Source organism: Zingiber officinale, chromosome 10A (assembly GCF_018446385.1).
Source record: "Zingiber officinale cultivar Zhangliang chromosome 10A, Zo_v1.1, whole genome shotgun sequence".
Lineage (NCBI taxonomy): Eukaryota > Viridiplantae > Streptophyta > Magnoliopsida > Zingiberales > Zingiberaceae > Zingiber > Zingiber officinale.
In genome coordinates, this window is record NC_056004.1 from 98,958,540 (window position 1) to 99,102,718 (window position 144,179).

Sequence of the window (144,179 nt, forward strand, 5' to 3'; positions counted from 1 at the left end):
CCTTTTATAATCAACAACACACACTATAAGTAATATCATTTCCCAACTTATCGGGCTTATTGATTTATCGAACTAAATCTCACCCATTGATAAATTAAAGAAATAAATATCAAATATATGTCTTTGTTATTATATTAGGATTAAGAGCACACACTTCCATAATAACTGAGGTCTTTGTTCCTTTATAAAGTCAGTATAAAAAGAAATGACCTCTAATGGTCCTACTCAATATACTCTAAGTGTACTAGTGTAATTATATAGTTAAGATAAACTAATACCTAATTACACTACGACCTTCCAATGGTTTGTTCCTTTCCATCTTGGTCGTGAGCTACTGTTTATAATTTATAAGGTACTGATAACATGATCATCTGTGTGTGACTCTACACACCATGCTATCTACAATATAAATTAATTGAACAACTATATTTATCATAAATGTAGACATTTGACCAATGTGATTCTTATTTCTAGATAAATGTTTATACCAAAATCTAGGCTTTTAGTATACATCCTAACAATCTCCCACTTATACTAAAAGACTGGTGTTACCGTTGGAGGTAGCCAACGGCTACTTTGCAGCACTAACAGTATGCCAACGGTCATTTACCAGTCGACTGCTAAAACATACAGTCGACTGGTGCAGTTGACTGCTAAAACATGCAGTCAACTGATCCACATTGACCGAACGAATATAACCATTCTGTTAGCACCCAGTCAACTGCGTGGTCGACTGCACCAGTCGACTGCTAAAATATACAGTCGACTGCTACTGTAATGCCCCGCCTTCTACTGACTAAGCTGTAAGGCCAGGGGTTACATTATGCTAAACTATTCTGTGCGAAAAACTGAACTAATTAAAACTTACTCTGCTAATGACTATTAAAATCTGTAACTCATGTTTAAATTACCCTTTCATTGTTGTACATATACGAAGGAATGGAATCTAAACTCTCCATATGGTCCAAGGACTGAAAACAAAGCTCTCTAGCCAAAATCAGGCTTTCCCAATCGATTGAGTTCGGGACTCAATCGATTGGAGCATCTCAATCGATCCACGGATCGATCCAACGTGCTACTGTACATGGAACTCCCATCTGGATCGATCGGCTGATCGATCCAGACTGACCAATCGATCCAGTGGTCGATTCAACAGCTCTCTGTCCGCGAAAATTAAATTTCCGATCGATCGGCTGATCGATCCATGGCCGATCGATCAGCTGATCGATTCATCAGCTTTCTATACGCAGAAAATCACTCCCCAATCGATCATCTGATCGATTGAGGACTCTCCAATCGATCGACTGATCGATTGAGGACTATCCAATCGATTGACTGATCGATTGGAGCCCTGATTTCTGTGATTTCTGCTGCATTTCACCACTAATCCACATACAACACAATTGTATCAACTTTAGAGTATTACCAACTTACTAGACATGTCATTACTTTCATCATTCCTAGTTGTTTTAACTAACATCAAGACAACTAGTGGTCTAAGCATGATATAGTGCCTACGTTCATAATTCATGACACTTAATATCCTGAAAGTGCAGAAAAGTAACTAAAAACATAAATACTAAGTCTTTAGATGGGCTACTCCCCAAGGGTCTTTATTCCAAGTTCCTTCTCACACACATCTGATCGCATTGCTCTCCAGCCTCCGCTAATCCATCTTCCCTTTACCTTTATCTACAGCATAAGGAAAAGGAATCTATAAGTTTGAGAGCTTAGTAAGAAACCATCTACCTCACAAAACATACATTCGAAAAAATCATGCTTTCAAAGGATGCTTTTTAAAATACATGCTGATGATCATGCTGAACATGTTAAAACTGTAGGACCGTTGGGCCGGCTAGAAGGGGGGTTGAATAGCCTGAAAAAAATAAACAGAAAAGACCCTTCTCGCACTTTCAACAGAACACTTGCATAAAGTAAATTAGCAGTAAATAAAAAGCAGAAAGAAGAGGCTCACAATTTGACTTGGTTACAACCAAGGAGGTTGTTAATCCAAGGAATGAACGTGCACTAAAATATCTCCTTCAGGCGGAGAAACCTCTTATAGCAGTGAAAGCACAAAAGACAGAAGCTAAACTAGAACAGAAGTGCACAAGTGTTTGGAATGTAAATTTCTGAGTTTATTCAAAGCTTCTGGACCAAGGCTATATGGAAGGGTTCCGGGCGCCCTGGGGGGGATAAATTTTATCCCCCAACGTTCAAATCGAGTTTTGACTCGATCTGGTCAAAATACTGGGTCCGGGCGCCCGGAAGGGTTCCGGGCGCCCCGGGCTGCCCCGGGCTGCTCCGTGCGCCCCGAAGCCCAAAGTCAACCAACATTGACTTTTTCATCCGGGGACCACTGCTCCGGTTTGGTTTGGCTTGGTCCGGGTCTTCTACTCCGGATCCGCTTGCTTGGGTGATCTCTGCCATCCGGAAAAGGGCTCACCCGAACCCAACTTCCGGTCTTCTCGAGCGTGCTTCCCTCCGGCTTCTCGTCCCTCGGAATTGCCGCGTGTTTCCTTCTCGTCCGCCAGCGTACTCATCCGCAGTCTTCGTCCCTCGGTCGTCGACCTTCTCGCTAGCTGCGTCTCTTGCTCCCCGAGCAATCTTCCGCTCCGGCTTTCGTCCCTCGGAACCACCGCGCGCTTCCTTCTCGTCCGCCGGTGTACTCTTCCGCAGCGCCTCGTCCCTCGGACGCACAGCGTGCCGTCCTTCTCGCTAGCTGCGTCTTCCGCTCAACTACCTGTGTTCCTAAGCTCCTGCACACTTAAACACAAGGTTAAATACACAGGACCTAACTTAACTTGTTGATCACACCAAAACAACCTTGGGGTTCCAACAATCTCCCCCTTTTTGGTGTGATCAACCCAAGTTAAGCTAGGGTTAAAATAGACATAAAATAGAATTAAGTAAATTAACTTAATTTGCAATTTAAGTGCAAAAAAGATAGAAAAAAAAACTAAAATCTATCTACCTCCCCCTAGACTTATACTTTCCTTTCTCCCCCTTTGGTCACAAAAAAAATGGGGTTCCAAGAAAAGAAAAAAAAAACAATCTAAGGGTTTAAAAACATAGAAAAAATTTCTAGGTTTTTAAGAAATTTAGAAAAAATTTCTAAGTTATTTAAGCTGAGATTTCTCGTTTCAGGAAAAAGTTTTTAACTTAGGAAGAAATGATTTTTGAGAATTTTTCTAAGTAAGAAAAAAATCCTAACTTAAATTTTTGAGAATTTTTAAGCACAAAAAAAACTTAGGGAAGAAAAAAATTCTAAGTAAGTAAATTTCTGAAAAAAATGTTTTGAATAACCTTTTTAAAGCACTAGTTAATTCTTGTATTAATACTTTATTAGTAAGTTAATTAAACATTTATTTCAATATTTTGACTTCCAGGTCGTGGCGAGGCACTAGGCCTTCTTGGTTATTGGAGCAACAACCACTTCCTTGACAAAGCCTCATAAGGAAATTCTTTGTTTAATTTTCTCATTTAAAGCGCTAATTTTACAATTTAGTTTAGGCATGATTTAGGAATCCAATATAGGTTTCATCCTACTGGATTATTTAAATAGCTTTTAGGGACATATTTTCTTGAAATGTTCCTAATTTGTCCCGGGTGATATTTAAAGTACCAATTTAAATTATTAAATCTTTTAAAATTGGTTTTAGATGAACATGCATAGTTTTTCAAGTTATCTACTTGAATTTTCAAATCATCATTTTCAAATTTCAATTTTTCATTTGCTATTTTTAATTTATCTAATTCTTCTAAGGGACAAGATTTAGCTAGAATTACTTTTAAATTTTTATTTTCACTTTCTAATTTGCAGCAATCTTTTGTTAAAAGTTTAACGAACTTGAACATTTTATCGGGAGGAAGAGATCGTACCTGACTTACCTTGTCGATCTCGTTGTCCGTTTCTCCCCCTGAGCTGCTGCTTTCTTCCGACGTGTCTCCCCCTTCATCGATGCTCTCGATGCTCATTTCGGAAGAGCTTGAATCGCAGTCGTCGTCTTGATGACTCGCCATCAGTGCGAGTCCGGAAAATGCTTCGACTTCCGATTCGGACGAGGTATCGTCTCACGTCGCCTTCAGGGCCTTTCATTTTTGGATAGGCTTCTTACCCTTTTCCTTGTCTCTGTTCTTCAGCTTGGGGCAGTTGTCCTTGACATGCCCTTCTTCGTCGCAATGGTAGCAGCGGATAGTTCTTTTCTTTCTACCCTGTGGATGGTTAGTTTTTCTAGAATTGTATAACTTCTTAAATCGTCTTACCATCATTACCATTTCCTCGTCGTCGAGAGAAGATTCCGATTCAGGTTCGTCTCTCGAAGCTTTGAGGGCGACGTTGTTCTTTGGCTCCCTCATTCCTGCACGTCTTGACTCATGCACTTCAAATGTTGAAAAAAATTCTTCTAATGAAATTTTTTCTAAGTCCTTCGAAATGTAAAAAGCATCTACTAGTGATGCCCATTTTGAATTTCTAGGGAAGGAATTTAAAGCGTACCTGAGCGAATCTCGGTTACTTACCTCTTCTCTGAGATTCGAAAGTCCGGTGATGAACTCCTGTATCCTCGAGTGTAGATGTGCAATTGTTTCACCTTCTTCAAGACGGAGGTTGGTGAGCTGGTTGCGAAGTAAGTCCCGTCTCGCAAGCTTGGCTTCGGATGTTCCTTCGTGTAATTCAAGGAACTTCTCCCAAAGCTCCTTTCCTGAGTTGTAGGTGCCGACACGGTTGACTTCTTGTGGCGGAAGTACGGTTAGCGGATGGAATTCTGCTTTTTTGTTTGCCACGTACTCGGCCTGCTCTTTCTTTGTCCATTGATTTTTCGCTTTGCCCTCGGGAGCTTCAAAACCATGTTCCATTGTTAGTAATAAATCAAAATCGGTACCGAAAAATACCTCCATGTGCTTCTTCCAGCTTGCAAAGTCCCCCTAGAATTTTGGTGGGTGGATGTTAGATCCGGCCATCTCATTGCTTCGTTCGACGGTTAGTTCTCCTGAAGCGTCTCGGCTCTGATACCACTTGTAGGACCGTTGGGCCGGCTAGAAGGGGGGTTGAATAGCCTGAAAAAAATAAACAGAAAAGACCCTTCTCGCACTTTCAACAGAACACTTGCATAAAGTAAATTAGCAGTAAATAAAAAGCAGAAAGAAGAGGCTCACAATTTGACTTGGTTACAACCAAGGAGGTTGTTAATCCAAGGAATGAACGTGCACTAAAATATCTCCTTCAGGCGGAGAAGCCTCTTACAGCAGTGAAAGCACAAAAGACAGAAGCTAAACTAGAACAGAAGCGCACAAGTGTTTGGAATGTAAATTTCTGAGTTTATTCAAAGCTTCTGGACCAAGGCTATATTTATAGCCTTGGTCGGGGCGCCTGGATGGGTTCTGGGCGCCCTGGGGGGGATAAATTTTATCCCCCAACGTTCAGATAGAGTTTTGACTCGATCTGGTCAAAATACTGGGTCCGAGCGCCCGGAAGGGTTCCGGGCGCCCCGGGCTGCTCCGGGCGCCTCGGACTCTTCCGGGCGCCCCGGAGCCCAAAGTCAACCAATGTTGACTTTTTCATCCGGGGACCATTGCTCCGGTTTGGTTCGGCTCGGTCCGGGTCTTCTAATCCGGATCCGCTTGCTTGGGTGATCTCTGCCATCCGGAAAAGGGCTCACCCGAACCCAACTTCCGGTCTTCTCGAGCGTGCTTCCCTCCGGCTTCTCGTCCCTCGGAATTGCCGCGTGTTTCCTTCTCGTCCGCCAGCGTACTCATCCGCAGTCTTCGTCCCTCGGTCATCGACCTTCTCGCTAGCTGCGTCTCTTGCTCCCCGAGCAATCTTCCGCTCTGGCTTTCGTCCCTCGGAACCACCGCGCGCTTCCTTCTCGTCCGTCGGTGTACTCTTCCGCAGCGCCTCGTCCCTCGGACGCACAGCGTGTCGTCCTTCTCGCTAGCTGCGTCTTCCGCTCAACTACCTGTGTTCCTAAGCTCCTGTACACTTAAACACAAGGTTAAATACATAGGACCTAACTTAACTTGTTGATCACACCAAAATAACCTTGGGGTTCCAACAAAAACATGGCATATTGACATACAAGTCATGGCAATCAAAACTGAACATAAAGCTATTTGTTATATCAATAAGAAACTAAACTGAAGCTAAGCTGCATTCACATATCTGGTTTGTGACGTTTGAAAACTATTTTCATAAATAGATGAACATAATAATCATGCTGACTGCTCGGTGATTTTGCCAAATGACTTTTACTAATGGTACCTCCTTGTTCCACAATTTCTTAACTGCTCGGTCTACTATCTGGATAGGCCGACTGTCATAGCTGAGATTTTCGCGGACTTGTATCGACTGAGGCTTAATCACCTGGGTGACATCTGGGATATGCTTCTTCAACATAGAGACATGAAATACGTTATGGATAGCTGACATCTCCTGGGGTAGCTCTAGCTCATATGCTACCTTGCCAACTCTTTTGGTGATAAGGTATGGTCCCACATATATGGGACTTAATTTGTCCTTCTTTCCAAAACGCATTACTCCCTTCATGGGAGCCACTCGGAGGAATACTATATCTCCAACTGAAAACTCTAAGGGTCGGTGTCGTGTATCAGCATAGCTTTTCTGGCGGCTCTGAGCTGTCTCTATCCTCCGGCGGATCTGCTGTATAGCTGCTGTGGTATTTGTTATTAGATCTATCTGAAATTCTAGTTCTTTCTGTTCACCACTTTCATACCAACAGATTGAAGATCTACACCTCCGCCCGTAGAAAGTCTCGTAGGGTGTCATACCGATAGTGGCCTGATAGCTATTGTTGTATGCAAATTCTGCTAAACACAGATATTTGTACCAACTTCCCTTGAAGTCTAGGGTACATGCTCGGAGCATATCTTCGAGTACTTGATTTACTCGCTCCGTCTGACCATCTGTCTGAGGATGGAAAGCTGTGCTAAACTTTAACCTGATGCTCAATGCTGACTGTACACACTCCTAGAAGTGTGACGTGAATCTACTGTCTCTGTCTGAAATGATGGTCCATGGAACTCCATGCAGTCTGACAATCTCCTTAAGATACAACTGAGCTAGCTGCTCCATGGAGTAGGATATCCTGATAGCTAAGAAGTGGGATGACTTAGTCAATCTGTCGACTATTACCCAGATGGCATCAAAACCATTCGTGGTTCTGGGTAGTCCCACTATGAAATCCATGGAGATATCCTCCCACTTCCATTCTGGGATCTGAATAGGCTGCAGAAATCCTTCTGATCTCTGGTGTTCTGCCTTGACCCTCTGACAGGTCAGACAGGTACTGACATATCTAGCGATGTCCCTTTTCATCCCAGGCCACCAAAAACGTCTCTTTAGGTCTTGGTACATCTTGGTGGAACCAGGATGCATCGCGTAAGGAGTCCTGTGGGCCTCGTCTAGGATCTTCCTCCGTAGTTCCTCTTGATCCGGAACGCATAGTCGGTCACCAAAATACAATACCCCACTATCAGATACTCTGAACTCTCCACTTTCTGATTCTGCTAACCCTTGCTTGATTTTCTGGATTTCAGGGTCCTGATCCTGAGCTGTTTGGATGTCACCAAGCAGGGTAGATGCTAATGTCATAGTAGAGAGTTGCCCAACTATTAGTTCGAGATCGAAATCTGTAATCTCCTTTTGTAGGGGCGGTGACATGGCTGCCAGGGATAGTAAGGTGGCACTGGACCTCCTGCTAAGTGCGTCTGCCACCTTATTGGTCTTTCCTGGATGGTAGAGGATGTCTATGTCATAGTCTTTGACCAGCTCGAGCCATCTGCGCTGTCGCATATTCAGATCCTTCTGAGTGAAGAAGTACTTCAGACTCTGATGATCTATATACACTCTGCACTGAGCTCCATACAAGTAATGTCTCTAAATTTTGAGGGCGAAGACAACTGCTGTAAGCTCAAGGTCATGAGTAGGGTAGTTCCTCTCATAGTCCTTGAGTTGTCTGGAGACATAGGCGATCACCTTGCCATTTTGTATCAGTACTGCTCCTAGTCCTAATTTAGAGGCATCGCTGTAAATATCAAAGCTGTCTGTGTTTTCTGGCAGAGTTAGAATGGGAGCACTGGTCAATCTTCTTTTGAGCTCCATGAAACTCTTCTCACAGTCCTCTGTCCACTGAAATTTTCTGTTCTTCCTGGTGAGAGCTGTCAGTGGGGAGGCTATCCTGGAGAAATCCTCTACGAATTTTCTGTAATAGCCTGCTAGTCCTAGAAAGCTTCTGATTTCACTGGCGTTCTTAGGTCTCTTCTAGTTACTCACAGATTCTATCTTACTGGGGTCTACCATGATACCATCCTTGGAGATGATGTGACCCAGAAAGGATACCTGATCAAGCCAGAATTCACATTTCATGAACTTGGCGTACAGCTGGTTCTGTTGAAGGGTCTGCAGTACTATCTTCAGGTGCTCTGCGTGTTTTTCCTGAGTTTTGGAATAAATAAGAATGTCGTCGATGAACACGATAACAAACTTATCTAAGTATTCTCTGAATACTCTGTTCATGAGGTCCATGAAAGTAGCTGGAGCATTCGTCACACCAAAGGGCATGACTACGAACTCATAATGTCCGTATCTGGTCCTGAAAGCTGTCTTGGGTATATCACCTTCTTTAACTCTCACCTGGTGATATCCCGATCTGAGGTCTATTTTAGAGAACATTACTGCTCCCTTTAGCTGATCGAATAGGTCATCTATCCTGGGAAGAGGATACCTGTTCTTAATCGTGACTTGGTTTAGTGCCCGATAGTCTATACATAAGCGCATGCTCCCGTCCTTCTTCTTCATGAACAATACAGGCGCTCCCCATGGTGAGTGACTAGGGCGTATGAAGCCCTTGTCGAGCAGCTCCTGTAATTACTCCTGAAGTTCCTTCAGTTCTGCTGGAGCCATGCGGTAGGGTGCTTTGGAGATGAGATTCGTACAGAGGATAAGTTCTATCTCAAATTCAATCTCCCTGTCTGGTGCTAAGCCTGGTAACTCCTCAGGGAAGACTGCTGGGTAGTCACATACAACTCGAACCTCTTTTAGCTTTTGGTCCTTGTCCTGACTGGTACTGACTACATGTGCTAGGAACTCCGTACATCCTGAATCCAGTAGTTTCTATGCTTTCAAAGCTGAGATAAACTTCTTGGCCTTTCTCTTTGGTTCCCCGATGTACCCAAACTGCACTCCTGCTTCAGGTCAGAATACAACTTTCTGTTTACGACACTCTATGGAGGCACCGTGCTTGATCAAGAAGTCCATTCCCAAGATGACATCGTAGTCAGTCATATCTAGCACTATCAGATCACCAAAAAGCTCTCTGTCTGCTATAATGATTGGCACTGCTCGGAGCCAGTGCATGGATGCCATGATTTCTCCTGAAGATAGTGTTGTCAAAAACTGATCACAGAGTACCTCTGGAGATATCGCCAACTCTTCAACGAATGTCCTGAATATATAAGAATGGGTTGCCCCAGTATCGAATAAGACAGTTGCACTTTGCTGTAAAATACTGATCTGACCTGTAACTGTTGGAACCCCAAGGTTGTTTTGGTGTGATCAACAAGTTAAGTTAGGTCCTGCGTTGTTTCTAACCTTGTGTCTAAGTGTGCAGGAGCTTAGGAGCACAGGTACTCGAGCAGAAAACGCAGCTAGCGAGAAGGACGACACGCGGTGCGTCCGAGGGACGAGGTGCTGTGGAAGAGTACACCGGCGGACGAGAAGGAAGTGCGCGCGGTGGTTCCGAGGTACGAAAGCCGGAGCAGAAGATTGCTCGGGGAGCAAGAGACGCAACTAACGCGAAGGTCGGCACGGGGTGCGACCGAGGGACGAAGTCTGCGGATGAGTACGCTGGTGGACGAGAAGGGACACGCGACAATTCTGAGGGACGAGAAGCCGGAGGGAAGCACGCTCGAGAAGACCGGAAGATGGGTTCGGGTGAGCCCTATTCCGGATGTCAGAGATTACCCAAGCAAGCAGAGCCGGACGAGAGGCGAGCTGAACCGGAGAAGAGAACACGGACCAAAAGTCAACTGGGTTGACTTTTGGCTCGGGGGCGCCCGGAACTGTCCGGGGCGCCTGGAAGTGACTTTTTCACAGGATCGAGCTTTGACTCGATCCAACCGTTGGGGGATAAATTTTATCCCCCCAGGGCGCCCGGAACCCTTCCAGGCGCCCCGACCAAGGCTATAAATATATCCTTGGTCCAGAAGCTTTTCAACAATCACGATCATTCTATTTCCAAACACTTGTATGCTTTAGTTGTAGTTAAGCTTCTGTTTTCTGTGCCTAAACGCTGTAAGAGGCTTCTCCGCCTAAAGGAGTTTTTGAGCTTAATCTTCCTTGGATTAACAACCACATCGGTTGTAACCAAGTAAACATCTGGTGCCTCGTCTTTTCTTTTATGCTTTTTATTTATCTGCTTAATTCATTTTACAAGTGTTAGCTTAATCGTTCGAGGAAGGGTTGTTTGTTTTTAATTGACAGGTTATTTACCAACCCTTCTAGCCGGCCCAACGGTTCTACAGTAACAACTGTCGAGGCATTTGCTACATCCTCTCTGGTGAGTGAGTAGATCCTCGCGTTCGTCGTGGCTGAGGGGGCTTCTAGTCTGCCCTGGCTGATGTGTGGACCATCTAAAGCAGCCTGCATCTGGTGTAACTGTGCTGGCTTGTCTCCGTATTGAATCGTCTGCAGTAGGAGAATACTGGTCTTGTTCGGGCATTGCTTAATCATATGCCCTTCCTGGCCACATTCGAAGCATCCTCGGGTGCCCTTGCGACAAACTCCGGAGTGAAATTTCCCACAAGTAGAACACTTGGGATAGCTAGGCTGTTTACTAGTTGGTCCCCGTTTTGGGTAACTCCCTGGTTTATGTTTGTTACTGGAGTTCCCTTTCCAGTTAGAGTTGTGGCCCTGGTGTTTCTGAGTACCTGAGTCTCCTTGGCCTTTGGACTCTGAAAAGGCTTGCTTCTGCTGCTTGATGCTGTTCTGGTAATGCTCGGTGATCAGAGCACTACTTACCAGTTCTTTAGTAGTTTGCGGCCTATGAACGCCGCTGGCCACATTCATTGCTATTTCCGGCCTTAGCATTTTGAGCATTAACTAGACTCGTTCTCTTTTAGTGCTGACTAGTTCAGGGCATAGACGAGCCAGTCTGTTGAATTTCTTCACGGCCTCCCTAACTGGAAGGTTGCCCTGGCGAAATTCAGTGAACTCGTCGTAGTGGTGGTTCGTGACCCGCATGTGAAAGAACTCCTCAAATAATTCTCTCTCAAAGTCGGCCCATGTCATCTGGTTCACTGGGCGCTTCACTATAATCCTCTCCCACCACATAGGTGCGTCTCCTGTCAGGCAGAAGGAGGCGCATTTCACCTTTTCATACTCTAGCCAGTCCAGAAGCTCCATCGTACTCTCCAGTGTTTTGAACCAGGCTTGGGCATCCCATGGTTCACTGGTGCCCGAGAAATTCTCTGGCTTGATTTTCTGCCACTGGATCAGATAGGTTTCTCTCCTTGCCCCTGCTGTTGGGGCTACTGGTGCTGCAGGTTGGACTGGTGGAACCTCTATCACTACTGGGGTTGCTAAGTTAGGTTCTGGAGTGACAATGGGAGTGTTCTGCTGATTAGCCCTTAGGGTGGCTATCTCCTGTTGCTGTTCAGCTAGTTGTTTCTGTAACTGAGCCACTACCTCTGCAAGGTCTGGGGGAGGCACTGAGCTGCCTACCTCATGCTGGGGCTCAGTAGCTGGTGTCTTTCTAGCTGGGCATCCTCGTACCATTTTCTAGGAAAATAAAGGGCATACATAACTAATACAATCATAGGTATATAACTACTATTATCATGTTAGATGTTGTCATATATAAACAAGCTTTAGTTATCTATAAACATGAAAGCAAACAAAACATAAATAAAGTGAGAGGTATTCTTACTTGGAAGCTTCAGGTTCAATGCTGCTGTGTGTGTGGAGGAAGTATGGAACTTGCTCTGATACCACTCTGTAATACCCCGCCTTCTACTGACTAAGCTATAAGGTCGGGGGTTACATTATGCTAAACTATTCTGTGTGGAAAACTAAACTAATTAAAACTTACTCTGCTAATGACTATTAAAATCTGTAACTCATGTTTAAATTACCCTTTCATTGTTGTACATATACGAAGGAATGGAATCTAAACTCTCCATATGGTCCAGGGACTGAAAACAAAGCTCTCTAGCCAAAATCAGGCTTTCCCAATCGATTGAGTTCGAGACTCAATTGATTGGAGCATCTCAATCGATCCACGGATCGATCCAACGTGCTACTGTGCACGGAACTCCCATCTGGATCGATCGGCTGATCGATCCAGACTAACCAATCGATCCAGTGATTGATTCAACAGCTCTCTGTCCGCGGAAATTAAATTCCCGATCCATCGGCTGATCGATCCATGGACGATTGATCAGCTGATCGATTCATCAGCTTTCTATACGCAGAAAATCACTCCCCAATCGATTAGCTGATCGATTAAGGACTCTCCAATCGATCGACTGATCGATTAGAGCCCTGATTTATGTGATTTCTACTGCATTTCACCACTAATCCACATACAACACAATTATATCAACTTTAGAGCATTACCAACTTACTAGACATGTCATTACTTTCATCATTCCTAGTTGTTTTAACTAACATCAAGACAACTAGTGGTCTAAGCATGATATAGTGCCTACGTTCATAATTCATGACACTTAATATCCTGAAAGTGCAGAAAAGTAACCAAAAACAGAAATACTAAGTCTTTAGATGGGCTACTCCCTAAGGGTCTTTATTCCAAGTTCTTTCTCACATACATCTGATCGCATTGCCCTCCAGCCTCCGCTAATCCATCTTCCCTTTACCTTTATTTGCAGCATAAGGAAAAGGAATCTATAAGTTTGAGAGCTTAGTAAGAAACCATCTACCTCACAAAATATACATTCGAAGAAATCATGCTTTCAAAGGATGCTTTTTAAAATACATGCTGATGATCATGCTGAACATGTTAAAACATGGCATATTGACATATAAGTCATGACAATCAAAACTGAACATAAAGCTATTTGTTATATCAATAAGAAACTGAACTGAAGCTAAGCTGCATTCACATATCTGGTTTGTGACGTTTGAAAACTATTTTCATAAATAGATGAACATAATAATCATGCTGCTGATGGGCCCGGCAACTGTACTTACTACGTGCGCATCCCTAACTAGACCCGAGGTAGTTAGTCCAGAATCCAGTAGGGTTTACTAGGTTATCTAAACCTAGGGACGACTATGGGAGCCCAACCTAAGGACAACTGAGAGTCCAGTACAGTGCCACTGATAAAAGTAAAATACTGTTTATAAACTGATTTATTTTATCTTGCTTTTACTAGGTTATCTGAACCTAGAGGCGACTATGGGAGCCCACCCATTGGACCGTAGTCCCATATCAACTGAAGCAAGACTAAGTATACTATTTAAAATGCATCCATGGCATTTAACTGAACTATTAAAATGCCTACTGTAGCATATAACTGTACTAGTCATTTTATCGAGCACCTGGTGTGCTCTAACTCGGCATATGGCTGCACAATAACATAAGTGCAAACTAAGGACATAAAAACATACGATTAGCTACTTATACTGCACGTGAGGGGTTACTTACATCCTACGCTAAGTTTCCTTACAATCCGATCGCTAGGTTTTCGGAGAAGAAGATCTCTTCGACGATCTTCTTACGTCTACGCGTTCTTCTCGCGGAGAGGAACGTCTTCGTGCCGGAGTTGTCGCCGGAAAGTGTTCCTATGACCCTAGGGATGGAACCCTAGGTCTCTTGGGCTTGTGCGTTGAGAAGGTGCGGGAGAAGAGAGAGGGCGGCGTGTGAGGGTGAGGGAGAGGTGTCGTTCAGAAAATAAAATCTCCCACTTAAATTCCCTATTTATATTAAGTGATAAATTCGCCTCAACTCGATCATAAATATAATTGCTCTCCTCTTCTTTCAGCACACCCTTGCTGGGGCCCCTTGGTTACTGAAGTCATCTATAAATCGTAGAGCCTAATAGGTCTCGAGTTCAATTCCTGCTTAGGCTATTTTACGTTTTTATTTAATGTTGCTACTTCTGCTACTCCAAAAATTCCATAAAAATATTCTAAAATTCCAAAAAAATAATAAAATATTTTTAAAATTAATTTGAGAATTTTTTGGTGTTACAGCTACAGTACTGCTACAGTACGCTGTAGTACTACTACAGTAAAACCCTAAAAATAGGATTTTACTCCGAGTACAATTTCTCATTCACTGGTACCCTTACCCTTACGACTCATTTGACGCTTCCTTTGCAGTTTTTACCTCTTGCCTTCAAGTATACTTCCTTTGGCTCTCGTCCCTCGGATGCATTCAAACTCGCGGCTCGTCCCCAATGTCATCCTTCGCTTATGCCTCGAAGTCGCTTCCCTCGGCCCTTGTCCTTGCTGCCTTGTCCACGGTCCCTCAGATGCTTCATCCTTCACCGGACCCGAAGCCATCAACCTGAGTTGCATGTGTATCCTGCAAACCTGCACAACTCAAATACACATATCAAATACAAGGGTGAACCTAACTTAAACTCTTTAACACACACATCAAAACTATGATCGTACCGATCAAAACCTAGGTCGATTGCACCAACATAAACCTCTATGAACAGATAAGTTAAATTTGGAATCAATAATATTAAGTTCCGCTTGTGATTCCTAATTTAATTTCTAAAGAACACAATAGGTTGTTAGGAATGATTTAGGATTTGTACAAAATTTTTGTACAGGTGAACCGGTACGATATTCCGAGTATCAACCAACAACAACCTATGTGGTTGTTAATCCAAGGCATTGAAGAAATCTCTACTAGAAAGTACTCCTTTGCTAAAAGCAGAGTAGCCTCTTACACACTTTTAAGCTTACAAAATCTAGGAGAATGAATACAGGATTTGTAATTCAGTTGTTACTAATTTCCTAACTCTAAGGGTCTTTTTATAGTCCTTGGAAAAGTCTATCTGTAACTCGGAAGTGCCTTCAAGTAGATCCAAGGCGCCTTCAATAGATTAAGTTTTATCTGTCAAAAATAAAACTTTATCTTCGGGTAATGGGTATTGAAGGTGCCTTCCATAGGCCTTTGAGGGCGTCTTCCATAGACTTAGAGACGCCTTCCACAAGGCAGATCAGCCTCCAGCTAGTCTTCTTCGTGTAGATGATGCTCTAGTTATTCGGAGTTGAGCTCACCCGAACCCAACTTCGACCTTCTTCTCAAGCAGGCTTCCTCCCCAACTTCTCATCTCTCGGATACGCCGCGTGTGTCTTTCTTGTCCATCGATGCACTATTCCACAACTTCTCGTCCCTCGGATGTACCAAGTCCGTCGACTCGATTCTCGTGGTATCCTTCTCTTCCGCCGCATTTTCCGCTCGACTTCTTGTACTCCTAAGTTTTTACACACTTATACACAAGACATCAAAAATAAACATGACCTAACTTAACTCAGTTAACCATATCAAAACTATCATGGGGTACTTACAAAATTTTTTTTTTATCTTTATTAATTTATCAGTGTAGAGTGACCTGCCAATCTTTAAGCCTATCAAACTTGAAACTTTAGATGATTAATAATTTAAGGGCAGATAGCGAATTTAGACCCATGCTAGAATGAATCTCTTATCTTTATTGTAAAGAAAACAATTTGATATGTGCTTTATTCTGGAATTCTGAAAGTTTGAATCTATGAAAAGTAATTGCCGTCTAAATGATATTGATAATTTATTTTATTTTTTAGATTTAAAATTCTATTCTTCAGAAGAAAACTAAAATAAAATTACTAGCAAATATAAGCAAATTGTAATGGTTCCTTTTGCAGAAAATGAACAAATAAAAATGCATGAATTTTCTCATTTCATGGAAACTCACTATAAAAGAAAACAAGAAAAAAATCTAGGAACCAAAGTTGCAAGCATTCCATAGATTTTTCTAGATCCATTAATTTTCCTTACTATTAAAGGAAATGAAATCTAGCAACCAAATCTTCCATTTATTCCATTTAACAACAAGAATAATATAAGAAAGGAATATTGTATTGTTAAATCAGATGAATATGTGTTTAGGGACAGTGAATCCTAATCTTTTTCATATTTGAAAAAAAAAATACATTTTCTTAATTAACCCTTTTCCTTAATTTCTATTTATTCAATTTCTCCTGCCCGAGGCTATAGTGTCATGGTAAAACATGTAAATTATCATTCAGATATTCATGGCTCCACTTAAAAAAAATTAATAATTTAGGGATGAAATTTTGGGACGAATAATTTTCGTCCCAAAATCACAACAAGTTTGGCAACAAAAAACAAATTCGACCCAAATTAGAAACAAAATATGTAACAAAATATTTTCGTCGCAAATTCCCAACGAAAGTATTTTCGTCTCAAAATTCGTCCCAAAATCTGGGACGAATTTTGGATTCGTCCCAACTTCTGGAACGAATAAAGGATTCGTCCCAAAATCTAGGACGAATTCTGGATTCGCCACCAATTCTGGGACGAATTTAGGATTCATCCCAAATGTTGAGACGAATTCAGTATTCATCCCAGAATCAATTTTTTTTTAGAAAAAAAGAAAAAATAATCAAAAGCCTTAAATATGAACATAGAGACATCAAAATATCATGATACAAGTTTTTATGTGTTCGTATCATTCTCCTGATCATAAAAATATCCTCATCCATAATTTTGACCAAATATATTGAGTGTAGTGATTTTTTTAACCTTGAATTAGGTTGTAATTCGGGGTAAAAAATTACGACACTAAATATATTAGGTTAAAATAATGGATGAAGATATTTTTAAGATCACTAAAAAATTAGGAATCCATAGAAACTTGTTTCATGGAATTTTGACATCCCTAGGTCAATATTTAGGACTCCGAATGATTTTTTTATTTTTTAAAATTTTTTAAATCTGGGGCGAATTCTTGGATTTGTCCCAAAATGTGGGACAAATTTGTGGATTCATCCCCAAATCTGGGATGAATCAAAGATTCGTCCCAGATTTGAAAAAATTAAAAAGAAAAAGAAAAATCATTTGGAGGGCCTAAAAATTTACCTAGGGATGTCAGAATTTCACGAAATAATTTTCTATGGATTCATAATTTTATCTTCATCATAAAAATATCCTAATCCTGATTTTTAACCTAAAATATTTAGTTTCGTGAATTTTTTACCCCAAATTATATCATATTCGTGTTTAAAAAATTACGAAACTATATATATTAGGTTAAAAATTAGGATTAGGATATTTTCATGATAAGAATAAAATTAGGAATCCATAGAAACTTATTTAATGAAATTCCGACATCCCTAGGTTAGTTTTTTGTGCCTCCGAATGTGACCAAATTCATGTTAAAAAAATCACTACACTCAATATATTAGGTTAAAATTCAGGATTACGATATTTTTATGATGACGAGAAAAATATGAACTCATAGACATTTTTTTTTTCATGAAATTTTGATATCTCTATTTCCATATTTAGTGAAACATAGATAGTTTACTATTAATTAAGTAGGTTAACGTTCAACGCATGTTTGAATATGTGCCTAAAACTTAAAATATATACTTACTGATATCAGAATTTCATGAAACAAGAGTTTATGAGTGTTGTATCATTCTTCTGGTCGTAAAAATATTCTCATCCATAATTTTGACCGAATATATTGAGTGTAGTGATTTTTTTAAGCTTCAATTAGGTGTAATTCGGGTTAAAAAATTATGACACTAAATATATTAGGTTAAAATTATAGATAAAGATATTTTTAAGATCACTTGAAAATTAAGAATCCATAGAAAATGGTTTCGTGAAATTCCGACATCTCTAGGTCAATTTTTAGGCCCTTCGAATGTTTTTTATTTATTTTTTATTTTTTAAAATCTAGGACGAATTACTGGATTCATCCCAAAATCTGGGACGAATCCAAGAATTCACCCCCAAATCTGGGACGAATCCAAGATTCGTCCCATATTTAAAATTTTTTTAAAAAAATAAAAATCATTCGGAGGGTCTAAAAATTGACCTAGAGATGTCAGAAATTCATGAAATAAGTTTTTATGGATTCCTAATTTTATCTTCATCATAAAAATATCCTAATCCCGATCCTGATTTTTAACCTAATATATTTAGTTTCGTGATTTTTTAATCCTAAATTAAGTCATATTTGTGTTAAAAAAATCACGAAACTAAATATATTAGGAAAAAAAATCATGAAATTCCGACATCCCTATAAACTTGTTTCATGAAATTCCGACATCCCAGAATTTAGGATGAAATTTGGAACAAAAATTATTTTGTTGCAAATTCAATTCGATTTTCGTTGCCAAATTTGTTGTAAATTTTGCAACAAAAAAATTCGTTGCAAAGGTTTTAGAATTTGGCAACGAAAATATAATTGGTTGCAAAATTTTGTAGCCAAATTAGGGACAAATATGGCAACAAAAAAATAATTCGTTACCTAATTCATCCCGAAATTCATTACTAAATTTGCAACAAAACATATTTGGGGACGAAAATTTTATTCGTCGTCAATTTCGTCCCCAAATTCGTCGTTAAATTTGCAATGAAAAATTTTTCGTTCCTTCCAAAAGTTGGCAACAAGATTTTTGGGATGAAAATTTTTTGGTCTCCCAAAATATTTTGCAACAAAATTTTTTTATAAATTCGTCCCAGAATACATTATTTTTTGTAGTGTTCGAACTCTAATTACAATATATTTATAAAAAAAATTTCTCCAAATAAATGACATATTCAAAAGATGCTTAATTTTTAAACTGTGCACTTTCATTATTCTAGTGGCTTATAAAAAATTTCCCAAAATCAATCACCAAAAAATAATCAACAAGGCTAACTAAAATTCTCTTAGTTTTTTTATTTATTCAAATTCTCCTGTCATCTTTCTCTCCTCGTTTCTCTTAATCAGTTTTTTTTATTAACATAAATAAATAATCTGATTTTATTTCAGATTGAAGAAAATGGACCGTCTTCCTCCTTCACTCATGTCCATCAACGTCAAAGATTGCTTCAATCCAATGTCGAGCAGGAGCTCAACAACGTTAGCAACAACAGCAACAAGGAGAGTAGCGCCGGCGGCGGCGAGGTCGGGAAGCAGGGGAGCCAGCGAAAGCGCGGCCGGCCGCCGGGATCGAGGAACAGGCCTAAGCCGCCGGTGGTCATCACACGCGACAGCGGCCACCTGGTGAGGGTGCACGTGATGGAGGTCGCCGCTGGCCACGACGTGGTGGAGAGCGTCGCCGATTTCGCGCGGCGGCGCCAGGTCGGCCTCGGCATGATCAGCGGCCGCGGGACCGTCTCCGCCGTCAACGTCCGGGGCCCAGACGGCGCCGTGCTGCCGCGACGGGGGCTTTTCGAGGTCGTGTCGCTCTCGGGGTCGGTCCTTCCGCCGCTCTCTCCGCCGGCGACGTCGTGGCTAACGGTGTACTTGGTCGGCGCACAGGGGCAGGTGGTGGGAGGGAGCGTGGTGGGGCCGATGGTGGCGGCGGTGCCCGTGATGATCATTGCGACGTCCTTCGGGAAAGCGGCGTACGAGAAGCTTCCTTTGATTCCAGAGGAATCAAAACATCCCGTTGCAGGAGTCGTCGCCGGCGCTTCCTCCGCTACCGCAGCAATTGGTGGGCGCCGGAAATAGCCTACCGCCATTTCACGGCCACCTGCCGCCGCTGCCAGGTCTGGTCAACAACAACCTGCCGCCGCCGCTCACCGGCGATGATTTCGGATTGTGGGAGCAGCACAAAATTCAGTACTTCGATACAATTATAGAGAAGATTTAGTAGTAATTTGCAATTTTGTTTTATTTTCCCTTTATTTTTAAATTTCTTCAATTAATTGAAGTTAAGATATTATCATGTAATTTTTGGACGGTTTTCGATTTATTAAAAGGTAATTGTTGCTCAAAAGTCACTGATAAATATATATATATTTCTATGAAAAGGTTTCTTTGTAAAATAATTACATTTGGGTTTTTGTTCATTTTAGTCCATTTAACCAAAAAGTCCAAATTAAAAAGAAACTAAAATCAGAGCCAATAGTCAAAATGCTATCCACAAAAACAACAGCGTGCTTATTAAACAAACGCCGAGCAGCCATTCCCTACCTCCTTCTGACGATTCCGATCTCACCAACCTTCCATCCAACGGATCAAATTGCTCCTCCTTCGTCTGTGGTCCAACTCGCCGTCTTCTTATTTCCAAGCTTCTCCTCCAAATCCAAATCTCGAGCGAAGAGGCGGAGGAATCGAAGACATGGCCGCCTCCTCCACCGTCACCGCCGCCCGCGCCCTCGCCGGACTCTCGGTCTCCGGAATCTGCTCTCCCTCCTCTTCCCATGCCGACCGCCTCGCGGTCCCCTCCTCCCCCGCCGGTTTTTCCCTAGGCTCCCGCTGCCTTGTCTCCTCCTCCTCCTCCTCCTCCCTCCGTTTCCAGCCGCATCGCCGGCCCCGCACTGCCGCTCGCCGCGCGAAGGCCGTCAAGGCCTCCGCGGTCGAGACGCTCGAGGTGGCTGCCACCGATGCCCTCGTCGAGAAGTCCATCAACACCATCCGGTTCCTCGCCATCGACGCCGTCGAGAAGGCCAACTCCGGACACCCCGGCCTCCCCATGGGGTGCGCACCCATGGGACACATTTTGTACGACGAGGTCATGAAGTACAACCCGAAGAACCCCTACTGGTTCAACCGAGATCGGTTTGTTCTCTCTGCCGGCCATGGATGCATGCTCCACCTTGCTGGCTACGACAGTGTCCAGGTTCGCCCTTATTCTGAGTTTTACTTCCAGATTTGACGCGGATATTGGATTCGGAGTTTGGCGTTCATCGATTTTATCTCTTTTCCTTTCTACCATCGACTATCTGGATCGGAATTCTGCTGGATCTTAGTTGTTGATATGTCTGCCGGCTTCCTTCTGTTCTTTATTTCAATTGTCTGGTGAACTGCTAATTGCAACTTCCGACTGCTCGATCCTACTCCTTCTCTTTGTTATCTAGTTTTGTCGTGTTCTTAGTTTTTACTATTTTTAAAGTCTAGATTTTAAGATTCCAGCACTTTTTCCAAATCGATCTGTAAAAGAACTACTTTCTGACCTCTGCAAATTTGGTTTTAGATTGAAGACATAAAACAGTTCCGTCAATGGGGGAGCAGAACACCTGGTCATCCTGAGAATTTTGAAACACTCGGCATCCTGAGAATTTTCCAAATGTCCGATTTGGTGTTAGGGAACATGGGATGGGTGCTATCAGCAATGGCATTGCCTTGCACAGCCCGGGCCTTGTTCCATACTGTGCTACCTTCTTTGTTTTCACTGATTACATGAGGGCTGCCATGAGGATGTCAGCTTTGTGTGAGGCAGGAGTCATCTATGTGATGACTCATGATTCAATAGGTCTGGGGGAAGATGGTCCAAGCCACCAGCCGATCGAGCAGTTGATGAGCTTCCGAGCAATGCCCAATATTCTCATGGTCAGGCCTGCTGATGGGAATGAGACTGCTGGGGCATACACGGTTGCTGTGCTCAACAAGAAGAGGCCATCAGTTCTCGCTCTCTCTCGGCAGAAGCTTTCTCAGCTTGGCGGGACATCGGTTGAAGGGGTCGAGAAGTGGGTATGTCATTTCGGATGATTCCTCTGGTAACAAACTGGATCTGATATTGATCAGAACTGGATCTGAATTAGAAATCGCAGCAAAGGCTGCCGATGATCTGAGGAAAGAGGGTAAATCTGCACGTGCGGTCTCTCGTGTCCTGGGAGCTGTTTGATGAGCAAACAAATGAGTACAAGGAGAGCGTCATCCCTTTAGATGTCACTGCTAGGATTAGCATCGAAGCAGGAGCCACAATTGATGGGAGAAGCAAAGGCAAGTCCATCGGTATCGATTAGTTTGGAGCAAGTGCTCCTGCTGGGATAACATACAAGGAGTTTGGCATCACAGCGGAGAATATCATAGTTACGGCCAAATCTCTATAAGCTGAACTTGTTCAAGTTTTCTCTGCACCTTGGATTCCAAAGACAAACTAGGTAATGCTATCTTGAGTTTGAGAATACTTGAGTAATTAGAGACAATGGCTTTGGCACCCTAATAAATTTTCACAAGTTATTCATCCTTTCATTCTCATAAATGCATTGACATATTGAAGTCATCATTAAAATCTTTGCTGTTAAAACTACTGGGATTATACCACTGAGGTACTGAAGGAAACATTGTTTAAAATAATTCAACCAAAATGTTAAAACTACCCTAAAATTGATTTGCTCCTATTTCTTTCTAATTAGTGCCTAATTAATCAGCCTACGCAGGCTATCAATATAAATAACATACTCCCCAGCAGAAATACTTACCTATAAACTAAATTATTGAATACCAATACATTAGGAAGAACTTCACAATAACCTGTCATTTAATAATTCAATAGTTCCTTCCTTCTCAAGTAGGAATCTGCTACGCTGAGAAAGACATGCTTTTCTAGCTCCAACTCAACCACAGGTTGATTCTGAAAACAATCTACCTTGATCTGCAAGGTTGTTGTACTTATCAGCAAAATTTAAGCAGAATAAAACTACCACGAAGATTAAATTAAGATAGACAATTGAAAGGCCTAACCTTTCCATTTCCACCTTGAAACTCTAATTTCAAATTGGAAACTTCTCTTGATAACAAATATGTTTGTAAATTATCAGCAAGCTTCTTATCCCCTACAGCATAAAATGCAGGTATTCAAACCTCAAGTTCAGCGTGCTATACGACAAAATTTGATATAAATTGCACAAACAACCTGAATATAGTGCAACAATGGCTTCGGTATCAAACACAAGAGCAGGCTTTGCTATGCTGATAACAAAGGAGACATTAGGTGGTTCCTCATGGGATAGCAAGACCTGCAATCGGTTATAGAACACTAGTCAAGCAGTCTGTCAAGTCAACTGAGATTGTAACATGGAGCCCTCGCAACCCACACTGCTCCGCAATCAACATAAAATCAAATATCAGAGGATACAGTAATTTCTCTACCTGAAATTCCTCCTGGCACAAAATCACCTGAGATCAATAGCACAAAGTACAATATCAGCCCAGTCAAAAAAGGGTGATATAACATGTGAAATGGACGAAATAGAGTAATAGTAAATTACAATAATGCCTCGGGAAAAAAAACACAATGAATAAGGATGAAAGTTGCAAGGAACTAGGTTCCATTGAAAAATTACAGAAAAAAATAATTAGATACAATGGTGATGCATCAAAATAAAGAGTAAAGATGTTTGCTTTGGCAGAACAGAAAAGAAAAGAAAAGAAAAAGGTTTGTAATAGAACTATGCTCATTCAACAAAATTTCTTTAATTGCTTAACACTTACAGCATCAGCAGGAGTGTATTTTTCGTGAAGTAAAGGGGACCCAAGAGCATCTTTGATGTATTCGTCCTGCAGCAGAAATGCCGTAGAAAAAAATTTGAAGGATATCCACCATAAAGGTAACCAAAGTATCAGCACATAGCTTACAACAATGAAGACCATACCTGGGAATCCACAATTTTCTCCAAGATATTTTTATTTTTGCCAAGAGGTTCATAGTATACCTCCACGACATCAGTGGGATCCAAACCAGCTTTCTTGCGCAATTTCTGAATGCGGCTGACAACCTAACTCAAATAGTAACAAACGCTGAGCAAGCACCAAACATTATTTTGTTTTTCATAGGTGTAAAACTTGTACATCTGTGGAAGAAAGAAAATAAGATCTTCCATATCCTATCCTTTCATATCTCTCCAAGTTAAGGATCTTCACTCTGGAACCCAATTTCACATCAACAAGCAAATTTAACAAGCAATTGGGGACCAAAGATTGGCAATCTTCTAAAACACATTAAAGTCCAATCAATTCCAAAGCAGACCAACATGGCTGAATTCAATAACCAAGACAGATATGGGCACATACATAACACAGCATGAGGGGAGCACTTCTAGAGAGATGACATTGGAGAGGAAATTTTAATGGTCCAAAGCACAATAGACAAATGGAAAGTATGAATCAATCTATATCATAGAAATATAGATTCCAAGTGCAACCAAAATTCAATTACTGCACCTTTGCAAGTAATAAAATATTAAAAATTCGAAAGACTGATTTATAAAATTTATCAGTTCGAACATAGACATGGTAAAAGTAGCCTTCAATCTCTGGTGCAGATATATGAGAAAACAATGCATCTGTTTTTTAAATGAAAACAGTATATAACATGATGAATATGTAGGAGAAGAAATATTATTGACTTATAAAATCTCCACAATCTGAAGAAAAATTTAGACACCATAACTTACCTCTCGAGCAACTCCTGCATCAAACAATGATTCGTCAGCTCTTAAATCCAATACAACCAAAACATCACCTGAGGAAAGAAATATGACACTGAGCTGGGGAGGAAAAGGAGTTTTACGTTATGATCTAGAGACAAACTTTATTTTACCATCTCCAGCAGCATCAATCTCCTTTTCTGTGCTACCAGCAGGCCGTTTGAACTCCCGCAATATCTGAAAGCATGCACCAAATGTAGTGATCTCTCGGAACCACAATAATTAGAAATTTTAAAGAAGTTGAACCGTGGAACATCAAAATCTTTACGACCCATATGTTTTAGGCAATGAGAAAAACATACAAATTGCCACCTATGTCATCAAGACGGACTAATCCAGAATGAATGCAAAAACTCAAAAAGTATTATCAAGTTATTTGATTAGCATAGTAAAACATGATAAAATTAATGGTGAGCGTAAGATACATATGATAAAGCCTATGAGTTAAGCCAGCTATTGCTATAGCTGTTAATTGATTTATCTAAAACAAAGTACATTATGGAATAAATACATCAACCTGAAAATCAAGACAGATGATGCCAAAAAAAAACTGCCCAAGCATCGAGAGGTTTAGGCAAATAACATATTGGTGTGTATGATTCTTTAATCAGTGAGGCAAAGATAGAATGCTAGCCACATGTTATCACTGTTATGGACCATTGAAGCAGGTCACCATAACTATATTGAAATAACTCCCAAAGAAATAATACAGAAAGATAGCATAAATGTCTTAGGACTTTTCTTCTATATCTATTGAACCACCAGATAGGTTGGTCATCAACACAGCAACACCCAAAAATTCTAGAAAATAAGATAGGCGGTGAATATACCCTAATCACAAGACAAGCCACAAACAAGAAAAGGAAGATAAGTGGAACAAACAGGAGAGGTGGTGTATCTGAATAGCGATAGAAGTCACAATTTTAATGTAAGAGCTTTCTTCAGACTAAAAAATCCAAATTGCAGCAAAAGTATAAGAAGCATGTAACATACGAAAAAATATCTGCAAAAGGGGAAATGCATAACTTGATCAGATAATAACATCATAATTCACCAGTGCAGCAAATATAGAGAATGGTTTGAATTATCAGTATGATAACAATAATAATCTAGACTCCAAACAGTATGTACCTGTATACACCAGGCCATATAAGTACATACAATCTGGAACAGGCAGTACAAAAAAAATCTAGATTTATGATTTAAAGTAGACAGTAGCCCATTTGCAAAGTTTCCTAAAGAATGATCAACTCAAGTGTTCTACGGAAGATTAAAGATTAATCATATGCCAAAGTTTTATAAGATTTTGAAGATCTTAAATTTTAGACCTTTATATCATCCTGCTTCAGGCAATGCCCTGAGAAAGTGGCTTCCCCAGATTGCTCAAATAACAGTATGTCAGCCTGAGACATTGCTTTAACCTCCTTAGCCACAGCACCCATTGCCTTCCCCAATCTTTTACCTAATACACTAAAAAAAAACAAAACAGATATCAGCTACCACAACCTGAAGGATTCCAAAAGACTTAGTGAAAGCCACAGCATACCTAAAATCAGGCTCAGCCCGTAATGAAGCATGCTTCAAAGGATCATTGCAAGGAACCACTAATTTAACATTGAGCTCCTCCATCACATACTACAATATCCAGAGAACATTTGCATTTCACTTCCGTAAAGTGATCCCATATTGGAAGAACAGAGCTAAATATTTGAACGATGAAAGGTGTAATAAAGCAAATTTTTAACAGAAAATAGCACATGAAAGATGCTAAGTAACTTCAAAATAAATAAAGGGCAGCCCGTGCACGAAGCTCCCGCCATGCGGGATCCCGGGAAAGGATCCATTGTACGTAGCCTTACCTTGCTTTTTGCAAGAGGTTGTTTCCAGGATTCGAACCCGTGACCTTTTGGTCACATGACAACAACTTTACCGTTGCGCCAAGGCTCCCCTTCTAACTTCAAAATAAATACAAAAAGAAAAGGGATTGGTATTTCTTTTAGCGTTCATTGTTCTCTTGGGAGCTTGGTTTGCTTTCAAAATGTAAAATTAGCAAAGTATTACTAATATTGGGGTTCGTGAATTTCACTATTCTTATCTGGTCAGTTAGAAGTTAGAACTGAGTCTGTTTAATGCATTTAGGATTTTCTATGCTCTCGAACAACGACAATCATAAACATAAATTTGTCACTGTCTGAATTATTATTTTCCTACTAAACTCCAATGGCAACAGATGGGTTAACCAGAGCTAATGTTAATATAATTCATATAAATTTACACCCAAAAAAAATTAAAATCTTTAAATTAAGAGTAGCAAATGCAAATGGAAACAGCACTAATGCACATAAACAAAATTTAGTTGAAACCAGACCTCCCTCAACTTTCCAGTAATATCTTCAAGGAAGTCTGAATCAGGATGAACAACAATCATTTCCCTGAAAATAAAAGAAAAAAATCACTTGCTCAAAAACAGGAAAACATTATAGCAAAAAGTAAAAATCAATTCCTCATACTTGAGTGGTGTTTTGAGAGGTTTACTGTGACGCTCCCGAATGTTGCGCACCAGGTCAATGACGGTCATCATCCTCATGACACTTTGTTCAATGCGCTTGTTCCTCTAAAGATATCAGCAGAAGATATTTAAGCAAGTTAAAATGGAAGCGGAAACAGAAACAGAAAAATTGCTGCTAAGAAACTGATAATTATACCTTCCCTATTGTTGAAGGAAAATTACAATAATGAACGCTTTCCTCAGATCCATCAGAGACCTTCCGAAGGTTTTGATAAAGAACCTCTGTGAAGAAAGGAGTGAATGGAGCCATCACTTTGCAGGTAGTTAAAAGTACCTAAACAATATCAAACTATATATGAGTGATCAAAGTATTCATCACATTATGCAGAATTTAATAATGTTTCTTAAGATTAAAATGAAGCTTGGCTTAGGTAACTGAAAAGAAATCCAGATGACCTGGAAAGAGCAAAAAAAAAAAAAAAAGGTCTACAGTGATATCGGTTTTCAAAAGCAAAGTCAGTAATAAGAGTTTTCATCTTATCACATCAAATATTGGATGATGATATAGATGTCATTGAAGGATTTGACAATGCATGAAAGGTAGAGAGACTTGCACCAAAACCAATAAAATAAATAACAAAAGAGCAATAAATAAAACATGAGGTCCAGAAATTTTATTCTATCAAAACATATTCAAATATCTCCCTGTTGAATAATAGATCCAAAATATCTAAACCATTCAACTTAACTATCATCTCACTGTTTATTCTATTATTGCTAAAATATATTGTCATCGCTGTCATCATCATCAAGTCATGTTTGTCCCAACTATTACATGTTTCTTATCCTTGCATTGACCCCCTATGCAAGTTCCATTGAGCTCTATGCAAGGTTGTATTACTATCAAGGTAATTGGCAGTTAAGACCATAGGATCACTTACAACTATCCAGTCCTAGTGACACTCATATGGATTTAGACTGTTTAGGCATTGGCTAACAAGGCCTAACACAATTATTAACATTTTTCATTCAAGCTTGGGATTGTTGAAACACTATAAGAATATTTTGTATATTCAATTTCAAATGTGTTTGATTTCTATTTTTTTAAACTTCAAATGTGTATCTTAATTCTCATCTATTACCAGACCACTAAGTGGAAATAACATTCGCTAGGGAGATTTATACTGAATATGATTAACAAGTTCATCTAGTAGCAATAAAAAAGATAAGAGCTTAAAGATAGTGTTTCAACCTATAATTACATAAATTATTAGCTACATTTTACATAACTATATTATTATACAAGGATTGAATTACTAGATGTTTACTGCCTCTCTAAAATCCACCAAAATAAAAGTCCAGGAACTTTAGAATAAATTTTCATAAGTAAATGGAAATCATGAGAAAACCCTTCTTTCCTTAGTATTTCTCATTAATTGCTTAAAAATAAATAACAACAAAGTTGACCTTACAAGTGTGAGTCTGAAGCCAAGATTTTTTTTTTTTTTGGACCTATTCTCAATGGTTTGCCTCAAAAAATTTCATTATGTATGGTTTTTCCCCACTTAATGTATTCCTTATGATGGTTTTATCTGATCAGAAATACTAGCACAATGATGAAATAGATAAATATATGATGGTTTTAAGTTTAAACAACATCAAATGCAATTGAAATAAAAAGTATCATGCAATATCTTGCACTACAAACATGGGAAGAGAAAGTGCAATACAAAATAATAAATCCCACAATTAAAAAAGATGTGCATACATTATACAAAGTCGAAAGCGACATTATGCAGTCTTCTTCTCCTGTACGCCCCTTCAATCTCTTTCGATTAAACCGCACATATATGTTGGTAAGATTGTCAATGAACTTCAAAAGATATGGGATGACCTGCAAAAAAAAAAAACCACATTAAGAAGAAAAAAAAGCGAAAAATTCACATATCATAATTTTAAAGTTTAGAATAAAATGAGCACTAAGGAGATATGCAGATACCGTGTACAGCCGATAAGCATCCATTTCTTGACGAACAAATTGAATTAAACTTTCAGTAGCTGAATTTATCCATTGGTCAAGCACATTTGAAGAGTTATGAAGAGTTTCATAATGCGCTGGAACAAAGGATGTGGGACCCTCAACCTCAAGCCTTTTTGCATTTTGCACAAGGAATCTATATGCATTATACCACGGAAGGAAGACATCTTTGACCTGCTTAAGCAAAACAAAAAAGGCAACAGGAACAATATATTAAAACAAACATCACAGACAGTCCACATGGCAAACAAATCATGATAAAAAGAGCCACTTACAACATTATACACGCCATTCTTTTTGAACTGCAAATTCTCAGCACGTACTACAGGAGAATTAACCAAATATAATCGCAATGCATCCTGTAGGTTCCATGTAATCATTATAACCATGGAAATTGTATATATATGAACAAAACAAATTATCATAACTTAACATTAACTTCTTGTTAGTGAAGCTAATTGCATACCGCTCCATAATCGCCTATGACTTCAGTTGGCGATGGATAGTTCTTCAAACTTTTACTCATTTTCTTCCCATGCTCATCCAACACAAGACCATTGCAGATGAGATTTCTAAATGCTGGCTTCCCAAACAATGCCGTAGATAGCACCATAAGTGTATAGAACCTAAAATATTATCACATAAAAATAAACACTGAGGTGTCGATAGGAACTAGCATGAGACATAGGCTAGCTCAGTATATTCTCATACACAAATTACTCAATAGTGCTGAAAATCATTTGATTTATGAGCTTAAACAATATCAATAAATTGCATATTCTTCAAGACACTAAATGATGAGAAGGATGCACAAATGAACAAGCAGATTGTGCATAGATCCTCCAAAAACAATTCAATATGATAGTCAAAAGTAATCCTTTAAAGTCAAAACTATCACACAGTCATCAAGAACTTAATAAACCAACCATCAGGTTCTCAAGCGAACATGTCCATGGAAGTACTTAGGTCTCAAAAATACAGGAACAAATTGTCCAAAGTAGAAGTGTTTAAGCAACAACCTATCAAATACACCGAGCATGAAGTTTCAACATTAGAACAAAAACAAGACAAACATGAAGGAAATATAGTGTTGGGTCATGTGAGCTATAAAATCATTCAACTCCATGTGGCAAACCAAATGACTAAAAGGTTTGATGATAGCTTAATCATGATTAAGAAGTTAGTGGAGGTTGTGTTAACTTGAACAAGATTTGTTTGCATGGTAAATAAAAAAAGAATGGATATTTTGTTGATTTGGCATCCACTCTCATGTTATGCATATTTCTCACTCCAAATCCTTTTTGTCCAATTTGCAGTCTCGTTCATCTTCTCTCACCAGTGTCATTAATGTAGTTACACATCAGCTAGGCCCCTCTGTTAGAATTGTCTCTGTTAGTTGCATTAACGTAGGAATAATCAAGAGTGTACAGAAGAGTTCAAACCAAGACAACAGGTGCTAATAAAAAACAAACAAACAAACAAAACATTTGCCTTACCAGTCAAATTACATATCTAACATCTCTAATTAGACAATCAACTAAAATGAATAAAGCTGATCTAGAAAAACTTGAACCAAAAAAAACCCCTTCAAATTGTTGCATAGAGATAGTGAGGCTCATTTAGAGACTAAAAGATGAAAATGGAGTAAGAGGGTGGAAAATAGCATTAGAAATTAACACAATATCATATCTAGAATAGAATCTATTTAACATGCTTCAAAAATAGCTATAAGAGAAAAACCAACCATCCTCGGGTTTGGTCAATTCCCTCAGCCACAAAGTGTCCAGGAAAGTTCTTTTCAAAGAGTTCAGCATTCTCAAAAGGGTAATGAATATAAGCATATGGCATTGATCCACTCTCAAACCAACAGTCGAAAACCTGGAAGATGTATAAAAAATTTATTCATCACCCAACAAAATACGGTTTGATTCAATAGAAAATCATTTGCAGAGTATATAGAGTATAAACTGCAACACCAGAAGAAACCAATCAAGCTTTATTTAACAACTTTTAACAATCAACTTAGCTGTTTATCAACTAATCAATCCAACTAAAAGCCCATCAATTTATGCTAACTTTAAAATCTGACGCCAAAATATTGGTGGTTGAGGGATGTGGATAATTCAAGTTCATGCAGTGACATATCTGCACTGTTCCACAGACTTGGACATGATGCATTTTATTAAAAAAAAAAAAAAAACCATTAAGAGAGCTTATTTTTGTTAATCAACCCTATGAAAGCTAGATGAGTTTGTTCAATCAAGAACTGGCAACAACCAGCAGATTAGAGCAATTAAGCAAATAATATTTATACTTTGAAATATCACTAGCATCATGGGAAAACACTTGCACAAAAAACAGTTCTCAAAAAGCCTAAGTTATTGTGATCATATGTGTGAATTATAAAAAGGAACGACAAGTATAAAATACCATACTGATTTATGTCTGAATATTCACACATAAATTGTCTTGAGAAAACTCACATCATCCACACGACGAAGAACACCAAACTCTGGACCACGTTCAGAGGGAATGGTTATATGATCAATATTGTGACGATGAAGATCAGTAACCTTAAAAAGACAATGTAAAAAGGTGAAAATTCAGATGACAAATTAAAAGAATTCCAACCAAAAAATAAAGCTAGAATGCACCTTAGCACCAGATAGCTTCTCAAGTTCACTAATAGAACCAATAACTCTCTTCTCAATGAAATCCTCACTGACCCAAATAGGCAGAGGAGTGCCCCAAAACCTAGTTCGGCTAACAGCCCAATCTCTAGCATTTTCAAGCCAATTATGAAACCTTTTTTCCTGTAGTTAAAAGTAGATTTGGACCATAACAGCTGTCTAGTTCTACACAAATTCTAAAAAATGGAAAAGATCAAACCTTCACATATTCAGGGATCCAATGTGTCTGCTTGTTACTTTCTAACAACTGTTCCTTAATCTTCTCAACTGAAACAAACCTGAACATACAAGTGCATGCATGTGAAACTACATAATTCATAATAACAACTACAAAAAAAACGGAACATTTTTATTCTCACTATCCACGAACTTTTATGCATAATGGACTATTGGACTTGCAACCCCAGATTGAGGAATGATTTTTCTTATTAATGTAAAATTTTAATTGTAATTACTTTGATAGGCACAAGGATTTCTAGCTACCAAACCACTAAAAGATTGAAAAGATTCAACAAGAAATATAAATACATATGTGCAGAACATGATATAGAGAAATTGACATCATCAGAGGTAAAGTCAAACACAATTGTAATTTAACAGATGACCAACTTTTCAATATTCCTACTTTTTAAGTCATCCAAACAACAATTGAACAATCAATTTCATTTGAACTAACAAAATGGTTAACCTAGTCAACAAACATGCTTTGACTTGAAAAGTTAAGCTGAAATAATAGATTCATAATCAGGTAGTTCAACAGCACAAAATTATTTCTTCAAAATAAGAGCAATAACCTGACAGCAAAAAAAGATCTCCATAATCATGTAAGCAAGCTTTAATCAGTTTAAAATTAAACTAAATTTATATATAGAATAATTTAATTCATTAACAATAGTATATTTTATAAGGTTCAAGATTATATTTTTTTTTATCTTTCCTAACAATCTATCTCCTCCATCTTTGAAGAGGCTTTTTTTCTCTGTGTTTACCTTGTGGATGGATGAAGGATAGAAAAAATTTAGCCATCTTTAAAGAAGTTAAGAGGTGCCCTCGTGGACATTTGAAGGAGTAAAAAAATTAACAGATGGAGGGAAAAAATTAACGGGGGAAAGGAATTAACTCTAGGAAAAAATGAAAAATAAAGAACCGTTGCAAGGCTGCGCACGCCAACCACGCCTACCCTCTACAACATCGTAGAGGCTGCCACAAGGTCATCGCAACCTCACGGAGACCGCCACAAGGCTATTGCGATCTCGCAGCGGTCTCACAACTCCTTTTCGGCCATTGCCACATGGTTTCAGTGTCAATCGGCAAGCGAAAAGGAAAATTCACCCATCCTGGCATGGGTTGACATCTTATTCGCATGTAAGTCACCTCTAAAAATATCAAAAACTAGTCTACCCATTATTAGCAAGTCAAACATCCTATAGAAAAGTGGAACTAAAAGCTTAATTTATTAAAAAAAAAAAAAAATTCAATCAACAACTTTAAAATGTGACTTACCAACTAGTAACCGCTCGATATATAAGGGGAGTGTCTGATCTCCAGCAAAAAGGATAAGAATGCACCATACTTTTGTTATCGACAAGTCTTCCTTTCACCTGATCAAACATTAGAGAAGTTCTACAAGTAATAATTAATGACCCCCCAACATAAAGATAAGATGAACAAGTGATGTAGATTAAATAAATATATTTATTGAATTTTTAACATTTTCGTGCTAACGACATAAGAAAAACAAGAAAACTTGGTGACATATTAATTTCCATCAAAGACAACAAGCACGAGGAATCACCTTACGAAAAACAAAAACAAAAAAAAAATAGTGCCACATATTTTCAGGTCAACTGCGTGGGTCTAAATACGCCATTAATATCCAAGGATTTATCAAATTTTATAACTAAGATTTTAAAAGCAAGAATACTCAAATGAAAATCTTACAAGAATTCCATATATAATTATTTCAAAAATTAAGAACTGTTTTAAAATTTCAACAGAAGCATACCACATAAGAATTTGTCATCCTGCAAAATCTGGAGTTATAATGTTATATAAAGAAGGATTAAAACACATCTCATTAATTAGTCATGAGTCGCCTAACACCATATACATTGAGTAAGCCTGTCAACCAAATGTCTTACCTTAATTGAATTTATAATATCTTTATCAGCATCCTTAACATAGCGCCCAGAGAAATCGGATACATCTTTAGTAAAGCAACCATCAGCGTCGACTGCCACAAAAAGATCCACATCCTATTCATTAAAAGCAAATAATTATGTCAGCAACCTAAAACAGTTTCAGTCAACTCCTCTTGATAATAACTTGGTTTTGAAAATGAAAATAATGAAGGCTCAGTTCCAAGCATAAGCAACAAAGACCAAAAGTGACAAAGTGCCAATGTGTTATTTACTTATTAATTGCATCTGAAGGACAATTCGGGCCCTTTGAAGCATACTTGCATTTGATAGATACCAAAATGCAATGACTAGAATATTAATCAAAGCATAAAATGTAGTTACCCGCATGTTTAATCCAAACAATTAAATATTTACATTAACATTTGCATAGAGGTCCAAATGCTACAAGGTCCTATAGGTGTTGGCAAAAATCTGGAGAAATAATTGAAGTTATTGCTCAAAAAAATATTAGAAGAATATTGTTGATTATTTTGATTGCATCGTGATCTGAATGACAATGGCTTTGAACAACCACAAATGATCAACAAATTCTGACCTTAATTATACCAGAAGACACACAGACCCGGTAATCATCTTCACCAAAAGCTGGTGCACAATGAACAACACCAGTTCCACTATCATCAGTTACATAACTGTCTGCAATTACCCTGAAGGCTGTCTCCGAATACTTCAAGAAGTAATCAAACAGAGGAACATATCTGCACAAACAACATTATGACAGCTCAGTACTGGAAAAAAAAATTGCATAAGATAATTGATGTCTGGACTCTGAATTTCCAAAAGGATTTTGGGAATTTTTTGCACAAAAAATGTTGAACACAAATTTGTCATTGACGAGTAACATAGAAAAAAAGAAACATTAACTCTTATACTCTAGAAAGAAAGGCTAGAATCCTACAAAATAGTTATACAATTAGTGGAAAGTAGATGCAGTTGACACCTTTAGAAATTGAAACTTAGAAAGTTCAAACCCATGAAGTTGTAGTTAAAAGATATAAGATTGTTATTTCTCATTGTATCTCCAAAGCCTCGATCACATAAAATACCTTACATTGTATCACTTGTAAATTTCACCTGTGGCATCAAATAAACTTTACTATATAGCTAACCTTACAGCTAATCTAGTCCTAAACAAGTCTACAAAACACCCACAAGCAAGCCATCTATGAGAGAGAACTAATCTAAAAAATATCATTGAACTTCTAAACATCACACACAGCCTGCTTTCATCATTGTTTATCATTATCAGATACTAATTTTATCATACCTATAGTACTAACTATCAAATCATCTTTTATATATCTGTATTTGACAATCAATTTGATCTGAAGTTAGGCATGGGCACATCAAATGTGCAGCACACATATTGACTTGCCTACTCCTATACCACACATAGGATGCATAAAAAGCTTCTGTATATCTATACCACTTATATGATATGCAACGTAATCCTTCATTAGTTAAGCATATGCAGCCGCATAAAACACTTTTTACATCAGTGATCGTGACCATGGGTACCTACAAATAGGTAGAACGAAACATTTGGCAAAATGTAATTTTTACTCACTTCAATCCAACCAAAGAAGCGCCTGTTAATTTCTCCACTAACTGATATGATCCAGCATCAACGCCACTCTTGGTTTTACTGTTGGTGGTTCCCTTGCTCTTAGAGTTGGCTGATGACTTGTCTTGTGGAGGCACAACTGCTCCAGCTGATTCTGATTTTGACTTTTTGCTAGGCAACTGGGACAGCCGAGATTCTGCAACAATGTATATTGCACCTGATGTTTTTTCTCGGACCTGTCATTGTTTACATAGGAATCACAAGGAAACAGAAACAAAAAACTTATACAAGAGTTTAAAACGTGCAAAGGAATGACAAGTATGATGCTATTCAAAATGCAAGCATAAAACATATCTGAGCCTGACAACTTACAAATTACAGGAATCATTCAAAGTGGTCATTGACTACCCCAATCAACAATAGAAAAAATCAGCTTTCAATCTGAACTTACAATAGTAATGACCTTTCTTGCTAGCAACTTATCCCCATACTCCATCGAGTTCAATAGAACCTGATTGGTCGACATGAGGGTTTGAGTGTCCATGCTTCAACCCTCTGCAAGGATGACAGGACGAGCAGCACCCTACCAAAGTCAGAGTTGCCCCAAACCTCTATGGAGATTGCTTCCCACAAACCCCAAATGTTAACAAGTATAAAAAAATCCTTACTGTTTGAAAAGAAGGCAAGCAATAACTGGACTTTATTTGATTTGGTTCAGCACAAACTGGTGTTTTATCACAATTCTAATTTTGTGGGTGGCCACTATACAGCAATACATATAGTCACGTCCCACCTGGTAATGCCAATTGTATAGCACCATCATCACCATGAAGCCAAACATACAATGCATACAACTAGTTATGAATTGACCTCTTGATTAATATTTCTCATAAACCTGAATGCAAAAATCAGTAGAATTGTAGAATGCACATGATCTCACGAGATAATAGTCCAAAGTGTTGTCTAAACAAATAGAGGACTACTCCTTAGAACGAGAGGAAAACAGTTTGACCTGTTTTAAGATTTGAATGGTTGAAATTTTTTGAATTAGTGCAAATAAATATTCTCTCTTAAACTAGAGAAGTTTTAGTTAGAAGCTGCCTAAATCCTAAACAATGCATATGATACAGGATGTTGTTTTTAGCCAAATCCCTATTCGGTAGTGAAAAATTAATAATAACTGATCTGTGTTGCATTGAATTAATTGCATCATAAGCATGTCATTGTGACAATATAACATTAATATTTTAAAAATAATTTTACAGTACATAAGATTAGTTAAACTAAGATCGGTATTCATGAGAAATGAGTTATGCACTATATTCAAAATAAATTGACATGTGAATAATTAATTGGTGATAGAGCCATTAAAATATTCATATTAAAATTTAAAATAAACTGGATAGTCAAACTTGCTTTTAGGTCATTATAAAACCAAAAGCGCCGCATTAAGACAAGAAGCTCATAAATAACGCTGAATAAAGTTAGCATTAAGACAAGACTGACCTTTACATACACAAAATCAGCGTTGACACACAGAGCAAGATTGCTAGGAAGTGTCCATGGAGTAGTTGTCCATGCTACAAGCGCCGCATTATCAGGATGACCAACTATTGGAAATGACACCATGATTGCAGGGTCCGAGACATCCTACAATTATCAAAAGAGGACGAAATGAGATGATAGACGCTCAAATGTAAAATTGACTTCTGAACAGAACTGATCAAAAACAAAAGAAATCTGAATAGAACCTTATATTTCATCCCGGCTTCAGTGTTTGAGAGTGGCGTCCTGCACCCGGTGCTGTAAGGCATGACCTTGAACCCGCGGTACACAAGATCCTTCTCCCACAGCTGAGCGAACACCCACCACACCGACTCCATGAAGTTGAGGTCCATCGTCTTGTAATCGTCCTTGAAATCGATCCACCGGCCCGTGCGCGTGATCACCTGCTCCCATTCATTCACGTACCGCGTGACGATAGAGCGACACTCCTCATTATACGCGGCGATACCCATTGCGAAGACGTCGTCCCGGCTACGTATGCCGAGTTTCTTGTCGATCTCGAACTCGACAGGGAGGCCGTGGCAATCCCAGCCGAAGCGGCGAGTGACGTGACGTCCGTTCATGGACTGGTAGCGGGTGACGACGTCCTTGATAGTACCTGCGAGAATATGGCCGTAGTGGGGGAGCCCGGTGGCGAAGGGCGGGCCATCGTAAAAGACATACTCCGGCATTGCCTCGGTGCGCTTGAGTTGGGTCTCGAAGGCACGGATGGACGACCAGAAGCGGAGGATGGACTCCTCCTGCTTCGGAAACGAGAAGTCCTTGCCCTCACAAACGTCCTCCATCGCCGGCGACAGAAGGGCGGCGCGTCGGAATTCCGGAATGAGAGGCGATCGAGTTAATCCTAGGTTTTTTTTTTTTAGTCAAATGAGCCGCTCAGGGGGCCTCGGCCTATTTAAATAAGAGAATTTTTCATTTGATCCATAATTTATATTTTTATTTACATATCATTGTCAAATAAACTATGTTTTAAATATTTCCAATTTTAGTTTGGAAAGATTTATGTGACCAAGAGGAACCCGATTCGTTTAGCTGGGTGGTAATCTGAATGTCCTATCACAGCGTCATGCCTTGGGGACCCGATTCACTTCTATTATGGGCAGACGTAAGAGTGTAAATAAATTAACCTGCTTACGAGTTATTCGAATTTCAATTCGATAAAAAATTCGTTTGAATTCATTTAATGAGATTTGTTAAGATAAAGAAATAAAACTCAAGTTTCATAATATTCGACTCGTTAATTTGTGAATATATTCGTTAAGCTCATGAATTAATTTTTAAATAAAAAAATAATAATTTTAATATTGAATTTATAAAATTTATATTTTATTTATAAATATATAGATAAATATATTAAATATATTTATTAAATTAAAATTATAAATTTTAATAATAATATTATTATTTTTTAAAATATATAATTTAATTTTTAATAAATATTTAAATTTATAATTTAAATATGATAAAATTCAGCTCGATTACACGTAGGCAGGCAGACGGGATCCCATTGTGGCCGGTTTGTTTAGGTCTATCTTTTTCTAGAAACCGATCCATTTTGTCCTCGACTCCGGTGCACGACTTGCTTGGGTTTCCATCGCCATGGTAGCTCTGGCTTCTTCCTCTCCCTCTTCTTCTCCTTCTATGCCATACGCCGGCGTTGCGAGGATCTCCGACTCCCTTTGCTATCCGGAGTATACCGCTTCACTCAAGTGTGAGTCTGTGTCGATTTATTTTCCCCCTGATTTCTTACTTTTCTGCATGTATTCCCTAGTTTCTTTCTTCAACGGTGTTCCATCTTCATACTTGCATGGATAATGTATCTATTGAAACTTTGCACGGTCGAAATAGCAAATTTTGGTATATTAGTTCTTCTGTTTATTAAGAGAACTACTAAGTTCTTGTGTAGTAGGGATTATTTGCCCTAAAATTTCGATTGGGGCCGATCTTCAAATTTTGTTGTATTGGGGCTGTTTCTTCAGAGAGGTAGTAAGTTTTTGTTTGGTTGGGATTTTTGCCCTAAAATTTTTTATTGGGGCCTATCCTCACATTTTGTTTACTATTTTTTTTTTATCTGCAATAGCAGTTGTTTTGCAGCCTACGACTCATCTGTTTAATTGTGAAACAGATTTTAAGTCTCCGCCTTCTCTTCCTGTAGAAACACTATTGAAACAGGATGGCTAGTAAGAGCAATGCATTTTATTTTTCAGATTGTCGTTTTCAAATACCCACAATGTTGATTAAACACGATTTGGAATTGCTGGACTCATGTGTAACGTAGAATTATCCTCAATTATGGACGCATAAGTATGTCCATATTATATATCATGTCTTCTTCCCAGCAGGTGCTGTTGTTGCCATCTTTGCATCGCTTTTGGTCTTGCTGTTGAACTCTTCTTTCCTCTTCCTCTGTTCCTCAGTGTCTTTGTTTCTCTGTTCCTCTGCATCCTTCCTCCTCATCTCTGCAGCTTCTTGCAACAAGGTGCGTTCCTCCCAACTTGGATCATTCATTCTCAAGGTTTGATGTAGAGGGAAAAGGGTATCTGGCTCAGTATTCAGCAGGAGGGTCCTTTAAATAGGAAAGCATAGAGAGAGATGCTGAAGGGAGTAAGTAAGGAACAAAATTGTTGTGAAGTGAGCCTTCACACCAATTTTGCTTGAAGGTTCTCTTTATTTTAATTTTTCTCATAGGTAAGTGTAATCCATGTGAAGGTCACCTTCATTTTGGTTTTTACCATTGTGCTAATGGTCATGCTTGCATGCCTTATGGTCTAAAAATAATCTGAAAACTTTATATCATTCTGCTTCAAACTATGGCCAGATAAAGTGACTTTCCCAACTTATCAGCCTGAGACATTGTCTCGACACCCATTACAATGGTACCCATTCCATTCCCAAATCTTTGCCAGACAAAGTACCTTTCCTGAGTTGTCAGCCTCAGACATTGCCTTGGCCTCCATAGCAACGGCACCCATTACCTTCCCCATTTTTTCACCTAATATACTGAGAAAATAGAAAACAGAAATCATTTTAATACAATCTGAAGGATTTCAAATCACTCGGTAAAAGTCACAACTTAGGCTAAAATCAGACTCAGCCCATAAAGAAGCATATTTCAAAGGATCATTAATTGCAAGGAACCACTGATTTAACACTTGTACTTCAATTGTGCAAACTGATTCCTTATTGGTAGAGCAAAGCTAAACATTTGAACAATGAAAGGTGTAATAAAATAAACTTTTTAGTTTTTACTGAGAATAGCACTGAGAGACGCCAAGTAGAGCCTGGAAAATTACCAAACAATTACTATGAAAGTTCATGAATTTCACTATACTTACCGGTCAGTTAAAATTAGCTCAGTCTAATGCATTGTTTAGATATTTTTTATGTTCTCAAGCAATGTCACTCATGAAAATAGAGATTGCTCATTTTTTATTTATTTATTTTACTAAACTCTACTTGCAACTGATGGGTTAATAGCCAGAGAGAGAGAGAGAGAGAGAGAGAGAGAGAGAGAGAATAAATTACACCTAATAATCATTTGACCTGATTAACCAAAATGAAAAAGGCAACACTAACAATTTATTAAAACAAACATACATCATTGGCAGATCACATGCCAAATAAAAAAAATACATGACACAAAAGAGAATTAACTAGATACAATCATAATACCTCATAGACTCCATGTAGTGATTATAATCATGTAAATTATATAACTAGGGACCAAACAACAAATCATATTTCAACATATGAACTTCTTTTTAATGAAACTAATTGCATACCAGAGAGCCAATATGATTCGTATTAAATTACACCTAATAATCATTTGACCTGATTAACCAAAATGAAAAAGGCAACACTAACAATTTATTAAAACAAACATACATCATTGGCAGATCACATGCCAAATAAAATAAAAAAATACATGACACAAAAGAGAATTAACTAGATACAATCATAATACCTCATAGACTCCATGTAGTGATTATAATCATGTAAATTATATACCTAGCGACCAAACAAAAAATCATATTTCAACATATGAACTTCTTTTTAATGAAACTAATTGCATACCACTACATAATCACCTATGACTTCAATTGGTGATGGATGATTCTGCAATCCTTTAATCATTTTCTTCCCATCTGGATCCAACACAAGACCATTGCAGCTGAGATGTCAAAATTCTGGCTTTTCAAACAATGCAACAAATATCACTATAAGCATATATAACCTAAAATGTTATTACACTTCATAACAAGTACTGAGATGTTGATAGGAACGGTCATGAGACAAGATAAGAAGGTAGCTCAACACATTCTTCTATATATATATATAAAGATGTGTACTTGCTTCATATAATATATTCTATTTGTTAACTTTATTGAGTAGAATATAATGTAATTGCTTAGCAGATGTAAAGCCATGATGGCTAAGTGGACTATTAAAATGATCTGAAGTTGTCTGACTTAACATAAAGACACCACTGTCTTTGTCCATCCATAGGCCCATTTCCTTGTCTTCATTTGTAGGTGCAATTTTAAGCCCTTGCTCTACTAGCTGTACAAGGTTCTCTTTTGCTATTACTATAGTCAATATCATTAGAAAAGTTGAGGATGTCAGTTTTGCAGAAACACTTGAACAAATAACCTGTGATTTCTAGGTTCTCAGTTTATATTTGATAGATAATATTGTTGAATTTGCAAACATTATACTCTTGTTTTTACAATTGAAGTTGTACCAAATTGTAAAATATAAGTTGCTCTTATTTTGCTGCCAATTTAATTATTCTTAGGTTTAGAAGCTAACAAAGACAAGAACAAATGTCAGGAGCTATTTGATTATTACAAAGAATGCAAGAAGAAAGAGGTACGACATTGTTTCTTTCTTATTTTTATGGTGAAAGTTCACATTTCTTTTAGAGTCTAACTCATAATTAGAGAAAATTAATTTTGAAAAGATGTTCCATTATGACAATCCATCTACTGATTCTATTCTCTTAGGCCATCTATAGTCATGGCAGCAATGAATATCAGGAATTGCCAAATAGATTAATGATGTATGCATAATTGGTGAAGACATCATAAGGTTGTCGAAGAATAGATAGCATATATATATGACTGGTTGTTTAATTTTTCTCACATTCTACTGCATTTTTGTCCAAAAGAAAATGGTTTCAGTTATACTTTAGCGTATGATATTCTTTAGGCTGTTCTGAGAGAATATCTATCTTAATGCATCTAGCATAATGCTTGCGTTGAGAATAAAAATCAACTTGAGATCGGGAACCACTAATGGACTGGTATCCTTGGTTTGTTATTCCTGATTCATATAACTCTTGCAGCTTTTCTTCTTCCTCTCATAATACTTTGGCTATGCCAGACTTTGCCATTTAACTTTTTTTGTGTGTGTCATGACAGAGGGAAGTTAGGCTAGAGCGCAACCGCAACAGATCCTTTTTCCAATGAATAGCAATTTTAATGTTGTACTCAATGCAATAAGGTGTTTACAGAATTACAAGGTCAGTTAGTCAAAGCAATACTTGTCCGTTAATGATATTGCAATCACTAGAAATTACCGTGAAAATAAACATTTGTTCTACTTTCCCTAAACTTGGAAGCTTCTGTGATGTTTCAGTTTTTTTTAGCTGGAGAAATTCGTAAATTGCTTGTTATACATTTTTTGCCCCCCTCTTTACTAGGAACCGAAGGCCAAGAATCACTGAGGGTGAAAAAATAGCGAGAAAGACAGATTTAGTTGATCTTGTTTCTCCGAAGAGAAATTGATAGAAAACATTGCTCATTTTCACCTCAAACCTGAGAAAGCAACTTCCTTTTCCTTGAATTTACCTGTTCAACTTTTTCTCGAAGCATTTGGAGCATTCTACTCTTTGTTACTTCTCAAACTACTCATCAATCGTGACAAAAAGATTGCCAAACTCCGAAACTTTCTTTCTTTTGTATCATCCAAGTAAATTAGTTTCTGAGACATCTCTTTTCCCCCTTTTTTTCTATCTTCTTCTCCTTTATGAATCTCCGTGAACATGCCATGAAATAATTTCAGCCAAAAGTCCATACTGAATCGTTCAGATACCTGAATGAAATTGGAGAATTTAGTCAAAAGTTGTTCCTAGTGAAGTGCCCATTCTTTATCGAATTCAATTATTTAAATCTTTCGCTTTATTGCTTTGTTCATCAAAATGCTGGTTCAGCCATTTAACTAGTTGAGTGTCAGAATTAGATCATTTCTTTAATAGATTTTGAGATCAATTTCTAGTCTTCTTTTATGCTAATATTTGATAAAGTATTCCATAAATAGAAGCTCCTCATGGGTATAATCGTGATTTACTCTCTTGAATCGACGATGAGAGAAGCTTAGTTGAGCAAGTCGCCTTTGGCCCACATCAAATTGTTTTGGATCTGAATTATTGAGAAATCAGATCTATTTCTAGATTCAATAAAAGCCCTAAAAAAAAAACTGCTTTCTTAATTTCTCATGTACTAATGATCGGGTTTTAGTTTTCGTGAATTAACGGATGAATTTTTTTAATGAGTAATTGACCTAAGAATGTCAGATTAATGAGTTATTTGTTGTGAGTATTTTTCAATTTATTTTTGATGACGGGTAGAAACTTTTCAGTCAAACTAATCACTCCATTTATTTCCATTTTGATGGGCTAATTTGCACTTGAATTCCGGCGAAGAGAAATGTGTTGTGTGGGCTAAAGGTGTTTAATGGCGATGGTTGTGCTGTGCATAGTTGAAAGCAAGTTTTGGCACTCAATAGGAATTTTGTCAAATTCCAAAACATAATCGGAAAAGATAGTCCATTAAGGACGCCTCTAATTATTAGAGTTATAAATAACTAAATATGCTGTCTTATAGTTTCAATGTGCAGCCTCCGGATTTGGTTGAGTTGGTTATCATATGGTAAAATTATAAAATGAAAGATTGATTCTCGATGAAACTGAGAGAAATACCCTCTCATTTGATGACTTATGACTTGCTCAATGTTTTAATTTTAATTTATCTCTCTATAAATGGCATGTCAACGGATACTCTTTTACAAAATGCGTCATATAATATATTACATCCAAAATATAAAAATTTATTATTTTTTTCACAATAAAAAAATCTACCAACAACTTTTGTATGGACCAACCGTTACCAATCACATACTTTTATTTATTATTATTTTTATTTGATATTTTAATTTTATTTATTTATAATTTATAATTAATATATTAATTAATTTATGATTTTTAATTAAATTTATAATTTTATTTAATTAATTTATAAATTTTAATTTAATTATAATCATGTGTATATTTTTTTACCTATTGAATGTATTTGTTTTTAAAATAATAATTTATTAAAATATTATTGAAAATTTATATTTATATAGAAAATAAAACCATTACTAATCATTTTATTAAAAATAATTCATTTTTAAGTTATTTTGAAACGCTCGAATATGTTACCGTACTTTATCATTCATTTTGAGTAATTAAGAATTTCATTTAAGAAGAAAAAACAGATTTGAATTTTTATTACTAGGGTTCTTAATTTAAAAATCTCAGAGCTCATCTCTAATTTTAAGCTTTTTTTAATTTTACAAACATCTACATAAATCTCGGGAAAATGTCATCACGCACTTGGATTGTATGTGTAACAGATATTATATATATATTTTTAGCCAAAATGTCAAAAAGTATACTTTTTTTAACTTCATCTATGAATATTTATAAAAAAAATTTCTATTTATGATATTATCAATTTTAAGATATGCGATTAAAAAAAATTAAGAGCGATAATTTATGATTCAACATAGGAATACAATCCGAATTGAATATATAAAAATTATGTTAGGGTTAGATTTTATTAGATTTAGATAGATTTGTATCGTTTTGATTGACACGATTAATAAATAGATTAGATTCAGGTCAATCTAAAATGATTTGATTACAATTTATAAATTCATTTATAAATATTTTTTGATTAGATTTAAATTAAAATAAATATATTTTAATAAAATGAGTATTTTTAGATCGTATTCGGATTGAGTTTGCGTTAAGATGAACATGTTTTTATAAATGAGTCATTTCAGGTCGGATTTTGATTAGATTCAAATTATGAATCATGTCAGGTCAGGTTCCAATCAAATACAGATAAACGGATCAGATTCGAGTCGACACAATTTGATCCGAAATATTAATCAGGTTGAATTCAAATTTTGATATTTTAATTCGTCAACTTGCCAATCTGAATCTATCCACCCATCTAAATTTCTACTAGTAAAGAAAATTATGATAATACATATTTTGTTATAAAAAATAATAAAAAATTATTAATAAACCTTAAATTTATTATCACGTTAAAAAAAATATTAACATAATTTAATTTTAATTTTTATTAAAATTAAAAATTAGTTATTAAAGAGGTAAGATATATAAGTAATTAATTTTTTTATATTTGTTGTTATTTATTTCTTTTCTATTAATGCCACTCACTTTAAGGCTTTCAGCGCTAGCTCACTGGCATCCTTTGCAATTTTACAATTCATGGAAACAGTCGAAGCCGCCAAAAACCACCATGTCTACAACGCCAGAATCACCCCCTTCGTCGTCATCTCCTGCGCCGTCGCTGCCTCCGGCGGCATCCTCTTCGGCTACGACCTCGGCATCTCCGGTTATCTTAATAATACCTTAGCTTCGAGTTTCTATCCCCGAACCATCGTTCAGTCAACGCAATTTTTTTTTTTTTTAATGTTTCTAGGTGGAGTGACTTCGATGGATCCGTTTCTGGAGAAATTCTTCCCGGTGGTGCACGCGAAGATGAGCGGCGCCGGCGCGCACGCCAGCAACTACTGCAAATTCGACAGCCAGTTGCTGACGGCGTTCACCTCGTCGCTCTACATCGCTGGTTTCTTCTCCTCCCTCTGTGCGTCGCCGGTGACGCAGGCGCTCGGCCGCCGCGCCTCCATGCTCCTTGGCGGCGCCTTCTTCGCTGCTGGAGCGATCCTCGGTGGCCTCGCCGCCGACGTGTACATGCTCATCTTGGGACGCGTCCTCCTAGGCGTCGGCATAGGCTTCACCAACCAAGTAAAAATAAATTAAATATTATTAATATTGTAAATCATTTTTACTCTTGAAACTTTCATAATTTCAGTATTATTTCATTAATGTCTAATATTAATTACAGTTATCTTACTTATTAATTAAATGGTCCATTATTTGGACAGTACTTTATGATCTAAAGCATCCGACCTCCTATTTTATTAATTGGGATCTTCTAGATCATAATCTTTAGTCCATTTTTGAACCAGGAGTTGCTAATAGATGAGATCTGATAAACCCTACTTGTATAACAGGTGGGGTACATAAGATCTCACCTATGAATGAAATGGTTCATCCTCTGGATTGTATTTTACGGTCTAGAAGATCTGCCCTCCTACTTTATTAGCCGATATCCTATGGACCGCAACTCCTGGTCCACTCCTGGATCAGGAGTTGCTAATAGGTGAGATTCCATGGACCCTATCTGTATAACAAGTGGGGTCTATAAGATCCTACCTATGAATGAAGTGATCCATCCTTTGGACCATACTTTGCGGTCCAGAGCATCCGACCTCTTACTTTATTAGTCGAGATTCTCTGGACCACAACCCTTGATCCGCTACTGGACCAGGGGTTGCTAATATGTGGGAAGAGTGGATCCGAGGTTCTTAATAGGTGGGATCCTATGGACCCTACCTGTATAACAGATGGAGTCCATAAGATCTCATCTATTAATAAAGTGGTTCATCCTTTAGACCGTAATCCCTGATCCGCTCAGGTACCTCCTATTTTATTAGCTGATCCTTTAGACCGTAATAAAGTGGTACCTCCTATTTTATTAGCTGGGTTCTTCTGGACCACAATCTCTAGTTCACTCTTGAGCCAGGAGTTACTAATAGATGGGATCTGATAAATCCTACCTGTATAATAGGTGGGGTCCATAAGATCCCATCTATGAATGAAGTGGTTCATCTTCTCGATTGTACTTTGCGATCTAGAAGATCCGCCCTCCTACTTTATTAGCCGGGATCCTCTGGACCACAACTCATGGTCCGCTCTTGGATCAGGAATTGCTAATAGGTGGGATTCCATGGACCTTATCTGTATAACAAGTGAGATTCATAAGATCCCATCTATGAATGAAGTGATCCATCCTTTGGACCACACTTTGCGGTCCAGAGGATCCAACCTCCTACTTTATTAGTCGGGATCCTCTGGACCGCAACCCTTGATCCGCTACTGGACCAGGGGTTGCTAATAGGTGGGAGGAGTGGACCCAAGGTTGTCAATAGATGAGATCTTATGGACCCTACCTGTATAACAGGTGGAGTTCATAAGATCCCATCTATTAATAAAGTGGTTCATCCTCTAGACCGTAATTCATGATCCGCTCAAGTAGAGTCCATTCAAAAGGACCAATAATTTTTAACGGTTCATCCCTTGGACCGTAAAAAATGGTCCGAAAAATCTTATCTCCTGGACCAAAGGTTGGTAATAGATGAAATCTCATAGACCCCATCTATTATAATAAGTGAGATCCATAAAATCTCATCTATAAATAAAATCATCCATCCATTAGATCATAATTGTACGATCTAATGGATCCAACCTCCTACTACTTTATTTCTAATTTCATTGTCTATATTAAAATGAGTTATTAGGTTGTGGTTAATATTTTTTTAATAAATTCATGCAATAAAAATTAAATTGTATTTAACAAGTTAAATATCCATATTAAAATTTATCAAATAATATATTTATTTGCCATCATATAACTTAACTCTTCGTTGCTTTTATTGTCATAAATTATTGGAGCAAATATTGGTTGACACCCCTAATCTTTTGCAATATTATAAAATGCTCCTGCAGTCCGTACCTCTGTATCTATCGGAAATGGCTCCGCCGCAGCACCGCGGCGCCATCAATAACGCCTTCGATCTCTTCGTCGGCCTTGGCGTCCTCTCCGCCAACCTCGTCAACTACGGCGTCAACAAGCTCCACGTGAACTGGGGCTGGCGACTCTCGCTCTCCGCCGCCCTCCTCCCCGCCGCCGTCCTTTCCCTCGGCGCCCTCTTCCTCCCCGACACCCCCAACAGCGTCCTCCTCCGTCGCCTCCATAACAGCAACTCCTCTCCGGAAGATTCCGCCCGAATCCTCCTCCAAAAGATCCGAGGAACCGCCGACGTCGAGGCCGAGCTCCAAGACATGCTCGCCGCCGCTTCCTCTGCCTCCACGAAATCTACTTCTTCGATCTTGGAGAGGAAGTTCCGGCCACAGCTGGTGATGGCGGTTCTCATCCCGTTCTTCAAGCAGATGACCGGCATCAACGTCATCGGCTTCTACGCGCCGGTGATCTTTCGCACGATCGGTCTCAGCGAAAGCTTCTCGCTCTTGTCCGCCGTCCTCACCGGAGTCATCAGCACGGCCTTCATTGCCGTCGGCATGTTAATCGTCGACCGGGTTGGCCGGCGCGTCCTGTTCGTCGTCGGCGGAGTGCTGATGCTGGCGACGCACGTCGTGGTGGGCGGCGTCCTGTGGACGCAGCTGAAGGACCACGGCGCGATGGACAGTGGGTACGCGTACTGGGTGCTGGGGTCCATCTGCGTCTACGTGGCGGGTTTTGGGGTGTCATGGGGCCCGCTGGGGTGGTTGGTGCCGAGCGAGATATTCACGCTGGAGGTGCGGTCGACGGGGCAGAGCGTGGTGGTGGCGGTGGGAATGGTGGGGGCGGCGGTGATGGGGCAGACGCTGCTGGCGATGCTGTGCAGGATGAGGGCGGGGGTGTTCTTCTTCTTCGCGGGGTGGCTGGCGGTGATGACGGCGTTCGTGGTGGCGCTAGTGCCAGAGACGAAGGGAGTGCCGATCGAGAGGATGGAGGTGGTGTGGAGGGAGCACTGGTTTTGGAGGAAGATGGTGGTGGAGGTAGACCTGACCACGGTTCGGAACCGACGGTTCGACGGTTCGGAACCGCCGGTTCGACGGTTCCAGGCAGGTCGACCCTTAACCTTAACCGCCCAAGACGGTTACGGTTCATGGTTCAGAACCGCCGGTTCACGGTTCGGTTCACGGTTCGTCACGGTTCGCCACGGTTCAAGATTAATATGTTAAAAAAAATTAAAAATTAAAAATTAAACATTAAAAATTAGAAATTAAAATTTATTGAAAAAAGGGCTTGCACTTATTTAAGTTGCCTACGTATCCCTTTAGGGGAATCAAAGCCCACGTAGTTCTTTTACATTTTTATCCTTTTACATTTTCATTCACTTCCATTTCCTGTTCCTATCGTATTTGTTCCTTCAGTATCAAAATCTTCAACTTCGTCATCTGAAAGTTGCATTCCTTGGATTCTTTTCTCCGCTCTGGTCCAATCGTCCAGTAATGTTTGGGCTTCCAATGAGTCGGGAGACAAAGTTGATCGTCGTTCATCTAATATGTTGCCGCCGGCACTGAACGTCTGCTCCACAACAACAGTTGACACTGGACAAGCTAAAATTTCTTTTGCGATCACGGAGAGAACGGGAAAACTTTGAGCCTTCTGTGACCACCACTTTAAGATATCAAAGTTTTCTCTATCTGCTTCATTAAAATCAAAAGAAGTCATAAAATAATTCTCAAGTTCCTGTGTGGAACTTGAGGATCCTCGTGGACGTTTTGTCCGTTCTTTTAATAAGAGTTGTGTCTTTGTAAGTTTTAAATTACTACTAGTAGTTTGTTGAATTTCAGAAATATTAATTTGTGTTCCATATTTTGCATAATATTGATTATAAATATCATATAAATAAATTCTAACATTATATATAATATTAACTGGATCAGGGGAAGAAGAATCTTTAATTGGAATTAAAGCGTCATAATATAAAGTTAACATTTCTTGTAAAACTTCTAATTTAAATCTAGGATCTAAAGCAAATACAATTAAATAAATTTCAGGAATTAAATAAAAATATTTTTCCCATTTAGTTTTCATAGCTAAGATGCAAGGAGATAAAGATTCATTATTAATATGTTTATTTAAAACTAATACTATATTAGAAAAATTTTCTAAAACTAATTGAGCAGTAGGATAATAAACACTGGAAAGTTGTTCGGTTGCATCATTAAATACTTTTAAAATTTCACAAATACTACTACAAATATTCCATTGTTGTGAAAATAAATATATATTAGTATTAGTGTTTTGTGCAAAAAATAAACATAATAATTCTTTATATTGAAATGAATCTTGTAATAATTGGTATGTTGAATTCCAACGTGTTGGTACATCACGTGGAAATTTTTTAGGTCTCATTCCATTAATTTTACAAAACCTACCCCATTGTTTCATTATAGATGGATGAGACCATAAATAAGAAATTGCAATTCTAATTAGTTTAATATAACTTTCTAAAATTTTTAAACCATCTTGAACACATAAATTTAAAACATGGCATATACAACGAATATGAAAAAATAAACCTCCAATAATAGGTTGACAAACAAATTTTAGATCATCTATACAAGCGGTATTAGAACTAGCATTATCTAATGATATTGAAAATATTTTATGAGTTAAACCATATTCTTCTAAAATTAAACATAATAATTGTGCGATATTATGAGCATTATGTGATTCATCAAAAACTCTATAAGCTAATAATCTTTTGGAGATTCCAAGAGTTATCGATCCAATGGCAAGTCACACCCATATACGAATGTGTTTGCCAATGATCACTCCAAATATCGGAACATAAAGAAACTTTATTATCTAATTTACTAAATTCATCAATTAAATTCTTTTTTCCTTGTTTTACTAATTTTTTAATTGTACGAGTAAGTGTAGTCCTAGGAACACGTTTAGCACATGGATTAAGAGATTCTTTACAAAAATCTTCAAATGTGCATTTAGATCCAAAACTAAAAGAAAGATTTTCTACGGAAACAAATTTAGCTAATGATTCTCTTAATTTATTATCCGAATATAAAAATAAACCGGAATCGGTACTACCGCTAGTTGAAGAAAATCTTGATAATTGTGTTTGAGAACGGTCGAGTCCATATTCCGTCGGGTGCTTCGTTTCTACATGTCGTTTCAACGACCCATAGCCGCCGCCGACTTGGAATTTGTAGGAAGCATTGCAGTGCTTACATTTTGCACGCATTTCTCCCGACGGAAGAGTGACCTTCTCAAAATGTTTAGTAAAAATAGAAGACTTTAGAGGAGGAAGTTCCCGAACCTTAGAAGTAATTGCATCGGTACTTCCTTGTGTTTCGGGTGTTGGATTCGGAAGATGCTCGATCTCATCATCGGTGGATTGAATGTTGGGGTCCTCCTCCCGCGGATTCATTATTTGCTTTCCCTTCCGAGCTCGAGATGATGCCTCCTTCCATTGTAATGAAACGAAAGCGTGTAGAGATTAGAGAATACGAAAATGAGATTAAGAGTAGAGAAGATGTGTGAAAAATGATGAAATAAGCTCTATTTATAGAGTTTTGATAGTAACGACACTAAATCATAGCCATTGATCAAAAACGGTCAAATGATCTACCGTTGAAAAAATACCTAAAAACCCTCCCAATGGCTACGAACCGCCGGTTAACCCGGTTAACCGGCGGTTCAGCCGCTTAAAAAAAATTTACGAACCACGGCTCAACCCGGTTAACCGGCGGTTCACGGCTTACATCGATGAGCGGAATCCCGGCAACTTGCCGGCCTCGACCCGGCGAACCGGGTCAACGGGCAACCGGCCCGTTGACCCGGTTACGGGCCCGGGCCGGGTCCGGGCCAGACCCGGCCCGGGGTCGGGTCTAGGTGGAGGAGGAGAAAGGAAGCACGGTGAGTTAAACTTGTTGATTTTAAATGAACTTGTGCTAAATAAAGTACCACTGTATTTGTTGGACCAACGCTGTGTAAATAATAGAGATCTTCTTGTCCGTAAATTTAGATTAGGGGATGATCCATTGCATGAGGATCTTTGATTTGGATGAACTCTATTTTTAAATAAGTAGGGTCCATCTAAATCAATGGTCTAAAAAAATGGATCATCCTCTGGTCCCAGAGGATCCGTGCTCGGAAAGGAGGCGGTCTGAACCAGTACGGAAGATCTGTCTTTAATGTCCCTATCTATTTTACAAGTGGAAAATTCACTATCGGTTCAGAGAAGGCAGATGACCGATAATTATTAGAAATATTAAATTTTTTTAAATATAATAAAAATATAAATTATTTTTAGAAAATAATAATAAAATAATCAAAAGTTGGATGATGACTAAATGGTAAATTTTGAATTAAAAATTGATAGTTATGAATATTTCTATAACAAAAATAATTTTTTATTATACATATAGCTATTAATAATTTGAAATTTAAAAAATATATTCAATTGGTAGTGCGTCAGTCCATCACTTTCTAATTTAATTAGCATATGGTCTTCGGGATTATGATGCAACGATAGAGTATTTAGATTGTCATCTAAATATTCACGGTTCGAACCTCAGCTATGATGAATTTGTAGAAATTTTTTTCTCCAAATGAGATACGTAATTAAAAGATACTAAATTCTTGAGCTGTCGATTTATCCTGATGGTATGAGACCAATTTTTTTTTTAAATTTAAGCTAACATATGATAAAATGTTTTCATGAAATTAAACTGATGATCCCGGAATTAATATTAACTGATTTATTGCTTTTTATTAGGGCTTAGTACGGTCCTATGTAAATTAAGAGGTTTGTCCCATCACTCTAAAATTTAATGGAATAAATGTTCATGTATTCTCCGGTGGTCCACTGGTCCATAAATTTTTTTTCTAATGAATCCATCCAAAAATAATTGTATCTAAATTATCTCAATTTCGGATATAAATTATAATTTTTAAATATTTTTTATCTTATCAATGTATTTAATTGAAAAATTGATTAATATATATATATATATAATTTATGTTGATGTAATTTAGATAATTTTTTCGGATGATTTTATTAGATGAAAGCATCTAAAAAATTTATAGATCAAGAAAGGAAAAGATCAAGAATGGTAGAGAACCGAACTCCAATATATACTAGTGACTTGTACGCGTTGTATAAGGTGCCCCATATCAGGTGAAACAATGCAAGGAGAAATCTGAGAGAAGAAAAATTATCCTGTAAAAAATAATTTAAATTTTTTATTTAGTCTTATCTGATTGCATATGTAATATAATATAAATATATTGATTAATGAGAAAAATTCTTAATAATACGTTGAACTTTAGATCGATTGATTAATGAAAAAAAGTTGAGTCTTGAACTTTAGATCACTAATGAATGAGTTTATGAAATTATTAATAAATCTTAGAATTATTTTTTCTACGTGAATAAAAAAAATATTAATATAATTTTATTTTGAGATCTTCAAATAGCAAGAATTAAGATACTAAAATGATTGATAAGGAATAACTAATTAATTAATTAATAATGATGTAATAAGCCAATAAACAACTAGCCAATTGGTCAACTTTCAACAGCCGTCGAAGTTGTTTAATATTAATTCTTTATATTTTACCAAAATAAAATTTTGATCGTGTTTTATTTTTTATTTTATTTTTAACATCTATTGATATTTATGCCCCTCATTTTATTATTTATGTTTTTGTAAATTTGTTTTTTGTATTTTAAAAAAATTTCAGTAATAATTTATAAAATGAATTTTCAACTAAAAATTGAAAAATAGAGGCCAAGATAATTTTCTTTTTTATATAATAAATTAACAATCCACATACCAAAAAAATGTAAAAAACTTTGAGAAATTTTGAAAACAAAACATAGATTAGTAGGGAAAAAAATTCCAGATTTTTTTCTTTTCGAATTAAACGAATTTTCAACTGTAAATTAGAGAAAAATCTCCAATGGTAATCATAACTTTACATGCAATTCCCATGCCTAAAAAACTTTGTTTTCACTCCCTGCATGCAAAGTATTACTTGTTTCAACTCCCTCATGCAAATATTGATACCTAAATTGCCCCTCAAATTTTTTAGGTACAAAAAGTCCAAAATTGAGTACAAAAAGTCTGAAAACGAGTATAATTCTTCTTAAAGTCAGTACTTTATATTAAAAATCGAGTATATTTTCTATCAAAATTATCCCTCTTATTTTTTAGGTATAAAAAGTCTAAAAAGTATAATTTTTATTAAATTCAGCACTTTACACTATAATCCAGTACTCTATACTAGGATCGAGTATATTTTCTATTGAAATTAACCCATATTTTTTAGGTACAAAAAGTCAAAAATTGAGTATAAAAAGTCCGAAAATAAATATAATTCTTCTTAACGTCAGTACTTTATATTAAAAATCAAGTATATTTTTTATTAAATTCAGCACATTAAACTAAAATTGAGTATATTTTGATGTGAAAAAAGAATCGTACTCAATTTAATAGAAAATATACTATATTCTAATTTAATATACTGAATTTAAGAGGATTTATACTGATTTTTAGACTTTTTGTACCTAAAAATATCATGAGCAATTAGGTAAATATGTTTGACTGGGGAGTGAAAAGAAAATTTTTCATTGATAGGGACTGCATGTAAAGTTATGTTTATTAATGGGGAGTGCATGCAAATTTACCCAATTTTCAAACCCATCGATTATTTCAGTAATATTTTGGTATTATAGCAAAAGTATGGGAGAAAATAGGGAAATTCGGTACAATATAAACACGTGTCAAACTTTTATTTGATGATTTTCCTGTTTCCAGCAAGCAATGTGTAGTGGATCAGCTCAAGGTTGGACGAAGAATCGAAGATACTGCTAGAATCAACGGCTTGGAATAAAGTTGGAAGATCTCATTCTTCCTCTTACTCTCTCCGCGCAGCCCTTGCATAAACCCCCATCATTCGCTTGTTCTCCTCATTTTCCTTCTGCTTTCGACGTAGATCGCAGCGCCGGAGCGAACGGCAAAGTCTTCGCCATGTGTGGAATTCTTGCGGTTCTCGGATGCGCCGATTCCTCGCTTGCCAAGAGATCCCGCATCATTGAACTCTCTCGGAGGTTCCTTTTCATCCTTGCACTCTCTTCTATTTCTGCTCTCCTTTCACCGTTTTCGATTTACATCGAGGGAATGCTTTTACAATCATTCGAAATTAGTTTGATGAAAAACGCGTCTGCTATTTGCAATTTGAAGTGTTTGTTAGATTTGGTCCTTTTCTCTTTGTGGTGTGATTGTCAGTTTGCCTTTTTGTTGTGTGAAACCTTATGCCGCCGCGAGGATAACGGCTGGGAACAAAGTAGAACCCTAAATTCCATTCGTACGCAGCCCTTGCAAAAACCTCATTCCGGCCGCACATTCTCTTCTATTTCTGTTCTCCGAAGGAAAGCCTTATCGGTCGAATACGGCACCGGATTCGGCACAGAGCCAAAGAGAAGAGGAATTTTTTACCGGCGACGACGAAGCGAGGTTCCAGCCTGGCCGCTGCTGCTCGCGGAGAGCCTGGGGCTTTCCGATCTTTTTTTTTTCTTTTTTAATTCCATTCATTTTATTTTTCATTTCTCTTCTTCTTTATTTCTTTCTTTTTTTTTTCTTTCCTACTAATTGATTTCTCGTCCTTTTCTTATTTATTTTTTTCCTAATAGGGTTAATAAAAAATAGTGAATATAATCTCTGCTCCAATTAACCCAGCTCTCCATGTGTTTCTCACCGTTTCTTAGTTCCATTACCAAAACCACCATTAAGACTTGATCTTGTACCCAAGCTTGTAACATATGGTAGCAACATGGTTTTGTTGCTTAATTAGACAAACAGTTGGCATAGGCATAATATTTTATAACATGTTATATTCTACTAGGTTGTACTGATTATAAAGAACTAATTTAGTTATTTTTTAATTTATCTCTTAGTATTTTCTTAGAGCACTTTATAAAATTGATATAGTTACTGTTAATCTAGAGTGCCAGGTACAGGCTGCTATTGCTATCCAAATGTGGGCATATGTCATTGGTTTGACATGACTCATCCCTGAGTTGCTGGTGCAAAATCGTTTATTAATTCTATAAACTATTGGTTTCTGGAAATGAGTAGGTCGTGAAATGCATTTTTACAACATGGATTTATAGCCCGTATCATTCATAATCATGGTGTCTAACTTACAGCCTTTTCATGGCGGCATGTATCTTTCTCAAATTGCTAAATTCTGAATTGCATCAAGCATGAAAATTAATCTTTTATTTTTTAAATTCTTTAGTGATTTGTGTTGCTAACTTTGTCTATAAAATTAGGTTAAGGCATAGAGGTCCTGATTGGAGTGGTTTGCATTGTTTTAAGGATTGCTACCTAGCACACCAACGTTTGGCCATTGTCGATCCTGCATCTGGAGATCAACCACTCTACAATGAAGACAAGTCAATTGTTGTTACGGTTTGTATTTTTGACAAGCATTTTCATGCCTCATTTTTTATCGGTATCAACTTCCTATTTGTCCTTAATTTTCACTAGAAGTAACTATCTTTATCTGAATCCATTTTATAATTTTATATCATCTCAATGATTTTCCTAAAGTGTGTAACATGATATGAGATTGCCAAGTTTGAATAGCTATACAAATTATCTGAAACCCACATTATGCAAATATGCTAAATTGAGTGAGTTCTCGCAAAGGCTTAATTGCTTCAAGGTTTTATATGGTTGCCAAATAAGATAGAAAATAATAGTGATATCCTCTTAAAAAATAAATAGACTTGAAAAGATCTGGGAAAGAATAATAGGTTGAAACTTGAGAAGTATATAACTCAAAGAGATTTTTGGGGAGCTAATCTAAGTTAATTATCTTGAAATTTAATAGAGTTATGAAATGAAACAAGTATATAATTTGTAAGTGATTAAAACTAAAAATTTAAATTTAATTGCTTGCAAGCATTGTAAACATGCAAATAATATTTGTCCAACAACACTTACTTGAACTTGACCCTGTGGTATATTGCCATTAAGTTATCATCAGTGCATGTAGTAAATCTGTCCTAAAAAAACACCATCCCAAATGTTTTTATAGACATTGGAGGAAAGGTGAATGTGAGATGATTGGGTTGAAAGATTATTAATTGAATTTTTATTAGGATTTTTCTGATTTCGTGACATAGGGACTGACTCGGTATGAGAAGCACTATGTTCAAAATTCATTTCTAGCTCTATGTTGGTTATACATTAGTTGATGTGTGACTAACATGTTGAATCCTTAGGTTAACAATCCATTATTGCTTGAGCCTAATTGTGTTGTTTCTCTAGGCGAAGTTTTCAGTAAATTCCTAGCTGTTCTTGTGCTGACTTTTGTGTATTATTATTTATGTGAAACTATATATTTTTTTCATTTGTGCACCATTTCTAGGTTAATGGAGAAATTTACAACCATGAGGAATTAAGAGCCAACCTTGAATCTCATCAATTCCGGACTGGAAGTGATTGTGAAGTTATTGCACACCTTGTAAGTACTAAATACTGAGATCATATTATCTTTCTATTGTAGTGTGTTTGATATAAGTACTTTCTATATGTCTGTTCTTGAGCTTTAGAAAAGCAAGATTCTTATCTAATAATTTGTATTGGTAACAATGCTAGTGATTTATATCTTTTCTCAGTATGAAGAATATGGAGAAGATTTTGTTCATATGTTGGATGGCATGTTCTCATTTGTTCTTCTTGACACCCGTGATAGAAGTTACATTGCTGCTCGAGATGCCATTGGCATTACTCCTCTGTACATGGGATGGGGTCTTGATGGTATGCACCATTTTTTCCATATTAGTTTAACTTTCAACTAGTGACTATTTAGCCGATCCCACCTAGTGGGATAAAACTTGGTTGTTATTGTTGTGTTTCAACTAGTGACTATTTAGGAATCAATACTTTTTGACACACGCACGTGTGCACACACATATATATAATAATAAATATATAACAAAGTATACCTTTAGTTTTCATCATGGTGCTTTTAGGACAAATATTAGTTTAATTTCATCATGGTGCTTTTAGGACAATATTTCTTTGTCAGTTTGAAAGCTTTAGTTTTATTGGCTACTCATAGATAATGGGATTATTTTTAAACTAAATTGACATCGATATCATGTGTTGCACTTTTCATTTTTTTATTCTCATCTCTTCACTAGTTTATGTTAATAATTACTGTTTCTTTGTCCCAGGATCTGTTTGGTTTGCTTCTGAAATGAAAGCTTTGAGTGATGACTGTGAACGCTTTGTCTCATTTCCACCTGGACATATATATTCAAGCAAAAGTGGTTTGTTACTGATTGGAGTTACTAGAAAAATATTGTTATATTTAAAAAATATAAAATTCTTATATTACCAAAATAAATGTCGTGTCCATACATTTTTTTAGAATGTGAAGTTAAATTTGTGATGCCAAGTATTGACACTAATCTGCAATTTGAATTGACAGTTTTCATTGTTATCAATCTGACTGTTCTGCAGGTGGACTGCGGAGGTTCTATAATCCCGCATGGTTTGCAGAGTGTGTACCCTCAACTCCTTATGATGCTCCAGTTCTTCGTGATGCCTTCGAAAAGGCATGTTTTCTTTTTCATTGTTTTCTACTGATGTCATCTTATCAACAACTTCTCGAATCTTGTGAAAGTCTTCTGCATTCTTAATCTATCATTCAGTTTATCCATTACTATGCTATTCCAGTTTATTGTTTCTTTTGTTTTTATGAAAATCTTTGAAATTAGCTTTAAACAAAGGCCTTTATTTATTTTTATTTTTTGCATAATGCATTATTTATATTATCTTATTTTACAATTTTATAGGCTGTTATTAAGAGGTTAATGACGGATGTACCATTTGGTGTGCTTTTATCTGGTGGGCTTGATTCATCTCTTGTTGCTGCTGTTGCCTCAAGGCATTTGTCAAAGGCAAAAGTTGCTAGACAATGGGGATCTCAATTGCATACTTTCTGTATTGGCTTAAAGGTGAATTCAATTTCTTATAATTCACATTGCTCATATGATGTTTCTAAAGTTGGAATTACTGCAAAAAAGTTGGTTTTACTGCATAAATGCCTGGAATTGTTGTGCAGATGCACAGAAAGATGAAAGCTACAAGAAACAAGACATGAATACTTTTTTTGTTTGTTTATCTTTACTCTCTCTCTCTTTTTTTTTTTTTTTTGTAATGTAATGTTATCTTAACAGTTCAATTATTTGGCACTATCTTTTAGGATATATGATTTTAGCTTAAAGGACCATTACTTTCTCAACATTTGATATGTTTGCTTGTCAATTGATCTTTCAACTGACTTGAGAGATTTGGGATGAAGGAAATTTGACCATTTTCCCTGATGAGAACAGCCAGGTCTTTGTATCCATAATCAAGTACCGGTAAACTACCACAACGTCTCCAAATCAGCAAACATGAACTACTTGCTATTATTCTGATTTACTTCTTTCTTAAACTCTCACATTACTCATATAAACTACTTTACCTTGAATATTTCTCTGCTTTTCTATCAGTATAAATAAAAGAAAATACATGATTTTTTCATGTTCATATCTTCCACTTGTCATTGTGTATATGCTTTACGTTTCTTTTGGTTGGTAAAGATTGCTTCCCTCATAGTTATGGTTTCTGTACAGGGCTCTCCAGATCTTAAAGCTGCTAGAGAAGTTGCAGATTATCTTGGCACATTCCATCATGAATTTCATTTCACTGTACAGGTAAAATTTTGTCGATTTCCTTTTGTGAACAAGATGTATGTTTACTTTTCATATGATGATCTGTTCATATGTGAGGCTGACAATGATAAAAATCATTCTGTTCTATCAGGAGGGTATTGATGCACTTGATGAAGTCATTTATCACATAGAAACTTATGATGTTACTACAATTAGGGCAAGCACTCCAATGTTTCTAATGTCTCGGAAAATTAAATCATTAGGAGTGAAGATGGTTCTTTCTGGTGAAGGTTCTGATGAAATATTTGGCGGGTACCTTTATTTCCATAAAGCACCAAACAAGGAGGAGTTCCATTTGGAAACATGTCGGAAGGTATTTGGAGTGTCCATATTCTCTTTAGTTTTACTTTATCAACATAATGATAATCAATGATTTTTTCTTGAATCATCGTACTTCTTGCACATTTTTTCCCTCTGCATTTAGGACAATTGAGTCTCCATTCATAGGTTCTTCCTTTAGTTTATGCAGGCGAGGCGACCTTCCCCTCTCTAGATTACTTACGTTTGCTATTTCCTTGCCATATGATCCTCTGTTTATTAATCCAATATCCTCTCTCAAATCCTTCCCACCAAGCTGATGGCCAATGCTATCAGATGTGAGCCAAAGAAAATCATGCATAGGATTTTCCTCTTTTCTTCCTGTTGTGCCTCTCTCCTTTTCTAAGCTACATGATGATGTTCAAATCCAATCTCTACCAGCACGACATCTACATTTTGTTGTGTAGAGTGGGTTTAAGTTTGTGTAGCCTGTTATTTTTTCTCAAACAGCTACTTTTTGATGAAATCTATTTCATTTTATGAATTTGATTATAGTTTCCCTTGTACTCTTATTTTGCTCACGATGGTAGCATACTTATCATTATTTAGATTAAAGCTCTTCATTTATATGATTGCCTTCGAGCCAACAAAGCAACATCAGCTTGGGGTGTGGAGGCTCGTGTTCCCTTTCTGGACAAGCAATTTATTAACATTGCAATGGACATCGATCCTGAATGGAAAATGGTAGGTAAACAGACCTATTTTGTATTTCTTTAATGCATGAACGTGAACAAATTCTTGTGGTGATAAAAGTCTTTTATTAGCTATAATTTATAATATAAAAGGTGTTTTGTAGTTTGTTTTTCCTTAAAATAAATATCATCACCTTTCTAAATTTTAATCATTTGCCTGAATTCAACCTAGCAACCTAATGCAACCCTCACCCCTTTTCATCCTCACCTATATCACCCTTCTAAATATAGGTTCTTATTAAAATGTGAAAACTCTTGTGAATCAGCAGATTTAAGATTACGTAGACCATAATTTGTATTTTTTTATGCAGATAAGACATGATCTTGGTCGAATCGAGAAGTGGGTCCTGCGCAATGCATTTGATGATGAACAGAATCCTTATTTACCAAAGGTTCTTCTGATCACATTTTGTATTGTTTTGTTCAAGTAGTGATCAACTTTCTTAATCAGACAATTTATACCTGATGATTACTTTATCCTTGTCTGCATGTAGCACATCTTGTACAGGCAAAAGGAGCAATTTAGTGATGGAGTGGGCTATAGCTGGATTGATGGCTTGAAAGAACATGCCAATGAACATGTACTTCATTTTCTAATTTTAGAAGATAAGCATAAAAGAAACCTTAGAATTGTCTCTATCCCCTAAAATATCTTTCACGATCATTTACTTGCAGATAATTGTTTAATGGATAAATTATTGATTTCGTACATAAACTGTGCATTATATTGCAATTTGGTACGCTAATTTTCTTTATTGCTATTGCATAAACATACTTGAACTTGAATAGTTGCGCAGTTGAGTCTATTAATTAAATTAATTAAATGTGATTGAAAAACCAAAAAAAAACAAAATGTTTGAACTCAGTTGCAACATTTTTGTCTTAAGTGGTAATTTATCCTTGTTTAATTATTAATTATAATTCACATTCAGTATTGAGTAATTTTTGCTAACACCTTTCCTTTGCTAAATGATTAGGTTTCAGATGCCATGTTGATGAACGCAAGCTTTGTTTATCCAGATAATACTCCTATGACAAAAGAGGGATACTATTACCGATCTATATTTGAGAAACACTTCCCAAAGGTGAGAGGACTTCCTTTTACTTTTTTTTCTTTCACTTTGTTCTAAGATTTCTTTTTGTTGCAAAGCATATAATATGGAGAACTCTCTACTCTCTTTGACATCATGGTAAGGTATCAGAATTGCTAGTAATTTTTAATCTCAGGAAGAATGTCACTCATGTAGTCAAAAGTTGATTGGCTATACTACCTTGTAATTGTAGCTAGAAATTGTGTACTTTGCCATGAATATGAAAGAAAAAAAATTCTACAAAAAATACCAACAGGTTTAAACGACATAATTGATGAAATGTACATGGATTTTATGCAATAAAATAGACAAGATTGCATGAGAATTTTGCAAATGTATATATATCATGTTGTTTGTTTTACGCATCCTTTTGACATTGTTGGATAAAGTTCTTTCTTCAAAACCTTTTGAAATGGACCATTTTTACTGCCAACTTAAAAATCTTTTCTCAAAAAAGAATGCTGCAAGGGCAACTGTACCTGGTGGGCCGAGTGTGGCATGCAGTACGGCGAAAGCAGTAGAATGGGATGCAGCATGGTTGAAGAACCCAGATCCATCAGGCCGGGCTGCACTTGGGGTTCACAACGATGCATATCAGGAAGAACAGGAGAAAATTGTGGCTTCTGAAAATTCCACTTCAGTGATTGGCTTCCCTCAGGCAATGCGAGAAGGTATGGTGGAGGTTACTGCCACAACCACGGCTATCTGATCTTTCTAGTGCCGTGGCTTTGTTTAGATGATTTATTGCTGGTGTAATTGCAAAATGGAAGAACTTATCTTCTTGTCGATCGAGTAGTGGAAATGAAAAATGTTTAATCGTGGATGAGTAGTCGAAGTGGTGGAAATGAAAACTTCTCTGTTTCTTCATGTTACAGATTTTATCTTTCAAATACTTTATGCTTGAAAATGATGGGCCATGGAACTCTAGAAAAGTGGTGAAAGAAGTTCTTTGCACAGTTTGTTGCTGTGAAAACGATCGGGCATGGAACTCTAGAAAAGTTATGCTCGAACTCATTTATTGTTTTAACGAATAAAATTGAACATGCAAAGCTCTTTGAATGTCCTTTTAGTTTGGCTCTGTTCCATGGCTTTCACTTACAATTTCATATTGATAGAGCTCGTGCCGGAAGAAGTACGAGCCAAAGTCATAATCCTGGTTGAATCATGTGGGTGGAATTTTGAACGAAGTAGGAGAGATTCTAAGTAGGTCAATGACTCGATACTCAAGAGGAGATCCTGAGTAGGTCAAGAATGACCCGATGTTCGAAAGGAGTCACTTTCTCACAACCTTACAAATGACATATAGTCTCCTATCTTATATCTATTATGCACATCTCAATATTTTCTTTTTAGTTATGGTAAAGTTAATACCTGGAGCAGTCATTCTGTATTCTTTTTAGTTATGTTTTCTGTTCTTTAGATGTATCATGCAATTGTTGAGCCATATCGAGATGCCCTTAGTTGGCTTTGGAATATCTCCCTATAGAATTCAGTCCTGTTTTCTTGTCATGTCCCTTCCATTCATGTTGGTTAGGTTCTCCCTTTTCTTCTTGCTTTCTTTATGGCTATTTCGGTACTAGATGCAGTTCAAACTCATATTCTTGGATCTTTGTTGTTAAAATATAACGTCGATCAATTTTCACATCAAATTAGTGAATCTGTATTTGTGTGTAGGGTGAAACTTTCGGTTTTCCAATTTAGTTCTCAGATAGGTTACTACTAGACATTATTGTTAACATTAAGAAAAATTTAACTGCTTTTCTTATGTTGTCAACAGTGTTCCAACTTTTATAATGCAATGTATCTTAATATACTTGGATCCAGATTCAGCATGTGTTATTGTAACATGGACTTCAAAGAAGTTCTTGATTGCAATATGATACGGCAAATGAGGTAGGATCCTTGAGCGGAGAGTAAAATCAAGTTGACTAGGTGATATGGAGGTCAAAGTTTAAGAAAGGTCAATTTAAGCACCCTAGTCCCTATGGCTCCTGAAGACCGATTGGAGGGATGAGATAAAACCCCTCAAGGGAGATTCAGAGCATGGTCCCTAAAATCCGAGCAAATAGCGCCGACTGGATGTTCCCGGGGGTCACGAAGCCCAACTTGAATAGTCAAGCATCCCAAGCCTTTTACGAAAATAGGTATATATATAAAAATATGCTTTGAGAGGTAAAAACTCCCATAGTAATATATCAAAGCTACACATGAGGTAAAAACTCCACAAGCAACACTCAAGTCCTATCGTACATTACATGGGCACATATCACCCATTGAGCTGTCTAGAATCATCAACCTTGCATACAAGCAAGAGGCAAAATACGATCGTCCCTTTGGAACGGTCTAGTGGCTAGCACATGAGGTGTTGTCACCATGAGGTCTGGGGTTCGAATCTCGGCAAAGTCGAGGTAAATGAAACATCCCAAGTTTTTTTTTATACCAATCTCTCTCAACAACTACGATTTGAATGATCACATTGCAAAACCATAAGGGAACTATCATAACCAATAGACATGACTGTATCAACAAATGTTTATCGATAAGAACAATAACTCCTCAACATTCTCCACCCGAATGACTAAGAAACTAAAATCTCTCGCGGTAGATCCAGTATGTACTGCACTCCCGGACAACGGACATTACCATGCGTCCATCCCGCCTCCTCGTCTACTCCGTCCGTGGGCCTTCCGGCATATCTTGGAAGTCATCCTCACTTGTAATATAAATGTGGTGAGTCTACGACCCAGCAAGTGCAGACCAATATGAGTATAAAGATATTCATAAAGTAATAGAAATAGCAACTAGAAGCCTTTTAAAGAAAATGTAGCACAACCAAATACAACATAAGAAAGATATAACATGCAATAGTATTCCTACGTAGCTAATAAGGTGAATATGTCACATATCCGGTAACTACAATTAGAACCAGTCAACAGTCCTATGAACCTAGAGGTACCTCGTAGAGAACATGCATCCAGTCATATAGCCGAAGCTAACCATATCAGTCAAGTTTGGATGGGCCCTCCCCGGAGCTCATTCCAAGTCACTCATCCCGTACTACTACCACATATGCTCATACACATTCAATTAGCCACATAAGATTCATATACCCATAATAAATTCCGGTCATTCATTTCATAGCATTTTTCAGTCATTCCTTCCATATCCGTTCCTGTAACCATAGCCTATTTCATTTATTCCTTAAGCATATCCATTCGCAACGAAAACTTATCAAAGCCAAATTTGTGCATTTCATAAATAATCTATGGAGAAATAATTCAACTCATGCATAACAAAATGGAGGATTGTTCACAAGTATTAATACCAACTCACAGTAACATTAACCCATAGGCAAATAACTAATCATGATAAATCAAACAGTATGCATAATTTCTATCCTGTATCAGTTTCGAAGCTATTTCATTAACAAGAGCATATATGGCTTAAATTCTATTACTTCACACCACAAACTCACCTCAGCATAAGGATTCTTCAACCCTCCAAAAATTAAATCAGTCAGCTATCTTTTATAAAATAAATCACACTAAATCCGTAAACAATCACAAGACCAAACCAACAAGACGAAATTCACACATCACCACAGTCCTCCACGATAATAGATCAACATCAGAACTCCAAGGAAAACAGAACGAATTCGCATGGAAACCCAATCCGAAGCCTCAGCTATCCGAGAATACAAAACAACAACTAAGGTAAATCCTGTATTTCTCCAAATCTATTCAATCATTGCAGAATTTAACAGAACAGCTTCGAGATCATTACAACCACAACAGAAATCGAATGGTAACAGCACAGAAACAGAAACGTCTACAGAAATCCTGACGAGCCTTTCAAAAACTCCCAGACGCACAAAACAAATCTAACACCGTCGCAATCAACCAAAGCTACCAAAAAACTAGATCGCAGGACCAAATCGGCAAGGAGAAACCGATTAAAACTCATGTCAATCACAAATCATAGCAGAACTTGGTGAAATCACAATTCGAACTCAGAACCTCACAAGATCGTTAAGCTGAGACATAAGCACCACAGGAAAAACCAATTCGCAATGCAATCCACAGAACTCGAACATGACCCAATCCTCTAAATAACTTCTCGGTCAGGCACTTGATCAAACAGGTATAATGCAGAAATCTCACAACAACATCGACATGGAAAAAAATCAAACCCAATTTCGTTCTTAGCCAAGTGAAAGCCAAGAAGATTGCGAACAGGACATTCCAGCAAGCGTAGTCACACTGATTTCCCAATCCTGCCTTGGAACAAACCTCAGCACAGGAGACAAGCTTCGTTGCTTCCAACCCGGCCATTAAACCAGGAGAAACTCCGATTAAAGGCATCATCCAGTGGAAACCTCACGACAATCACTAAATCAAAGCATAAAACCCGAAAGGAACACTCTCCGAATCGAAAGAAGCGATGAAATCTTGTTTAAAACGGCAACAGTCCGGTGGAACTCGTCAATAAAAACCTCAGCGACTCCCAATTTTCTACTCCATACCTCACGGATCTCGCGTTAACATAGAGGTTGTACTTGCCTTCCTTTCCTCGTTCCTCTGTCGGAGCCCTCGCCCTAGCTGTAGCCGTGTCGCCGGTGTGGTGGTCAAGGGACTCCACGTCCGCTCGCAACTCCGCCGCGAGCTAGTCGAGATCTCGTGGTGCTTGATCGGAAACCTGAGCTTGGTGGAGAGCCGATCGACACCAGCGAAGGCGAAGAGTAGAGGTGGAACGGCGATTCGGGCCAAAATCAACCGGAGATTGGGAGATTGGGAGGTATAGGTATAAATACCTAGGTCTTTTATTCCTAACCCTAAGTTACTTAAGTTAATCAACTCCCAACCTAACATAATATCATATTTTTCCCTCGAATTTAATAATTCTATCCTTTTAAAATATGTCATATAAATTTAATTAAAATTCCAAAAAAAAAATTTCTAAAATTCGTAGAATATTTTATAAGTTAATCCTTTAGTTAAAGCTTGTGTGACACATTTTCGTAAATAAATTCCTTAATTTCGCTCGTGAGTCTTTATAGTAAATATCTCCCTTATGTGCTAGTTACTATTCCAAAGGCTAGTAGCCGCCCGTGATTTACCTCCTCCGTGTTAGCATTGGAATGAATTGACGAAGACGCTAAGGACGAACGTATTCATCTTTTTTGCCACCAAAAGGTAAAATACGACCAATTTCAATTAACATCATATGGTCACAAACCATGCAAAGCCAAACAATGTAACGACCCGGCCCTCTTGGCCCATTTGGCGACCTCTCATGTCGTCGACCGTCGGCCCTTATGTCGTCGGTCCATTTGGCGACCTCTAATGGCAAACCTCCACTTGGTTACCAGGATTCATAAACTCTACTATTTAGCCTGGAGGTTTAGAGTTCGAATCTTGGGGGAGGCAAAATCCACTGCCAGGGGTGGAAAGTTCTAGTGAGTAACGGCACGGCCAAGGGTCGTCGGTCGACGACATTAGAGGTCGCCAAATGGACCGACGACATAAGGGCCGACGGTCGACGACATGAGAGGTCGCCAAATGGGCCGTCAAATGGGCCAAGAGGGCCGGGTCGTTACAATAAAAGGCGCCTTTTTATTGGTGGCCCAACTGGCGGCCCTTATGTCGTCGGCCTATTTGGCAACCTCTCATGTCGTCGACCGACGACTCTTTGGTCGTGTCGTTACTCACTAGGACTTTCCACCCCTGGCCAGTGGATTTTTGCCTCCCCCGGGATTCGAACTCTAAACCTCCAGGCTTAAGTATTAGAGTTTATGAATCCTGGTAACCAAGTGAGATGAGCTCACTTGGTTACCAGGATTCATAAACTCTAGTACTTAAGCCTGGAGGTCTAGAGTTCGAATCCTGGGGGAGGCAAAAATCCATTGGCCAGGGGTGGAAAGTCGTAGTGAGTAACGGCACGACCGACGGTCGACGATCCGAGGGTCGCCAAATGGGCCGACGACATAAGGGTCGACGGTCGACGACCCGAGGGTTGCCAAATGGGCCGCCAAATGGGCCAAGAGGGCCGGGTCGTTACAAACAAGAACATTGCAAAACACGGACATCAATGCTTACAAAAACACGGACAACAATCACAAACCCAATTCAGCCTTTAAACCTCATGATGCAGCTATCATCATTCGGAACCATGCAAAGTCAAATATGAGCATTATATTGGCTTGAGATCCATAAACATGTGGACAGGGATTTGAATTTTGCGAGAGATCCACTCAACATCTGGAGTAACCCCTTGAGGGCCCCGAGCCAATGTAATACGACCACATCAGGAAGCAAGGACACACGCCGTCCAACACGTGGCTGCCGAACAGCCAAGGCCCAAGGGAAAGGTATGGACTCCTATGTTCTGTGCCTTCCATCAATCCGCAACCCACAACACCCGAGACTATCGCGGAGTCCCGGCGGTCGCCCAGCCGACTCTCCGGAGTTATTGTCGTCAATCACCTTCCTCCAAACTGCGAAATAGGTGGCCAAGTACCGGACGGTGAGAGGAGACCAGGCGATCCTATGAGTATTTTCCTTTAGAATAAAAGAAAAAGGAGAAATGGAAATAGAAACTAAAATAAAATAAAAAGGAAGTGAGGTTAAGGTTTGAACCTTGAACCTCCCACAAATAATAGAGTTAAATTGGTGTATGGTAACCACTAGGATAATGAATAATAGATGAATAGAAAAGAATGGAAATTGTAGTTAAGAGTAAGAAGATAGTTAAGTAAAGGAACAAGAGAAAACCAAATAGCTTACCTCCTCTTCCTCTTGGTTAAGGAAAGAAGCAAGCAAAATCCAAGTTGCTTTCCTTCCTTTCTTTTCCTCTAATTTCGTGGGAATTAAGAGAGGGTAGAGATAGAGGGGTTAAGGGGATGAATGAAGACATGTTTCATTTACATGAGAAATAAATAGAATTGAGAGAAGAAAAGAAAGTTTTTAATCCTTCCTTCTTCTTCTTCCTCCTCCTTCTTTCTCCTTCTTCCTTCTCCACCGAGACATAGAGCCCTCTCTCCCTCATTTCTAAAAATCAAGCTAAGGTTTTCTCTCCAAGAAAACTAATTTCTAAGAAAGAGTCTCAAGGTTTACTCCTTACAAGAAAAAGAAAACAAAAGGAAGAACTAGGAAGAGAAGCTCCTTCTTCCTCCTCACAAGGGTACCACTTTCTTTAGGATCAACAAGCGAAAGGATGTAAGTATCCCCTCACCTGTGGTACAAGTTGTTTATGTTTTCCATAAGATTAGAATGCTTAAAACCTAGGGTCACAAGGTGGAACTTTCGGCCAAGTGTAGATAAAAGAACTAGGAAAGCTTAAGACCTAAACTAACCATGTTCACTATGTCCTTATGATATGTATGCTACGATAAGAGATTGGTTTGGTGTTCTTATGCTTGTGTGTTGCTTTAAACTTAATTTCATGCTCCTAAGGTGTTCGGCCAAGTCATGAATAAAAAGGATTAGGGAAGTTCAAGACCTAAATAAGCATGTTCATTATGTTCTCATGATAAGTACCCTAGTATAAGAAGCTAGTTAATGCTCTCATGTTGTATGTTTACTTAAAACCTAGATTTATAATTGTGAACTTTCGGCCAAGTGTAGATGAAGGACCTAGGAAAGCTTAAGACCTAAACTAACCATGTTCACTATGTCCTTATGATATGTATGCTATGATAAGAGATTGGTTTGGTTTTCTTATGCTTGTATGTTGCTTTAAACTTAATTTCATGCTCCTAAGGTGTTCGGCCAAGTCATGAATAAAAAGGATTAGGGAAGTTAAAAATTTAGGTTATCATGCTCATGATCTTCTCTATGAAATGGTATGAAAGATTCTAAGTGTTTGCATGCTTGTATGTGTTGGAACCTAGTGGTATTATACTATAGGGTTTCGGTCATGATGTGAATGAAAGACCTAGGAGAGCTTAAAACTTAGTCTAACATGTTCATGACTCTCCTTAGAATATGATATAAAGCTAACTTAGGGTTATCATGTTTTGATATTGCTTGAAACCTAGACACATGCTTCTTTATGGTTCGGCCATGGAGAATTTTAGTGTCTAAGGAAGCTTTAAACTAAATCTAACATGCTCATGATTTCCTTTATGATATGATATAGAGTTAGCTTGATATTCATGCTTGTATGTTGTTTAGAGTTTATCTTCCTCTTCATGAAACTTTCGGCCACTATCCAAATTTAGGGTTAAAGGAAGCTTTAAACTAAATCTAGCATGCTCATGATTTCTTTATGATATGATGTGGAGTTAGCTAGATATTTATGCTTGCATGTTGCTTAGAACTTGGTTTCCTCTTCATGAATGTTTCGGCCAAGAACAAATTTTAGGTTTCAAGGAAGCTAAAAAAGTTAACCTAGCATGCTCATGTATCTCCTTATGATATGATATGAATTTAGCTAGATATTTATGCTTGCATGTTGCTTAGAGCTTGGTTTCCTCTTCATGAATGTTTCGGCCAAGAACAAATTTTAGGGTTCAAGGAAGCTAAAAATTTAACCTAGCATGCTCATGTATCTCCTTATGATATAATATGAATTTAGCTAGATATTTATGCTTGCATGTTGCTTAGAGCTTGGTTTCCTCTTCTTGAATGGTTCGGCCATGAACAAATTTTAGGGTTCAAGGAAGCTAAAAATTTACCCTAGCATGCTCATGTATCTCCTTATGATATGTTATGAATTTAGCTTGATATTCATGCTTGTATGTTAGTTGGAATTTATTTTCCTTTTTCATGAACCTTCGGCCATGATAAGGATCAAAACCTAGGAAAGCTTAAAAATTTGATTTACATGCTTATGGCCTTCCTTGTGATATGATATGAAGTTAACATGAGATTCTTATGCTTGTATGTTGTTTAGAGTTTAAGTTCATACTCTTGAACTTTCGGCCATTATGGGTTTAGAAGCCTAGATGTGTCTCACATGCTACGTTATGAATTAAGAGATGTTATTTAATAATTCCATGCATGATCATGTCTTTTCTATGATAGGTGTTGTGTTCATTTACGTATACCTATGAACCATGCATGATTATGTCTCTTATGATGTGCTATGTGCCCAAATATGCATGCTTTATGATATGACAAATAACATGCTCATTTATGTATGCTTATGATCCATGCATAATAATGTCTCTTATGATGTGCTATGTGCCCAAATATGCATGCTTTATGATATGATAAACAAAGGTCTAAGAGTTGCTTCCCTTCTTGTTGGGATTAAGAGCACTCTTTATGACATGATAAGTGAAGGCCTAAGAGTTGCTTCCCTTTGGGGATTAAGAGCACTCTTCATGATATGATAAGATAAGATATGCTATGTTACGACATGAACCATGATATGCTATTTTACTTTGTATGACTTGTACCAAGGGTGGGTTCCATAAGCGCCCCTAGGCCGACGGACTATGAACGGGTCTAATAAAGGGATGGACTCCTTAGTACGCCCCTAGATCGACGGTCGTAGTACGAACCTAGATCCCTAGTAGGTTCGGGGCTAGCTACCCTGTCCTAGGGATTGCACGCATTTATGTATGTATGTGGTACAAGCCGGGCCCTCATGATGATATTATGTTCAAGTACTATATGATATATTTTAAGACATCTTGCATATGACATGACACATGTTTTAAAAGACATCTTGCATGATATGATTGATGATTTATGATATGATATAGCATGATGTTCTTTATGATTTATGATATGACATGCTATGCTCTTATGATTTATATGACATGATGATTTATGATATGATATAGCATGATGTTCTTTATGATTTATGATATGACATGCTATGCTCTTATGATTTATATGACATGATGATTTATGATGTGATATAGCATGATGTTCTTTATGAGATAATATGTTATGATGCTATGTATTCACCATATAATGTTAGATGATCATATTTACATGATTATATGCTTATGTGTTTATGCTTGATATATGGATTTTGTGAGTAGGAAAGGATTTTACTAAGCCTGTGTGCTTATAGCTTACTTTCCTTGTACCACAGATAAAGGCAAAGAATGGATGACCTAGGGGAGCTGCAGGAGAGGCAAGGAGATGTGTGTGGGGGTGGCTCGGCTAAGATAAATAAAAGACCTGCTTATGTTATTTTGTTATGATGACATGAACTAAGTGTGTTATGTATTGTCCGCATGACTTCAGGATATTTCTAATGTTTTACTTTCGAAAGAAATTTTAATATGCATGCATGTTTCCGTAATAGTAATTAACCACCCACTAGCAGGAGGGGCGGGCGTTACATGAAGGAGAAGAAGAAGAAGAGAAGAAGCACTTGGTGGCCGGTTGCTTGGAGGAGAAGAAGAAGAAGGAGGAGGCGCCTCTTCACTTTACATTCTTTGGTGGCTGAAATTTTGGAAAGGAAGGAGAAGGTCAGGTGTCTTTGTCTCGGTAGATCGTCACCCACACGACGTCCAAGAAGAGGAGAGAAATACAGCAGAAGATCAAGAGGTCTTTAAGCTACAAAGAAAGGTATAACTAGTTAATTGTTTCCGCTGCATACTAGTTTAGTTTTTCTTTGTATAGATCCTGAAATACCAACACAAGAGGCTAGCGATTTTGTGCTTCGATTGAGATTTCTGTAGTTAAACCTAAGGTTACTGTAAGGAGTTTAAATATTCAATTTCTTTGAAAGACTTTGTCTAGGAAGTGATGGATGATCTCATACCCAAGAAGGCCGAGTGTCTCGCCAACGACCTAGAAGCCAATCTTTGAAATAAATATTTAATCAACTTCTGTAATATATTTTAACTTCTGATAAACACATGGGTTGAACTTGGATTAATAATGTTAAGTTTCGTTTGCAATCCAAGTTTAACTTTTGAAAAGCACATGAGTTGCTAGGAAAAAGTTCTGTGCTTGTACAAATTTTTGTACAGGGGAAATAGAACGGAATTCTAAGTAGCACCAACAATCCTTGCACATTTGGATCAGTGTGGGGGTTGTTTCGCTATTGCCCAACTGGTGTAGCCTTTGCCAGGCAATTCTCTGATCAATGACCCAATTTGTTGCATGTTTGGCAAAAATCTGGGACCATTTCATATATGATTTTTCAAATCCACTTGAACACCAATAGGTAGGGTGATGGGGACTTCATGAGCACATTCACCAATAGTCGGAATCTCCACCATAAGCCTTACATACTCCAACCGTTCCCTTGTCCTAGTCAAATTATCGGTGTACAACAATTTGCCAATTTTCGATCCAATCTTGTTTAGCACAAATTGGCTCCAACAATCCGGTGGGAGGCCATGGATTTATATCCATGCTAGCACAAAGCGTCCATCTTCATCAGATATAAAACATTTGGGCATAATCTTCAACAACATCGGAACACCGAAGGTAAAGTAAGATCCTCCTTGAAGAACTTTTTAGCGGTCTTCTTTTTTATCAAACTTGTACAATACCCAACCACTCTTGTGTAGGAAGAATTTGTGAGGTGTCTTCCATTGAGAACCAATGTATCAGACTTCATCTTTGCCTGGATGATGACCCATGAAGCAACCAACCAAACAAAACCCCATTGCATTCTCCACATTGTCTATGTCTTCAAAATTGAAAGCTAATCTTTCTCCTTTTGCTTCGTATTGATCTAAATTCATAGCAAGCTTAGTTTTGCGATTTTTTTTGAAGAGTCCAGCCTAATCTTGATTCTTTGGTGGATGATCAGTCCTCTCCTTGTTCACAGCATCATTCCTTTGGTCCGGCAGAGTATTAGACGCCGAAGCTTGTTCTTCTTGCATCTCCGACAAGGTCTCCCCCTCCTCCACCAGTGGTGGTGGAGGTGGAGGACTTCCTTGGGCTTGTGGTGGCTGAGGAGGAGCCTCTACACGTTGTGGGGTGGCCACCTCATTAGATTCCTTAGCCGCATCAACATGTTCGTCCAACTCAGCAATGCCCGATTTGTCCGCTTGTCCACATGCGCTTGCCACATAGGATGCTTCATTTGCCACCTCATCTTCATTTGCCAATTGTGAAGTATCTTTCATAGTAGCAAATCTATCTTCTTCAAATGACATAGGATGTGGGCCCTTGGTTGAGCTCAAAGGAGAGTATTTGAGACCTTTCTTCTTCTTTCCCATTCTGATGCATCCACGTGGAATTCAAAAACCAACAATGCAAAGTTAACCACAATTGAAATGGAAGAGAAATTCAGACACCACGATGCTTGGAAACCAATATGAATGAGATACATGCTTCACCAATCACCATGTGCGTGCAAAATAAACTTGTGGTCCCAACCAATCACCAATTCGAATTTGCCACACTAGCCTTCCAAAAATGCAATACTCGAATTAAAGTCAATAGCTACACCAATTAATAACCTTTAATGTAGAATGATATGGCAAGATATTTCCTTTCCTGGAATGAGACAACCGGAGATGCAGTTCACCGGAAAAGCTTCATTAGAAAACTTCAATAACATGTATTGCAGTAGGAATTGACTGAGCAAATTTCTTCCTTCGGGAGCCAGGTGAGAGGAGAAAAGAGGAACCAAAGAAAACCAAGGAAATAAAAAAAACTAAGGAAACTGAAGAAGAAAGGGGAGGGGAGGGGATGAATGACAATACCAGCGAGAAGATAACCCTATGCCGGAGAAGAAGAACACCCCGATATAACCAGTGGAATATTCCTCAGCGCCCTCTGAATCCACCCAAGACCCACCGGAGGGAAGTAGTCCACCACAAGTCAACGACCACCACCAAGAGGAAAGGAAATTGGGGAAGAGCTTTCCAAAGTCACCAGAGAACAACCCTATGAGTCACTCACCTCACCGTGTGGAAGATGGCCGAAACTCCTAGAGAGAAGTTGGAGCTTCTCTCTCTAGAAAATGGACACCCATCCTGAGAGCTCTTTTGACTGAGAGCTCTTTCACGATTACTGAGAGCTCTTTCACACTGAGAGCTCTTTCACTTTTTTTTTTATAAAAGATAAATTATATATCATCAAGAAAATGTGTACAAATCTACATGTCCTAGGATATCCAGTCGGTTCTAGTGAAGTGTCAGATTCGGTCGGCTATCTGAGGTATGGACTCCAATGAGCCCATGTACATGCAATGTACTCTCACTGTACCAGCCTCTCAAAATACATCCAGTCACTATACCATCCTCCCAAATACAATCAACGTGATGCACTATCACACTAGCCTCTGAAGGTGTCAATATCGTAGTGCTCAACCTCCATGTACCTGATCTCATCAGTCCCAGCACTATGCAATGTGTATCCCAGTGCCATCCACGTCTTGTATCTCAATAGTACCGTCCCACTAAAATCTGCATCAAGAGTATATCTGGCCCTGCCCGTAGCTCATCCTCAACCGCATCCACTGGTATCTCCCCGTCCGCAGCAAGTGCCCATGAGTGTATCCGCCTGCTACAATGCATAGTCCATCCCCTATATGTTGACGCTACTAATCCACATGAGGTCACAAAGTCACCCATACCAAAGATATCATCCCACAAAATGTCGTCGCCCCATTTTTAGCAAGTGGTCAGCTATCAACGGATTTGGCGTGTCTTTACCACGAGCCGTTTGCTGCGGTCTAGATAGATCTTTCTGGTCGATCTATGAACCTTCTTGAACTTTTTGGCAAAGCCCCAGCCATCAATGGAACTGAGAGCTCTTTCACTTTTTTTTTTGATGAAAGGTAAATTATATCATCAAGAAAAAGGTATACAATCTACATGTCCTAGGATAACCAGTCGATTTTGACGAAGTGTCAGATCCTGCTGGCAATCTGAGGTATGAACTCTGAAAAGCCCATGTACATGTCATGTACTCTCACTGTACCAATCTCTCAAAATATATCTAGCCTCGCATGTATGAGGACTGTAAAATCCCATATACATGGCGTGCGCTCTCACTGCACCAACCTCTCCAAATACTCTAGTCTCAAGTGCTGCCACTGTACCATCCGCCCACATACTCCATGTCACTAGCCCGTGAGGATGCTAACCGGGTGTCAATATCTTAATGCCCATCCTCTATGCATCTGATCCCGTCAGCCCCTGCGCAGTATCCACATCATGAGTGTAACTGGCCCTGTCCACATCTCGTCATCAGCCTCATCTACCGGTGCTGCCCTGTCGGTGGCAGTAGTCATAACCATCTGCTACAGTCCGCGGTCCAACCATAGTATGGGAACTACACAGATCCGTATGAAGCCACAGGTTCCTCACACCAAGGTTATCATCCCGCAATCGATCGTCACCCCACTTTTAGCAAGTGGTCAGCTATCAACGGATTTGTCGTGTCCTTACCTCGAGCCATTTGCTGCAGACTAGATAGATCATTATGGTGAATCTATTCACCAGCCTCACCCCTACCTCTCCCCCCTCAGCCCCACTCTATCCAGCGTACAATCTGCACTGCCCATCACAAAATAGCCCCCCCTTACAAAATGACCTTCCCTATACTCTATACCATCTCCCTATACTCTATACCATCTCCCTCACTACATATAATACACAGATGACCCCACCACATAAAAAACAAGCTGTGGGACTCGCACAATCTAACTCTCAGCCAACTCTATCCATGCAGGTCTACTCCAAAAAACAGCCTCAGGCCTCCATGTAATCTTCGTGGCGGCTCCGCAGCGAAACTCCAGTGCAGCGAGAAAGCTCCAAACTATGCAATTTTTCCCCCTAAAATCTACACACTGTGTTGTGTAGTTTTTTTTCCAAAATCTACACACTGTGCTGTGCAGTTTTTTTTCCTAAAATCTACACACTATGCAGCTACACAGATCACAGCTGCACAAATTCAAAATCTGCACATTGTGCAACTGCACATTTTTTCCCCCTAAAATCTATAGACTGTGCAGCTGTACAGATCGTAGTTGCACATTTTTTTTTCCTAAAATCTACACACTGTGCAGCTGCACAGATCGCAACTGCACATTTTTTTCTCCTAAAAGCTACAGACTGTGCAGCTGCATAGATCGCAGCTGCATGTTTTTTTTCCGTAAAATCTACACACTGTGCAGCTGCACGTTTTTTTTCTCTTAAAAGCTACAGACTGTGCAGCTGAACAGATCGCAGCTGCACGTTTTTTTTCCTAAAATCTACACACTGCACAACAAATACAGCTGTGCCGCTACACAAAAAGCAGCTGTGAAGCTACACAGAATCTATAAGGGGGGGCTGATCTGGGCTCTGTAGTCTCCTCGCTAGCGGACATTAAGGCGGCTGGTGAAGTATCCGATCCAGGCTGGTGTCCAAGGAACGGTAGACATGGGTCTGGATCCTCCGAAAAACATGGTCCCCATCAAACGACTCCCTCTCAAACCTCAAGCGACTACGTGCCTGCCAGACATAGTGTATCAGTGTATCCATAGCAGCATGACACACTCGCACCAACAGTCCTGTCCCTCGGTAGTGTCGCACATAGACCCGCAACATCCTCTGGTATGTCATCATCTCATGAGTCATGTGCAGCCAGTCTCGGGTCTGGTCCCAAAGCTGTCGTATCTGTAGACATCCGAAAAAGAGGTGCTCCTGCGTCTCCTCCTCCCTGCCACAAAAGACACAAACCCTGTCGGCATCCCCTAGGTACTCCAACCGATCCCTGGTAGGCAACCTACGGTGTGCGAGTAACCATAGGGTAAATCTGTGGCTGGGTTGGATGTGCTTCTTCCAAACTATCCCTGCCCATGGCACGCGGGCTCCAGTATCACGGAAGAAATCGTATGTCTGGCTGATACCCCGGCAGCTCGAAGTATGTTGGCTGAACCAACCATGCAAGATCTGCTGCGCAACCTCTATGGAACCAGCTGATGTGGCCATCTGCTCTCGTATCTGTGCTAACCTCTTAAGAAGCAGAGAATTAGTGTGCTTGGCCCTCCATCGCCAAATTTATGTGTCCTGCAGATATGTGTGGTGTACCCATCAGATCCAGAGAGCATCCTGTTGATCATGTAAGCGCCATAGGACTCTAGATAATAAAGCAGTGTTCCATGCAATCAACTCCCTAAACCCTAGCCCACCTTCTTCTTTGGTCTTACACATCTCCAACTATGCAATGGGGGATGCTTGGATGTCCAAAGGAAGCTTCGACATAAGATATAGATACGCTCGACAACTCCTACCGGCAATGGCAAGATTGACATCCTGTAGCATTCCATCCCCTGCAGGACAGACTGGATCAACTGCGCTCTTCCTGCATAAGAGAGGGTGAGTTTCGGCCATGCATTAATCCTCCGGCTCAAAGCATCAATCAGTGGGGTGTAATCCACAATCTTCAACTTTTCTGATGCCAACCCAAGATATCTATAAGGCATGGTTCCCTCTTGGAACCTTGTGATGACAAGCAAGTCCTGCCTGACATCCTCCTCTACTCCAGCCATGTAGAGACAAGATTTGTTGAGGTTCGATCTTAGGTCAGCCATCATCACAAAGTCTCCCAAACAGTCCATGAGTATAGTGACGGAGGAATGGTCGCCACGGGAGAATAAAAGAAGGTCATCCGCATATGCAAGATGCGCAATCCGAAGGTCCTGACACCTTGGGTGAAAATGAAAATCTGCTCTCCGTGTATGTTGACTGAGCATCCGAGTCAAATATTTCATACATATCCCGAAGGTATGGCGATAGTGGGTCATCTTGCCTCAATCCTCTAGCACCTCTAAAGTATCCATGCATGTCACCATTAATAGACAATGAGAAACTGGTGGTAGTGATGCACTCACGTATCCAGGCGATGTAAGTGGGGGGGAACTGCAGCCCTGCTAATGCTTCCAATAGGAAATCTCAATGCACGGTGTCAAAAGCTTTCTGGAGGTCTACCTTCATGATGCTCCGTGGAGAAATTTTCTTCCTTGTGTAATTCCTCATCAACTCCTGTGATAAGTGAATATTATCCGTTATATTTCTCCCTTTGAAAAAAGCAGCCTGTGCTGGATGAAATATATGCCCAACTACTTCAGCAAGTCTGGAGGATAAGATCTTCGAAATTATCTTGTAAAACACTGTGCAACATGATATGGGTCAGAAATCCACTACTCGACTTGGTTGTGGCACCTTTGGGACTAATGAGATGAGGGAATGATTCCACTATTTGAGGAGCTTCCAATGCCGAAAAAACTCAGTTATTACAGCCACCAAATCACCCTTGAGGAGGTCCTATGAGTGCTTGAAGAACTTTGATCCATACCCATCCGGACCCAACACTTTTTGGTCACCTATGCTAAAGAGTGCCTTCTTGATCTCTTCCTCCATCGGCATAAGTATCAAGCTTCCTTGTTGTTCTAGATTTAAAGTTCTTCCAAAGTTTAGGCAATCGGTGTTGAGTGGTATCCTTTGTAGACTTGTGCCGAGCAACCCTTGAAAAGATTCCACAAATTCATTTACAATCTCATTCAAGCATGTTGTGGTACCACCATCTCTTTTCTCAATCACCATAATTTCTCTCATTCTATTTGTTTTCTCGACTAAGGCATGGAAATAAGTAGTGTTCCGATCTACCTCTCTAAAGTATTTGCACTTTGCTTTTTGCTTACAATATAAGAAATCTGCCCTGTTGAGTTGATCTGCCCTTTTCTGGACCAGCTGGTATCCTTCCTCAAAAGTTCCAATAGCGTAGCCAATTTCCTGCATTCTTTGAAACTCCTCTTGCACCCGAAGTGATCTCTCCTTGATATGCTGAAAATGAAGCCTGTTAAACTGCTTAAAAGTGGTCTTTAACCTTTGCAACTTCAACTTAAATTTGTATTGTGCCATGCCCCGCCTTGTGTCCAGCCCTAAGTGAGTCCACTGCTCCTCCACCACACTATTGTAATCTTCATGAGTGATCCACATGTTGAAGAATTTGAAAGGTTTCTTTGTTTGCTCCATAGCTTCCATAATGGTGACCACACATGGAGTATGATCAGAGATGTAACCTGGTGCTAGGAATTCAGCCATTCCCCTCATGTCCTCTTCCAACCACTTCTTATTAACCATGCAATGATCCAACTTACAAAAGACCTCGTTGTTGGACCAAGTGTATTTGCAACCTACTTGAGATAAGTCCTCTAGCCCGTTGCGCATAACACAATCTTGGAAATCTGATATTTGATAAGTAGTGATTGGCGTACCTCCTTCCTTGTCTTCAACTGAAAGTGGAGACTTAAAATCGCCAAGAAGTATCCAAGGTGTGTCCATGTCATCCCCCAACATATCCAATCCTGTCTATAATTTCCTTCTATTTCGAATGTTGAGCTGTCCATACACAAAGGTGACCTGAAAGGTTCTGTGTGTCACTGCACAGGTGATACATCCATGTAGAAACTGCTCATCGAACTTTGTTATCCCAAAGGTGACTTTGTGAGGATCCCAAATAATGAGTACTCGACTTCTAGAGGAGCCATCCTTGATGTAGTGTTGCATTTCCAGATGTTGAAATCTTCTATCCTTCAATTTCTGCATTAACAGTTCTGTTAGCTTTGTTTCCATGATACACATCACTGCCAACTTGTGTTTTAGAAAGAAGCTCTGTACTTCTCTCTGTTTGGGGCCTTGGTTAAAGCCTTTGACATTTCATGATGCAATCTTCATGTGGAGGTAGACGGCCTTGACCGCCTTGCCATTTGGTTTCTAGTTTGCACTCTATCATCCATTCCAACCCCTTTGTTGCACAAACTGATACCAGATCTACTACCTGGTGTGCCATCCTGCTTGGATGGCAAGAATCTGTTCTTCCGAGGTCAGCTTGTGCCTTTGTTTGCTGTGCCATTCTACTACCTGTTGTGCCATTCTGATGTATAGTTTGTTCAGGTTGCTGCAGGTATGTGCTGCATTTCTGCTTGTTGTCCCTTTTCTTAACTGAACTCATCCTCTCTTTGACTGTAGAATCCAGTTCTCCACTGACTGCTTTCTGTGCATGCCGACTTTGCTGGAAGGGAGTTGCTGGCAGTGCCGAGACCAGATCAATTTCCTTTTCATTCATTACTCTAATATGCATCTGGTTTGCAAGCATTTGTCTTTTGGCTGATCTTGCTCTGGTCTGCACTGTCCATTGCTGCTGTGAATTCAGTTCCACTGCCGTGCCAGCATCCGGATCACTACTACTATTTCCATCATAACTAGTATCAACAAAGCCCTGCATTGGGGATGAGCAGTCCTCTCCTGTATCCGATTGCTATGGGTTGGTGGATTCTAAACTGCATTTCCTGCTATCACTAGTCTCAGACAGACAATTTGATTTGAGCTGATGACTAATGATAAGTTGTGAGTGTAACTACTGTGGTAGACAATTTGCTTGCTGTTCAGCATTGATCATTATTCCATCTGATTCTGTTGGTACTGCCCTTTGTATTTCATTCTGAATGCATTGGCTAGTATCTGAAAATCCAATGTGTGCACTGTTCTGTAAGCATTTCCCAGTTCCCTGAGAGCACTGTCCAATTTCTGAACCTCCAGCTGTGCATTATTCCAGGGGAAGTTCCCAGTTTCTGATGACTCAATCTGGCCTTGTTGTATTTCAGTTGGATCGTTGCTGTTGGAATGGTGAGCTGTGAACATCCTTGCTGAATGCTGCAACAGATCTTGTGCTATTTCGGCTTGATCTGTGCTACTGGATTTATGAGCTGTTAACATTTTCACTGCATGTTGCAACAGATCTTGTGCACAGTTGGGATTCAAGCCAAATGCCTTGTTTAGATTCTGTTTCTTCCTTTGACTGAGTTTGTGACTTACTGATTTTGGCCCTCGGCTGCTAACTTTGAAACCAACCCTCAAGTGTTTCCTTTGAAGTGCTGAGCAGACTTGTCTTTGCATTGGTATACAGGCAGCTCCATTTGTAGCTTCCTTTGCAATCAGACTTTTCTCCTTGCTTCCAGTGGACCTTACTTCCTGACCTTGTTGGGTATCAATTAATCCGTCCATGTACAGTGTGGTTTTGGCCTGCTGATTGTGTTCTTTGTTTAAGGTTGAAGTTCCTTGTGCATGCCTCTATTCTGATGGGGTTCTAGAACCAATGGCGTTTGAAGTTTGAGTAGTTTTAGTGCCATACTGTTGCTGAGAGTGCTCCTGTACCTCTGATACCCTTTTACTAGTTTGGTTCTGCACAACTATGGCATTCAATGCTCTATTCAGTAATTCCTTGCCTGTTACACTGTAGTGTGCCATTGATCTCTGATTTCGATTGCACTGCTATCTATGGTGTTGTCCGGACCATTAACAGCCTTACCTCCTGCTTTAACTGTCTGTGGTTGTTGTTGAACATGTTTGAAGATCTGATAATCCATTTCATTTCTATCAGATGTTGTTGAGCCATTTCTGTATCTTGGTCGCAAGTTCTTAACTCGTATCCTTGTCTTTGCTGATCTCCAGACCCTCCTCTTGTTGCAGTACTGTAGCATGCCAGCTCTTTGTGCAGGTTCTGAAATCCTCTGTGCAAATTCTGAATTCCTTGGTGCAGGTTCTAATAGCAAGCCATGCAGAGGCTCACAATTTCCTGAGGTTCCAATACGTGCAGCATTCTCCTTACCTGGCACTACAAATTCCCCTTCTTCATAACCATCATCATTCCTTCTTCTCTGCTCATTCAATTTTGAGGGAAATGTATCATGCGCTTCTTTCAATTGTCTTTCTTTCGATCTATTTACCCCAATATCATCAATTTTGGGTGCTTTTTGGTTGAGTAGTGGACAATCTTGCTGGTAATGGCCTAGTTTATTGCATGCCAAGTACAACTTGAGTGCAGCCTCGAAGCTAATCTGCAAGTCTAGTTCCCTATCGTCTGGTAATATTACCGGAATACTCTTCGGCAGGGGCTTAGTGACGTCTATCTCCTCCAAGACCCTAGCAAAGCAGATTCTGTCCTTATCTTTCGTGACTTGATCCGTGTAAAGTGGATTGCCAACCATTGACGCCACCTTGCTAAGCCCTGATGGAGTCCAGCAGTCCAGAGGTAACCCAAAAATTTGCATCCAAAGCGGTACCTGTGTTTGTGGCTCAATTTGGAAGCTGAAACATGGTGGGATGAGCTTCATATATAATGGACAGCCATGGATAACTTATGGACCACCGTGCAGTACTCGATCTTCGTATCAAATTTGAAGACGAGTCAGAGGGTATGATGATGAAACAATTTGTGAGGCGCCCTCGTAAGTTCCTTCAGCGCCAACCAACCTGGGAATCTTCCAATGAACCTCCCTATGAGGCAGTGCCCCATTGCACTCTCAATGGGCTCCATGTCACTAGCTGATAGCATTGCTCCGTTCCCCTGCGTCGGCACCCTACTGAGCGTCATTTCACCGTTGCAGTGACGATTGTCCTGTTAGAGTGTATACTAAAAGCCTAGCTTTTAGTATAAACATTTATCTAGAAATAAGAATCACATTGGTCAAATGTCTATATTTATGATAGATGTAGTTGCTCAATTAATTTATATTGTAGATAACATGGTGTGTGGTGTCACACACAGAAGATCATGTTATCGGTTCCTTATAAATTATAAACAGTAGCTCACGACCAAGATGGAAAGGAACAAACCATTGAAAGGTCGTAGTGTAATTAGGTATTAGTTTATCTTAACTATATAATTACACTAGTACACTTAGAGTGTATTGAGTAGGACCATTTGAGGTCGTTCCTTTTATACTGACTTTATGAAGGAACAAAGACCTCAGTTATTATGGAAGTGTGTGCTCTTAATCCTAATATAATAACAAGCACATATATTTGATATTTATTTCTTTAATTTATCAATGGGTGAGATTTAGTTCGATAAATCAATAAGCCCGATAAGTTGGGAAATGATATCACTTATAGTGTGTGTTGTTGATTATAGAAGGAAACTGTGTCCTAGTAATCTAGGTTGAGAATGTCCTCAAGAGGAGCTCATAAAGATTGTCATGTTAAACCCTGCAGGTGGACTTAGTTCGATATGACGATGAAGTTGAGTGGTACTACTCTTGGAACTAGATATTAATTAAGTGAGTTGTCAGTAACTTACTTAATTAGTGGACATCCGACATCTTAAACACAGGGAGACTAACACACTCATAATAAGAAGGAGCCCAAAATGTAATTTGGGATTGGTGCGGTAGTTCAATAATAGTTCTTTAGTGGAATGAATTATTATTGATGAAATTAAGTTGTGTGTTCGGGGCGAACACGGGATGCTTAATTTTATCGGGAGGCCAAAACCAATTCCTCCTCTCGGTCTCTATCGTAGCCTCTAGTATATAGAGATTTATACCCACCGCATACCCACCTTCTTACCCATCCAATGGGGTCGGCCAAGCTAGCTTGGAGGCCAAGCTAGCTTGGAACCCAAGCTAGGGCCGGCCAAGACCAAGTGAATGAGCCATGTAGGTGGCCGGCCAAAGCTTGGGTCCCAAGCTTAGGTGGCCGGCCACTAGAATATTTAAAAGGATTTTTATTAAAATTATTTCTTATGTGGATATCATGATTTTACAAGAGAGTTTAAAAATTAAAAATTTCCTTTTATAGTTTTCTACAAAAGATTAAGAGAAGAGATTAATCTCTTTCCTTATTTGTAGTTTAAAAGGATGGTTTTAATTTTTGGTAAAAACTTTCCTTATTTGTAAATCATCTACATGTTAAAAAGAGAGTTTACAATTTGAAATCTTTCCTTATTTGTTGATTAAAGGAGGATTTTAAATTTTAAGAAAACTTTCCTTTTTAACCATGTTCATGATTTAAAAGAAAAGTTTAAAAATTAATAATTCTCTTTTATTAGTTTCTACGAAAGATTTGATATCTTTCCTTATTTGTAGATTAAAAGAGATTTTAATTTTTAGAGATAACTTTCTTTTTATCCACATGTTTAAAAGAAAGATTTTAATTTATTAAATTTCCTTTTTATAAACCAATTATGAAGGGATTAAATTATTGGAGAAATTTTATAAATTTCTGGAGACAAATTAGGAAGTTTTAATTAATTAAAACTCTCCTTGTTTGTAGCTTTTATGTGGCCGGCCAAATAAAATTGAGAAAGAAAATTATTTTAATTAAATAATTTTTCCTTTTCAATGGAAAAAGAATTAAGGAAATTTTTATTAAATTTTCCTTATTTGCCAAGATCAAGGATTATAAAAGAGGGGGTAAAGGAGGCTTCAAGGCCAACGACTCTATTCTATTTTTCTCCCTCTTTTCCTTGGTGGTGTGGCCGGCCCTATTTCTCTCCTCTCCTCTTGTTGGCCGAAACTCATCTCTTGGTGGAGCTTTTGTTTGTGGCCGGATCAAGGAAGGAGAAGAAGGAGAGAAAGCAAGCCTCGTCTCTAGCATCCCTTGGAGCATTGGTGGTGGTCGAAATTCTTCATCCTTGGAGGAGTTTATTGTGGCCGAAATCTGGAAGAAAGAAGGAAGGTGGAAAGGTGGTTCTCATCTCGGAAGATCGTTGCCCACACAACGTCCGAGGTTAGAAGAGGAATACGGTAGAAGATCAAGAGGTTTTTCTAAAAGGTATAACTAGTATTTTTTCTTTCCGCATCATACTAGTTATTTTTGGAAATAATACTAAATACAAGAGGCATACGATTCTAGAGTTTCGAATTTGTTTTCGATATAGTGTTCTTTTGTTTTTCTTTTCCTTGTGATTTGATTGTTCTTTTCGGTTAACCTAAAGTTATTTTAGGAAATTAAATATTAGCTTTCCATAAAAGGTTTTGTCTAGTCGGTGGTGGTTGCTCCCATATCCAAGAAGGTCATGTGCCTCGCCACGTCAGTACTGGGAACCAATTATGGAAATTAATATTTAATGAAATTAATAACTTAAGGTGACTTGGGTCGAACGTGTTAACTTCCACAGGAGATCCAAGTCAAAACCTAAAAGAACAAATAGATTAAGTTTTGGATCAAACGTGTTAAGTTCCGCAGGCGATCCAAAATTTAATTTAAAAGAACACATGGTAGCTAGGAAAAGGTTCAGACCTTTGTACAAAATTTTTGTACAGTGGAACCTCTAGGTTTTCCGAGTAGCAACCAACAGTTCTTAAACAGGTCTGACCATCGCTTCCCTGGCATAGTCGGTGCCTTGTTCACCACGGAGGCCTTGGCCCTCCAAGCACGCGAGGTTTCTCCAAACACCGGCTGCCTTGTGGCCGGCGATAGCGCCGACCCAACCATCCTGCACTCCAGAATTCGCAACAAGGAAGATGCACAATAGACTAATACTTACAACCATTGATTTGAGGGTTTTGACTTTCTTTATGTCCTCTGAGACTCTATCTAGCCGTCCAGTCGTCGTCCCACTTTGTTGACCTAAGTATGTTGACTGCAGAGTATTCTGTGCTACAGTGGCTGGTTTAGTTAAATGGATAGTGGTTCTCGCATTAATGGATTCTCACCCCAAACCCGATCCAACACCTCTCAGAGTTCAAACCGACCACTCACTTACCTGCCTCGAGGGTCGTGCACCCTCAATCTATACTTGCTTTACTCTGATTGGTTGATGCGAGGACTTGGCCAGAGACCCGTTGGCGAAGTAATCGAAGCCGGCTTCGTCTCCCTCGTTCTCCCCGGCAACAGCACCGACTCCGGCACCAAGTGACCTTCGGTCTCCGCAACTCTAGAGTGATGCCATCGCCAGTGTTATTCAGCCTTCTAGAAGGTTCCCTGGGGAAGTTCCTCTGAAGTGTTGTCGTCGTCCTCCACTCCCGGCGCCGATGCCCCGGATCCAGGACTTCTACACTGCCTGCGGTGCCTATCCGTTGTCAAAGCTGCTTTGGTATACTGTGTCTGATGTTCTCTATGTTTGCCTCTGTGTGTTGTGCTTGTTTTTGTACATGTGTTGTGCTTGTGTTTGTACCTGTGTGGTTTGATAGTGTCGTCGTACGCCGGTGTGACACCCTTGCTCGATCCTTTAGCTGCTCTTGACACACCGTCCCAACGGCTCGCTAACGTCCAGCCCCTCAATCTGCTAACCCCTGTCGCCGCCACAGACGGGATGGGAGAGTCGTGCTCTCTAAATAGGCGTTAATCAGGTGAGTCTGGGTGTTGATGGTGCCTGCAGGAACCTACCGGCGATCTCTCGCTGGCGTCACAATGTCGGCAGCAGGCCTGGATCTCCACCTGTACCACTGTTTCCTATTCCGATGGCCCCACACACTCCCGCACTGCACAGCAGTACGTCACGTTCTCAACCTCACCAGACTGAAGAGGTGGCCAGAGTTCTAGAGAGAATCTAGAGCTTCTCTCTCTAGTGACGACTGATTGAGAGCTAACTGAGAGCTCTTTCACTATGGCAAAAGGCGAAACGCTCGCCCCCAGCGCCCCCGCCATACCCGACCCAAGGCCATCACAGAGGAGGTAAATCGCAGCATCTGAGCAGGCATGTGGCGGACAGGGTGTAATATGAGGATAGGGGATTTATTCCCCAGCTGCACCAAGGATCGACCCTGCCGCCTCATTGTGGCAAGTTCCGCCACATACCAACCCGGATGACCAACAATATCAACTGAGAGCTCTTTCACTGGCAAAAGGTGGAACCGCCACCCTAGTGGCCCCCTGGGCCCGACTCCACAAGATTCCAGAGGGAGTAAATCACGGTTAATGCTGGGCAGGATAGGTGACTGGGGGTCGAAGGAATTTTTGGCGCAGCAGACCAGGGTTTTATCCCCGAGTGCAACTGGCGACCTTCGACCCCACGACTTCAGTGGCAAGCTGCAGGCATCTAACCAGCTGATCCAGCCCGTGGGGGCAACTGAGAGCTCTTTCACGCTGCAAAGGTTGGAACCGCCAACCCAGCGGCCCCCTCAACTCGGCCCCACAAGTATGAGAGGGAGTAAATCACGGTGAATACGGGCCCAGCTATGACATGGTGGTCTCAGGTGTTTAGCACGGACAGATATTGATGTTATCGCATTTGCTACCGCAGACCCTCGACCTCTCGACTCATGCTGCAAGAATCCATGTCATAACCGGTTGATCCCGCCCGTGGGGGCAACTGAGAGCTCTTTCACGGTTCTATGGGTGGTGGTGCATGGTCATTCTTAGTTGGTGACTGAGGACTGAGAGTTTTCACAATTCTATGGGTGGTGGTGCATGATCGTTCTTAACATCCCAAGACTTTTAGTGAGCACATGGAATAGTTCCCTCTACAACACCGATCAGATGGTTCTAATCAGACATTGGGGGGCATAGCTTCTCAGGTCCGATCGAATGTGACAAGGAACAGATTCCCTAAGCCTTCAAGTGACTAAAACATAATGGGTAGTTGAGTCTTCAAACACCACCTTAAGTCGGCTAAGAGTCCTACCTCCCTACAATGACCTCACGAGTGCTCAGCCTCCCTAAGCTGATTGGATATGATAGTACACCAGGTCCGGTCAGACTACAACAAGGTTGATTCTGCTAAAGGAACATCATTAGGGGCCCATTAAGGCCTCAAACCCCCTAGAGGCTTATTCAGGTTTAAATTCCTCATTTACGAGCCCATAAGGCTTTCTCTTAAGTGACACATGTTCATTATTAAACGATATCAACCAAAGGTCCATTAAGTCGTTTGGCCCACTGTCTCATTTAATGTCATACAGAAGTTTGTCAGAAGATCCCTAAAATGTATCTTTACAACCCATACTTAATGTCATGCCCCGAGGGGACTTTGCCTGCCAAATCGGATAGTACCCCTAGTGACAATATAGAAAGTAACCGATATTAAACAAATTCAAGCCGACATAAAATATCAATGTAATATAATAACACCAAATCACAAATGACAATGCATGTATGTATGCATGAACATGTGAACATACTAACTAATAAGATAAAACCAACACTCAAACATTCGATATAGAAAGAAAACTGTAAATACAAGCAATGAAAAATAACCCAAATAACTTGAATAGAAATCCAAACTCGAGTTGGACTGGCAGCCAAGACCTCTGAGCGACACAATACATCCTCTATTTGCTAACGTGAAAGTCAAAGGAAAAGCAAGGGGTAGTGAGTATAACAACTCAATGGGTATAAGAAGATAATACATGATACTATATATAAAGAGATCAAATTATGCAGTCTTAGGTAAAAAAAACTCATTACAAAAAGTAAGAGAGACAATATAATCGTCTGCTAATCAAAAGCATAACCAACAATAAAATACTCCACTAACATGCTCAATCAGGTATAACCAATAGACCAGAAGTATATACAGTACATCCAAACCTACACGAACAAATACATAACCGTCATATAACAAGCATATAACCAATCCTGACTAGCGCAACAATATGCGATCACGAATGGGTCTCGTGGGCGATTATATAAATAGTCATTATGTGCTGGAGAACGCTCTACCACAGATGATCCCATAGGCAGACAAGATGAGGTAGCTATCTAGCTTCTTAGTTATTGACTGCAGGATAACGCTTTACCATAGATGGTCCTGTGAGCAGTCAAGGTATGTAAACAGTCACTCTCTGCAAGAGAATGCTCTATTACGGATAGTCCCCTAGGCAGATAGGATATATAAGTGGCCACTGTCTGCAGAAGAACACTCTATCACGGATAGTCCTGTGGGCAGACAGGGTATATACATAGCTATCTAGCAATGGACTACGAGTGACAATACATGCTACCACGAATGGTTCCGTGGACAGTCGTATGTATTATATCGCTGACGACTCTCTCAACTATGAATGAGAGACAACGGTCGTTAGGACATAACAAAGTAATTATAAGAAAAAAGTGAATAATCACATCTAGTATACTTTTCTATAGCTATACCTCGGTCTAACCTCCCTAGCGTATAGGTATGCCTTAATAATAAATCAAGGTCTAATAGAATACTCGATATCCTAAATTATGGTATGATCTTACTAATATATAGGCATGAGTCTAATATAAACAATCATGTCCACAAATTACTAGTCAACCAAACTCATCAAGAGAATACTAGTCATCTAGTCATAAAATCTCAACTAATTTCATGGTATTATCATACATATAATAAAATATTTCCTCGTTTAAATCGGATAGACTTATTTTCTAATTCGTTTATCCTTATAAAATATAAAAAATTTCTTTTAAAATCTAAAAAAATATAATAAATTCTATAAATTCATATAAACATATTTCCTAATTAATTATCTATTTTGTATTATTATTTTCCTAAATAAATTCATTTAGTTTCAATTTTAATCGTTTTAAGTCATTATACTAGATATAAACTATGCATATATATTTTAGAATATCTTACACTTAAGACATACCTTTCATCTCTACGAGGAGATGGCCAGGTACTACATGGTGGTAAGATATAATATATTGGAGGTGATATTGTCATGATGAGATACCTCGTTGTATGGGCCAAGAGTCAAAGTGTTATATAAGGGGTCTCTTCTCCATACGCAGGTAAGCTCTGGAATGTTTTTTTACTGTTTATCACCATCGTTTTTATAGTTACTCAAATTTAGTCCTGAAACTGACTTGAGTGTTGGAGTGATTACACTAGAGACCCATCCTTAGCCTGTCTACTGACGTTTTCTTCTCTCTTGGTTTTCTGTGACGTGGCAAACTAGCTCGAGCCTTTAGACTCCTCCACTTAGAGGTCCTCTTGTGGCTAGCTTGAGACTTTGGACTCCCCCACCTAGAGATGCTCTTGCGATTAGCATGCCATCCACCTCGCCAGCTGTACATCTTCACCGATTTCAGACAATAACACAATAGTTTTTTTTACACACAGATACTTGTCCATATGACAATATACCGTGATGGTTTATAAATGTCATATTCAGATATGCTGGTGCCTTATTCTCAGGTTCAGCCTAATCATCCTTTTGGGTCTCAGATTACAGGAACCTGTAGTGCCAATTGCTGATTAAATCTTCCTTGGTCCCTAGTGCATAGTTGAGAATGTACTCTCCTTAGCATTATATGCTACACCCACCTTACAATCCAAGGATAAATTCTTTTTGAATCATGGATGGGTAGTTTGTACATCTTCTTTTGTTCATTGGTTTACACAAATTTCTTCATGGACATTTATGTCTTTTGAGTTCTGATAACATTTGATGCTTCAGAGGGATGTCATAATATTTTTGAAGGCATAATTACTCTTTTGCTCATTTGTTAGATTTCTGTTTAAATTCTTCTAATTGTGCAGGATCGAACAACTTGAATTATGAGATGAGCTTGAGTAGTGGCACAGAATGCAGGCAAGTGGTGCTCTAGTTCACAATATAAATCCAAATGTCGAATTCAACTTTACTATATGGATGTAATCAATTATTGGATTTTGAAATTGGCTATTTGGATCTGTTTTGAGATAGTTTAGGCTACACATTAGATGCTTTCTTTTCAGCATAAAATGCAAGGGCCCTGAACTTTAACCATTTGAATTGACCTTTAGCTTTGTCTCTGTTTTTAGTTTTTATGAAGTGTCATTAATGAGGATCTGATGGCTGCAACAAACAGATCTACTAAAAGCTTCATTTTACATTTCTCACGTACCTTAAGGGTACCTTTCCAATTACTCATGTATTTCCTCTCCCTCTTCTCCATGTGTCTGTAATTGTGTTGCAATGGCCTGATGAATTTGAAGCTCATTTTGGCTTTTCAAACTGACTGCCATTTAGTAACCATGTACTTAGATTGTGTAATTATGAATTACCAATAGCAATATTATTGCTGATGATTTGATCAAAGCCTTAACCAATCATCTTTAGATACAATCAAAATGCAATTTTTTGTGTAAGAAAACATTTTCTTCTGGGCACATTTGACAGTTGATACTGCTTTTGAGTTGAGTGACAGAGAATGTTTACTGATTTTGGTTCTCCAGAGACCAGCAGTTAACCAGTCTCAACAAAATAAAAGAGCATTCACCACAAGTTTTTACAGAGCCACACATTGAGTAACAGGTTCAGAGGGTGGTGGTCTGAACTCCTCTTCAGTAAGAATGCAATTGTTGGGGCTGGAGTGAGAATGATGGATGCATTTGCTGCACAGCCTGAAGAAATGACCTGCTGTCTGCAACAGGTTAAACCTAATACACTGTTGTTTCCATTTGTTCATCATAATTTGCCAGATTATTCTTACATTTTTCACATGCCATAATGATTGAAATACTGACTGATACAGTGTGTAAATAAGGGGCCCGATAAGATCCGAAAGTTAATAGTCGAGAGGATGTAATAGTCAACAGTCAAGGGAAGACGGGAGTTAGGCCTCCTCACGTCACCAGTTGTATGATCACCGATCGGTTATAGGTAGGCGGGTCCTCGGTTCTAAGCCCTGGGATGAGTTTTGGACTAGTTTATGATCAACCTCCTATTGATCGGATTTCCCAAGCTCAAGCTTTACATATGGCCCTAGCATTTTTACCAGACAACACCTGACCGGCTCTTCAGCAGTCAAGTTATGAAAGCTAGGTCCCTAGTCACAGTCTCAGATGAGCCCCGGCCGGTTCGACACAACTTATCCTCTTCATCAAGGCTTAGTCCTTGTAGCATATCTGAGCAATCATCCTGAGTTGTTTGTAGTTGAACCCGGGCGGGACGAATAACACTAAGCGACAACAGTGTCAGAGAATAACTGTCATAAGTCAGGGAATATTCTAGTATTCTGTCACATACTAAGAGTAGAACCTTCCTCCTACCAATGGGAGGCCACCAGACATCCTCCCTCACCCGACACGTCTTGACATCCAACATTCTCTAGCAACGATCTGGCTCGAAAGGCAGGTAAAGTCATATAAAAAGGGAGATCCTCTTCATTTGCCAGGTACGCACACATCCGCACGCATCTTCAACAGTTCTTTTTTCCTTCCTTTGTACACTGCTTCGCCGAGAAAAAAGAACCTGACTTGAGAGTCGGAGGGCCTGCGCCTAGGACTTTTTCCTTGATTTTTGGTCTCTAACGCTCCGTATGCTTGTCTGAATGTGTGCAGGACCCAAGTACTACCGATTCCATTACTATAGACCTTTGGTTTCACATAGGGGTTCGCTTTTCCGACACACATATATAGGGTGCGTCAAAGTCGCCTCTCTGTCAACACTGACGTTACCTTCACTGACCTTCGTCAGACTCAAATTTCGAACATGATCAATAACAATAATTGCAATCAAGATATGATATAAAAAAAGTGAAGTATACTTTAGTTAATTATACATCAGTTATTAAAATCGGCATTAAGCTGAAGTTTGGAAGATTTATCCAATAACAAGCTCAAAATCTATGACCAAGTCCCGGAGATATATTCAGACGTGTGCTTGTGAGTACTAGTTAGATAATTAACTGTATCTGTACATCTCTCAGACAGCAAACAAAAAGAAAATCCACCAAATCCTTATTATGGCATGAGGTCCAGCTCCCTCTTCCAATTTTGAGTCAAACATGGAGCATGAGATAAGACATCAAGATATTCCAGAACTCTAAAGCATCAATAACATTATTTAGATTGAATTGCCACGAGGTGCGGCATTTGGTTTCCCTGATCTGATGACTGAAAGGGACTACCTGAAGATAGTTTTGCTCCCTTCTACGATTGCTCATTCACTGATGACACTGACACACAACATTTTTTTTTAATGAATTGTAAGATAATTAAGGAAGGTATGGAGAGCATCATCCTCTAAGGATAGGCATGATTGGGTCGGCCATATCAGAAACGATGTTGACACTTTGCCATTCTTAACTTTTGCACAAGAGCATGCATGGTTTAATATCCTTAGTTGGAGAGTGAGTAATGTGCAGGTTTGTAAAGGATTTAGCCAATATAATAGAGATGGCACTGGCTAGCTAGATATTAAAGTTTCAAGGAATTGCCCAAACAAGACCTCATGTTGAAAAATGAAGGACCATCCTCAATATATAGTTCCTGCTAGTTAAATTGGTTGATCAAGATATGTAAGATATGTAGATGGTTTGATCCTAATATCACTATAAACAATCAGTCATTGAAGGATGAACATTTGCGACAAATAATTTTCATTCTAAATTTATAATGAATTTTAAGATAAAAATAAATATTGTTGCTAATTAGTAACTAATTTAACAATGAAATATTTCGTCACAAATCAGCAACTAATTTATATATATGCTGATGTGGTGATGGATGGAGGTCTACCTGGCACGGGGTCAATTGTCAGGGTTGAGGTCAAAGTCAAGGTGATCAACACTCGGGTGTCAAAGGGCCGAACAGAGCACAATGTCAATGGTCGGTCGGGCAGTCAGGCCCCGATCAGTGGGAGGCAGGTCCAAGCAGACCTCTAGTCTAGATGGGGATATTGCGTAAGATAGCCGACGCTCGATTCGGAGCAGCAAGTCATCGAGGGAGACGAGTAGCTTGTCCGAACGGAGGAAGACGGATGCTACAAAGCCATCGCATAGAATAGCCACCGAGGTCGAAGAGTGGAGGGATCCCGGTCGAGCAGCTACCCCGCTCAGCAAGCAGCAGGATCTAGCCATGGACGGAACAGAATCCCAACCGAGTGGCTACCCCGCTCGGTCTAGCAATGGGACCACTGTAGTATCTCTCGATATCCTTTTGGGAGGTAGTGCCGCTGACACGAGGCATGGTCGACAGGCGGATCGTATGGCGGAAGCTTCTACTGTTTTGTCAGGGATATGCATACCCTGTTAAGGTATGGTGTCAGAGATACTTTCCTGACAGATTCTTTAGTGGGACACATTGGAGAGCATGCCATGATCCTCAAGTGGGTGGAGAACCTCCGGGCCACGCTGACCCACCTTGGCCCTGTGGCCCCCCGCGCAGCCAAGCCAATGGTGGAGAGCGGCTTCTGGAGTCTCTTCACCTCCAGCCACCGAAGCCTCCGCGACCAGGTCCGGTGCAAGGTGTGCCGCCTTCTCAACAAGTACTCCCGCGGGCCAGCGCCACTAGTCAGCTTGACGATCACCGGCCACAACCTGGGGGTGGCGCTCGCGGTGCTAACGACCTACGACGTCACGACGACGCTGGAAGACGAGGGCCCGTCGACGACGATAGTGGTGTCATTAGGGGGTCTGAGGGTTAGCAACGCAAGCTTCTGACGGGGGTTGGAGGAGGCATGCACCAAGGTACTCCGAATCGTGAACACCGACGACATCATCCCGAAGGTGCCTCCGGCTGGGTCCGTGGCGGAGGAAGAAGAGGGGGCGGCGGAAGCGGTGGAAATAGAGGAGGAGGAATCAGGGGCAGGGTAGCGGCTGCCGAACTGGCTAGCGTCGAAAACGGGATGGGCGTACGCGGACTTGGGAAGGGAGCTACGACTAAGCAGCGGACGGCGCACCGGCAATGTGGTGGCCTATCATGACCTTGGCCTCTAACTCAACCTGGTCGACTAGCTCAGTTCTGGCACCGCCGGCGGTTGTCCTCTCTGCCCGTCGCTCGCCAACGCCATAAGAACGAATTAATTAAATTAATTAAATCCTTCCATACTCATTGTACAATTAATTAATTAATTAATTAATTAATCAAACTCGCTAGCTTAGCTTAATTAATCATGAATTTCTCTTACAAATCAATCAATTAATTGATGGAGAAAGAGATGTAAATGTATGCCCACGCTTGTTAAGACATGTTGGAATACAAACAATCTGTTGCCGGAGATTTTGGGGAGTTAGCTGAATTTTAAAATTAAACAGAGTTTAAATTCAACTTACAATAGAGATGACCTAAGCGGATGATCTCAGGCTGCCAGCAGGGGCTGATTTCTGTTACGTACAAAAGAGCGGACTTAGTCGCCGAACGGGCAGATCAGCCGAGCTGCAGGTCTGCGTTACAGAGCGACTTGAGCATGTTTGCAGAGCGGTCTTAACATAGCAGTCTTGACAGAGCAGGTCTTGACAGAGCGGTCTTAACAGAGCAATCTTGACAGAGTGGTCTTGACAGAGCAGTCTTGACAGAGCGGTCTTGATAGAGTAATCTTGACAGAGCAATCTTGACAGAGTAGGACTTGACTGAGTAGGTCTTGACAAAGCAGTCTTGACAGACCTGGCGAAAGGCAGACCGGGCGGACAAAGAGACCAACCAAGAAAACTGATCGAGGCCTGCGAGAGTCACAGTTTCCTTGAAACAGATTCGCCCACCTCCGACTGTACTTCGAGGCTTACAAGGGTCGTTTGTTTCCCCGGATACAACGGCCGACTGTGAATCCAACCAAGCACTGATGGTCACGGCGAACTGAGTGGTACCCGAATGCTACGACGGGCACTCCGCCGAGCAGGAGATGAACAACAGAGGAGGAGGAAGAAAAATAGAGAGCCTTTGCTTTGTTTGTTGTCTGTCTTTTGCCTATGATCGGAGCCTCCTTATATAGGAGCTCAAATTTAATGCATCCGTTTCACAGTAGCAAAAGATCTACGTAGCAAAATGTTGGTTGTTCCACTTGGGCAAATTTTTGCCCCAACCAGTCCGGCATTCGTGTGCGCAAGTCGCGCTCGCACACGAATCAACATGGTTCAGTGCAATCCGGGTCCTGGGTTTGCACCCCCCCTGTGCACCCACGCGTGAGAGAGAGCCTCTCCCCATGCATTTGCTCACATCCTCAATGTATGTGAATCAATATAAATCAACAAAAATATCTTGAAACTTTCAATATGGGACTAAAGTCCCCTTCACAATGGAATTTCTCTCCTATTCCATTTCTTCTCCATTCACTTATATTTAACAAGACGCACGTACGTGGTTGGCCGGAGAGGGACGTGGAGAAGCCACGTTGAGCGCCGGCCAAGGTCGGTCCGATCGCAGATCATACGTGAATTCTTCTTCAAATAGTACCCGTCGAGTAGAGAGTGTGACCGTTAGTAATTGTCAATATATATATATAGACAAATTTTGACAATTATTTTGTTTTATCTGGGCGTCAATGGGGAGATTGGATCCTCTGTTCTTAAAATTATATATATATATATATATATATATATATATATATAGACAAATAATAGACAAATTTTGATAATTATTTTGTTTTATCTGGGCGTCAATGGGGAGATCGGATCCTTTGTTCTTAAAATTATATATATAGACAAATTTTAACAATTATTTTGTTTTATCTGGGCGTCAACGGGGAGATCGGATCCTCTGTTCTTAAAATTTTCTATCCTCATGTCATACTCGTCAATAGTAGAGCCTGCCCGGATGATCTATCCGAGCTATGGGACATGAGCACTAATGTTGATGTTGATGTTGATGTCGACACCCGAGCTAGCCTCCTCTTTCTCTTTTGTTTTTGCTTTTTTTCTACAGTAAATTTGACTTTTTTTTCCCTTCCCATCATTGTTGGGCACTCAGGCTACAGCCCGAGTAGGACTATACCTAGCTCCACCCTTACGTCGCCCTAACCCACCGTCAACAGCCTCCGGCCGTCGACCTGATCAGCACTATACCCTAAGCAGATCGACGACAGAGGAACTCAAATCCGGTTAGGGGTGTAATCGAATTGAGTCGAACCGAACTCTTGAAGACAGGTAGAGTCGTATAAAAAGGGAGGCCCCCTTCATTGGTCAGGTACGCACACATCTACACGCATTTTCAACAATTCTTTTTTCCTTCCTTTGTACATTGCTTCGTTGGGAAAAAGAACTTGATTTGAACGTCGAAGGACCTGCACCGCGAGGACTTTTTCCGATTCTAGACATAATCAGTGACAATAATTGCAGTCAAGATATGATATACAAAAAGGTCAAGTATACTTTAGTTAGTTATTCATCAGTTATTAAAATCGGCATTAAGCTGAAGTTTGGAAGATTTATCCAATAACATGCTCAAAATCTATGACCAAGTCCCGGAGATATATTCAGACGTCTGCTTGTGAGTACTAGTTAGATAATTAACTGTATCTGTACATCTCTCAGACAGCAAACAAAAAGAAAATCCACCAAATCCTTATTATGGCATGAGGTCCAGCTCCCTCTTCCAATTTTGAGTCAAACTGTAAGGAACTAGATGCGCTAAATACGTAAACACATAGCGGAAAATACTAGTTCCTCTAGAAGATCCATGTGAAGGGAAAAAGAAATTACTACATATACTAAGCTTTCTAACATAATAGTATTATACTTTTGTAGCATGCTCACGGACTCCCGACAGCTCGGATCACAGCACGATCTCACGTTCGTGCCTCTACAATATCCACGCGAACAAGCGTTCGTTTGTCTCACAAACTCACAAGATGGAGATGAAACCACCTAAGGAGGTTGTGCTAGCAACCTTGAGAAGATTTCGGCCAAGAGGAGAGGAGAGGAAGAGGAAGAGGAAGAAGCCAAAAAAAATGAAGAAGTTATAAAAATGAGAGGAAAAATGACTTAAGTAGTTTCATCCAATAAAAATACTTAATGTGCATTAATTCCATTAATGAGTCTTAATGATCATTTACTCTCCATTAAGGACACATTTGAAAACCTCTCATTTTAAATTTAGATATCGAAAATTAAATGACATGATTCATTGAATTCGAAATTCAATGAATTTCTTCATTAAGCCTCACTTGAGTCTAACTCAAATCTCCTCACTTGAGTCTAACTCAAGTCCAATTCACTTGAGTCTAACTCAAGTCTAATTCAATCGAGTTTTACTCAATTAATCTCATACAATTCAAATTCAATAAATCACATTTCATTAATATGAATTGACTCCTTGAGTCCAGTTTGAATTGGACTTAATCCAACAATTAGATCCAATTGAGTCTAACTCAATAAGTCCAATTCCAATGATTCATCGTATGAACCCATCTCTAAATCAACTTGTTCTTTGTGTGTGACCCAATAGGTTCTCGTAACGTTGGCAATGTATCTAAATCAACATTTAGATACATAAGCAATGAGTGACATCTAGCAAGACATCATTGCTACCCAAGTGACGAGAAAGTCGAGATCTGACCTAACCTGTCCGTGACTATTATCTTGTATGACTTGGTCCCTCTATCCTTGATATCTAGGTTGATCAATGAGGCATAGACTGTGTCATCCTCTTATCAACCTTTGTGTTTCTTGATCTCTAAGTAGACACACTCAATCAAATAAGCTCAATATCTCATATTGACTCATTTGCACATGACTATGCTTTCTTGTGTCCTACTAATCAAGGGGCCCACAGATATCGCTTCCATCATATGGAAGGGATAGATCTCATCTACATCACTTACATCCCTCCGCATAATTCATTGCATACCCAGTGATCGACTTTATTGTCCACCTTGTTACAGATGACGTTTGCCGATACCAAAGTACACAACTCCTTATGTAGGGAACCATAGTGACTTCAGGTCAAAGGACTATTCATACCAATAGTTACATGAGAATGTTTATGACACTCATATAACGATCCATGAAACATTCTCTTGGTGAGTCATTCAGTATATATTCTCTAATATATACCCATGTGTCAACCTGATATCTCATATCCATGACTTGTGAGATCAAGTCATCCGTTAGGGGTGTCAATTCGGGTGGGTCGGGTCGGGTTAAGTTTTTTTTTTTTTAACCCAACCCGAACCCGAGTTCAACCCAAAACACCTCAACCCGAACCCGAACCTGACCAACCCGATCAACCCGAACCCGACCCATATAACCCGAAAATCCGATTCAAAACGATTTTTTTGGACTATTTTCCCTATAATTCTTCACTTTTATCTCAATACTCCATCATTATCATACAAACATGAAATTAATATACATAAAAAATATCTAAAATTTTAAAATAAAATTTGATTTAACCCCAAAAAAACCCGCAAAACCCTATATTTAAGTCAACCCGGGTTAACCCGAACACGACCCGACCCAACCTGAAATTTTTTTACTCTCCAACCCTCCAACCCGAACCTGATTTTTTCGGGTCGACTCGGGTTGGGTCATCGGGTCGGGTTCATTTTTGACACCCCTATCATTCGTTGACCTACATGCTAGTCTCAACGCATTAATATTGTCCTTGTATATTAATGCTCGACTAGGAATAATTAAGAGTAGTGTTCTCTACAATATCTCACTATCAATTCAACCAATTGATATATTGTAGATAAGAACATACTACCCAAGGACATTATTATACTTATTCAATTGACATCGAACTGAAATAAATATAATAACCAACTTTGTCTTTTATTAATAATGATATATGATACAATAATGTGTCCTTTACAATCATCTCATAATTGGTACTAGGGCTAATACTAACACAAACATGAAGCATGAGAGAAGACATCAGCTCCCTCTTTAAATCCTTAAATCCTTATTTTGGTCGATCGGGCAGTTAGGCCGGCGGGAGACAGGTCCAAGCATACCTCTAGTCTAGTTCAGGATAATGCATAAGATAGTCGACGCTCAATACGGAGCAGCAGGGCATCGAGGTAGACGAGTAGCTTGTCCGAACGGAGGAAGACGGGTTCTACAAAGCCATCCCATAGAGTAACCACCAAGGTTGACAGAGCGGAGGGGTCTCGGCCGAGCGGCTACCTCGCTCAGCCAAGCAGCGGGATCTGGTCATGGATAGAACAAAATCACAATCGAGCGACTACCCTGCTCGGCCCAGCAACGAGACCACTGTAGTGTTGGTGCAATATCCCTTAGGTCAAGGTTGACTGGTTTGACCAAGCTTGAGTGTTGGTCATAGTTTCGATGTTTGACAATACATGTAGACACATGGACAATGCAGGTGTAGTTGTTCATATGGGGAGATTCTGATCAGGGACTGATCAGTGTGAATGAAAAAGAGTCAAGTAGGTATACTTGACTGGAAGGAAACCCTGGTGAGTGAAGCCAGGTGAAAGTCCTAGTGAGTGAAGCTAGGCAGATGAAAGTCCTGGTGAGTGAAGCCAGGTGAAAGTCCTAGTGAGTGAAGCTAGACAGATGGAAGCCAGGTGAAAGTCCTAGTGAGTGAAGCTAGGCAGATGGAAATCCTGGTGAGTGAAGCCAGGTGAAAGTCCTAGTGAGTGAAGCTAGGCAGATTGAAAACCCTAGTGAGTGAAGCTAGGTGAAAGTCCAAGTAAGTCAAGAGAGTGACCGGATACTTGGCATGAAAGAAAAGTCCAAGTGGGTCAAAGGGATTGACCGGACACTTGGTGAGGGAGTCCTAGCAGGTCAAGGGAGTGACTAGATGCTAGGCATGACGAACCAACAGGTTAAGGTTGACCGGATGTTGGTTTGGGAGGTTCGGGACTTGGTTTTGGGCAAAAACCAAGTGCTGGATCGATCAGTGGATTGATCCAGACCTTTCCCAGCGAACAGAAAGCCTCTGGATCGATCAGTGGATCGATCCAGAGGTCTCAATCGATCAGTGGATCGATTGGGACGCTGCTGCTTCGCGCGATAAGCGCTGGATCGATCCGTGGATCGATCCAGGCGTTATTCCATAGCACAGAGGCGCTCTGGATCGATCCGTGGATCGATCCAAAGCCTCCCTGATCGATTGGGAATAATCGAATCAATTGGGATCCGACCGTTGCATCGTATTTGAGCCGCAGGCGAGCGTTGTCTTCGGTATCTCTTTACAGATTCATTTCATATCTTCACCAGCTTCTCCACAGCTCTTCTCAAGCTCGAGATCGCCAGTTCTTGAAGGTTCTTGGAGGCTCTTCCAAGTCAAGAGCCGGATCAAAGCAAGAAGAAGAAACTAGGGTTAGGGTTTGTGCACTCATTGTAAGCTTGTAAGCTTGTATTTCTTTACTACCCTTTCTTCTTCTTGTATTGAGTCTTGTAGGACTTCTCCGCCCTTGATAGTTACCATAAAGGAGAGTTTCATTAGTGGAGGGTGCGTGCGTTGTGTGGATCCTTGGATTAGTCACCTCCCTTGGAGGTGGATACCAAGTAAAATCCAAGTGTTAGCGTGTTTGTATTTGTTTCTTTGTATTTCCGCTGCGCATCCTTGAAGAAACAAGCAACGCCAAGCACCGAGCACGCGACGAGCTATTCCCCCCCCCCCCCCCCTCTAGCTACTTTTGGTCCTAACAAGTGGTATCAGAGCAAGGTTGCTCTTCACCGGAATCATCGCCGGAAGGGTCAAGCATAACAAGAGAAGCTAGAGGGTGAAGAAGTTGAAGCAAATTGTCAAAGTCAAAGAAATTCAAAAGCTCAACTTCTTCAATGGAATTCCGAGATGGGCTCGGATTCGATACGAGGGTGGCTCCACCATACACTTCCACGAGCTTCGACTCTTGGAAATCAAGAATCGAAAACTTTCTTATGATGGAGATAGAGCAATGGTTTGCTCTAATGGAAGGATTTGAAGCTCCAACAAACTCCAAGGGCAAGCTTCTCAAGAAAAGCAAATGGAGCTCGGAGCAAATTCAAAGGAGCGAGGCAAATGATAAAGTGACCAAGCTCTTGGTAAATTTATTGCCAAGCAACATTTTGGCTCAAATTGGAGACTTTGAAGATGCCAAGGAGCTTTGGAGCAAGTTGGCAAAGATACATGAGATCCCCTCCACTGTACCAAATCAAGGAGAATCCAAAGAGGGCGACTCAATGGATCAAGATCAAGAGGAGGACTCCGAAGTGAGAGATGCTCAACTTCCGAAGAAGAAGTCCAAGAAGAAGCTTCATCCTCAAAGGAGTGCAATCAAAAGAGCAAGGAAGTAGTATATTCCTTGTTTCATGTACAAGAGGATGAAGAAAAAGGTGAAGCCTCCACCTCTAGGATTGAGGGGGAGCAATCTTCATTGACACCGGATCAAGAACAAGAAAAATCCTCCACATCCGGGTCAAGAGAAGAAGAGGATGAAGAAGCTTCCACCTCCACAAGTCAAGCAAAATCAAATGGAGGAGTATCAAGTTTGAATCAAGAGGAAGCTTCTACCTCCGGATCCAAAGGAAAAGATGCCACCCCTACAAGCAAAGGTATAAATATTTCAATTAATAATAAAAATCATATTATATGCTTTGAATGTAGGGAACATGGGCACTAAAAGAGCAAGTGCCCCAAATTGGCCAAGAAAAAGGGCCAAATGGCACAAAAAGGCAAGGAGAAGCTCAAGGAGACCATCCCCGGAACAAAGAAGAGCAAGGAGCACATTGTGTGCTTCTTGTGCAACCAAAAGGGGCATTACCGAAGTCAATGCCCCAAGGGGAAGAAGATGGTCAAGGCTCAAGGAGGCATTAGTCAAGGGGGAGCCTCCAAGGTAAAGAAGAAGGTAACATTTATTAAGCCTACCCCTTTAAATTATGGTAAAAAGCATGATAGTTCTAACTTATATCATTTAAATGCTATTTACCATGAAAATAGGAAGCATGATAGCGTTAAGGAAAAACATATAGCTTTTCATGCTAAAACCACTACACCTAGGGCTAGGAATGTAGGTAAAAGTCTAGGCAAAAACTCTAAGGATTTTAGCTACAAACCTAGAAATAAAAATGCTCATAAATTTAATGGAAAACCAAAGACTAAGGACTTAGTGATAGAAAATCAAGTCTTGAGGTCAAGGCTTGATAAAATGGAAAAGACCCTAAAAAGGATGGAAAATATCATAAAAGGGCAAAAAGAGCATAGCCTAGGTCTAGGGGTACAAAAGCCACCCAATGGCCATAGAGGTTTGGGATACAAATCCAAAGCCAAAAAGGATGTGCCTAGTTATCATAGGGTTCCATATAGTTATGGAACAAGCCTTAAGTCTAGTGGGCAAGCCAAAAATACAAGGGAAGATATCCCTAGAAGTATCTTTGCAACCAAAGTGACTAAGACTTCTAAGAAGTCTAAGAGAGTCACTAACAAGGTCACAAGGGAGGCTATCCCTAGAGTTGACCTAGGAAATGTGACCAAGGCTTCTAAGAAGCCCAACAAGGTCACTAGGAAGGTATCTAGGGAAGTTATCCCTAGTGAGTACCTAGAGCATCCAAGGAGCTGTTAGAGTGTATACTAAAAGCCTAGCTTTTGGTATAAACATTTATCTAGAAATAAGAATCACATTGGTCAAATATCTACATTTATGATAAATGTAGTTGTTCAATTAATTTATATTGTAGATAACATGGTGTGTGGTGTCACACACAGAAGATCATGTTATCAGTACCTTATAAATTATAAACAGTAGCTCACTATCATAATGGAAAGGAACAAACCATTGGAAGGTCGTAGTGTAATTAGGTATTAGTTTATCTTAACTATATAATTACACTAGTACACTTAGAGTGTATTGAGTAGGACCATTAGAGGTCGTTTCTTTTATACTGACTTTATAAAGAAACAAAGACCTCAGTTATTATGGAAGTGTGTGCTCTTAATCCTAATATAATAACAAGCACATATATTTGATATTTATTTCTTTAATTTATCAATGGGTGAGATTTAGTTCGATGAATCAATAAGCTCGATAAGTTGGGAAATGATATCACTTATAGTGTGTGTTGTTGACTATAGAAGGAAACTGTGTCCTAGTGATCTAGGTTGAGAATGTCCCCAAGAGGAGCTCATAAGGATTGTCATGTTAAACCCTGCAGGTGGACTTAGTCCGACATGACGATGAAGTTGAGTGGTACTACTCTTGGAGCTAGATATTAATTAAGCGAGTTGTTAGTAACTTACTTAATTAGTGGACATTTGTTATCTTAAACACAGGGAGACTAACACACTCATAATAAGCAGGAGCCCAAAATGTAATTTAGGATTGGTGCGGTAGTTCAATAATAGTTCTTTAGTGGAATGAATTATTATTGATGAAATTTAGTTGTGTGTTCGGGGCGAACACGGGATGCTTAATTTCATCGGGAGACCAAAACCAATTCCTCCTCTCGGTCCCTATCGTAGCCTCTAGTATATAGAGATTTATACCCACCGCATACCCACTTTCTTACCCATCCAATGGGGCCGGCCAAGCTAGCTTGGAACCCAAGCTAGGGTCGGCTAAGACCAAGTGGATGAGCCATGTAGGTGGCCGGCCAAAGCTTGGGTCCCAAGCTTAGGTGGCCGACCACTAGAATATTTAAAAGGATTTTTATTAAAATTATTTCTTATGTGGATATCATGATTTTAAAAGAGAGTTTAAAAATTTAAAATTTCCTTTTATAGCTTTCTACAAAAGATTAAGAGAAGAGATTAATCTCTTTCCTTATTTGTAGTTTAAAAGGATGGTTTTAATTTTTGGTAAAAACTTTCCTTATTTGTAAATCATCTACATGTTTAAAAGAGAGTTTAAAATTTGAAATCTTTCCTTATTTGTTGATTAAAGGAGGATTTTAAATTTTAAGAAAACTTTCCTTTTTAACCATTTTCATGATTTAAAAGAAAGTTTAAAAATTAATAATTCTCTTTTATTAGTTTCTACAAAAGATTGAGAAAAGATTTGATATCTTTCCTTATTTGTAGATTAAAAGAGATTTTAATTTTAGAGATAACTTTCTTTTATCCACATGTTTAAAAGAAAGATTTTAATTTATTAAATTTCCTTTTATAAACCAATCATGAAGGATTAAATTATTGGAGAAATTTTATAAATTTCGAGACAAATTAGGAAGTTTTAATTAATTAAAACTCTCCTTGTTTGTAGTTTTGGGTGGCCAAATAGAATTGAGAAAGAAAATTGTTTTTAATTAAATAATTTTTCCTTTTCAATGGAAAAAGAATTAAGGAAATTTTTATTAAATTTTCCTTATTCGCCAGGATCAAGGATTATAAAAGAGGGGGTAGAGGAGGCTTCAAAGCTAACGACTCTATTCTATTTTTCTTTCTCTTTTCCTTGGTGTTGTGGCCGACCAACCTCTCTTCCTCTTGGTGGTGGCCGAACCTTCTCTATTGGCTTGGAGCTTTTGTGGTGGCCGGATACTACTTGGAGAAGAAGAAGAAGAAGGAGAGAAAGCTTGTATCCCTTGGAGCTTGGTTGGTGTTTTGTTCTTCGTCCTTGGTGAAGCTTCTTTGTGTTGGCCGAACCTAGCTAGGAGGAGAAGAAGGTGCTTGGTGGTTTCTCATCTCGGAAGATCGTTGCCCACACAACGTCCGAGGTTAGAAGAGGAATACGGTAGAAGATCAAGAGGTTTTTTCTAGAAGGTATAACTAGTAATTTTTCTTTCCGCATCATGCTAGTTATTTATGGAAATAATACCAAATACAAGAGGCTTACGATTCTAGTATTTCGAATATGTTTTTCGAAGTTGTGTTCTTTTGTTTTATTTTTCCTTGTGATTTGATTGTTCTTTTCGGTTAACCTAAAGTTATTTTAGGAAATTAAATATTAGATTTCTATAAAAGGTTTTGTCTAGTCGGTGGTGGTTGCTCCCATATCCAAGAAGGCCATGTGCCTCGCCACGTCAGTACTGGGAACCAATTATGGAAATTAATATTTAATGGAATTAATAATTTAAGGTGATTTGGGTCGAACGTGTTAAGTTCCGCAGGAGATCCAAGTCAAAACCTAAAAGAACAAATAGATTAAGTTTTGGATCAAACGTGTTAAGTTCCGCAGGCGATCCAAAATTTAATTTAAAAGAACACATGGTAGCTAGGAAAAGGTTCAGACCTTTGTACAAAATTTTTGTACAGTGGAACCTCTAGGCTTTCCGAGTAGCAACCAACAGGAGCACCAATAGGTGTTGGGTTCCTAGGAGCATCTTCTCTACCCCATAAATGGGTTAGAGAGTGTCAACTCTAAGAAGAAGGGTAGTTAACCTAACTTTGAAGAAATTGACACTCAAGGAGCATTTTCAAGATTTTTGTTAACCGTTGAAAATGAAATGGAATTATTATTCACTCTTTGAAAGAGTAAAATGTGCCTAATGGTGGAAAAATTGATTTTATCTTAAATGGCATAAATTGAGAAAACCTAGAGAAATACCAAGTTGGGATTTTGGTATTCGCTTAAAAATTTAAGGCAATCCGGGCCTTGATTTACGTGTTTACTCTTGAGGAAAAATGGAATATGCCAACATTTGAGGATATGCTAAATTTTTAATTGGCATAATTAATTCAAGAGATTAAAGAAATGTCAAGTTGGGTTTTGGCATTTTCTTAAGGAAATTGGGCAATCTAAGGTTTATGCTTCAGGATTAGCTAAGGGTTAAAGATACTTAGATAGATAATCTAGGTATATTTTAATTATGCTAAATCTTGTCATGTTTGGTTGCCCATTATATGCCATGACATCATGTTTTATTTGTGCATTCATGATTTATTATGAAAAATCCAAAAATACCATGTCATGACATTCATACATCATGTAGTTATAGGATATTTTCTTTTGAAAAATTATTTCCTTTTGATGTATGCCATAACATAATCATGCATTAAGTTTAATTCCTTGTAATTAAGGACAAATGTCATTTAACAACACTTATTAACAAGTGACATCCTAGGTGGATGTATAATATCTCTAAAATGCCTAGATAAATATGCATGATCCCTAGAATAGGGCAAAACCAAAATCTCACATCTCACAAAGACCTATAAGATGACTTGTATGTGTTTTAGTGCACATTAAATACAAGTGAGATTTTAGGATGATGAACAAAACTCAATATGTTGATTTAGTGCATTCTTTTGAGTTTTAAGTTCATCAAAACACATAGTTATGTGTTTTCCCATCATTGGGAAAGCTAATGTACAAGTCATGTGCATTAAGCCCAAGGAACATGGTGGGAGATTGGTTTTGAAAATATTTTTAAAATGCTTTTGAAAAACCTTGGTGAAGGCTATCTTTTGATAGTAATCATCATTGAATAGTTAGACACAAACTTGAAGAAAACACTAAAGTTTTTGCAAGTTTTCAAGTTCGTGTCAATCTTTGAAAATATGAAGTATTTTCTTAGAAAACTATTTTTCCATGATAAAGTATACCCTAAATAATGTTTACACAAATTTTTACAATTTTTGGAATTTTGTAGAATTGTCTAGGGGTTTCTGAAATTGGCTGAAATGGAATTTCAGCAATTTCAGGCCTCCAATCGATCAGTGGATCGATTGGAGTGCCTCAATCGATCAGCCAATCGATTGAGAAAGCATTTCTCGCGAGCAGAAGCTCGTGGATCGATCAGCCGATCGATCCAAGAAGACTGAATCGATCAGTGGATCGATTCAGAAAGGTTCAATCGATTGGAACCCAACTCCAATCGATTGAAGATGCTGATTTTGACTGGGAAAGCTTATTTTCAGCATTTTGAACCTATTTTAGTCTAGGTAACCATTCCTAACCCCTCAAAATACATTTGTATACATAAAAAGGGTGTTTTCGTGTGGAAAACAAGGATGGATTGGTTAAGAAAGGCTAAGTTGAAGTTTAGGTTGAGGTTTGTTTCAAATTTTAAATATTTGAACCTCAAAACTTCTAAAATTGGGTTTTCTAAAGTTTTTAGGGATTCCAAGTCATTGTTGGTGCAATGACAGAAGTTACCACCATGTTTTTAGGGGGAGGGACTCTTTAAAGGCATGAAAATTATTTTTTCATGAACCTTGGAAGGTGGTTAACCTTCCGTTAAGTGGATAATGCTCAAGGATGTGCATTTGCCCACATTGAGGAAGAATGTAGGGTTAAGGATAAATGAAGGGTATGGGACCTTCATTTGGGTCATTAGACCATGTTAATGTTCCAGAGCGAGCATTATTTGAAAATGAAGGGAATGGGTCCTTCATTATCGTGTTGGTCACAACGAGTGAAGTTGTGAAAAACGATGAGCAACTCTTCAGGGGGAGAGTTTTTCAACAATGGGGCATTTGTTGAAGTGTGCCCAAAATTGAGGCACGGGTTAATGTGTGCTCAAAGATGGGTTGATGTGTGCCAATAGGGGGAGAATGTGTGGTTTAAGTTAGGCCTTCATTACCTATGGGGGAGGTCATAAGGGGAGAATGAAGGGAACCAACATTCATACTTTGGCATGAATGGAGTTAAGGCTATGGGATTAGCTTAACTCAGAATGGTCCAAACTTAAAGGTATTGTCAAACATCAAAAAGGGGGAGATTGTTGGTGCAATATCCCTTAGGTCAAGGTTGACTGGTTTGACCAAGCTTGAGTGTTGGTCATAGTTTCGATGTTTGACAATACATGTAGACACATGGACAATGCAGGTGTAGTTGTTCATATGGGGAGATTCTGATCAGGGACTGATCAGTGTGAATGAAAAAGAGTCAAGTAGGTATACTTGACTGGAAGGAAACCCTGGTGAGTGAAGCCAGGTGAAAGTCCTAGTGAGTGAAGCTAGGCAGATGAAAGTCCTAGTGAGTGAAGCCAGGTGAAAGTCCTAGTGAGTGAAGCTAGGCAGATGGAAATCCTGGTGAGTGAAGCCAAGTGAAAGTCCTAGTGAGTGAAGCTAGGCAGATGGAAATCCTGGTGAGTGAAGCCAGGTGAAAGTCCTAGTGAGTGAAGCTAGGCAGATTGAAAACCCTAGTGAGTGAAGCTAGGTGAGTGTCCAAGTAGGTCAAGAGAGTGACCGGATACTTGGCATGAAAGAAAAGTTCAAGTGGGTCAAAGGGATTGACCGGACACTTGGTGAGGGAGTCCTAGCAGGTCAAGGGAGTGACTAGATGCTAGGTATGACGAACCAACATGTTAAGGTTGACCGGATGTTGGTTTGGGAGGTTCGGGACTTGGTTTTGGGCAAAAACCAAGTGCTGGATTGATCAGTGGATCGATCCAGACCTTTCCCAGCGAACAGAAAGCCTCTGGATCGATCAGTGGATCGATCCAGAGGTCTCAATCGATCAGTGGATCGATTGGGACGCTGCTGCTTCGCGCGATAAGCGCTGGATCGATCTGTGGATCGATCCAGGCGTTATTCCATAGCACAGAGGCGCTCTGGATCGATCTGTGGATCGATCCAAAGCCTCCCCGATCGATTAGGAATAATCGAATCGATTGGGATCCGACCGTTGCGTCGTATTTGAGCCGCAGGCGAGCGTTGTCTTCGGTATCTCTTTACAGATTCATTTCATATTTTCACCAGCTCCTCCACAGCTCTTCTCAAGCTCGAGATCGCCAGTTCTTGAAGGTTCTTGGAGGCTCTTCCAAGTCAAGAGCCGGATCAAAGCAAGAAGAAGAAACTAGGGTTAGGGTTTGTGCACTCATTGTAAGCTTGTATTTTTTTACTACCCTTTCTTCTTCTTGTATTGAGTCTTGTAGGGCTTCTCCGCCCTTGGTAGTTACCATAAAGGAGAGTTTCATTAGTGGAGGGTGCGTGCGTTGTGTGGATCCTTGGATTAGTCACCTCCCTTGGAGGTGGATACCAAGTAAAATCCAAGTGTTAGCGTGTTTGTATTTGTTTCTTTGTATTTCCGCTGCGCATCCTTGAAGAAACAAGCAACGCCAAGCACCGAGCACGCGACGAGCTATTCCCCCCCCCCCCCCCCCCCCCTCTAGCTACTTTTGGTCCTAACATGTAGTATCTCTCAACATCCTTTTGAGAGGTAGAGTCGCTGACATGAAGCATGATCGACAGGTGGATCGTACGGCGGAAGCTTCTACCGTCTTGTCAGGGATATGCGTATCCTATTAAGATACGGTGTCAGAGGTACTTTCCTGACAGACCCTTTAGTGGAACACATTAAAGAGTGTGCTCGTATCTCGAGAAGTGCGCACGTCGTCTACCAGGACTCTATATAAAGGGGAGTCCATCACCGGTGGAGGTACGCGTTCTCTGTTGTTTACACATAGTTCTACAGTTGCTCCACTTTTCTCCATATTCCGGTGACTGACTTGAGCGTTGGAGGACCAACATCGGAGACTCCTTCCTTGACTCAGCACCGACGTTATTTGTTTTACAGAGTGGAGTGAAGTCTTCAACCGGTCAATAAATCCGTTATATCCTTAGCTTTCCAACTTCACGCCTTCGAACAGGATCATATGCATAAATGGATATATAGATTATACAAACAGATCATGATTAATTGGAGGAGCAAGTTAGCTAGCTAGCCACAACTGTTGTCCAATATAAGGCACGAGGAGAAATTTCAAAGTATATATTTGATGTGATCCATCATGGGAAGTTAGGCAGCATGTGAAGAAGAGGTAAGTATTAAAATGCCCCTCGAATTGCATGTTGGTTTGGAAGTTGAGTGTCGGATGAACTTGAAGTGGATATAAAACATGCATGCATGGGAGTTTATATATGTACGACGTACGTATAGACGATGTGCATGGTGGTGGACTGACAGGGAAGAGCCTACTTGAAATGGATAGAAAACATGCACAACTCAAACTATTTAATTCCTTCACTAATTAACGATCTTGCACATACATGTGTGGTTAGGGTTAAGTTTACAAGCATGGAATAAGAGGACATAGAGGTTGGGGGAAAGTTTGAGCAACTTGAAATGGATAGAAAACGAGATTGATGCACGATTAATTGTTATTATTTTGTGATCAAAAGGACACAGATTTAAATTCTAGAAATAATCTCTGGTAAAAAATAGAATTAAAGATTTAAATATTAAAAATAACTTTTTTTAAAAGGTAAGATAAGATTATGTATAATGAATCTTTTTCTTAGATCCCGTATAATGAGAACTCCTAATCAAGCATAATTCCGAGTGAAATCAGGAGAAAATCTGTTCAATTTTTTAATTTACCCCTCTATATTACGACATATTTGATATAGCGCAATCAGTTGGACATGTGCGATATTATAGGAATGATAGTAAACAATTAAACATGTACCCACGTGCTCCCTCAGTCCCTCGTGTCCCACGTGCTACTCTCCCCAGAGTAAATATTAATGTTCCGACAAAAAAATAATTATTAAGCGAAAGTGACGTATTATCTGTCATATTGGAAAAGGATTTAAGCACCGCTTAAATTAAATCGACCACATTTTTTATTTTTATTTTTATTTACTTTAAGAGAAATTTGGTTCGGGAAAAGTCTTTTACTGGCCTCCGGAAAAATAATTAGAGACTGGAATGAAAAATTCCTATAAGGTAAAATGGAAAATGTGAAAACAAATAGGAAACTAAAATGTTTTTTTATTTATAATGTATTTCACTTACCTCACTAATATTTAGAATAAATAAAACAATCGAATAAGGGGGAAATCCATGAAGTGAAATAAAATTAGATAAATCATCTTTTTTATATATATAATCTATTTTTGAAAATAATTTTAGCTTTTTAATTCTCGAATATCTTGTATGAAACTTTGACTAGAACTTAATTAAATGCCTGTCAAAATATGAAAAATGATGGGCAGATTATGACAAATATTAAAAATATAATTAATAGAGTCTTAATTGAGTACCAAATACATTATATAATTATAAAAATACTAGTAATTTATAAAAAGGGATTCTTCTTCTGTGTTTTTTTTTTTTTTTTTGAATATAGAGGTTGAAATGGATAAAAAAATAAAAAATTGATTTTTTATTATTATTATTTATTTATTTTTTTGTCTATATAAAGGTGAATGGAGCTGAAGTTGTTCTTCATTCCTCATTTTGCTCTAATCCGATCAATTGAAATTGAACCGAAACTAATTGATCGATGAAGCTGCAGGCGGTCGCCGCCGGCATTCCTTGGCCCTCGGCCTCGCCGTTCACTTCTTCGGCGAAGCGGCCGTGCATGGTGGCGGCGTCAACCTCCTCGAAGGCCGCAGCATTCCCGATGCTGAGAGATGATCATCCACCTCCGCCGACGTCCGTAGCGATCAAGGAGCGGTGGCGAGAATACCAGGGAGACAACAACTGGGAAGGTCTCCTCGACCCGCTGGACTCCGGCCTCCGGTCGGAGATCCTCCGGTACGGCGAGTTCGCCCGTGCCGCCTATACCTGCTTCGACTTCGACCCCTCATCGCCCACCTACGCCACCTGCCGCTTCCCTAAAGGCTCCTTCCTCCCCTGCGCCGGCCTTCCGGATACCGGTTACCGCGTCACCCGCCACCTCACAGCCACCTCAGGCAACGCCCCCTGGCTTCCCTTCTCTCCCCGCACCGCCTGGATCGGCTACGTGGCCGTCTGCGACGACGCAGATGAAATCGACCGTCTCGGCCGCCGCGACATCGTCGTCGCCTTTCGCGGTACTGCCACGGTCCTCGAGTGGGCGGAGAACCTCCGGGCCACGCTGACCCACCTCGGCCCGGTGGCCCCCCGCGCGGCCGAGCCAATGGTGGAGAGCGGCTTCTGGAGTCTCTTCACCTCCGGCCACCGGAGCCTCCGCGACCAGGTCCGGTGCGAGGTGCGCCGCCTCCTCGACAAGTACTCCCGCGGGCCAGCGCCGCCAGTCAGCCTGACGATCACCGGCCACAGCCTGGGGGCGGCGCTCGCGGTGCTGACGGCCTACGACGTCACGACGGCGCTGGAAGACGAGGGCCCGTCGACGACGACGGTGGTGTCGTTCGGGGGTCCGAGGGTTGGCAACGCGAGCTTCCGACGGGGGCTGGAGGAGGCCGGCACTAAGGTTCTCCGGATCGTTAACACCGACGACATCATCCCGAAGGTGCCTCCGGCTGGGTTCGTGGCGGAGAAAGAACAGGGGGCGGCGGAAGCGGTGGAAACAGAGGAGGAGGAATCAGGGGCAGGGTGGCGGCTGCCGAACTGGCTAGCGTCGAAAACGGGATGGGCGTACGCGGACTTGGGGAGGGAGCTGCGGCTAAGCAGCGGACGGCGCACCGGCAATGTGGTGGCTTGTCATGACCTCGGCCTCTACCTCAACCTGGTCGACCAGCTCAGTTCCGGCGGCGCCGGCGGTTGTCCTCTGTGCCCGTCGCTCGCCAACGCCATAAGAACGAATTAATTAAACTAATTAAATCCTTCCGTACTCATTGTACAATTAATTAATTAATTAATTAATCAAACTCCATATCTTAGCTTAATTAATCATGAATTTCTCTTACAAATCAATTAATTAATTGACGGAGAAAGAGATGTAAATGCATGTCCACGCTTCTTAAGACGCACGTACGTGGTTGGCCGGAGAGCCACGTCGGCCGCCGGCCAAGGCCAAGGTCGGTGGGATCGCAGATCATACGTGAATTCTTCTTGAAGTAGTACCCATCGAGTAGAGAGTGTGACAGTTAGTAATTGTCAATATATATATATATGATCACAGTTATTGTTATTTTAAATTATTATAGACAAATTTTGACAATTATTTTGTCTTTATCTCGGCATCAATGGCGAGATCGGATAAAATTTTCTATCTCCATACCTATCAATGATGGAATTTGATGTGAGTGTTGGGTTCAATTAAAGTTCATATTGAAAAAATTTAGTAAAAATTATAGATTTAAAAGGATGTAGGCATGAGACTTTTTAGGAAGAGTCTAAGAGTAAAGGCATGAGGACTTAGGTTCAAAATAGATAATATCATATCGTTTTTGAGATATGTGGACATCCTTTGGGCACAACAAATGGTATCAGAGTTATGATTCGGACCAAATGTCATGTAGGATGGTCTTGAACGAAGTTGAGGGTGGACCCAGAGCAGGTCAGGATGATTCGATACTTGCGAGGAGGCCTGGAGCAGGTCAAGATGATCGGATACTTGCATGGAAGCGAGTAGGTCAGGGTGACCGGATACTCGCAGGGAGGTCCGAAGTATGTCAAGGTGACCGGATGTTCATGGATAGGCCAAAAGCATGTCAAGATTGATCGGATTAAACTATTTACGGGGAGACCCGGAACATATCAGGATGTCACGAGGGCCTAGCCCCAAAGTGAACAATATCATGTAATTGTGAAAATATGTGGACATTCTTCGGGCACAACAGTGGACCATGAGCACCGATACCGATGCTACACCGACACTCGGCCTAACCTCCTCTTTCTCTTTCGCTTTTACTTTTGTTCTATAGTAAAATTTAACTTTTTCCCTTCTCATAATTGTTGGGCACTCAGACTACCGCCCGAGTAGAACTATACCTAGCTTCGCCCTTACGTTGCTCCAACCCATCGTTGATAGCCTCCGGTCGCTGGCCTGATCAACACTATACCCTGAGCAAATCGACGGTGAAGGAACTCATATATGGTCATATTCCGGCACCGATCGCCTCGATGGAGATTCCCCTAGGGTCACCTTCCCCCCAGGGTATAGTGCTGATCGGGCCGGCAGCCGGAGGCCGCCGACTGTGGGCTAGGGCAACGAGTGGGATACATGGACAGAAGATTTTTGGGACAGATAATCCGATAAAATTGCCTGAGATAGAAGATTTTGGGGAGACATGATTCGATAAAATTGCTCGGGGCAAGTGTTAAATTTAGGTACTAGGATAAAATAGAAATCTAGAGTTTAAGACCCAATTACAACATATTATTTGAAATTTCTCTCTTTAATAGATAACGGACATGAGAATACAGACTGTCAAGATGAATATTCATGTATACTTCTCCAATTTATGTAGTAGAAAATTTTTATGAAATCGGATCAGTCATCCCAAGTTTTGAAAATTTTCCATTGTATCAGATCGATCGATCATCTCAGGTTCAATGTTACCTATTTCATTAATTTTTTTTTAATTAATTATAAAACTTGGTCCTCAAAACTAACTCTCTTGGTAAGTGTACAGAATAATAATTGTAGTGGTCGGAGGTTGAAACTCGACGAGAGATTTTATTATCTCTACAAATTTTCATCATCAATTTTGGTTTCTAACGCTAACATGATGGTACCATATTTTTTAAATTATATTAATTATAAAACTTTCATATATTTCACAAAATTATATTAATAATAATGATATATAATATATATCTTATCGATAGATATTGAAGCAATTATTGGAAATGGAAATCTAATAATTTAACATATCTATCACATCATCGAATTATAATTTGAGAAAAAAAAAACTAATTCCTTATTTAGGGCATGAAGACGTTTTTGGTGTGATCATTCAAAGCTTTTTCAAGCATGCGGATTCTACTTGTCAAATCTACACACACATAGTTCATGCATGAAGCTTGAAAGGGACATCGAATCCAAAAAGTTTGCTCAAACCCTTTCATTTCTCCAAACTTTGGGTCATTTTTCAGATATTTTAACAAAATTTTCGATGTCGAGATGTTTAGTGGCTATTTCAATGGCATCCAATACAAATTCTCAACCATCCATTATTTGTTGGCTAGGTTTATTAATGCCTTTCAAAGGTTTAAAAAATGTTTACTAAACCCTTATTGCACGAGATATTTTGTATCTATTTTAGTGGCATCTAATAGACATTTGAACGATACTTTAATTGCTTATACTAAATATATAAATCACATTTAATTAAAAAAATATCTAGTTAATTAGTAGCATATGATAAAAATTATTTTACTAGATGAAATCCGAATAGAAAAACAAAAATTACCCAAGCCTTTGCACTTTCTTCTATAGATTATCCCAAGTTTAAGGCATTTATTAAGTTATTTCAACAATTTAATAATTCCATTTTTTTAATGTATTTCATGGCTTTGTTTTTTTAGGAATGATAATTACTTAAAGGAAATATATTAACCATATTATGATTTGATTTTGATTGATATTGACACTTTTTAGGATTGATATGGCATAATTTGACCATACCAATAGAGGATATGAATCGAATTATTTGTAAAATAAAAAAATATATATATACTATAAAACTATTTTTAAGATTTCAGAGATGAGAATATTTTTAAATTAAAAAAATTTAAGATGCTCGTGAAACCCGTAAGTAAAATAATAATAATAATAATAATAATAATAATATTATTATTATTTAAATGCACAGCTATGTAATGAAGTTGTGCGGAAGTCTACAGTATAATTTTAATTTAGGTATAACCATGGAGATCATCAATCTGATTTTACAGGATTTTTTAATTGTCTATTAAGAAAAATAAAAAATGACTAGCTAAACATCTAACATTCTTAAATCGGCCTTAGAAATTTTTAGGGTGCGTTTAATTATTCATCTAAAATTATCAACAAAAATCTATGTTTTTAGATTCCGGAGTTAACGATTTTTTTTTATAAAAAAACATAAATCTTCGAATAATAAAGAGAAAAATATGAAAAATAAAAATAAAAACGTAGAAAAAAATAAGAAAAACATTTTAAAAATGTAAAAAACTTTAAAAAAAGCAAAAAAAAAACGTAAAAACAATAGAAAAATGTAAAAAAAAAAGGGGGACAAAAATAAAAAACGTAAAGAAAAAAATGTAAAAAATAAAAAAAAAACATGAGAAGGGAAAAATAAAAAAAATTAACAAATATAAATTTTAAATAATAATAATAATAATAAAATTATGTAGGGTTGATTTTATAAATAAAATATTAGATTATATTATTTATTAAAATCTTCGAATAAACAGATTTTTATTATATTATTTAGGTTGAATCAAATAATATTTAATTATATTTTTTTCCTAATAATATTATTATATGATTATTTGATGATATGTAATCAAGATTATATATATGATAATTTGAATCAAACATAAACATTTCCCTAACTAACGCTCAAATCCGAGGGTAAAAATATATTCATAAAGTATTATATTATTTGAGTTATAAAAAAAATATAGTTAGGTTCATTATTAAGAGACGATTGAATTATCTGAGTTGTCATCACTTTGTATAAAAAAAATATAGAATCGTCACATGAGTGATTTTCTAGAGTCGATTTTACGGATATAGAGGGAGGTAAATATAAGTATATAATTAAAAGTATATAACCGAGATACTAACTCCAAGTAATGACACTTCAAAAATTGAATTCTAGACCTTTCGACTACGAAACTATGTGTGCAGTTGTGCTACATCTGGGGAGTGAGTTGTCATTTTGTATGATTAGAGGATCGATGGCAGTTGTACTTTGCCACGTGCAAGGCAATTAAATGAGGAGGGTGACTGATTATATTATTATCCGTCTCTTTAGGAGGGAATAAATGTGAAAGAAAAATAATAACAAATTAAAAATGATTTATACGAGTCAAAATGATAATCTAATTTGTCTTCATCTCGAACAAATCTCAGTCCAAATTAAGCTTTTCAAAATCACAGACGTCGATATGGAGTATAGACACACACGAGGATCTTGATTCATGTTGGAAAGCATTATTTTAAAAGTAATTATTATTATTATTTATTTTTTAAAATAGTTATTTATATGTTTTAATAAAAAAATGTGGCCGTAGGATTTCGATTTGGTTGGACAGTGCTAAAACCGAAAATTGAATACACATTAGAGAGTCCAACTGATTTTGACTTTTGCCAACACAAGTTATTTTGTGGCCACAAAACTTTTTCTTATGGTTTAATTAATTAATTATTTTTTAAAAAATGAACTTTGTTTAGTCAAATTAATTATCCAATGAATTATTTATATAGAAATAAATAAACAATATTGCTCGTCCTAAGTTCCATATCAAATGGATAGAGATATTTTATATCCGTTCAAAATTAACACCAAAATTTATGATAACAATCAAATGTTTCTATAAACCATAAGAACATATTGATTTTGTGTATTGAAGGATAAGTTGGTTAAATCAATTTTCGGTTTGATTTAATTTAATTTTTTTGGTTTTCCTGAATTTAAATTATTTTTCGTAAATATAATTTTTTTTTTAGGAATGACAATGGCCTCACGGAAATATATTAACAGTAAATTAGAGAAAAATTTTCGATCATAATTTTAACTTTGCATGTAGTTCTCAATCACAAACAAAAAAAACATTCCACTCTCTTCATGCAAAGTTTTATTTGGTTCAACTTTTTCATGCAAATATTGTTACCTAATTGTCTCTCAGATTTTTAGGTACAAATGTCCAAAAATGAGTATAATTCATCTTAAAGTCAACACTTTACACTAGAATTGAATATTGAGTACAACTTTTTTCCCGCTTAATATATTTTCTCCTAAATTTGTTGGTGCAATATCCCCTAGGTCAAAGTTGACCAGACTGACTAAACTTGAGTTAGCTCAAGTTTGAGTCTCGATATTTGTGTTTCGATATTTGATAATATATGGAGATTGCAGGAGCAATCGTCTGATTGGGGAGATTGTTGATACAATTCCCCTCTGGTCTAGGACTGATCAGTTAGATGTGAAGAAGAGTCAGGTAGATCAAATGTTTGACCGGATACTTGATTGGAAAAATCCTAACTAGAGGTTAGGTAGGTGAAAAGACCTAGTGAATGAAGCTAGGCAGGTGAAAGTCCCGGTGAGTGAAGCCGGGCAGTGGAAAAATCTTAGTGAGTAAAGCTAGGTGAAAATCCTGGTGAGTGAAGCCAGGCAGTGGGAAAGTCTTGGTAAGTGAAGCCAGACAGATGAAAAATCCTGGTGAGTGAAGTCAGGCAGATGGAAAGTCCTAGTGAGTGAAGCTAGGCAGATGCAAAGACTTGGTGAGTGAAGCCAGACACGTGGAAATCCAAGTGGGTCAAGGTTGACCGGACACCTAGTATTGGGAAGTCCAAGTAGGTTAAAGGAGTGACCAGATACTTAGCACAAGGAAATCCAGATAGGTCAATGGTGACCAGACATCTGGTGGAAGGAAGTCCAAGTGGGTCATGAAGGACTAGACACTTGGCACGAGACTGTAAATTCAAGTGGGTCAAGGTTGACCGGACACTTGACATGAGGAAAAAAGTCCAAGTGGGTCAAAGGGTTGATCAGACACTTGGTGAAGAAGTCCCAGCATGTCAAGGTTGACCGGATCCTAGGCATGAAGAAGTCCCAACAGGTCACGGTTGACCGGATGTTGGATTTGGGAACCTTGGACTTGCGTTAAGCAAGTCAAAAGAAGGTCAATCGATCAGCCGATCGATTGAATTGTGATTCAATCGATCAACCAATCGATTGAAGGTGGGCTGCAATTGAAAACTGGCCAAATCGATCAATTGGGAAGCAAAATCGCGAGCATAGAATGCTACCTAATCGATCAGTCGATCGATTAGGAGTGCCCAATCGATCGGTCGATCGATTGGGGGCTGGTTTTCTAGCACGATTGTGAGAAAGCTTGAATTAATCAGTCGATCTATTCAGGCAATTTCCAGCAAATCACATAGGCGCTCTGAATCGATCAGTCAATCGATTCAAGCCTCCCCAATCAATTGGTCAATCGATTGAGATGTGACCGTTGCGAAGGAAGCGTCGAGTTTAAAGTCGTCTTCCTTACAGTAACTCGATATCTCTCCAAGCTCTCTTCTCTTACGATTCTCATAGGTTCTTGCCAGTTCTTGAAACTTCTTGCAACAAAGTGTTGCTGCACTTCCAAGGTCAAGAGGCGTTCCACACAAGAAGAAGCTAGCTAGGATTTCATTTGTGTAAAATCTTGTAAGATTTTCTTTGTATTTGCTTCTTCATTTTTTCTTGTTGTATTGAGAGTTTGTACAAGGCTTCTCCGCCTTCGGTAGTTACCAAGAATGAGTTATTTCATAGTGGATGAGTGAGTGAGGGCCAGATCCTTAGATTAGTCACCTCTTCTTGAGGTGGATACCAAGTAAATTCCTTGTGTTAGCCTTGTGAGAGTTGCTTGAGTGTTTTCCGCTGCAACAACATCATCAAAGCAAGCAACCAAAGCGCGACAAGCTATTAACCCGCTGTTACGAACCGCAAGTGCACGGATTCGTCGTCAGTAATAAAGATTATCGATCCCACGAGGATTGGTTATAAACACTAGCAATGGTTCACTTAGGATTAGCTAAACTACCTATGGTTGTAAGCTGTCTAAAGAAAAGAGATTGGGAAGCGGAGATGAGAACTAGCAAAGAGGAAGTAATTGACTTGGTTTATGAAGAGTTCTAGGAGTCGGTTTCATTGTGGTGGTGTTGATGTATCACATTCTATCCTTTACTCATTGTCCTTCAGCATGCATTCACCAGAAACTAAAGTAACTATCCTTAAGTACCAAATAAAGAAGATCCCTATGAAATCCTGTTACGGTTAACCCCTGTCACTAGGGCGTCTCGGTAGATCACAAGAACGCAACTCTAATTGGTGTTATTAAGGATAGAAATAAGGAGCTTAATTTGGTCTCTTACTTCTTTGTGGAGAAGTTGTCTCTCCTTTCAAGGAAGTACCCTAGATGTTTATGAACGGGTTACCCCTGCAACTAGGGCCCCTCGGGTGTACAATCTAAGATATTCCCTTTACGAAGTTGGAAATTCCTACACAATCAATTAACACGATATAGAGATCGAGTAGTCGAAACAAAGCAAGCGAAATCATCCAATGAAATAAAACATAAATATGAGTCTTACATCAAAATCAATCCATAACTACTCCCTCATCCTATAACAAGGACTCTACTCCATAGACGCCGGAGAAAAACCCGAAGACATAGTCTATTTAAACATACAATTCTCAAACACGAAGAGAGAAAGAAGAAGTATGCTTATCCAACGACGAGGAGTGATCTTCAGATCCAATCCTTTGCTTCTGGAGTTGATGTGGTGACGAGAGATCGCTGGACCGATGTGCTGGACGGCGTGGAACAACACCAAGGTGATTCTCTTGCTGACGGCTCGCTTCTCTGCTCTCCTCCCTTGAGGAGAAAGGGTTAAACACCTTTTATAGGCTAGGGCACGTGTTAGAGTGTATACTAAAAGCCTAGCTTTTGGTATAAACATTAATCTAGAAATAAGAATCGCATCGGTCAAATGTCTACATTTATGATAAATGTAGTTGCTCAATTAATTTATATTGTAGATAACATGGTGTGTGGTGTCACATACAGAAGATCATGTTATCGGTTCCTTATAAATTATAAACAGTAGCTCACGACCAAGATGGAAAGGAACAAACCATTGGAAGGTCGTAGTGTAATTAGGTATTAGTTTATCTTAACTATATGATTACACTAGTACACTTAGAGTGTATTGAGTAGGACCATTTGAGGTCGTTCCTTTTATACTGACTTTATAAAAGAATAAAGACCTCAGTTATTATGGAAGTGTGCGCTCTTAATCCTAATATAATAACAAACATATATATTTGATATTTATTTCTTTAATTTATCAATGGGTGAGATTTAGTTCGATAAATCAATAAACCCGATAAGTTGGGAAATGGTATCACTTATAGTGTGTGTTGTTGATTATAGAAGGAAACTGTGTCCTAGAGATACTAGGTTGATAATGTCCTCAAGAGGAGCTCATAAGGATTGTCATGTTAAACCCTGCAGGTGGACTTAGTCCGACATGATAATAAGGTTGAGTGGTACTACTCTTGGACTTAGATATTAATTAAATGAGTTGTCAGTAACTCACTTAATTAGTGGACATTCGATATCTTAAACACAGGGAGACTAACACGCTCATAATAAGAAGGAGCCCAAAATGTAATTTGGGATTGGTGCGGTAGTTCAATAATAGTTCTTTAGTGGAATGAATTATTATTGATGAAATTAAGTTGTGTGTTCGGGGCGAACACAGGATGCTTAATTTCATCGGGAGACCAAAACCAATTCCTCCTCTCGGTCCCTATCGTAGCCTCTAGTATATAGAGATTTATACCCACCGCATACCCACCTTCTTACCCATCCAATGGGGCCGGCCAAGCTAGCTTGGAACCCAAGCTAGGGCCGGCCAAGATCAAGTGGATGAGTCATGTAGGTGGCGGCCAAAGCTTGGGTCCCAAGCTTAGGTGGCCGGCCACTAGAATATTAAAAAGGATTTTTATTAAAATTATTTCTTATGTGGATATCATGTTTTTAAAAGAGAGTTTAAAAATTAAAAATTTCCTTTTATAGCTTTCTACAAAAGATTAAGAGAAGAGATTAATCTCTTTCCTTATTTGTAGTTTAAAAGGATGGTTTTAATTTTTGGTAAAAACTTTCCTTATTTGTAAATCATCTACATGTTTAAAAGAGAGTTTAAAATTTGAAATCTTTCCTTATTTGTTGATTAAAGGAGGATTTTAAATTTTAAGAAAACTTTCCTTTTTAACCATGTTCATGATTTAAAAGAAAGTTTAAAAATTAATAATTCTCTTTTATTAGTTTCTACAAAAGATTGAGAAAAGATTTGATATCTTTCCTTATTTGTAGATTAAAAGAGATTTTAATTTTTAGAGATAACTTTCTTTTTATCCACATGTTTAAAAGAAAGATTTTAATTTATTAAATTTCCTTTTTAAACCAATCATGAAGGGATTAAATTATTGGAGAAATTTTATAAATTTCTGGAGACAAATTAGGAAGTTTTAATTAATTAAAACTCTCCTTGTTTGTAGCTTTGGTATGGCCGGCCAAATAGAATTGAGAAAGAAAATTGTTTTTAATTAAATAATTTTTCCTTTTCAATGGAAAAAGAATTAAGGAAATTTTTATTAAATTTTCCTTATTCGCCAAGACCAAGGATTATAAAAGAGGGGGGTAGAGAAGGCTTCATAGTGAAAAACCTCTATTATTTCTCTCCCTCTTTTCCTTGGTGTTGTGGTCGGCCAACCTCTCTTCCTCTCTTCCTCTTGGTGGTGGCCGAACCTTCTCTATTTGCTTGGAGCTCTTGTGGTGGCCGGATACTACTTGGAGAAGAAGAAGAAGGAGGAGAGAAAGCTTGTATCCCTTGGAGCTTGGTTGGTGGAAAAAGATCTTCATCTTTTGGAAGCTTTGTGCTTGGCCGAAACTTGAAGAAAGGAGAAGAAGGTGCTTTGGTGGATTCTCATCTCGGAAGATCGTTGCCCACACAACGTCCGAGGTTAGAAGAGGAATACGGTAGAAGATCAAGAGGTCTTTCTAAAAGGTATAACTAGTATTTTTTCTTTCCGCATCATACTAGTTATTTTTGGAAATAATACCAAATACAAGAGGCTTACGATTCTAGTATTTCGAATATGTTTTTCGAAGTTGTGTTCTTTTGTTTTATTTTTCCTTGTGATTTGATTGTTCTTTTCGGTTAACCTAAAGTTATTTTAGGAAATTAAATATTAGTTTTCTATAAAAGGTTTTGTCTAGTCGGTGGTGGTTGCTCCCATATCCAAGAAGGTCATGTGCCTCGCCACGTCAGTACTGGGAACCAATTATGGAAATTAATATTTAATGAAATTAATAACTTAAGGTGATTTGGGTCGAACGTGTTAAGTTCCGCAGGAGATCCAAGTCAAAACCTAAAAGAACAAATAGATTAAGTTTTGGATCAAACGTGTTAAGTTCCGCAGGCGATCCAAAATTTAATTTAAAAGAACACATGGTAGCTAGGAAAAGGTTCAGACCTTTGTACAAAATTTTTGTACAGTGGAACCTCTAGGCTTTCCGAGTAGCAACCAATAGCACGACCTCGGCGACACGGGTGTGCGGATGTGGCACGGTCGTGCCCTCTCTTGTCTCTGGCCGCGCTGCACGGTTGTGATAATTAGCACGGCCATGTGGATCTGGGACTCGGTTGCTGGGACACGGCTGTGCAAGATTGCACGGCCGTGGACTGCTTGGCTGTGGTTGTGGGGGGCAAGGCCATGCAGGATTGCACGGCTATGCAAAGCTCTGTCTCTGGTTGGCCGCACGGTCGTGCAAGAGTTGCACGACCATGCACTTCTCTTCTGTTGTTTGGCCACACGGCCGTGTGAGGTTGCACGGCCGTGCGAGGTTGCACGGCCGTGTTCTCTGCCTTGTTCCGGTGCGTCGACAATCGATGCTTTTGCTCCGAAAGTTATCCCTGTCAATACAAAATCAAACAAAGAGTAGATATCCGAACAAAAGAGTATATATGATGAGTATATGATAAAAGAGACGATCATGCAAAGAATATATACGTATAAAGCATGTGAATGTGCGTTAAAACATGCATAAACGATCATAATATTTACGCACATCACCCGCCTCCCTCCTCTAGCTACAAATCGACCCTAACAAGTGGTATCAGAGCGAGATCACTCTTCACCGGAATCGTTATCGGAAAGGGCAACAAACTAGAGGGAGAAGAAGTTGAAGCAAATTCATCAAAGTCAAAGACTTCAAAAGAGCTCAACTTCAAATGGAATTCCGAGATAGACTCGGATTCGACACGAGGGTGCCTCCACCATTCACATCAATGAGTTTCAATTCTTATAAATCAAGGATCGAAAATTTCTTCATGATAGAGATAGAGCAATGGTTTGCTCTCATGGAAAGCTTTGAAGCTCCAAAGAATTCAAAAGGCAAAATTCTCAAGAAAAGTAAATGGAGCCAAGAGCAAATTCAAAGGTGTAAGGTGAATGATAAGGTAACCAAATTATTGGTTAATCTATTGCCAGACACAATCATTTACAAAATTGGGGAATACAAGGATGCAAATGAACTATGGAGCAAATTGTCCAAATTTCATGAAGAACCCTCCACTGCACCAAATCAAGAGAAATCCAAAGAGAGTGACTCATTGGAGCAAGACCAAAAGTAAGAGGACTCCGAAGTTGAGAGATGTTCAACTTCCAAAGAAGAAGTCCAAGAAGCTTCATCCTCAGAGAAGTGCAACCAAAAGAGCAAAGAGGGATTATACTCTTTGCTTCATGTGCAAGAGGATGAAGATGAAAAGGCCTCCACCTCTAGGATTGAGGGGGAGCGTCATTCACTGATACCGGAGCAAGAAGAGGCTTCCACCTCTGGGTCAAATGAATAAGAAGAAGATGGTGTCACCTCCACAAATCAAGAAAAATCAAATGGAGAATCATATGTCACCCCTACAAGCAAAGAAGGTATAACTATTTCAATTTTAAATAATAAAAGTCACATTATATGCTTTGAGTGTAGGGAAAAAGGGCATTACAAGAGTAAGTGTCCCAAATTGGCTAAGAAGAAGCGTCAAGTGGTACCTAATGGCAAGGAGAAGCCCAAGGAGACCGACCCCGTGACAAAGAAGAGCAAGGAACACATTGTGCGTTTCTTGTGCCATTAAAAAGGATATTATCAGAGTCAATGTCCAAAGGAGAAGAAACCAATTAAGGTCAAGGGAGGAATCTCAAGTCAAGGGGGAGCTCTTAAAAGGAAACTCAAGGTATTATTTGTTTAATCAATTCCTTTGACACGTGATAAAAAACATGCTAGGTCTAGTTTATATCATTTTAATACTATATATCATGAAAATAGAAGACATGATAGAATTAAAGAAAAACATGTGACTTATCATGCTAAAACAACTCAACCTAGGGTTAGGAAGGTAGAAAACAACTTAGCCAATAATTCTATGGACTTTAGGCACATGCCTAAGAAAAATAAAAACCAAGGCTTTAGTGAAAAATATAAGGTTGAGGAGTTATGGAAAGGAAATCAAGTCTTGAGGTCAAGATTTGATAAAATGGAGAGGACCCTTAAAAAATTGCAAATGAAACACAAGGGTTCAAGAAGCATAACCTAGCTTTAGAACAACAAGGGTCATCCAATGGTCATAGAGGTTTGGGATGCAAACCTAAAACCAAAAAGGATGTAGCCTCTTATCATAGGGTTCTATATAGTTATAGAATCAACCCTAGGTCTAGCGGTCAAGTCAAAAATACAAGAGAAGTTATCCTTAGGAGTATTTTTGGAAAGACTAATGTGACTAAGACTTTTAAGAAGTCCAAGAAAGTCACTAAGAAGGTCACAAGGGGAGCAATCCCTAGAGTTGACCTAGAGGAAGTGATCAAGACTTCTAAGAAGCCTATAAAGGTCATTAGGAAGGTAACTAGGGAAGTTATCCCTAGTGAGTACCTAGAGCATCCAATGAGCATCAATAGATTTTGGGTTCCGAGGAGCATATTCTCTATACCCTAGATGGGTTTAGAGAGTGTCAACTCTAAATGGGTAGGGTGGTTAACCCAACCTTGATAAAGTTTACACTTGGAGACATTTTCAAGGTTTTTGTTAACCTTTGAAAAAGAAAAAGAAAAAAAATTGATTAATCCTTGAAAGAGTAAAATGTGCCAAACTTTGAGGAAGTGGACTTAATTTTAATTGGCACAAGTAGGAAAGAACAAAAGAAATGCCAAGTCAGATTTTGACAATTTCTTGAGAAAATGAGGGAATCTAGGATCAATTTTAGATTATCTAAGGAATTAAGATAACTGGATAGATTATCTAGGTATATTTTATTTATGCTAATTGCCATGATTATTTGCCCATCATATGTCATGACTTCATATTTTACATTCATGCTTATTATGAAAAATAAACAAAAATACTATGTCATGTCATACATACATCACATAGCTATAGTTTGTTTTCTTTTGAAAATTATTTCTTTTTGATGTATGTCATAACTCATCATGCATTATTTCAATTTCCTTGTAATTAAGGGCAATGACATTTACTAACAAGTGACATCCTAGGTGGATGTTCATAATTCCTAAAATGCCTAGATAGATATGCATGATCTCTAGTTTAGAGCAAAACTAAAATCTACATCTCACAAAGACCATAATTTGACTTGTATGTGTTTTAGTACACATTAGATACAAGTGAGATGTTAGGATGATGAATAAGACTCAAGATGTTGATTTAGTGCATCTATTTGAGTTTTGATTTCATTAAAAATACCTAGTTATATATTATCCAATCATTGGGAAAGCTAATGTACAAGTCATGTGCATTGAACCCAAAGAACATGGTTGGAAATTTGTTTTGAAAATGATTTCAAAATGGTTTTATAAAACCTTGGTGAAAGCTATCTTTTGATAGTAATTATCATTGAAAAGTTGGACACAAACTAGAAGAAAACATTAAAGTTTTCAAGTTTGTGTCAATCTTTAAAAATAGGAAGTATTATCTTAGAAAACTATTTTTTTGTGATAGCATATGCCTTAGATAATGTCTACAAGAAGTTTCATGATTTTTAGAATTTTGTAGAATTTTTAGGGCATTTTCTGAATTTTGACTGAAATTGGATTTCAGAAATTCAGAAACTCAATCGATCAGCCGATTGATTGGGCAAGCTCAATCGATTAGCTGATCGATTGAGAAGGGCATTATCGCGAGCAGAAGCTCGCTGAATCAATCAGTTGATCTATTCAACCTTGGCTGGATCGATTAGTTGATTGATTCAAGCAGTTTTTCCGCAAACAGAAGCTCACTGAATTGATCAGTTGATCGATTGAGCAAGTGGCAATCGATTGAGTCCCAACCCAATTGATTGAAAAGGCTGATTTTGGCTAGAAAAGTCTGACTTTAGCACTTTAAGCTATTTTTAGTCCCTTTAACCAATTCCTAACCCCTTAGAATATATTTATATACATTTAAGGGTAGTTTTCATGATGTAAACAAGGAGATTGGTTAAAGAACACTAGATTGAAGTTTAGGATGAGGTTGGTTTCAATATTGAATCTTTTAAACCTCAAAACTTCAAGTTCTTAGGTTTCCTAAAGGTTTAGGGATTCTAAATCATTGTTGGTGCAATGACAGAAGTTTAGAGCTGTTAGTTAGAGCCCTAGAGCCAATCATTTGATGATTGTATGGACTTATTGTATCATATTCTTGTATATTAATAAAGACATTTGGATTTTGGTTATTATACTTACTTGTATTGGTGCCAAATAAACTAAGTATAATAATGTCCTTGAGTAGATGGTTCTCACCTATATCAATCGGTTAGTTGAACCGATAGTGAGATGATATAGGGAACACTACTCTTAATCATTCATAGTCGAGTATTAACATTCAGGGACAATGTTAATGCAATAAGACTAGCATGTAGGTCAACTTGATGACTTGATCTCACAAGTCATGGATATAGAGATATCAAGTTGACACATGGGTATACATTAGAGAATGTATACTGAATGACGCGCCATGAGAAAGTATCATGGATCGTTATATGAGTGTCATATACTTTCTCATGTGGCTATTAGTATGACTACTAGTCCTTAGACCTGAAGTCACCATAGATCCCTACATAAGGAGTTATGTACTTTGGTTTCGTCAAACGTCACCCATAACTGGGTGGACTATAAAGGCGATTACTGGGTATATAACAAATTATGCAGAGGGATGTGAGTGATGTAGATGGGATCTATCCCTCCTATATGACGGGAGAGACATCGGTATTCTTGATAGAGTGAGACCACGAAATGCATGGCCATGCCCAAATGAGTCAATATGGGATATTGAGCTCATTTGATTTAGTGAGTCTACTTGGAGTTCAAGATTTAGATTGGTCAGAGGATGACACGGTCTATGCCTCACATTGATCAATCTAGATGTCTAGGATAGAAGGACACTTGTCATATATTGTGAGGAGTCACAATTAGTAGTCACAAGGTGATGCCGGATCTCGATATTCTTGTAACTTGGGTAGTAATGATGTGTTGCTAGATACCGCTCATTACATATGCTCCTAAATGGGTTTAGGGCATTGCCAACGTTACAAGAACCTATAGGGTCACACACTTAGGACAATTAGATGGAGATTAGGTTCATATGATGAACCAAGAGGATTAAATTTATTTGATGAATCAAATTGGATTAAGAGTAATCCTAATTGGGCTAACTTAAGTTCGACTCAAGTTGATTCATGTGTACAATGAGTCTAATTTAGATTTTGACTCATTGAATCAATTTAATTAAATGAATTAGATTCATTATATTAAGTTGGCTTGAATCAAATGGTTGGATTCGATCAACCATGGAAGAGATTTGGTCAAGTTTGACTTGACTTGAGAGGAAGATTAAAAGTCAAGTTAGACTTGACTTTATGCCACCTCATTGGTGAGTTGGCATTGATGTGGACCAATGATGATGCACCACATCATCATGGTTGCCACCTCATGGGAGTTACTAGTGAGTGCCACCTCATGGAGGTTACATTCCCTCTTTGATGATAACTTAATGCATTAATGGAGGGGTTACATTTGGGAAATGTGGCCGAGCACAATTTGAATGAAAATGGATTCATTTTCATTCAAGTGATCATTATTGCATCTTCTTCCTCTCAAGCTCTCCCTCTCCCTCTCCTCCTTGCTTGGCCAAATCTTACAAAGGTGCTAGCACACCTTTGTGTGAGGTTTTCTCCACCTACGTGTCCGTGTGGATACTTCTAGAGGACCGACGCTTGACGGTCTAGAGATCCGGCAATTCCTTGGACGAGCGGGAACGCGAAAGGGCACGCTTCAAGGTATACTTCTTAACACATAGATCTAGGAGTAGATCTAGAAGTTTTGAAACTCGTACTCGTAATTTTCGTTTGGTTTTCCTTGCACGGATCTACGGCTTTGGGTAATTCGGGGTTTCCGCGACGCGAAAAGCGGTTTTCGTGGCCCGAAAAACCCAACAATGGTATCAAAGCCACGTGCAAGGCTTGTACGAGTTTAATTTTTTGGTTTTATGAAAACTAAAGTTTCTGTAATTTTCTGTAAAATTATGATTTTTGGGTTTTTATGAGTATTTTTCTCGAGTAATCGAAGCACAAGTGTTTAGACGCTTGTAGGCTTCGACTACCGGGAAGATTTTTCCAAAACGGTGATGTTTCGACCCAAATCCGTTTGGGACAGTGAGCGAAGGCGCTGTAGGATCACTTAGGAGCAACTCACGATGGTTAGATCGTGGGTAGAGGCACTCCCCCTAACCCCGCAAGGGGATTTGCTTCGCGATTGCGCCCGAAATCGCTAATCGGGACCGCCGGGAAAATTCTTCTCAAAGGTTTCGTCCCAAATTGTTTTGGGACAGTGAGTTTAGGCGCTGTTGGATGGCAAAGGAACCCTCGCGATGGTTAGATCGCGGGTAGGGGCGCTGCCCCTGGCCCCGCAAGGGGATAAACGGGACCGCCGGGAAATTTTACTCGTAAAAATTGTAAAAATTAATTTTAAAATTATAGAAAATTATGAAAATATATAATTTTGAATTATATATTAATTTTGTGATAGTCATGGCCCAAAAACCCAATATGATTGGATTGTGTTGTAATTCATAATACGGCCTGCGTGCCGTTATGTGTTTGCGCGTGTTGTATGTTTTTATTTTTCCGCGACCTGCGCATCGTGCCTTTCTCATATATTCTGGTTGTAAATTAGATTTAGACTCGAATGTAACTCGAGTTTCAAATTGTAATGTACAAATTGAAGCGGTGGAAGGTCCACACGAGACGGAGTTCCGAGGCGGGCACGAGCAACACAAGGTGGTCAAAGGGAGGAGCTTGGAGAAGCTGTTGACCCTAGGTTGACCATTCGATCTTCTCATTGGCTTGAGAAGATCGTAGTAGGGCCATGACTAAATCACAAATAGATTAATTAGTTAATTGCTTATATATATGATGCATGTTTAATAAGTAATTGATTAATTAGTGCCTTACGATTAGATTAGATCTATGTCGTGCACATGATGCACCCTTGCGATTAGATTAGATCTAAGTCATGTACAAGATGCATCCTTTTTCGATTAGATTAGATCTCGATCGAACCAACTCTAAATGCCTAATCGTGCCGTGATACCTATCACTACCTCGATCACATGTATTGTTGAATCTGCCAAACCAGAGCAATACATATTATCTTGGTAGGGTACGGAGGGACAATTTTGGTCCCGCCTATCAACGCATGGGTGAATACAAACTCAATTAGATTGAGTATTCCTAGTTGCTCGGTTAGATCGAGTCAACTATAGGCATTCTTCCAACGGTTGGAAAAGATAGGTCAAAATCACATCTATATTAACTCTCGGGCGTATTAGCCAAAGCTAACTCGAGTTTTAATATAAATGCGGATATTGATTTTATAAACAAGAGTTGCATAGAGATGTAATTGGTAATCGTTACCTACCGATCATACTAAGCCTTGGGTGTATTAGCCAAAACTAACTCAAGGGTTAGTATGATGTGGATCTTGTCCCACAAGAATTATATAATTCAGTGAGAGTATCATTTAATTAAAGACCTAATTAAATAATTTTAAAAGAATATGATATTTATTTCTGCAAATTTTCTGTTGTAGATAGCCATGACGTCGAATACGAACTCTTTCTCCCTGCGTTCTGTCCTTAAGAAGGACAAGCTCAACGGAGCAAATTTTCTGGACTGGTACAGGAACCTGAGAATAGTTCTCACTCAGGAACGTAAGCACGTTTGGAGCAGCCCATTCCGGAGGCTCCTCCTACCATCGCCGAGCTGGCCGGGATGCTTACAAGAAGCATCAAGATGACGCATTAGATGTGTCTGTCTAATGCTCGCAACCATGAACTCGAGCCTGAAGCAACATGAGTTGATGTGTGCTTACGATATGGTTGAACATCTTAATCAATTATATCAAGGACAAGCGAGATGGAAGAGGAACTTCACAGGATATCTGGAAGATCTTAACAAGAAGAGAAATAAGATTTCTACTTCAAGTATAAATGTTATAGAAGTCAACCTCTCTATTTCTTCGTCGTGGGTATTAGATACCGGATGTGCTTCGCACATTTGTACTAATGTACAAGCACTGAGAAATAACAGAGCATTGATAAAGGGCGAGACAGACCTACGAGTAGGCAATGGAGCACAGGTTGCTGCTGTTGCTGTAGGGACTTATTTTCTATCTCTTCCCTCTGGGCTTATACTAGAGTTAGACGATTGTTGTTATGTGCCTGCATTAACTAAGAACATTATATCAGTTTCTTGTTTGGACAAGAAAGGATTCTCGTTTATAATAAAGAACAAATGTTGTTCTGTCTATTTAAACGATATGTTCTATTGTAGTGCACCTCTAATGAACGGACTCTATATTCTAGACCTTGAGAGCTCTATCTATAACGTTAGTACCAAGAGGTTCAAATCGAACGATATGAACCACACCTACCTTTGGCACTGTCGCTTAGGTCATATAAATGACAAGCGCTTATCCCAACTCCATAAGAATGGTTTGTTGGACTCATTTGATTTTGAATCATATGAGATATGCGAGTCATGCCTACGAGGCAAGATGACCAAGACTCCCTTTAGTGGGCACAGCGAGAGAGCGACTGATTTGTTAGGACTCATACATAGTGATGTATGTGGCACTTTCAATGTCGCTGCTAGAGGCGGTTATAGATACTTCATCACATTTACTGATGACTTCAGTAGATATGGTTATGTGTATTTGATGACACATAAATCTGAATCCTTTGAAAAGTTCAAAGAATTCAAGAATGAAGTACAGAACCAGCTTGACAAGAGTATTAAGGTACTTCGATCAGATCGAGGTGGTGAATACTTAAGCCATGAGTTTCGTGACTACTTAGCTGAGTGTGGGATTTTATCTCAACTCACTCCTCCTGGAACACCACAGTGGAATGGTGTATCCGAAAGGAGGAATCGTACCTTATTAGATATGGTACGATCTATGATGAGTCACACAGATCTTCCGACATATCTATGGGGATATGCTCTAGACACGGTAGCTTTCATTCTCAACCGAGTTCCATCCAAGGCCGTGATAAAGACACCATATAGGATATGGACTGGGAGAGATGCCCAAGTGTCTTTCATGAGGATTTGGGGCTGTGAGGCTTACGTACGACGTCAAGTCTCAGACAAATTAGGACCCAAATCCGACAAGTGCTATTTATCGGATATCTCAAGGAAACTAAGGGATATTACTTCTACATTCCCAGTCAGCACAAGGTAGTTGTGGAAAAGACTGGGGTCTTTCTAGAAAGGGACTTTGTTTCTAGAAAGACTAGTGGGAGCGCGTTCGATCTTGAAGAAGTTCAAGATGCGAACAATAGCACTGATGCCTCGATGGAAATTGAACTGGAACCACAAAGTGTTGTGGATGATGTTGTTCCACAAGGAGTTGAGGAACAACAACCGGTTCAAGTAGACATACCTCTTCGCAGGTCTGATAGGGTACGTCGTCAGCTTGAGAGATACTCATTTCTCTTGTCTAACCATGATGACGTTATGCTCATAGAGGATGAGCCTACCACCTATCAAGAAGCTGTGATGAGACCAGATTCCGAGAAATGGCTAGAGGCCATGAGATCCGAAATGGAATCCATGTACACCAACCAAGTATGGACTTTGGTTGATCCACCTGAAGGGGTAAAACCCATTGGGTGTAAGTGGGTCTTTAAGAGAAAGACTAACATGGATGGACTTATCTATAAGGGTCGCTTGGTAGCTAAAGGTTTCAAGCAGATTCATGGTATTGACTATGATGAAACATTTTCTCCAGTAGCGATGCTTAAGTCCATTCGGATCATGCTTGCTATTGCAGCCTACCATGACTATGAGATATGGCAGATGGATGTCAAAACCGCGTTTCTGAATGAAAACCTGCTCGAGGATGTGTACATGACACAACCTGAGGGTTTTGTAGATCCACAGTAGGGCTGCAAACGAATCGAGCCGGCTCGCGAGCTTTTCGAGCCGGCTCGAAAAATATTCGATTCGTATTCGAATTTATCGAATTCGAGCCGAACTCGAACATGTTCGAACTTTTTTTCGAGCCGAACTCGAGCCCAAATTATATTGTTCGAGCTGCTCGCGAGCCGCTCACGAGCCTTAATATTTATTAATATAAGTTAAATATATATTAAATAAATAAATTTCGAGCCTTTCGAACCTATTTTCGGGTAATAATTCGAATAGTTCGCGAACATGTTCGAATATTTCGAGCCGAATTCGAACCCGAACCCTAATTCGAACCGAACTCGAACCAAACATTTTAAATTTTTCGAGCTTCGAATCGAGCTCGAACTCGAATATACCTATTTCGAGCCGAATTCGAGCCTTAAATTTTTCAACATATTCGGCTCGATTCGATTCGTTTACACCCCTAATCCACAACATACTAGTAGAGTATGCAAGCTGCATAGGTCCATTTATCGACTAAAGCAAGCTTCTCGGAGCTGGAATCTTCGATTCGATGATACAATCAAACAGTTTGGTTTCATCAAGAACGAAGATGAGCCTTGTGTCTACAAGAAGGTTGTAGGGAATATAGTTGTCTTCCTCATATTGTATGTGGATGGCATACTACTCATTGGGAAGGACATCCCTATGCTTCAGTCTGTCAAGACCTGGCTAGGGAGTTGCTTCTCAATGAAGGACTTAGGTGAGGCATCCCGCATTCTAGGGATACAGATCTATAAAGATAGATCTAAGAGATTGCTTGGCCTAAATCAGAGTACATATATTGACAAGGTACTCCTTAGGTTTGCCATGCAGAACTCCAAGAAGGGATTTCTGCCGATGCCACATGGCGTGAGTCTTTCGAAGACTCAAGGTCCCTCTTCTAGAGAGGAGAGAGACCGCATGGATCAGATCCCTTATGCCTCAGTCATAGGATCGATCATGTACGCCATGCTATGTACTCGACCTGATGTCTCGTATGCTTTGAGCATGACGAGCAGATACCAGTCAGATCCAGGTGAAAGTCACTGGATAGCGGTCAAGAATATTCTTAAGTACTTAAGAAGGACTAAAGAATATTTCTTGATATATGGAGGCAATGATGAGCTAGCTGTAAAGGGTTACAGTGATGCTAGTTTCCAGATCGACCAGGATGACTATAGATCGTAGTCGGGGTTCGTATTTTGTATTAATGGTGGTGCTGTCAGCTGGAAGAGTTCGAAGCAGGATACAGTAGCTGATTCTACAACAGAAGCCGAGTACATTGCTGCATCAGAGTTCGCAAGTTCATCACTGAACTTGGGGTGGTTCCTAGCATCGCTGACCCAGTTGAGCTCTATTGTGACAACAATGGAGCTATAGCACAGGCAAAGGAACCTCGCTCACACCAGCGGACCAAGCACATACTACGGCGCTTCCATCTCATTCGAGAGATTATCGATAGAGGAGATGTGAAGATTTGCAGAGTACCTACAGAGGCTAACATCGTAGATCCCTTGACCAAGGCTTTGGCACAGAGAAAGCATGAGTCACACTAGGTCATTAGGGCTTAGAGCCTATACTGATTGGCACTAGTGCTAGTGGGAGACTGTTAGTTAGAGCCCTAGAGCCAATCATTTGATGATTGTATGGACTCAGTGTATCATATTCTTGTATATTAATAAAGGCATTTAGATTTTGGTTATTATACTTACTTGTATTGGTGCCAAATAAACTAAGTATAATAATGTCCTTGAGTAGATGGTTCTCACCTATATCAATCGGTTAGTTGAACCGATAGTGAGATGATATAGGGAACACTACTCTTAATCATTCCTAGTCGAGTATTAACATTCAGGGACAATGTTAATGCAATAAGACTAGCATGTATGTCAACTCGATGACTTGATCTCACAAGTCATGGATATAGAGATATCAAGTTGACACATGGGTATACATTAGAGAATGTATACTGAATGACCCGCCATGAGAAAGTATCATGGATCGTTATATGAGTGTCATATACTTTCTCATGTGGCTATTAGTATGACTACTAGTCCTTAGACCTGAAGTCACCATAGATCCCTACATAAGGAGTTATGTACTTTGGTTTCGTCAAACGTCACCCGTAACTGGGTGGACTATAAAGGCGATTACTGGGTATATAACAAATTATGCAGAGGGATGTGAGTGATGTAGATGGGATCTATCCCTCCTATATGACGGGAGAGACATCGGTATTCTTGATAGAGTGAGACCACGAAATGCATGACCATGCCCAAATGAGTCAATATGGGATATTGAGCTCATTTGATTTAGTGAGTCTACTTGGAGTTCAAGATTTAGATTGGTCAGAGGATGACACGGTCTATGCCTCACATTGATCAATCTAGATGTCTAGGATAGAAGGACACTTGTCATATATTGTGAGGAGTCACAATTAGTAGTCACAAGGTGATGCCGGATCTCGATATTCTTGTAACTTGGGTAGTAATGATGTGTTGCTAGATACCGCTCATTACATATGCTCCTAAATGGGTTTAGGGCATTGCCAACGTTACAAGAACCTATAGGGTCACACACTTAGGACAATTAGATGGAGATTAGGTTCATATGATGAACCAAGAGGATTAGATTTATTTGATGAATCAAATTGGATTAAGAGTAATCCTAATTGGGCTAACTTAAGTTCGACTCAAGTTGATTCATGTGTACAATGAGTCTAATTTAGATTTTGACTCATTGAATCAATTTAATTAAATGAATTAGATTCATTATATTAAGTTGGCTTGAATCAAATGGTTGGATTCGATCAACCATGGAAGAGATTTGGTCAAGTTTGACTTGACTTGAGAGGAAGATTAAAAGTCAAGTTAGACTTGACTTTATGCCACCTCATTGGTGAGTTGGCATTGATGTGGACCAATGATGATGCACCACATCATCATGGTTGCCACATCATGGGAGTTACTAGTGAGTGCCACCTCATGGAGGTTACATTCCCTCTTTGATGACAACTTAATGCATTAATGGAGGGGTTACATTTGGGAAATGTGGCCGGCCACAATTTGAATGAAAATGGATTCATTTTCATTCATGTGATAATTATTGCATCTTCTTCCTCTCAAGCTCTCCCTCTCCCTCTCCTCCTTGCTTGGCCGAATCTTACCAAGGTGCTAACACACCTTTGTGTGAGTTTTTCTCCACCTACGTGTCCGTGTGGATACTTCTAGAGGACCGACGCTTGACGGTCTAGAGATCCGGCAATTCCTTGGACGAGCGGGAACGCGAAAGGGCACGCTTCAAGGTATACTTCTTAACACATAGATCTAGGAGTAGATCTAGAAGTTTTGAAACTCGTACTCGTAATTTTCGTTTGGTTTTCCTTGCACGGATCTACGGCTTTGGGTAATTCGGGGTTTCCGCGACGCGAAAAGCGGTTTTCGCGGCCCGAAAAACCCAACAAGAGCATGTCTTTAGGGGGAGTACTTTTTAAAGACATGAAAATTAATTTTTCAAACAGCATGAAAGGTAGTTTAACCTTCTTTAGAGTAAATTCTCAAGGTTGAGCATTGTAAAACAATGGAGAGTGGATATTTTCATTGTTGAGTTGTAGATGCTCTAATATTAGCATTATGAAGTGGATCAATGCTCAAAGGTGAGCATTGGGTACAATGAAGGGTATGAGACCTTCATTGTTGGAATGATGAATGCTCTAGGATGAGCATTATAAAGTGGTTAATGCTCAAGGTTGAGCATTGGATACAATGAAGGGTATGAGACCTTTATTGTGGTGTTGTAAACAACAAGTGAAGTTGTGAACAACATATGTGTAACTCTTCAGGGGAAGAGTTTTTGATGTGTGCCAAAGGGGGAGAATGTAGGGTTTAAGTTAGACCTTCATTACCTTAAGAGAGAGTTTACCCTCTAGGAAAGGGAGAAAATGAAGGAAACCCTCATTCATGATTTGACATGAAGAAAATTGAGACTATGATATTAGCCTAACTTAAAGGTATTGTCAAAGATCAAAAAGAGAGAGATTGTTGGTGCAATATCCCCTGGGTCAAGGTTGACCAGGTTGACTAAGATTGAGTTGGCTCAAGTTTGAGTCTCGATGTTTGAATTTTGATGTTTGACAATATATGGAGATTGCAGGAGCAATCGTTCGATTAGGAAAATTGTTGATGCAATTCCCCTCTAGTCTAGGATTGATCAGTTAGATGTGAAGAAGAGTCAAGTAGGTCAAAGATTTGACGGGATACTTGACTAGGAAAGTTCTAACTGGAGGTTAGGTAGGTGAAAAGACCTAGTGAGTGAAAGTAGGCAGTTGGAAAATCCTGGTTTGTGAAGTCAGGTGAAAGACTTAGTGTGTGAAGCTAGGCAGGTGAAAGTCCCGGTGAGTAAAGCCGAGTAGTGGGAAAATCCTAGTGAGTGAAGCTAGGTGAAAGTCCTGGTGAGTGAAGCCAGACAGTAGGAAAGTCCTGGTGAGTGAAGCCAGGCAGATGGAAAGTCCTGGTAAGTGAAGCTAGGCAGATGAAAAGTCCTAGTTAGTGAAGCTAGGCAGATGCAAAGACCTGGTGAGTGAAGTCAGACACGTGGAAATCCAGGTGAGTCAAGGTTGATCGGACACCTAGTGTTGGGAAGTTCAAGTAGGTCAAAAGAGTGACCAGATAGTTGGCACAAGGAAATCCAGATAGGTCAAGGGTGATCGGACATCTGGTGGAAGGAAGTTCAAGTGAGTCATGGAGAACGAGACACTTGGCACGAGACGGTAAGTCCAAGTGGGTCAAGGTTGACCGAACACTTTGCACGAGGAGAAAAGTCCAAGTGGGCCAAAGAGTTGACCGGACACTTGGTAAAGAAGTCCCAGCAGGTCAAGATTGACCGGATGCTAGGTATGAAGAAGTCTCAACAGGTCACGGTTGACCGGATGTTGGGTTTGGAAACCTTGGACTTAAGTTAAGCAAGTCAAAGGAAGGTTAATCGATCAGTCAATCGATTTAACTGTGATTCAATCGATCAGCCGATCGATTGAAGGTGGGATGTGATTGAAGACTAGCTCAATCGATCGATCGATTGGGAAGCAAAATCACAAGCACATAATACTACCCAATCGATAACCCGATCGATTGGTTATTGCCAATCGATTGGTTAATCGATTCAGACAGTTTTCAGCAGAGCACAGAGGTGCTCTGAATCGATCATTCGATCAATTCAAGCTTCCCCAATCGATTGGTCAATCGATTGGGATGCAACCGTTGTGAAGGAAGCGTCGAGTTTAAAGTCGTCTTCCTCGCAGCGACTCGGTATCTCTCCAAGCTCTTCTCTCTTACGATTCTCACAGGTTCTCGTCAGTTCTTGAAGTTTCTTGGAACAAAGTGTTATTGTACTTTCAAGATCAAGAGACATTCCACACACGAGAAGAAATTAGTTAGGATTTCATTTATGTAAAATCTTGTGAAAATTACATGTAAAATTTTTCATATATTAATCATATTATGGTTTGATTTTGATTGATATTGACATTTTTTTTTGGTAGACGAAGTGGGGTGACTGGAGTGGAAGTAGGATTGTTATGGCATAATTTGACCATACCAATAATAGAGGATATGAATGGAATTATTTGTATATATATATATATATATATATATATATATATATATATATATATATATAATAATAATAATAATAATAAAATTTAAATGCACAGTTATGTAAAGTTGTGCGGAAGCCTATAGTGTAATTTTAACTTTTTGAATGAATTAATGTAACCAATCGAATTCTACAAATAATTTTTATTATCTATTAGAATAAATAAAAAACATGATCATCTAACATTCTTAAACTGGCCTCAAAAACCTCTTAAGATGTACCGTAACTAACGCTCTAATTAATCTGAGGGCAAAAATATATTCATAAAGCATTATATTACTTGAATTGTTAAAAAAAAAAACAGATAAATTTAGTTCGTCGTATTGACTATTTTAGGATGATTAAATTTTGTCAGTTTGTATGATTAAAGGATCGAAGACAATTGTACTTTGCCACGTACAAGGCAATTAATGTTGAGGGTGACTTTTATGGAGGGAATGAATGTGAAAGAAAAACAACAACAAATTAAAAATGATTTATACGAGTCAAAATGATAATTTAATTTGTCATCATCTAGAACAAATCTGAGTCCAAATTAAGCTTTCAAAATCACAGACATCGATATGGAGTATAGAGATACACACGAGGATCTTGATTCATGTTGGAAAGCATTATTTTAAAAGTAATTCAATGATTTTTTTTCTATTATTATTATTTATTTATTAAAATAGTTATTTATATGTTTTAATAAAAAAATTGTGGCCGTACGATTTCGATTTGGTTGGACAGTGCCAAAACCGAAAATTGAATACACATTAGAAAGTCCAACTGATTTTGACTTTGCCAACCCAAGTTATTTTGTGGCCACAAAACTTTTTCTTATGGTTTAATTAATTAATTTATTTTTTAAAAATGGACTTTTTTTTAGTCAAATTAATTATCCAATAAATTATTTATATAGAAATAAATAAATAATATTGCTCGTCCTGAGTTCCACTATAACATATCAAATCAATAGAGATATTTTATATCCGTTTGATCCCGTTCGATAGGTGAAGAGATGGATGTTAGGATCATGGCGCTCGTATTGACCTCCTATAAATTTTGTTCTCTTCTACAATACAAACGACATCAGTGCTGAGCCAGGGAAGGGTCCTCGACGATGATCCTCCGACGCTCAAGTCAGTTTCCCGCGAGGCAAGAAGCAAAGAGAAATGTATCGTAACAGTAGAAATCGCGAGAAAAGTCTATCTCCGTCGATGTCTGGACCCCCTTTATATAAACCTCCTATAATGTGTATGCACACTTATTAAAGCGGACACGCAATCCCAAATTTTTCCTGAAGAGACATGTCAGTAAAGTATCTCTGACACAGTACCTTAACGGGTCGAGCATATTTCTGAAATGACAGTGGAAGCTCCCGTCGTACGATCCTCTGTCTGACCATGCCGTCTGTCAGCGGCACTAGCTCCCAAAAGGATGTCGAAGGACATCTCGCCGTGTCTGTTGTTTGGGCCGAGCGGAATAGCCGCTCGGCCAGGATTCTGATTTCCCAGCATCTGCTGCCACATCGGGCGGAATAGCCGCTCGGCTGAAAGTCTCTGTATAAGTGGGGTATCCGCTCAGCCAGAAGTCCACTGTCGCGCCGAGCGGGAGAGCCTTATGGTTAAAAGTCCTTGGTCCGTGTCATCCGTCATATGACCAAGCGGGATAGCCGCTCGACTCGGCTTTTATGCGTCCCGTGAGTGTCGGTTCGATTACTCCATGTCGGAGACGATGGGTCGGTGCTTAACATACGGTCAGAATATGCCTTGGCGGACCAGTCAAGCCCATCCGTTCGTTGATTATCTTAACTTTGACCTCCATTGATCTCCACCATAACATCAAGATGGGATCCCTCATCATCACCGCATCACCGTTGAAAATTAACATCAAATGTTAACAATCAAATGTTTCTATAAACCATAAGAACATATTGATTTTGTGTATTGAAGGATAAGTTGGTTAAATCAATTTTCGGTTTGATTTAATTTAATTATCTTGGTTTTTTCCTTGTTAAGTAGTGAATTTAAATTATTTTTTGTAAATATAAATTTGAATGAATTGGGCCGTCTTCAAAAGAATTGGGCCTTTTATACCATTTTGTCATCGAGGCATGAAATCAGATAGTGAATACCACTCCATGTGTTCGACGTCGGTATACCCTCCTCGCCGGCCATCTCTCCGTCTCCTCGCCGGCGTCGTCTTCTGCGACATACTCTCTCACCTTCCAACTTACCGATGTCGTATCCCTGAGCCTCGTTCGAGAAGGGCATCATGAATTACTGACTGGAAATTTGGGAGTACGCACAGGACCCGAGGCTGTTCGAAGAAATGCCTCACCGAAAGAAATTTGGTCCCATGCTCTTTAGTGTCCTTTTGGGAGTCATGGATGGTCTTCTTTTCCTTTTCTTGGGTCATGGATGACCCACAAGCATATTTTTGCATATAGTTTTTTTAATCATACAACTATACTGGTTAGTGAATCTACTATTTGATGAACATTTGTAGATATGGTTCAACAGTATATCACTAATTGGTACATGAGCCATGGATGATCTTTTCCTTCAGAGCCATATAGTTCTTATGTTGAATTCTCTCATTAGTTATACTAAATTTGAATTTGATAGATAGAAGCTGCAAGTAGAGAGGAACTAGTACGATATCTTAAGTTTCTGTAAGAGAACCTTAGAGCAATAATTAGCCTTAAAGGTTTTAGAATTCATGTCTTGCACTCACTCTAGGACAGTAGGACCTTAAATCATCTTCAATTTATCTGATGTCGAGCAAAATATAAATTATTTTTGGACATGATGTTTCAAAGAAATTAATGAAAAAACAAATAAGAAGTAGCCCAAGTTAAGTTTTTTAAAAAAACCTTCTCAAAAAAACAAGAGCAGGAATAGAAGAATAAAAGAGATGTAGTCGTAACGTGGCTTAAGCGAAACCAATTGATTCAATATCAAAATAATTTATCCTAAATATCATCTAAGCATAAGTTTATATAGCTCTCAAAACCCTAAAAAAAAATTAAATGAAAAAATAACCAACTAGACTTATTCCTTAAGATTTAGGATAAATTAACTAACAAGACTTGGTTTCTAAGATTTAGGACAAAATTAAATATAACTAAAAAAATAAAAATTAACGAATAGCTACTTAAAAAAAAATCCAACTTGGATCTCCTCCTGCATCAGTCACTTGGAGTTGAAGAGAACTCGTCCTCGAGTTTAGGGTGGGTGTATCCAGCTCTAGAGCACAATGACTTAAGTGTTTTATATTAAAAACATTAGAAGTTTTTAGATGACTAGGAAGACGCAACCTGTAGGCATTATCATTAATCTTTTCTAGTATCTTGTAAGGTCCAATCTTTCGATCTTTGAGCTTGTTGTATTCACAGAAACGGTCACGAGTTAATATAGCCCAAACCATATCATCAACATAAAAAAGAACCTAATGTCCATGCCGATTTGCCCTGATCTTGTATTCAGTGTTGCTTTCTTGAATAGCCTGCTTAACCTGCTTATAAATAATTCGCAGATGCTCGGCCATCTCCTCAGCCTTGGGGTTAGCTTGTCCTAGATGCGAAATAAAGACTAAATCTAGTACCCCAGATGGATTTCGTCTATAAATAACTTTGAAAGGACTTAAACCAATGGTTCTGTTCTTTGATCTGTTGTATGCGAATTCTGCTTGAGGTAAAACCAGATCTCATTGCTTCGGTTTGGTTCTTGTGAGACATAGAGCTGTCAGACGGGTCAACCTGTGGCGGGGCAGGTCGATCCATGGCGGACTAACTATTTGGCGGGGCGGGGTGGGCCAACCTGCCAACTTGGCAGGTTGGGAAATTTCCAACCCAACCCATTCTAAGGCGGGTTGCAGGTTTGGCGGGCCAACCCACGGGCCCATCAAATTTTTTTAAAAAAATTAAAAAATATTTCATATCTTCAACATTTTACTTCGAAAAAGTTTTCTACAATTAAATGTATACATAAACATGTATTTTAAATATAAATGAACACAAATGAGTACTTATGTTGGATGAAAAGTACTATTTTTATTTCAAAATTATAACAAAAAAAGATAATAAATTGACCTAAAACTTAGCTTACATGTGTTTTTCAACCTGCGGGCCAACCCAAGCCCGAGCGGACCGACCCGCGCGGGTCGCGGGCCTATGCGGATTAGCCCACGGCGGACTTGGGTTGATAAAATTCCAACCCAACCCACTTAAATTGTTTGGCGGGGCGAGCCAACCCGACGGGCCCAACCCAAATTGACGACTCTAGTGAGACATCTTAGAAAATTTCCTAAGCTCCGATTCACTACCTTGGTCTGACCATTCGTCTAAGAGTGATAGGTGCTGCTAAAGTTTAATTTCGTACCTAGCTTTCCCCATAAAGTCTTCCAAAATTGACTGACAAATTTAGTATCACGATCTGAAGTAATAGTTTGCGGAATACCGTGTAAACCTACAATCGCTTTGAAGAAGAGAGTGGTAATCCGAACAGCATCCATGGTTTTTCTGCATGCCACAAAGTGAGCCATCTTGGATAATCGATCCACCACAACTAGAATAGAATCTGCAGTCCGTTGGGTGCGAGGTAAACACAATACGAAATCCATACTAACCTCGCACCAAGGGACTTCGGGAATTGGTAAGGGAGTATAAAAACCTATATTGGTGAGAGTTCTCTTAGATTGCTGACAGACAAAGCAACGGTCCAC

General features: G+C 39.1%; 8 protein-coding genes and 1 pseudogene across 9 annotated transcripts; 7 read left to right on the forward strand and 2 right to left on the reverse strand.

The window, feature by feature from the left end:
• The first annotated feature begins 15,137 nt into the window (after positions 1-15,137).
• Positions 15,138-19,799, forward strand: LOC122026837 (AT-hook motif nuclear-localized protein 22-like). The gene is made up of 2 exons (XM_042585542.1): positions 15,138-15,227; positions 19,048-19,799. Exons 1-2 carry the CDS (start codon positions 15,138-15,140, stop codon positions 19,729-19,731), a joined length of 774 nt encoding a protein of 257 aa, XP_042441476.1. The 3' UTR covers positions 19,732-19,799.
• Positions 19,800-20,156: 357 nt separating this feature from the next.
• Positions 20,157-22,195, forward strand: LOC122026950 (annotated as a pseudogene).
• A 36-nt stretch (positions 22,196-22,231) lies between these two features.
• LOC122026949 (isoleucine--tRNA ligase, cytoplasmic-like) lies at positions 22,232-37,867 on the reverse strand. Of its 2 annotated transcripts, XM_042585712.1 has the most exons (27): positions 37,191-37,867; positions 36,946-37,089; positions 35,443-35,675; positions 34,411-34,573; positions 33,816-33,929; positions 33,178-33,275; positions 31,874-31,952; positions 31,639-31,797; positions 31,468-31,557; positions 30,729-30,862; positions 29,451-29,610; positions 29,260-29,343; positions 28,946-29,158; positions 28,715-28,840; positions 27,143-27,280; positions 26,948-27,051; positions 26,806-26,869; positions 25,984-26,072; positions 25,766-25,907; positions 24,551-24,614; positions 24,405-24,472; positions 23,604-23,726; positions 23,443-23,508; positions 23,101-23,127; positions 22,865-22,967; positions 22,693-22,784; positions 22,232-22,603 (listed from the first exon to the last, which is right to left on the reverse strand). In XM_042585712.1, the coding sequence occupies exons 1-27, from the start codon at positions 37,788-37,790 to the stop codon at positions 22,490-22,492; spliced, it is 3,591 nt and encodes a 1,196-aa protein (XP_042441646.1). In that variant the 5' UTR covers positions 37,791-37,867; the 3' UTR covers positions 22,232-22,489. The 2 variants fall into 2 exon arrangements, with proteins under 2 accessions (XP_042441646.1, XP_042441647.1); XM_042585713.1 differs by lacking the exons at positions 36,946-37,089; positions 37,191-37,867 and adding an exon at positions 35,891-36,023.
• A 628-nt stretch (positions 37,868-38,495) lies between these two features.
• LOC122028173 (cytochrome c oxidase-assembly factor COX23, mitochondrial-like) lies at positions 38,496-42,651 on the forward strand. Its single transcript, XM_042587204.1, has 3 exons — positions 38,496-38,716; positions 41,801-41,874; positions 42,426-42,651. Exons 1-3 carry the CDS (start codon positions 38,605-38,607, stop codon positions 42,471-42,473), a joined length of 234 nt encoding a protein of 77 aa, XP_042443138.1. The 5' UTR covers positions 38,496-38,604; the 3' UTR covers positions 42,474-42,651.
• A 2,881-nt stretch (positions 42,652-45,532) lies between these two features.
• On the forward strand, positions 45,533-54,835 carry LOC122026838 (hexose carrier protein HEX6-like). The gene is made up of 4 exons (XM_042585543.1): positions 45,533-45,692; positions 45,780-46,105; positions 47,930-48,982; positions 54,779-54,835. The coding sequence occupies exons 1-4, from the start codon at positions 45,566-45,568 to the stop codon at positions 54,833-54,835; spliced, it is 1,563 nt and encodes a 520-aa protein (XP_042441477.1). The 5' UTR covers positions 45,533-45,565.
• A 37-nt stretch (positions 54,836-54,872) lies between these two features.
• On the forward strand, positions 54,873-62,765 carry LOC122026997 (asparagine synthetase [glutamine-hydrolyzing] 2). Its single transcript, XM_042585777.1, has 14 exons — positions 54,873-55,071; positions 56,296-56,434; positions 57,399-57,494; positions 57,649-57,790; positions 58,210-58,305; positions 58,499-58,593; positions 58,834-58,995; positions 59,659-59,739; positions 59,849-60,070; positions 60,625-60,759; positions 61,079-61,159; positions 61,262-61,348; positions 61,745-61,852; positions 62,316-62,765. Exons 1-14 carry the CDS (start codon positions 54,992-54,994, stop codon positions 62,565-62,567), a joined length of 1,776 nt encoding a protein of 591 aa, XP_042441711.1. The 5' UTR covers positions 54,873-54,991; the 3' UTR covers positions 62,568-62,765.
• A 16,275-nt stretch (positions 62,766-79,040) lies between these two features.
• LOC122026839 lies at positions 79,041-80,060 on the reverse strand. The gene has a single exon (XM_042585544.1). The coding sequence runs from the start codon at positions 80,058-80,060 to the stop codon at positions 79,041-79,043; it is 1,020 nt and encodes a 339-aa protein (XP_042441478.1).
• A 14,451-nt stretch (positions 80,061-94,511) lies between these two features.
• Positions 94,512-94,856, forward strand: LOC122026840 (phospholipase A(1) DAD1, chloroplastic-like). The gene has a single exon (XM_042585547.1). It carries the CDS (start codon positions 94,512-94,514, stop codon positions 94,854-94,856), a length of 345 nt encoding a protein of 114 aa, XP_042441481.1.
• A 17,328-nt stretch (positions 94,857-112,184) lies between these two features.
• On the forward strand, positions 112,185-113,432 carry LOC122026841 (phospholipase A(1) DAD1, chloroplastic-like). Its single transcript, XM_042585548.1, has one exon. It carries the CDS (start codon positions 112,185-112,187, stop codon positions 113,430-113,432), a length of 1,248 nt encoding a protein of 415 aa, XP_042441482.1.
• The last annotated feature ends 30,747 nt before the right edge of the window (positions 113,433-144,179 follow it).

Excerpts from the sequence above, each read along its gene's own strand:
- LOC122026837 (XM_042585542.1), top strand. The coding sequence starts at position 15,138 with ATGGGTATTGAAGGTGCCTTCCATAGGCCTTTGAGGGCGTCTTCCATA. Across the intron at positions 15,228-19,047 it reads GGCAGATCAGCCTCCAGCTA|ATTGAAGAAAATGGACCGTC; the intron begins GTCTTCTTCGTG and ends ATTTTATTTCAG.
- LOC122026949 (XM_042585712.1), bottom strand. The coding sequence starts at position 37,790 with ATGGAGGACGTTTGTGAGGGCAAGGACTTCTCGTTTCCGAAGCAGGAG. Across the intron at positions 29,344-29,450 it reads TCATAGGCGATTATGGAGCG|GATGCATTGCGATTATATTT; the intron begins GTATGCAATTAG and ends TGGAACCTACAG. Across the intron at positions 24,473-24,550 it reads GATTGATGCTGCTGGAGATG|GTGATGTTTTGGTTGTATTG; the intron begins GTAAAATAAAGT and ends TTCTTTCCTCAG.
- LOC122028173 (XM_042587204.1), top strand. The coding sequence starts at position 38,605 with ATGGTAGCTCTGGCTTCTTCCTCTCCCTCTTCTTCTCCTTCTATGCCA. Across the intron at positions 38,717-41,800 it reads GTATACCGCTTCACTCAAGT|GTTTAGAAGCTAACAAAGAC; the intron begins GTGAGTCTGTGT and ends AATTATTCTTAG. Across the intron at positions 41,875-42,425 it reads AAGAATGCAAGAAGAAAGAG|AGGGAAGTTAGGCTAGAGCG; the intron begins GTACGACATTGT and ends GTGTCATGACAG.
- LOC122026838 (XM_042585543.1), top strand. The coding sequence starts at position 45,566 with ATGGAAACAGTCGAAGCCGCCAAAAACCACCATGTCTACAACGCCAGA. Across the intron at positions 45,693-45,779 it reads CTACGACCTCGGCATCTCCG|GTGGAGTGACTTCGATGGAT; the intron begins GTTATCTTAATA and ends TAATGTTTCTAG. Across the intron at positions 48,983-54,778 it reads GGAGGAAGATGGTGGTGGAG|CAAGCAATGTGTAGTGGATC; the intron begins GTAGACCTGACC and ends TCCTGTTTCCAG.
- LOC122026997 (XM_042585777.1), top strand. The coding sequence starts at position 54,992 with ATGTGTGGAATTCTTGCGGTTCTCGGATGCGCCGATTCCTCGCTTGCC. Across the intron at positions 56,435-57,398 it reads ACAAGTCAATTGTTGTTACG|GTTAATGGAGAAATTTACAA; the intron begins GTTTGTATTTTT and ends CACCATTTCTAG. Across the intron at positions 57,495-57,648 it reads GTGAAGTTATTGCACACCTT|TATGAAGAATATGGAGAAGA; the intron begins GTAAGTACTAAA and ends ATCTTTTCTCAG.
- LOC122026839 (XM_042585544.1), bottom strand. The coding sequence starts at position 80,060 with ATGGACACACCTTGGATACTTCTTGGCGATTTTAAGTCTCCACTTTCA.
- LOC122026840 (XM_042585547.1), top strand. The coding sequence starts at position 94,512 with ATGATCCTCAAGTGGGTGGAGAACCTCCGGGCCACGCTGACCCACCTT.
- LOC122026841 (XM_042585548.1), top strand. The coding sequence starts at position 112,185 with ATGAAGCTGCAGGCGGTCGCCGCCGGCATTCCTTGGCCCTCGGCCTCG.